This window comes from Oryzias latipes, chromosome 12 (genome assembly GCF_002234675.1).
Source record: "Oryzias latipes chromosome 12, ASM223467v1".
NCBI classification, from domain to species: domain Eukaryota; kingdom Metazoa; phylum Chordata; class Actinopteri; order Beloniformes; family Adrianichthyidae; genus Oryzias; species Oryzias latipes.
The window spans coordinates 24,484,989-24,626,015 of NC_019870.2; the positions used below are offsets into that span (position 1 = coordinate 24,484,989).

Genomic DNA, 141,027 nt, shown 5'->3' on the forward strand with positions numbered 1-141,027 from the left:
GCCTTTTTTAGCCAAAAAACAACAACAAAAACCCCATAGCTTCCTAGGACAGAGTTTCTGCAGAGCAGCAGAAGTTAATCAAAAATCTGCCTCTGAGTTGTGGGCGGGACTGTTAGCGTAAAGCAACCCCACCCCTTCTCCTTGGAGCAGGGAGCCTGTGCCCCCCCCCAGCCTATTTTCTATGCCACAAATAAGCTCTTTTCCTCATATGCTCCTGATTCACAATAAAGAAATGCTCAAAAATGCCATTTTGAGCTTAATTTTCTGTATATATGTTCTCAATCATCAGAAAAATGCCACGGGTACATGTTAAAAAACGGCAAAAAACAATTTTCATCAGAGTGCATCTTTAAGGCTGAAGGTGAGAGCTGGACGTCTGGGTTGTCAACATGCTCTTCTCCTAAATAGAGAATTCAATCCTTGACGAACTGTTTAAGCGTGCCTGTGCTTATTTGAGACTATTTGTCACATTTTTGTAAAGAAACACAGCAAAAAACGATTAAATATGGTGGAAATGTTCTTTAATTTTGTTCCTTGACAGTGTTTTAGTATTGTTTGCTGTCCAGCCTAGAGATAAACTGTCTGAAATGAGGACCCCTGTCCCCTGGACCCTGTGCTGTTCTGTCCAGATGCTAAGCATGACATATTTAGAAAATCTGAGAGCTGGAAGCTCTGTTTGAATACATGATAGTCGATGCCAAGGAAGAAGAGGACCAGCTTTTGGTCATCAAAGGTCCTTAAAATCCAATCCCTACTTCTGGCCATTAGGGAAACCAGGTCAGCCAGGTTCCACAAGCACTCATCAGGCAGGCCCCCCAATTAGATTGGTGTGAAGGACCCACATCCTGTCATAAATGTGAGCAGAGAAACGACCAAAGGGGAGGTCGAATGGAGAATCTCAGACAAGGTTTTTGATTCTGTTCAAGCTGCTGGATCTGGGGGCTTCAAGGTTTTCCCTCAATTTTACAATCCATGGGTGCAGCAAGCCATTGACCTCAGAGGTTGGTTTGCTACTGATATTTAAAAAAAAATAAAGGTTGACTGCAATATAACCCAGGGGGTTATAGGAGGGAAGGGGGCACTGGAACTTTCAAAAGGTTTGATCTGGAGTCCTGCCTTTAGCTGGTGCCTAAAAGGCTTCTAACATTGCTCAGCATTACAGCTGCAGGATGCAGAGTAGATATGACATGATATGAAAATGTTCAATGTGGTTAAAGAGCGGGGGGGGGGCCGTTTGTCAAACAAAAGAAGTCCTGCAGGAACTGCTTTGCTGTGAGAGTCTCAGGCAGACGTTTTACCGTGGTGGCAGTGTGTGAAAATCTTTCCTTGAAACACAATCTCGCTGGACCTGGGTTAAGGCACTCTGCAGTGGGTTTGTGAAAAGCAATTTATGTTTTCTATCTGGCCTAAAAATAAAAGGTTAGACACCTTAAAAACAGTATTAAAGAAGCAATTGATGAGTTTCTCACAGGGTGAACACATCGTGGTGTTGCCTCTGCGATGAGGGAAGCGGTTGCAATTTAAAATGAAGGACTACATTTTTAGAAATGAATGGAGTGTAAATGATGATTATTTTTTAAGTTACTTTTAAAGGCAAAAAAACTGACTGTGTGAGATATGAAACCTTTAAACAGAGGCTGGCTCTTGTTTAGTGTTGAAAAGACACAAGGAAAGAGAGTGATGTCTCTGGCCTTAATCCTGACAGTACTTTAAAGTCAGGATCGAAAAAGGGAATTTCTGCGTCCCCTCAAATCTTACAAAACTACAGTAATTTTTATTTTTAATTGTTCGCCAATGTGAAATCAAACAAGGGGCAGAAAGAAAAAGAGTTTTCCTCAGGGCATATTTCACTGATAGAACCCACTCCACCAGTCCACACTGGCATGTTAGTAAGACAAGGGGCTAATGCCTTAGTCACATGTACCTGTGCTGGTTTTTGGGGTTGTCCGGGTCCCTGGAGGGTAGAGAGGCGCGGCCGTGTCTTATGGGATGATCAGGTGTGTCTTATAGTGCCCTGGAGGCTCGTACAGCTACCCCAAAGGACGTGATGGAACGTACCATTGTGGTTAATGTATTGTGAAGCATTTGTAGGGATGATGCAAGTTACTCACACTTATGGCGTACATGGGATGCTGTCGTATGATGCCCTCTGCACAGCACTCTAGTTGTTAGTAGCTCCTTACCGACCGCGTCCAAATGCTTCACCCATTTGGGGTGTACAGGTGAACCGTAAGTGCTCGTCCACACAAACTAAACTGTCTAATAACCAAATGTTTAACAGTCAGGCTGTGAGCACAGATAGGGCACCCTCACATGGGCAGCACTAACGGGCTAAATGAAAAATCCATTGTCCACATCTGCATCTCATCCACTTCATTCTTTCTTATCCTTACATGTTGTATAGGTGTTTGCACCTGCAGCATGCCCATAGAAAAATGTGCATGAGCATGTTTGTTCTACAGGCTCACTGAGCGGTCTACGACTTTGCTATTTCCTGCAGCCCTCCTGCGTATCCCATATGCAGGTTTGCCTATTTTGTAGCCTTCGGACAGCCCGTATCCCTTCTGCTATCTTGTGGGGTCCAGATGACCCCACAAGATGACACAAGGGGTATCCACCCGTAAGGGCAGTTGGTTTTACTAAGAGTAAACCCTGAAGTCATCACCTCACCTGATTAACAGGAAAGCACCATTAGCCCTTGTGCTATCCTAAGCACGTGAAGTTAGGAGTGGGGTTATCTGGACCCCACAAGACACAAGCTGAACCTTTTTTTTTTTCTCAATGATTCTTGATCTTCACTGGTGTCCATGGATTACATGAAATCCTCTTCACCTTAATCTACCTTAGTCATGGTAGGGTTAACACGTTAATGTAAGGTTGGGGTCATTTGGACCCCTTAAGAGAAATGTTATGACTGCAGATACAAGAGTCCCACAGAACCCATGCCAGAGTCGCCTCATGTGAGAGACAGGAGAGCCATTGGACAAAGCTAGAAAAAAAAACAAGGACAGACGTTTACACCTTTTCACTTTTCCACCCTACATAATCCCTCTACCAAGCCAACTATACTTGCTTCTTTTGTGTGAACAAAGTTACTGTAAACAAGTGTACGGTCAATAAAAATGATTGTTGAAAGTGTTGTCATGCTGGTTTTCCACACACCCACCCGTTCCTCTCAGAATAGTTCTAAGCTGGTTTCAGTGTCCTTCCTTTTGAAACACATGTAGCCATGAACAGTCTGTGATTTGCTATATTATCCTGTTTGCTTTTTTTCTCCTGTATATTGCCCTAAGATTAATTTTATTGTGCTATATAAATAAACAACTACCAATGGACCCTTGTACCTTTGACTTTGTTTCAGGTTTTAACAATAATAATAATAATGCTAGTGATCAAAGGCTTCCAAAATATATTTGAGTAGGTTTTCCATAAAAAAGTGTGCATCTCTGTAATGCAGTTAAGTACGACACTTAAATAAAGACAGTATTATTTGGGGTTTTTGGTCACTTTATTGAAGCCAAGTTATTCATAAATCACCTAAACGGTACGACTGGAAAGAAAAAGAAGTAGGGCAAAGGTCAACTGCAACCAGAATCCACTATACTGATCATAGTTTAATTAAAGTTGAAAAATAAACTACAATCCACGGAACATCTGCTGTTCAGGTATCCCTGCAAAAGAAAAGGTCATCTGTACAAAGCGGAGTTATCGAACACAAAGGAGTGCAGAATATGCACCAGTTGTGCTGCAAAGACTTGGAGCCAACCAATGCAAACACATCCAGGCATTTGCTCAAACACAGCCTGAAGTTTCAGAGCTGCTAAAGACCAAACAGACATTTTGTTAGTACTGAGGCACATTTTCTCACATTCTCCTAGACCAATAGGAAAACTATAATCTCAAAATCAATCCTAAAATTGTAATTTCGCACAGAAGTGCAATCACCGTGGCCATGCATTGTGCAAAAACCTCACACAAGAACCCTGAAAGTAGCATATTCATAAAAGTGGTATAAGCCATAAAAAGTAGCATGGCAGAATCTGCACATCCCTAGCATTTACAGCGCAGTTACTGCAGTAAAGTTAAGCTGTTTTTAGAAAAAAAAGATCCAGTCTCTTCTTAAGGGTTCCTAATCCGCGGGAAAATAAGAGTAAACAATGAATAACTTCTCACGGTGGATCATTTTATTCTGTATTAACAAAAATAAAACAACCCAAAAATATACAATGCAGACAAAGTACTCCTCCTGATATTTAAAAAAATGCTAAATGTGGCAGTTATTTTTAAACCAACTTTGTAGGAAGCATAGAAGTTAAATGAATGAATTAAAATTAAAGCAGTTTTACTTTGATCAAGAAAAAAAAGTGAACATCTCAAAGGAAAACCCCAGAAGTTTGCCTTTGCAGCCACAGAAGACGTTAAGGTCTGGACAGTAAAGACCATAAGAGTAAGAAATGTTTTTCAAAAGTAAATCCAACAGAAACTAAAGTTGACTTATTTTGATAATTGTTAAAAATCTGCTTTAAAGTAATTCCATTTTTGAATCGAAAACAGAAATCAAAGTTGAAATCAAAGCAGAAAATAAAACTGCACAAACAAAGATGATCCATAAATTTAGTTTGGTGCAGATCCAATGAAACAGAGATGCTTGTGCGAAGAAAGTGATCAATCGATGATTATCGCAGGATCAATATGACTGAAGGCAGACTGTACTTCCATAGATACTCATGCTAAGGAATTCATTGTCTTATTATTGTTGTTTTACCAAATGCTTGATTCTATATGGACTAAATTAATGGTTTGAATCATTTTTTGGTCAATAAGATTTAAGCAGCACACAACTGAAAAATATTTCTTTGAACCAAAAACACACAATGAAACATCAATGTTAAAAAAGCTGTATCACATTTGAGAGCAACTTGGAAAATTTAGTTTCTATTACTTAATCTTTTAGGATTGCAGCTGCTGTGATAAACATTGCCCCCCCCCCCCCCCCCATCCTGCAGAAGCAGCTGGACTGCATTTTGGATGCAATGACAGAAAAGCATGTCTGTTGCAGAAGAGACTTTTCCATTCATCTGTAATGTTTCTCATATTCAAAATTCCACTAACTGATCAAAATTAATGGTCATCACTCTAAATGTGCACAAAGTTTTACTCAAAATATTCCACTGCTTTACAAAAAAAGAGCCTCTCTGTCTGCTGTACATCATCTAAGCTAACAGTTGGAACTTTGGCTTAGTGCTTTCATGACTTTCCTTTTTGTCTTTAAGGGTTTTGATCAGATGTGTTCTAGCTAAATGTGAAATGAACAGGTTTAGGACAGATTCCTGGCTGGTAAACGCCTGTAGTGCAAAGGGAGGAGAGCTAACTTTGAGAAAACACAGGAGAGAACAGAAGCTGCAAAACAGAACCAGCCTAGTCTGTAAACTGCAGAGTTTCTGCTAGAAGCCACACAGCTGAGAGCGTTGAAGCTTTTCTGTTGCATTAGAATTCACCCAGCATGCACTGCAGATTTCACCATAACGTGACCAAATTGAAGGATGAGGTTTAACTCTTTCAAGCTGCTTTTAATCAAATGTTTTTTGTAGATTTGCAGCAGAACTCTGGATATTTCTATCATTTCATTGGTTTGGTATTTCAAAAACTTAATTGGAACTAAATCTGCCAGTTTGATGACAAATAGATGAAGTTGGTCTATTGTTTTTAAGTCTAGAATTATCGTTTTCTCCTATACAATGAAAGGAAAAAGGAACAGATTTTAAGAGAAGGCTGTTCATCCCATGTTTTTTGCCGTTTGTTGCTTCATTAATGAACTGGGGGAGAACATAAGCTGGAGGCGCTGGGATCTAACCGTTTAAGGCAACCCTTTCTTTAATCAAAGACATCCGAGCTTCAGCGGGACAGCTCAGCGTGGGCCATGGAGTTCACTGCGACGTTACTGTATCCCACCAAACAGTTTCTCATGGAGATGGCACATTTATTGAAGCATTAAGGTCAGAAAATGTACTTTTTTTTTTCACTGTACACTGCCAGGCTGACGATCAAGCAAAACTCTCGACATGTACTCCTCCTGACTGACATCTGTTTCAAGAGGTGTTGCGTTGAGTGCCGGCTTGTTTTTGGCTGAGACAACTTGGTGTTTGTGGAGGTTATTCTGATGGACGGGGGTTAATCCAGTGTTGAGTAAAGAAGTCGGTAATCTGGCCTTCAAATTCCATCGTTACTGTACATGTTAATGTCTGGAGGAGATTCACTCTGAGAAGGAAACGGGTTGAAGGAAATGCTTTGGTCCGAGTAGGATGTATGTTGGCAGTTACATCGTCCACAGCACACGTGGTGCTGGCTCTCATTTCAGCTGTTGGGATGGAGGTGGGGGGGTTATGGACATTCTTGTCATCTACCCATTCTCTTTCCACAAGACTAAGTGAATGCTATGGTCGGGCATGCTGGTAGCAAATACCAGTCCAGAGTCGTTGCCCCCATCCAGGCCATTGAGCCAGGATGTCACACCTGCCAGGAAGCTGGAGCCTCTTTTGGATTTCCTGTAGGGCGGCAGAGGCCAGCGGCCTGAGATGACCTCCGTCCTCAGGTCCATGACGTACAGGAAGTGGTTGTCGAAAAGGAGTGCAAACACCTTTCCAAAACTGAGCAGGGAAAGGTTGGCTGGATCCTGCAGCTTTATTACCCTGGAAACACAAAGAGAGCACTTGATCATTTGGAATGACAGTGAAGATGAAGATTCAATATTTATGGAGATCTTTATATTCCAGCAGCCATGTTTAGAAAAACCTTTCAAAATAAAACACATACATAAGCAATAGTAAAAGAGTCCTGTAGTTCTAATTGTTGCTGAAAATTGTTGACTTTATGCACTTACAATATGTTTACATTGATTTTTTTTTTAACTTAGTCAGACTAAAGGAATATTTTTGGAAAAACTGTGTATGTCTTACTGGGTGAACATGTGGGGAACACATATGAGACCACAATTCAATCTTTCTTCCAAAAACAAAAGCTATAAGAATATTCTAAAACTTAATCACAAAAGCAACAATTCACCAAATTTCAGGACCTGGTAAATTTTTTTTCCATTCTTGAGTTAAGAATGATCAATTACTACACAATATTAAAAAAGCTTTTTCTCTTAAAAGAGAGTAGTTTTAGTCCTATAGAAGCACATGTTCAACAAACCAGATGTGAGAATCTGCAGCTCTGGAAAAAAAAAAAAACTATTTATGAAAAATATAATTGAAATATAGGAGACTGTCAATGAGACCAATTAGAGATGTTTGTAGTGGATCTGAATTACGAGAAGAATTAAAAAACGTAATTAAATGCAGTGAAAGTATGAATCGTTGAATTTTATTTACAAAAATGTTTTAGCTTGGACAAGTTTTTAACTTTATCTTAAACACTGCTTGTGTATTATTTTATAAATGAAATGTTAGCTTTAGTTTGAAATTGTACTTTTCAGTTCATTATTCAGTCCACAAACACAAAGCAGACACAATGGAAGCCTGGACAAAGCACATAGATTGCTGTGTGCTCCTTTGAATGAGTCTAACAAACACTGTGAGAGACACACACCAGCTACCCTCACTGCATCTACTGTGAACCACGGACGGCAGTGACAAACAACACCAAATGGTTCACAGTGAGCTCATTTTAACTGGAGGTTTGCATTGATGTGTCACTTCATCAGATAAAGACGGTGACCCTTAACTGCAAATCACATCAACAAATCTCTAAACGCAGAAACATATTAATAATGAAAATGACAATTAATAAACCAAAACAAATTCCAAAAAACAATATAAACATTTTAGAAATCAAAACAAATTTCCACAAACCAAAATGCAAAAACAAAAGTAAGTTCCAGAAATCAGAATATAATTTTAAAACTAAAACAAAATAAGAAACCGGAAAAGGTTGGTATTATGGGACGTCTCTGATTGGATGATGTTTGTTCAAGTTTTCAACGGGAAGCTGTTAGTCATGGAAATCTCTTCTGACTGAAGATATTTCTGTAAGCTTCTGGCTACAGCCACTGCAAGAGTTTGGTGATTGATCAATCAACTCTTTACCAGTTTGAACAAAACATCCTTCTGTTTTCAAAACTAAAACATCATCATCCAATCAGTGATGCCCATATTATTGTCGCTTTAATGTTTAATGTATTTTGGCGCTGTGTGATTTGTTGATGTGATTTGCACTTCAGGGCCGCTGTACGTACAGGGAGGCAAAAAAGTATTAAGTCAGCCACCAATTGTGCAGGTTCTCTCACTTAAAAAGATGAGCGGCCTGCAATTTTCATCTTAGGTAAACCTCAACTATGGGAGACAAAATGAGAAAGAAAATCCAGAAAAATCACATTTTTAAAGAATTTATTTGTAAATGATGGTGGAAAGTAAGTATTTGGTCAAAACCAAAAGTTCAACTCAATACTTTGTTTTATACCCTTTGTTAACAATGACAGCTGTCAAACATTTTCTGTAAATCTTCACAAGATTTTCAAAAACCTTTGCTGGTATTTTGGCCCATTCCTCCTTGCAGTTCTCCTCTAGAGCAGTGATGTTTTGGGGCTTTCGTTGGGCAACACGGGCTTTCAACCACCTCCAAAGATTTTCTATGGGGTTGAAATCTGGAGACTCCAGGATCTTGAAATCCTTCTTATGAAGCCACTTCTTCGTTACCCTGGAAGTGTGATTGGGATCGTTTTCATCTTCAATGTCCTTTCTGATGGAAGGAGGTTTTCACTCAAAATCTGATGGTACACGGCTCCATTCATTCTTTCCTTTACACGGATCAGCCGTCCAAGCCGATTGCTGAAAAACAGCCCCAAAGCATGATATTTCCACCCCCATGCTTTACAGTAGGCATGGTGTTCTTCTGATGCAACCCAAAATTCTTTCTCCTCCACACAGTAGAGTTCTTACCAAAAAGTTCTATTTTGGTTTCATCTGACCATAGGACATTCTCCAAATCCTCTTCTGGATCATCCAAATGCTCTCCAACTTTCGACAGGCTTGCACCTGTGCTGGCTTTAGCAGGGAGTCACGTCTGGCACTGCAGGGTTTGAGTCCCGTGTGGCGTAGTGTGTTACTGATGGTAGCCTTTGTTACTTTTGTCCCAGCTCTCTGCAGGTCATTCACTAGTGGAGTTTGGAGCGTGACTGTTTGAGGTTGTGGACAGGTGTCTTTTAAATAGATAACCAGTTCAAACAGGTGCCATTAATACAGGTAATGAGTGGAGGACAGAGGATCTTCTTAAAGAAGTTACAGGTCTGTGAGATCCAGAAATCTTGCTTGTTTGTAGGTGACCAAATACCTATTTTCCACCATAATTTAAAAATAAATTCTTTAAAAATCAGACAATGTGATTTTCTGGATTTTTTTTCTCATGTTCTTTCATAGTTGAGGTATACCTGTGATGAAAATTATAGGCCTCTCTCATCTCTTTAAGTGGGAGAACTAGCACAATTGGTGGCAGACTAAATCCTTTTTTGCCCCACTGTAAGCTACCATATGGCAGCCAGAAGTAATTGTTCACACCAAGTCCCTTCTCAGCCATCTCAGTGTGCACACTTATCCAGTCAAACAAATGATACTCTTTCCATTTAAAAATGGTGTTCATGCATGCTGCTGTACCTGAGAATCTCAAAACTAGCAAAGTCCCACTGATAAACTCCAAGGTCAGAGCTGCAAACGATGTAACGTCCATCGAATTGCAACCGGGGCTGGAGGCTGATGCTGCGATCTTCCGAAACTGAGAGCGTCTTCAAGCACTTGCAATTGATCTCTCTGCCTAAAGGCCAAACCTGCAAAAGGAGAATTTGTATGTTTTTTTTGTTTTTTAAAGTGTTGTGGTACAAAAAAGAAAACCCCTTTAATGAGCCAATCTTCATCCCTGCACAAGTAATGAAAGCATGTTTTCCTTCAGATAACTGTTGGCTTACCTTAATTTCATACTTATCAGCACTGAGGAGGATGTAATCACCAGGACTGTGAACCACCGACTCAACTTCACTTTTCTGCAGGATCACCTGGGAAGCAACATATTTCTATCAAAGTCAGAAGGTGTTAGAAGAACGATGGAGATGAGCTGGACTTGCCTTGGTGACCCATTCTGTGTGCCCAGTCATAGTGTTGAGACAGGATCCAGCAGACAAAGACCAGACCTTGACTGAGAAGTCTGCAGACCCACTGACCAGCAAATCCAGTTCATCGTTGTAGTCCACACTGAAGACTAAACACACAAAACAATTCAGAGGAATCACATATAAGACACATGAGCAACAAGAAAGGAAAAACCCAAAACCACTGCAAAGTAGTTCTCAGGTTAAAACCGACTTCACAGAAAACTGGAAAATAAAACCGAGGAACAGAACAGACTTTTGTTATCAAGTAAGGCACAACGGCACAAAGTGGCAGATGTGAACCATCATTTATCCTCTGCATTTTTTAAGAGAAAGAATTCAGTTTTCAATCCCATAATTCCTGAGGCAAGAGCGCTGACCAATACACCACAATACATTCACAACCAATGCACAAGAGTTCCCTTTTCTTACAACAAATTCTGTCTGGTGTTTGAACTGACCTGCTCCTGTGTGGCCACGAAACTGCTGGATTCTGGCTCCTGTGCACCACTCCCAGCATGCAATAGTATTGTCAAAGGACCCGGTCACCAGCTTCTGCTCATCAAACTTCACTGTGGCACAGGTGTGTGTCTGAATTCCATAAATACACTGTCCGGTGCGCACATCCCATAATTTAGCAGAAAGATCATCAGATCCTGAAAAGCAGATATGGATAAGTTTCTGCCCTGCTGTCCTCCCATTCCTTTACAAACCCCACAGTTTAGGTGTACCTGTGCAGAGGAGACCATCCTTATAGTAGAGCGCATAGACTCGAGCGCTGTGCCCGATGAGTGATGACGTCTCAAAGGCTTCCTGATCCTTCAGCTGAGTCATACGCAGCCTCGCCTTCAAATATACCACCTTCCAGTGCGATGCGTCTTGAATAGACTCATCAATCTTCCAGCCCAGCTCCTGACACACACTCTGCCACACCTCTGTGCAGGAGTTTATAACCTACAAGAAATAAACAGTTCAGATGTGAAAACTGCTAATTCAACCATCAGCTCATTACTTTAAAACGTTGAAATACATATCCGTAAAGAAACGATTCATCCATTTGGTATTTTTATATATTAGCCAATTTTTATTCTATATCTGAGGAAAAGACATTTCCAAGTGGCTTACTATTCAGCTCCTAGCCATGTTTGGTGGTTTTTAGCTTCAGGTTTAGGGTTTCTGTTCCTCACAAGATGCCAATTTCTCCTTATGTTAAACAGCAAAATGTTCACCTTGTTCCACTGTTTGCAGACCAAGCAGCAGGTGAGAAGGCTCTGAGGATCCAGCCATCGCAGCAAGTAGAAGGCAAGCTCCAGAGGAAGCAGGCGCAGGAAGTCACGCTTCAGCAAAGTCTCGAGACCGTTGGACAAATGGCGGAGCTGGACGGCACCACTTAAGGATATTAGGTGGTCCAGACACTGGTTCCGTTGCTGGTCATTCAAAGAAAGGAAAGTGGTGGAGACTGACTCCAGCCACCCCTCAAAGGAAGTTTTGTCCATGGGCACATGGGAGCAACCTGCAACACCTGCAACAGCAATGGCATCGCATGAGAAAAGCCTTCGCTGTGATTTCTTCGTGAAACAGCACCAGCCACAAGAACAGCTTGTAAGATCTCCACGTAAGCCGGCTAAACAAAGTTGTAAAAAATTTGGAGAAAAGAATTCAACAAAATCAGTTTCAAAAACATCTTAAGAGAAAAGTGTGTTTGCCATTTTGTTGAGGTGTCTGAATCTACAATTCCAAAAGACAGTGCCCTGCAAATGTCCGATAAGTCTCTGCAAAAAACTAGTGCCCATCGATGCTCCCTAGATTGGGAACTATAGACCACAATGCATTGTGTTTTTTAACGATTTGTCATTTGAAAAAATGTGATAAATTAATTTTTTTATGAATCATCCAAGTTTCCATCATCAGAACATAGTGGACTCATAAATAGATTTTGTAAAATGTTCATATGTATTAGATCGTACTTCAAATGGGTGATGTCATAATGGCATTGGGGGGAAAAAGGGGTCCAAATTACTTTTAAAATCCAGGGCACAACATAGTCTGAACTATATAGTCTTTTAGTAGTTAAGGAGGGGTGAGGGAATTCAGACAAAGCCTTAGATCAAATTTAACTTCACACATTTCAAGTTGTGAGTGCTTGAGGTTGAGACAAATGAATTAGGGGTTGTTCAGAACTGTTCTTTGATATTAAAGACTCACTCCAATGAAAATTCTGTTTTTGGCATTTTTCACATGTTCTTATGGAAGTTTCCTCTTGATGGAAGACATATATATAAAAGAATTTAAGATTAAAACTGTGTTTCTGAGTATTTCTTTATTTAAATCTGGATAAATCATGAGCGGATGAAAAAATGCTGTTTGAAAAAGATTCTCTTTTGTGACGCAGCAACTGAAATGGCCGGACAAAAGTCTCCCATAAATCATAATCAAAAGACCACTGGGGATGATTACATTCTCTGAACCTGTTTGGGGTCACGGGGTCGCTGAGGCAAAAGCGGGATCCACCCGGGACAGGTAGCTAGTCTGTTGCAGGGGGACAGAAACAAACATCACATACACTCACCTCCCTCAGGTGTGAATACCTGAGGAACGTCTTTTTGGACTGTGGGAGGAAGCTGGAGAAAACTCACGCATACATGAGAAGAGGATGCAAACTCTGATAGAACCCAGCTGGGATTCGAACCGGGGCTTCTCACTTTGATTTGAGAGTGCTAACTACCACACTTTGAACCCTAGAATTACTTTCATAAACAAGTCAATTTTGTGCAATTGCCTAAATCGATGACTGGACTAAACAAGAGGTCGTCTTGTGCCGTTAGTCCTCTACTATTCTGGAAAAGTTATACTTTTACCAAATATTCTAGGTGTGTAGGACGAAGCAAAAACAGAAAGAAAACAAATATATATTTAAGGAAAAGCACAACCTGGAATATAATGATAATTATTTGACATAAATGACAGTTACACCAGCCTTTAAAAAATCTTTTTGGACGGCTCCTGCTGGATTCTGTCGTCATTTCTTTTGGTCTCGCGCCCACAATTCGGTAGACTGAAGAACAGCTGGCTTCAAAGCACCGGTTTACCGCCCACAGAAACGCAGCAGTTCCTCGCGACGGACACTAGGGCGCCTGATCGTTAATGCGTGGCGAAGATATCAGACGTATTTGTTGGAACTAGGCGTGACAGTCACACATCTTGCGGACACCATCAGACGATATTAAATCCGTTTTACCTGTCTGCAACCCCGCCGGCTCTCAGTCACACGCCGTAGGCTGACGTCCGCAGTCCTGTCAGAGATAGGAAAACATGCTTTGTTACCTTGAACACAAGATTTCAAGATGAATACATTGATAGGACAAAAAAGGCTTTTAAGTTGTACTGTGGCGCGCGCATACACACCCTAGGTGCGCGCGCGCTTAAAATACCCTCAGCATTGTAGTCTCCTCACGGACTTATCTTAGACGACACTTGCAAGTATTTCTTAGTACATGTAGCTTATAAATGTAAGCACCATAGAAAAACACATTTAGCAGGGCTTGACGGACCTGTTACTCGTGCCGTCTATGCTAACCCAAAGCATGCATCATCTTAGATTCGGAACATCAAACCAAGCAAAAAAGGTTGTATACACCAGTCAATAAAAACACAAAACCATTCACATTTAAATTGACACGAACCAGTAAGTAGCGGATATATCCTTTCCCCAACGTCATGGTTATGTAGTAAATAGCGGAATAGCCACCGCAAAGCTAACCTGTCGGAACTTATTTCTACCACCATGTAACAACAACGTGGCGGTGTAGCTTTTACCAGCGAACCAACTTAACTGGTGCACTCAATTGCCTTCAATCTGATGTAAATGCTATAAATCTAACATTCCCCTTTCAATTATAGCGGCTGGTAAACGCTGGGCTAAAGAAGGTTGTCAGTTTCTGACAGCATGAATACCAGAAGATAATGGAAACGGATTCTACTGTCTGCGGGTAATGTTGAACCACAGTCATGTCTTACAGGCGCTGTCGCTTCTGCTTTAAGTGCTTTAAAAATAGTATTTTGTTCAACATTACTGATATGCACTGTACAAACTTATTTGTTTAATTTGGCAGTTTGTCCGACTCTATGTTTTCTATTATTATAATGATACCCACTTGACTGTAAGACAAAAAAACGGGTAAGGTTTTAGCCAAAGTCGACTCGCTTCCTGTGTAACGTTAAATATGGCACGTAGTGAAACATGTGAAATTTTCCAATCTGGCGCCGATTTACTAATGTGTGCTTTTTATTCTATAACACGGGTATACTTTTACTGTTTATTTATATACAAGATCAACTCAAAATATTCAAGGTCAGCAGTAAAAACGCCTAAAATTATTCTTTCTCTTTACATTTGTCAAATATAGGAACTGGAACCTAGGGAAATACAAAGGGCTACAACCAAAACTTCACATTAAGAATCACAAAAAAGAATGCACACATTTATTTCTGCAGGTTATTCATTAAAAGTAATTTTCTCCATTTACTGCTTACTCATAATCTGTTCTGTTTTTTCCCCCTCTCTGTTGGATGTGATAGCTTTTTTGAATATTTCTATGTCTCTATATCGGAAAACTCAAAACAATTTTACTCTTAACATTTTAAGTTTGTTTGTTCACTTTTCAGCATATCCATTAAGGGGTCACCATCAGCTTTCACTGATTTGCTCAGGGGGTTTGGCAGAGATTTTAACCCAGGTTGGGGACAGGCACAGAGGGACCCAGACTTGGTTAGGCGCCTAAGGCAAGACCCTTCACTTGATTGGCTTCTTTGTATTTATTGCAATGAAAGCAAAGCAGCAAACAACTGTTAAATAATCTAAAAAGGTTTGACCAATGCAAAAATTCTTTAGATCTTCAGGAAATTTATAGCACTAATTTGATTCTTTGCAGAAATGAAATATTAAAAAGGAATAAATCAAACATTCTGACCTGTCTAGGATAACCTCCTTCCCCCAACAGTAGTTGGGATAGGCTCCAGCAACTCACTACTATTACCCCAATTTAGCGAGTTCTGAAAATGGATGAACGGTAACATAATTTATTTAATGTTTTTACAATTACAGGTTAGTTCAAATTGATTCATTGAGGCCGACTTTCATTGCAATTCTCCAGGAATCAAGGGCCCATTAGAATATTGTCCTTCTTTGAATTGTGAGCCTATAGGCTCAGGGTCCCTTCAAGATGGATTGCACAAAAAGCTTTTCTTACCTGTATTGGACAGGACTTTAGTAAAAATTGAAAACAATATTAAACATTAAAACAAAAAAACAAACAAAAAAAGTGAAATAACCCATAAGAAAAAAACAAAAAACAAGGCTGCAACTAATTATGACCATGGAAAAATTGCATTAAAAACAAAAAATACATCAATTCTTATCAGTGCAAAACAAGAGGCTCTCAGCTTGTATCTCCTTGATTGCTAACCGGGACAATTACACGGCAAGATTTTACATTTAAACTTATTCATGTGCCATGAATTCTCAGCAAAGAACATAAGATAAAAGCTCACGTGACTCTATTAAAATAGACAAAAATTTTGTCATTATGATAAAATATCAACCAAAAGAAATCAAATCATCCATATCATAACTTTTTATTGTTCTGAAATACAGAGTGAGAACCATCTTTATTATCTATGTACAACAGCGACATCCAGTGGAGTTTCTCGGTAAAGCAGTCAGAATAAGCTGTTGGGGTGCAAAGAAGAAAAGATCTAAGTTTTCACTGCACATCTTTAAAAATGTGGCACAGTTTAAAAGAATTAAACTCAGGCTTTCCATCAGTTAAAGATCTAACAAACAACCTTACTTGTTGTGCTAGGGTTAGAGTAAACAAATTTTAATTTTGTATGCTAACAATGTTTATAAAAAGTGATTGAACAGTGGATAAATGGATTTTAATACATTTTTTTTATTTTAACATGCAATTTGTTACCATTTATCTATTTTTTGCTATAAAACAGGCAGGGGTTAGTAATTTTCGACTGCTTAAGTGTTTATTTATAGCGTATCATGTCCTTGTGGGGGAAACAAAAATCAGAAGACACTTGCAGATTGCTCATGTTCTCAGCAGCTTAACACAGGTCAGTGAGAGGCAAACTGTTGGGTCTTAATGCTAAGCTCTGCGACATAAAGCAGCTACGTAAAGCTGCTGAAGGTGCCAGACGCCAAACCCCGGCCTGGAGTCACTGGAGTGTACATACATAACAGCTTAACACTTTACTGCTAGGTCCTCACGTGTGCTGATTTGATTGAACACCATTTATAGTGACTTGAAGTCAGTCATTGTTCATTTTTTGTTAAAAACGGCTTAAAAAACAAATGTTAAAATTGACGTTTTATCGGATGACATTAAAATCTTCTCTCAGATAAGAAGGGGTTGGGTTTAAGAATGCAAATTTTGTACCTTTTGTCCCAAAACCATGTTTTTCTGTCCATTGTCTGTGTGTCTTTGGTTCATTGTTTCTGTCTGGTCCGCTGTCTACGTCTATTCAACAACATTTCCATAAAATTATTTATTATTGCGTTCATTTTGTGACCAGACAATTTGTTACAGCTCCTGGTAGTTATTTTCTTTTTAAAACTGGAAACAGATGAAGCAAATGATGCTCTACACTCGCCTCCTTTGATTAAATCAGATAGGACCTGGTATTCTTTACGGACTCATTCAGAGGCTTTTGGTAACTGTTTTCAGACTCACCCCGACTGATCTGTTCGGACACCTCAGTCCTCCAAAATAACATTGCACCGTCTTTTCATACTGCGATTCTCTCCAGTTATTACTTAAGAGTGACTTACTCACTGGAGGGGACAGAAATCAACAGGAGGTTGCTGCTTAATAGAATAGTCTGCTCAGGAGCACATCAGCAGCACTGCATGTAACTACTTAAAGCTGTGACAAGATTACAGTAAAAGAGAAATGCACTTCACTTTAGAGTTCCTGAATCTTTCCAGCAGTTTAGACAAGAACTTACACATGAACTTATGAAAGTAAGAATTTGTTTCATCAGTTGGTGTACGAAGTGAAGGCTTTCTATCTTGATCAGAAAGGATAAGTCATTGTTTTCTCAAAAAGGCCATTAAATGTCTTGTTAACGAGCTTGTCTGGGATTAAGCATCTCTTCTCAAAGGTGCAAGTCCACCTCTTGTTTTCCTATTGTCTCTCCCAGCTAATAACGGTCTATTAGAGCAGGGGAAGGCTGTGGTTATCCGGGCAGGGGCAGCTTGCATTCTGGCAGCTCCTGAGCAGAGTGCAACAGTTAGTCCACATAGCAGGAACTCGGGAACTCTGCTGTTCTCCTTTCTTTTTTCTTTTGTTTTTTTTGTTTTTTGTTTCTTGAGTTCCTTTACCTGGTCAAGAATTTTTTTTATCCCAAAATAATCTCTTGAAGCCATGGAGTTGTGGAATTTTCATTTGAACCTAAGGACATTGCTGCTCACTATGATGATGTTCAAATGGGGTGAGTTGGGCAAACGCTTGACACATTTTTTTTTCTCTGAAAGCTGCAATGATGCAGAAACTTGCGATTCTAAAAATCCCAGAATCTCAGATTCTGAACATACGAGACAATTCAAACTCTAGGGGCCAGTTTTGTTCTAAGTTCTAATTAGAACGACTACAGTAATGTTGGAAAAGAGATGCAATTATAGATGTTTTCTTTTTAATCTGTGCTACATCACATTTAGGAGAGAAAACTAGTTTTTAGATTGTAGGAGTGTTAATCAAAATAGTTGTAAATAAATGATTATTGTTAATAATGAAATCATAAAACAGCAGTTCCCACAGACACGGTTTCCTTTAGTGGCTCTCATGTTGATGGAGACAGTCCTGTGCAGGTTTTGGGTGTGACATTTCTGGTTTCCAGGCCTTTGTTGGACTTTTGTCAGATTTGACACATGACTGGTTCCAAATGAAGCAGAGCTCCTCAGTCATGCATGCTTAACGAGGGCTAACGGAGATGAGCAGAAAGGCTCATTCATATTTGTCTACGCATGAACAGAAGAGCAGAACGAGGTCACAACCACTCCTGAAGGTTTGGCCTTTTTCTGGGTAAACTGAACCGTTTTATCCTGCTGCAGCACATTTGTCCTCTAATCCAATACATTTGTGGTTGGTATTAAAACTATTCTTATTATTTATTTTTTATGAGGATTATACATCTGTGATTCCCTATTTATTGTCTTTGTTAAAGGTTTTTGTTTACAGATTTGCACAACATCATATATCATTATCAATAAATAACCTCTGAAACACAAGTAGTGAAGAATATGTCAGCAAACAGGTTACAGAACACTTCTGTCCTTCTTTTTCTTCAACCATTTTTTGTTTCAGGGGTTATTTTTGTGAGTGGCATCAAAAGTTGCCAGTTGGCACATACTTTGTCACTAATTAAAGGAAACCCTGTCTGCAGGATTGCGCCGAATGTATTGATTTTAAATTGTACAATGACAAACAATTGCTCATTTTAGAGATCTTAGAAAACGTTCAATAGCTGAATACATTCACAGGTATTCAAAACTTGTGTTTATAGAATTTTATAGGTCACCATCCAACAGTTGCTATCTTCACCGAAGCAAAACATGTTGATGTGCATTTGGAGGTGCCCTTTTCTCGATACACAAGTTTGGTGTTCAAGTTTACTTCTTCCAAGCCCTTTTCAACCAACTGAAATATTTTGAAATCAACCACTCAATAAATCAGATTGGAATGTTTGTAAAGAACCATGTTACACATAAACATGTGAGTGTTTGTAGTGGTTTGGATAAAAAACTGTATGTTAAAGTAATGAGCTTTGCTGTTTTAGGTTTTAACAGGAAAAACCTGATGCTTCACCATCTGTTATGACTGTATTATGAATTCATTAATAACTTAACAATATTTCTCTATAATAGTAGTAGGTTACATTTGAGGCAAACTGTGTGCCCACTGGCCACAATTGTTGAACAAAACGAAAAATGATTTAGAGGGGCTCAAATAATGTGCCTTACAACTCTAAAAAACATCTGTATACAAATCCTCAAATAATCTTGTACAGTTTGAAGAGAAACAAATCTTTAATCCTAACATGAGCCTGAGCATCAAAGGTGTTTTTTTGTTTAATTGTGTTCTGTTGTGAAAATGTGACTGAAGTCAGAAGGTTTCACAGCTTGAGACACCTTCAGGGTGTGGGCTGTGATCCTCTGTCAGAGGCAGGTGTTGAGGGCATTGAACAGAAACATTAGTGGACTTAGCAAACAGGAGAGTCAGTGGCTTCTGTAGATGACAGATCACTTGTTCATCCCAAATGGTTTTTGTGAAACTGAGATTTCCTGATTTGCCACAGACACTAGAACACAGCATGGAGCTGCTTTGCTGCTGGAATTAAATGTGAGGAACAAAACCCACTGATCTGTCACAGGAAAAGCAATGTAATGACCATTTTACATTTAAAAAAAGACACACTGGTGACTGAATGCATTTATCTCAATAAACAGTTAATTTTTACACACAAAAACAGAGATAAATGATCTTTAAGCCACTCAAATCTGTCAACCTTTATGTGAGTTTTGCTCAGTTTAACAGCAGATGGATCTTTTTGCTTCTCGTGTTTATACAGTGTAAACAAATAAGGTAATTAATGTCAAAACCCAGAACAAATATTCATTTTAGGATGTAAATGTAATCCAGTTCATGATCTTTTTAGGTCATGGGTGTGATCTTTAACCTGCATTTCTTTATTGACTTAATCTTTGGAGTTAAAAAGATTCAATCTGCAAAACCAGAACAGTTTAATTTAGTTTAATTTCTACTCACTTTTTTATGATTGATGGAAGTTTTGTAGATGTTCAGTTTTTTCTGATATTTCTTTTTTTACCAATTAAACACAATGATGTAGTTTTTCTCAAAGTAAAAGGCAGTAAGGTTTTATTTCATTACAATTCTTTGACCAATAAGATTTCAATGAACCGTCAAAAAAATTCAAAATAGAGGAAAATGATTTCTCGCTTCCTCTGTTAGCACACAAACTTAAAGGGAGTTTAAAAAAATTAATACAATTATTAATAAAAGAAAGTTAACCTCAAATACAAACTAGGTTTGTTCAAATATAAACATGTATGTCCAAAGATCGCATAACTCCTGTTATATTCACAAAATTTCTTCAAAATAAGAGACTCAGCTTCTATCCATATCAGTGGCTGGATAGGTACAAGAAAATAAAATGATTTGACTTGGAGCACATTAAACCATTATCTTAAATTCAGCTGTGGTGGTTGATGTCTCAAAACTGGATTAATCAATGAAGGGGGAGAGCACAGACAGAATGTAAGTCACTGAAAAAGATGGACAAGATGATTCCATAGTCTAACATCAGTTGAATATTGCCTATTATGGGCATTTTTTAAATGTAAAAACTCCTAGATACAATTTTCTTCATTAAGGAAACTGTAACATGGATTGATTCAAAAATGTACCAAATACATTAAATGAATTGAAATGGATTTGTAATTTTTTATTTTGTCATTTGGCTGAGACTTTATTCAAAGCATCAAGCTTGAAGGGTAAAATTCAGAAATAACACAAATAACATGAAGTGCCACAGAAAAAGGTTTCAACTTGAAGAGAAGCCAAGTTCTGGTGAGGATCCTTCTATTGCTTAGGTTCTTTAAAAACACATACAAAAACTGGACAATGAACATAAACAAATAATTAAAAAGTAGGGAATTACTATCAAGGGTATGACAGAAATTAACGTTCAAACATGTTACGCCTTAGTCACAGCTGCCCTTATGGGTGAATACAAGCTGTCTGCGGGCAAAAAACGGGGGAAACCCCTACAGGGCACGCAGATGGTCTGCATGAACTATCAAGGTCATAGTCTGCTGGGTAGACCTGCAGGTCAAGGGTCAGCAATGTTTATGACATGAGGTGCTAATTGGAAATTTTCTCCTTAACAACTGTGCCATCACCAACTTTTGTAATGTGACTCCAAAGAAATCCCAAAACATTTTCAATTATTTTAAATAGTATTTTATTCACAAACAGCACATTAAATAGCATTTTAAAACACATTTCAGCATTACCTCAAAAATTGTTCATAACAATACTGGGGGGCAGTATTTATATAGGTGGCCGGGGTCACAGTAACCACCAAGTGGATGGACCCTTTCTTTATGACCCCATAGGGGAAAAAGCTCATTTTGAGTAAAGATTGTCGCTCAAACCTCATTCTTTTTTCAAATCCAAAAAATGCAAACAAACAACAGATCAAGTGCTTAGTGATGTCACACCCCTGCGTGTCACAGTCCATCCCTCTTGGTGTCAGCTGTGCCACGTGACCCAGGTTGCCGACCCCTGCTGTAGAGTGAAAACGTTCATACAAAAAAACAAAAACTCACACCACCTCTACAGGTTAACCCCCTGTATGGGTGCATGTGACTAAGGCTTAAGTTGTGGAATTGTCGCACTGATGAGGCATTAGACGGTCGAGGGAACTGTCCCCATCCTAGGCTTTAAAACTCGGGAAGATCCTGAGGTCAGGACCTCCATCGGACCTGATGGACTAAAGGACGGGAATAAGAGGTGACAAGAGTAATGTGGATCTCCTGATAAGCAAATTACTACAGAGTTTTAACACATCACTGTTTCTGGAACTGTGTTTGTCTCACTTCTGTGTAGAGAAACATGCTTTCTGTAACAGAACACTGTTACGAAAAGGTAAGGGTAAACCAAAAAAAGACTGACAGAAATAAGACTACATCATGGACACATTAAGACTTAAAAAAACGTCAGTTTGTTCGGTAGTATCAGACATTTGTGATGATCTAAGGAACTGTCTTTTCACTGGACATTTACATTTAAAACCACATTTTTATACTTACTTTTAAGTGTTTTCTAGAACTGGTAGTGAGTCTGGGTTTCCATCCACCTGGCACTAATTATTTATGCAGTTCATATCTGAACGCTTGACTGAAGACAGACGTTGGTTTGCTGCAGATCTTTGTGTGTGGGACCTGTCAGTGAGTTTTCTCTGACGGGAGAGAATAGGAACCTCAGCTTTCCCACAACAATGTTTCAAGCTAGCAAAAGAACATTTCTTTATCGAGAGAGACCAGAGAAAGTGGATCTGGGGAGGTGGGGAATCCCCTGTTTCCACTTATGCACACCATGTAATCCCTTTGACACTTTCAGACAAACTGTACACTGGAAAAAAGGTCAAAAATAGAGAATAAAACATGCTTTCCTCTTGTTATAAAGGAAAATACCTACCAATTGAATTAGTAGAAATTGTCTTAAGATTTCTTAAAATGAGTTGAGATGTCCTGCCCTTTTAAGACAAAATTAATATTTGAAATTAGCTATAAACACTTATACTTTGGTGGATTACTCTGGTAGCTTAAGATAAATTTGTCAAATTGTGTCACGAACTGGTGGTGGAGGACCCAAATGCAGGAGACCAAGCTTGGTGACAGGAACTAAAACATTTAATAGGCAAACTGAAACATGACAAAACTATGAGGAGAAACAAAACTGTGACACAACAGAGCAGATGACCTGACAAGGAAGAACAGAAACCAAGACACTTAAATAGGCTGAGGGTAATTAACTGAACTGAAGACAGCTGTGGATCATGAACCTGAAGGTGGAGTGACTGAGAAAAAGAAAACCAAAAACATGACCAAGAACAAAACCACTGAATCCTTACAAATTGTATAATAAATCTAAGTTTCAAATGTCACAAGAAGATATTCAAGATGTATTGTCTTTAACAAGTCTTTACATTTTATTGAAAAGTTACTAGGAAGTTAGTTTAGTCTTATATTAAGTGTATTAAGTATTTAAAGAAGACAAAAATACTTGGAGAGGTTTGTGTTTTTGCAGTGTAGGACTGTCATGAGGTAAAACTGTTTAAATTCATTTTAAGAAAAAAGAGCATTTTAAGCATTTTCAGGAAAATGATGTGTTTAAGTTTGTTCATTTTTATTGAAATTAACTTTACAATGTCATTGCCCTTATTTCTTCATTCAAACACACCAAAAACGCTGGTTAGAGAGACAAAGAACCAGATTCTTAGACATATAATAAGCATATTGTTCAGGGTTTTGAAATATGAAGAAGTTTCAACCTCAATAATAATGCTGCTTAATTTAAACTTTTATACCCCACTCAGAGCGGATGCCACCTGTAACCCTGTGCTATGCTAGGCACTTTAACGTTGGGAGTGGGGTCATCTAGACCCAACTAGTCAGTGCTCTGAACCTTTTTTCTTCAATGATTAGTGATCTTCACTGGTGTCCATGGATTACATGAAATCTTTCCACCTTTATCCACCTTTTTCATGGTAGGGAGAACATGTCAATGTAAGGGTGGGGTCATCTAAGATAGCACAAGGGTTAAAGTCTTCCCACCATTCAGGACTTGCATTTGGCAGATTCTGATGTCATCTGAGGAGTTGAAAAATAAATATGAGCTAAATAGAGGGGTGGAGCTACATGGGGGCAGGGGCAGCAAAAAGCTTTGCCCCCCCCCCCCCCCATTTCTCTCACTCTGCTGTTCTCATTTGCCCCCCCCCCAAAATGCTCTAGTAAAAAACTTGATTATGAGTTTTTCCAGAACAAAGTTAAACAAAGTTGTAACGTGAAATTATAACTGCTGAATAGAGAGATGAATGTAAACTTTATTACACAAAAAGGAGTGGCAAAAAATATTCCAATGTCATCAGTTTGTGCCGAAACTATAGCCAGATATAAAAAGATGACAAATAAGTCATTTTCAGTAATAAATTGAATTGCTGGCTCATCTCAACGAATGTGTTACGGATAAAGAGCAGCTCCTTATTCGCAAAACAACCTTAATGTGTGATGCCGTCCTTTTTTCATGAAAAACCATTTAATCTGTTTTCAACTCACGTTTGTCTTACACATGGAGATTCATTGATCTCTTCGACTGCTGCTTGTGTCTGTGAGATGTGAGCTAACCCTTCTGAAGCCCACTGTAATCTGTGAAGTTCAAACAAGATTAATGACTCCAACGAAGACTTAATGTACTACACACTTAAGGCTGAATTGGAAATGACAACAACCTTCTGCTTTACCAGAGCAACGGTGGGTCATGGTAGAAAAGAAGCTTATTCCTGTCAGACCTGACAAGAATGACTGAGAAAATCTTCCGCTGATGCTTCAGGTCTTTTGGGAAAACAAGAGGAATGGGTCTGAGACTTGTGGTCCTAGACCCACTTAATTCTTTTAGTCTTTTTATTTAGGTGTTTGTTTATCGTGGGGTTTTCTGTGCCATAATCTTAAGTCACACCACAAGTTAGTGATACATTTGTAATTTAGTAATTTGAAATAATCAAATATAGTTTGAAACACTGAATAAATGTCAATAATATGAATAATATGTCAAGCAAACCAAGAAAGAGTAATTATAAAATAATCATGATGCAAAATGCAATTCCAACTGGAAAAATAGGGGGATTTATGAACAGATGAAAGGTATTTATTTCTCCCCTTTAGACACTGGTAGGCACATTATGACTGATCTGAAATTGTTTATCATTTTTCCCAAGTATTTTTTGTGAATATTTGACAGTAAAGTTGACTCCACACCTTTAACAAATATCTTAGTAAAAAGCTTAAACAATTGACACTTTTTCTTAGGTCCTTTTGTTTAATCTTAGCAGCTACTGCACAATAAGAAAAAGAAAAGAAGATTTTCTAGTGTATGTATTTATATATAGTTAGTTACATTGTTTGACGTCAGAATCAGATTTTTAAATATCCATTTCGGCGTTTGCAAAAGTCTCGGCTTAGTCACAGTCTGAATTAGCCTTGGATGTCAGAAAGGTCAGAGAATCTTCTCCTCACCAGGACTGGATTTGATCTGCCTCCTCTGTTGGTTTAAATCTAACACTAACCGTTGATACAAAGTGATGCCACTGACTGAAGCAGTTTCCTGATTCTGTCAGCAAAATCTATCTCAACTTATAGGATGGTGTTTGAATCCATGACCAACCAATCTGCAGATTTCTGCTTAACCCTCTGAGCTACAACTAGCTAATACAATAAGGCTTGTGCCATTTCGGCATATGGTGACTATGACTTTTTTTACTATGAGATTATTGGTCAGAGTAAAACTTTTAGTGAATAAATCAATTATTTGACTGGGGATGTAACCATTCATTGACTTTATCAATTAATCGATTTTACATTCCCATGATCCAACCAGATTGATCTGTCTGAGGCAAGTTGACAATCGAATTGACGGAGACCATTATAAAATCATTTTCAAATGAAGTAAATCAAATATATAATCAAATATATATATATATATATATATATATATATATATATATATATATATATATATATATATATATATATATATATATATATATATATATATATATTTAATATATATATATATAATTGGAAAATGCCATTTGGATAAGATAAGATAAGATAAGATAAGATAAGATAAGATAAGATAGGACTTTATTGATCCCCGGGGGGAAATTAGGTTGTCACAGCAGCCAAAAACAAGAAAAATAGCAGTTGGAAAGTATGAAAAACAAAGTAGCAATGGGTAAGAATAAAAATAATAATAATACCAGGTGGAAGTAAAAGTACAGGTCATAAATAATGGATTAAATAAGGCAATAAATAGCAGCAGCGGTTTTCAACAGTCCTAGACCATGTTGTTGAATAGTCTGACTGCTGTTGGGATGAAGGACCTCCTGAATGAGCTGCTCATAGTCCTCACTGTCGCATACAGGGGGTGAGAGGGGTTGTTCCGGATGCTGGACAGCTTGGTCAGCATCCTCCTCTCACCTACAGAGTCCACTGGGTCCAGGGGACAGCCCAGGAAAGAGATAGCTCTCTTCACCAGCTTGTCCAGCTTCTTTTTGTCCCTTTCGTTGATTGCTCCACACCAGCAGACCACAGCATAGAAAGTTGCTGATGCAACGACAGTCTCATAGAAGGCCTTGAGTAGTGGCCTACACACACCAAAGGACCTCAGTCTCCTAAGGAGATGGAGGCGACTCTGGCCCTTCTTGTGCAGGACCCTTGTGTTGTCTGACCAGTCCAGTTTATTGTGTTTATTTATTGTTTATTGTGTGTACCTGGGCGTTGTGAACGCCCAGGTACTTGTACACATCCACCCTCTCGATGTCCAGTCCCTGAATGACCACGGGGGGAGACTGAGAAGCCTTTTTCCGGAAGTTGACCACCATCTCCTTCGTTTTGGTGGCATTGATGTGAAGGTGATTGAGTTCACACCAGTCCACAAAGTCCTTGATCACCTAATAATGCATTTAACGTCTTTACATTAAAGTAAAGACGTTGAATGGAACTCGATTTACTCTGTATCTGAAGTCAAGACTAAGTGCCAGTACAGTGGACACACATGTGATAACGGATGTCAGCAAAAAAATGATCATGCTACCATTACAGTCCAATATGTGGAATCATGCAAAGACATGTGACTATACAGTGTGGTATAATGTTCTAGCTTTATTTGTATTTTTATGTTGAAAAATAGCGGCGGAAGTAGCAGTCAACTTACCATTGTTTAACCTGAATCTTTATTGGTTGCACTTCATTGTTAATTAAAGTTGTCATAAATGTATGCTGAAAAACAACAGTGGGCTAAACTTTAGGAAACTAAAATGTGATTGGATTTGCCATTTATCGTGTTTACCTGTTTGTTTTTACACATTTTAAATTTACACTTGACTATCTTACAAGAAATACAAGGAATGTGGAAAACTTCACCTGCACTGTTCAGTACCCAGTCACTGGTTGAATTTTTGACAAAAAAAATTCCTGGAAAGATTTTTGGTCAGTGAATTGGATAGTTCAAAATTAACCAAAATTGACTATGAATTGTATCGTCAACCAAAAATTATTATATGAATTGAATCATTGTAAAAAAAGAATTGTTACTCCCTTAATTTATGCTCATTGCCTTTTTGTTTTGCAGGAACTCTCTGCACTGCTACATCTGAGAAATGTTTGTCTGCACCCTGTCAGAATGGAGCTACCTGTGTGGACACCATGAACGATTATGCCTGCATCTGCGCTAAAGGTGGAGTGCAGTACATGGGCAAAAACTGCGATGAACTTTATGAAGCCTGTACCTTTGCTCCATGTTTGGACTGCATCAGCACCCCTGGTGAAACAGAATACCAGTGTGTTTGCCCTGAAGGACTTACAGGTGTCAACTGTACGGAGGACGTGGATGAGTGTCACAGCAGCCCCTGCTCTGAACCTCAAACTTTGTGTGTAGACCAGTTGAATGGATACTTTTGCAGGTGTCCCCCTGGTTATGGCGGTCTGGACTGCAGGACACGTGTGACCGACTGCATCGATGAACCCTGCAGGAACAATGGAACTTGCGTGTTAAAACCAAATGGTTTTGAATGTCACTGCGCTCCTGGGTTTGAAGGGAAGACCTGTGAAGAAGATGTGAATGAGTGTTCCTCTGAGCCCTGTCAGAATGGAGCCATCTGCATTGACGGAGTTGCAGAATTCCACTGTTTTTGTGTGCCTGGTTTCCAGGGCCACAACTGTGAAATCGACATCAATGAGTGCGCCTCACAGCCCTGTGAGAACAATGCCACCTGCATCAACGACAAGGACCACTATGAGTGTGACTGCCTGCTAGGCTTTGCAGGTGAGTCCAATACAAGAAACCTGAAAAGTTAAAACATTAGCACAATGTATTCATGTGAAAACAAACCTGTTGGTTGTAGAGCTGCAAAATCATGAGTTAAAACCATCAACATCAATAAATAAATCAATTTACTATTTATCGTTTGATTAATTCATCGATCATTGATGGTTGTTTCACTAATATCATATTTGTGTTTAACTTTTAACCTCTCCTGGACCACAGGAGAGTGATGTCACTCATAGAAAATGACTTACTTCTGGTTCCAAACAAATATGACCTTCTTTTTGGCCATGATGAAGCCAGAAGTCTTCAGTGATCAGTGATTTGCCCCCATCAGTCTGAGTCAACATTTCTATGGCAACCACTCTCACCAAACAGGAGTGAGATTTTTGGAAGTCCATACCCTTACCACTTTCAAGTGGGCTAAGGAGAATATGTCATTCAAACGCTTTAAACGTTTGTCGTGAGACTGCATACTTTAATGGAGGCATCTGATTGGTCAGTTTTTAACTTGATAAACTTGCAATAAAGAAAAAAATATCATAAAAATGTTTATATTAAGAATATTTTAAGCAAAGGTAGCAGAACAAGAATGGCTACTCTGACAAATAGAAGGACTAATAGCCGTTTTTCTGTTGTTGCTTTTTTTAAAGTCCATAGGATTTTTTGGCTTCTTGGAACCAGCGGGTACTTCCTGTTCGGATCGCCAGGGGTGTGATGGTGTTTGGGTACAGAGAGAAAAAAAGATTAAATAAGAAAATGGAGAAATATCCTTGTTGAAAAGGCAATTAAAACATCAACAAGTGCTGCCCTGGGGCAGACTGACAGAGGCGTGCCTGCTAGTTCGCGCCTACGGCCCCTCTGACCATCACCTGGACATTCACACACATTCACACTACAGTGGAGCCGCACTGGAGCCAGGAAGGGGGAAGTGTCTTGCCCCGCGATACAACAGCATTTGGCTAGGGGGAGCGGGGATCGACCCTTCAATCACTGGACGACCTGCTCAACAGCCTGGGCCACTGCCAGGTGTGCCTAATAAAGTGGCCAATGAGTGTAGATCACTGCAGTTGTACCTCCGCCTGCAGGCCAATAGACACACAAATATGAACATTTGTGAATATTTGTGAATAAAATACCTCAGTTCTAATAAAAGTCTTTTTCATAACCAAATATTTATTTTCACAGTACTTTTACAATTCATCTCCAAATTTGCATCTGGTCTGTATTTTGCTTATTTCATAACACTCAACTCCACTGGGAGCATCAGAACTGATAACCCCCAGCACCACATCTTCACAATGAACCGTGTAAAATATTCAGTTATTTTCTTCTGCTTGATTTTCAGGAGTGAACTGTGAAACTGAAATCGACGAATGCGAGTCCCATCCCTGCCAAAACGGTGCCATTTGCCATGACTTGTTTGGAATGTACTCCTGTGAGTGTATGCCTGGGTTTGATGGCACTGACTGTGAGGTGGATGTCGATGAATGCGCCAGCGAACCCTGCCAGAATGGAGCGTTCTGTCGGGACATGGTGAACAGGTGATGGTCTTTGTGATGTGAAAACAGTCAAAAATATCATTGACTTTTCTGGTTATTTGACATTACTGTCCCAGGGCCAAATATAATAATAAATATAAGATGTCTTGGAAAGAAAAAAACATTTTGGCCATTGAGAACTCCAAAAAATAATCATGGTGGGGGCCAAATTGGTCCAATGTCAATTTTGGGGCAGAATCTCAAAACAATTATTTTTGTTAAAACTCTGAGTTAGTTTGGTTCAGCTATAGCAATAGAACACATAACATATGTAGAAAAAATTATCACAAATAAAATAAATATGAAGTAAAAGTAACATTCCCAATTTAAACAAAAAGTTAGATTTAAAATGATCTTTGTTTTACAAATAACAACTTAATACTTCTGTTTTATTTTTTAATGGCCAATAAACTCTAAAAGGAGATATTTCTTAAAATCACCTTTTCATGAAAACAAATGTTAGGATTTAACTTTTTTGCTCTTTTGAGACTTGAGCAAAACATGAAGCAACAAAAAGACAAAAAGAAAAACAGGCTCAATGAAACGTTTTGCAGCAAACAAATCATCAAAATAAAATTAATATATTTTTTATTTTAGTGAAGGCTAGGTGAGCAAAGAAAGTGAATAAATACAACACAGTTTTAAAGTGTCATTAAAGTATTCTTCAAGCCAATGATCAAATAAACAATATCCAAAAGAACTTGTGAAAGTTTTAATGACAAATGAAGTCATCTAAAAGTAGTGTTTCAAGATCAGATCTTTTTCAAGCACAAGATGAACATCAGGTTTTTCACCTTATATGTTTTTTTTCATCCTGATAAATACTTATATATGTTTTGTCTTTTACAGCTATGAATGTGACTGCAGTGACACAGGCTTTGAGGGAGACCATTGTCAGGTGGACATCCTTGAATGTGCATCTGATCCCTGTCAGCATGGAGCTACATGTGTAGAGGGAATCAAAGGATACACCTGCATGTGTTGGCCAGGTACTACTGAGCAACATGTCCCCAAAGTATATTCTCAGATCCAGAGGGAAAGTTTGAGGTAACTCGCTATATATGAGTGAAGAAGTCAAAATCTGTGTCTGGAGGTTTAAGCTGAAGTGGTTTTCCTGATTTGGATGCAGTTTGAAGGAAAGGTTGCACAAATAAACCAGACACAATATCTTTGAGGAATTCGATGCCCATCATATTCTGAAAGAATGAGAACAGCAAACAATTTAAATGAATTCTATCATAGTCCTAAATCTTTTTGAATAGGCTAAGTCCCGTACTTTACAGAGAAATCAACTAAAAATGACCAAAAGAAAAAGGTTTTCAAAATTTTTATACCATAGTTCATTAAATTCAGATTTTTTCATCCATCTTTGACTGACTATCCAGAGCCATTCATAATGATAACGATAAATCATGTGATAAAATGGTTATGGTACAACAGGGGTGGGACTATAAAAGTTTGCTTCCTTCTACTCCCTTTCAAGCACTATTTATTAATTTGTCTAATTATCCTAAGTGTGATTCGTCATTGTTTGAATGTAAAACTGATGATTGCAATGTTTTTGTGTATTATTCTTATTTGATTGCTTGAAATAAACCATTTCAAATCAAATCAAAAATTTCAAATAAAATTCATAAATTTTACATCTTTGTTTCAACTTAAAGCCTGCTCTGAGTGGCCAGACATAAAAAAAGTCCACCTCAGATCAATTTATAGCCTGCTGAGTCATATTTACCCTAACAATAACCCAAAAAGGTCAAGAGAGTCAAAGAGTCACCAGGTACCTGAGATTTTTGTCAGATTATGCAGAAAAACAACAAAGACAGAATGAAAGAAACCTCAGTTCCTGGAGCTTTGTCCATGCTGCAGATCTGTTACCATCCTGTCAGGTCTCACACAGATCTCCCAAAACCTGATTTGCACAAAACAGTTTAACGGCAAATTAGTAAAAGTCTGTAAATCACTTTAATAATAAAAAACATCCTGAGTTGTATCCAGAAGAAAAACCTGCCTGAAAGCATTAGGATTGTATTTTGCAGATATTGGACGTACAGAATACCCCAAGGTGATGTGTTGTCCTCCATCCTCTCCAAGTTGAAGCTCAGTGCGGAACAGAGTGCTGTTGCAGAAAATAGCTTTGCAGTGGTTCAAACAAACCAGAAGAGAGCTGTCCAGCTGTTAAAAAATAACACCACAGGATCCAAACCGTTTAAAAAAAGCACCCACAGATTTATAGATGTGTGTTTGGGGATAGTAAAAACAACACAGATATTCATTTATGCAAAAAAACACAAAATGCCATTATTCATTATTTATGTTACATTAGTTAAGGTCGTTTTTTATGCTTTAAACTAGAGCAGTGTTTTTCAACCAGTGTGCCGCGGCACACTAGTGTGCCGTGGGAGATGGTCAAGTGTGCCGTGGAGAAATTGCCCTCATTAATCATTCACTGATCTAAAAACATTTCTCATCTCCAGGATATCAGCTCTTTGTTCATCCAAACAGGCCCTGATAAAACACTGAGTAGTTAGGAATATGAAAGATCTTAAAATTACTTTTTCTTTGTGTTTATTTAATTCTATTAAAGACATTTTGATAAGGATTACGTTACCGCGATTTACCTGCAGCTATGACAGTTTGCGGAAAAGTCCCGTCCCTTTAACTGTCTCCACCAATCATTCTTGAAGGCTTAATCACATGTCATCAGTCTGACCAATCAGAAGTGCTTAAAGTCTTCACTTCCTTGTTCTTAATTCTGCTGATAAAGTCGCTCAGTTCTAACAAAAATACCGGCTAAAGCTCTTCTTTAGCGGTGTAGCTTTCCACAGAGTCCGGTGTCAGACCGTGAAACAAGTGGACAATACAATAAATCTCAGAGACGCCAGTCTTTCTGCAAGTTTTCGGCACTTTTCACACTACATCTCCCATGATGCATTGGCTTAAAGAGCCAGTGTCCCAGCGCACAATGAGTTGTCCTTGCGAAACGCCTTGAAACCCCAACAAACAAACAGTTTCTAAATGTTTCTAATTTAACTTTCATTTCATCTCTTAGAAAAAACAGCCGCAACTTCCTGCTTTTCCGGCCACAATTATCACAAAAATACACGTGAGATTGCGGGCGGGCGGGGGGGGGGGGGGCTGTCGATCAATACAGACCATGAATTTCTGTTTTTTTTTTATTTTTTGGATGCTGGTGTGCCGCGGGATTTTTGTCAAGGTTAAAGTGTGCCGTGGCTCAAAAAAGGTTGAAAAACACTGGACTAGAGAACATAGACAGAGATGCACTTTATTAACTGCACTTGCATCCCTTGTGCTTCACATCATTCATGTCCACTTTAATACTGTTATGATATAAAGTTTGCTGCTGGGAAGAAAACGGCTTTTAAGGACTTCCTTGTGCTTTTCCATGTTTTAGCTAAACACACAACTCTGACATAAGAGTCAGAACCTGAAGGAGTCATTCCTGTACCTTTTACCCCCAAATTGTAAATGTTCAAGAACTGGCAATTTATTTAAAAAAATTACTTTTAAGTAAAAACGAAGTAAATATACTGCATCATTAGAAAAGTAGTTTTCTGGAACTGCAAGATATGAGGGTAATTTGGTTGTTTTTTCATTGTTTTCTAGGTTATGAGGGACACAATTGCGAGGTTGACATAGATGAGTGCATTGAGCATCCATGTGAAAATGACGGAGAGTGTTTTGAACGCTCAGATCTGTCTCACTGGGAGCTGGACTGGAAGTTCAGCTTTGCAGAAGCTGCTGGATATATTTGCCACTGTCAACCAGGGTTTACAGGTCAGTAAAGCTACATCATTTCATTTACATGATCCAACATTAAAACTACCTGACAAACTTCTTATTTGACTGACATTCTAGGAGAGAACTGCTCCATAAACATTGATGAGTGTGAGTCTGAACCCTGTCAGAATGGAGGTTTTTGTCAGGATAAGGTCAACGGCTACAGCTGTGCTTGTCCTGTTGGATTCTTAGGTAAGTTTACATACTAAGTATTCATCCAAAAGGTCATACATGCATTTGCTGGTTAACAGCTCCTTGTTTGCTTAAGGAGGACTAATTAACTATAGTTTCTAGTTTAAGAAAAGCCATTTCTAAAAATGCCTTTCTCTCTAACTATCGTCTAACATTTAAATAATTGTGATTGAAACGAACCCTTGTATTGATACTTATAATCAAAAAAATTATCAAGAATTTGTTGAACCTCAAAAAGTTGGTGGAGATTGTGTGTGTCAGGCAGAACATACATGCATGCTCTTTTTTTGATGCAACAATTGCATCATTTGTTTATTTAGCAACTATAGAAAGCTCATTTTGCTCTTTATCATAACAAATATATTACACAGTGCCCTTCCGTGTGGTATTCCATCAGTCCCTAATGGATTATCATATCACCAAAGACTTGACTTTCGCTTGATCTGTAAAATGCCTGAAAAACACCACAAAATGGTTTAAGATTCTTTTAAACCTTCGGTTTGAGGCGATAATAAGACTTTGTTAACTAAAGTTTACAAAAAAATTTTAGCATCTTATTTATGCTGGTAATGCCGTAGTTCCAACTGCCCTCACGGGTCATGATACACTTACCACACACACGACAATGGTACATTCCAGTTTCATGACATCCCTTAAGATGGCTGCATGAGCCTTGACCCGTATTGGTCAACCCCATGTATGGATGCATGTGACTAAGGCATAAAAGATTATATTATTTTTCTGTACAGTTCAAAAACTGGTAAATGGTACTGAAAAATAAAGAAAAACATACATGATATGCACATTGAAACTAACTGGAATAAGGTTTTAAAACGTCCCAGCTCATAGGAGACACATTCAGTTTACTTTCACCCACAGCTGCCCCAGCAACAATCTTCATCCAACAAACAGAAGCATTGTTGTCTGTTGTCTGTTCCCCTGCAACCCCCCCACTGAACTCCATTTCTGTCATATCTAACAATCAGCATCCTTTCTCCACAGGTGAACAGTGTGAAATAAACTTTAATGAGTGTGAGAGTCAGCCCTGCCAGAACGGCGGCAGTTGTGAGGACGGCAGAGCCTCCTTCACCTGCCACTGCCCTGAAGCCGATCCAGGGGAATACCCCTGGGGGGGAGATCGCTGTGATGTGAAACTCTACGGGTGCATCAACCATGAGTGTCAGAATGGAGCCACCTGCCTTCCATGGCTAGAAGACGGAGTGCACGGTCACAGATGCCTATGTCCTCATGGCTTCTACGACGAGACGTGCTCCACAAAGACAACGTTCTCCTTTTCTTCTTCTGGATTTATTCACCTCCAGGTTGACCTAGAGGGACGTACCCGCAGGAGTCTCAAGCACAACGCAGGGCAACGTTTTGGAGTACAGCTGCGTTTTCAGACAACTTTACCCAACATGCTGCTTTTCTTCAGAGGGAACGTGAATAATTACCTTCTCTTGGAGATTGTTAATGGTGGTATTCACGCTAAAGCCTTTTCCCTGGAGGCTGAGCTGGAGATAACTTATCCTGGTGTGGTAAACGATGGGCAGTGGAGGGATGTCCATGTGTTTTGGGACGGAGAGGGTCTGGTTTTGATCCTGAAAAGCCCAGACTGTGACAGAGACGGATGCACTTTCAGAGACAGTGGAACAGATGAACACATTTTTCCCCCTTCGGAAGACTTTACTCATGTTTATGTGGGGGGAGCGGTGGGGGAGCTGATGGAGCTCTCCCAAAGTGGCACAGGATTCATCGGATGCATGGAAGATCTACTGATCGACACAAAACCCATTCTACCACAAGCATTTCCAGAGGGTCAACACTTTGAGCTTGGATGTAATAAGAAGGACTGGTGTGGACATGACCCGTGTGATGGACAAGGACTTTGTGTGGACCTGTGGACCAGCTACCAGTGTGACTGCTTCCGTCCTTTCCATGGTGAAAACTGCTCTGAAGGTAAGAAATAACCTTTCCTAGTAAATTTAATGCCAGTCTAATCAAACTACGTAGTTTGAACTGCACTAAAATGATCTTCAATAGAAACAACGCTTTTCTGTTTTTTTTGTCAGATGTTAAAAAGCTGGAAAAAAGAGACAAAATTGGAAATCTGATTAAAAACTCTCCTCTAGGTTTTAATTTTGTCTCATGGCATTTTTGTCACTATTTAGTTTGTTTATTCATAATAATCCCAGTCAAATATGATACGTTTACCAAAGAATTTTTGTAAAATTTTTGTAAAAAGGTCAAAAAGAAACTTTATTTTAAGGTTGTGTATTTTTACCTACTGGAATTGGAATTGGGTTATTTTTAAACAACCAAAACAACACAAAACAATAGACAAAAGAAATATATATCTTTAACCCATTGACTGTATAAGAGAACTGGACTGAGTGACTGTGACGTCACCCATAGAAAATGACTTACTTCCACTTCTAAATGAAATGAAATCAATTCAGACGCTATTCTTTGGAATACATCATGTTGGAGCTAGACGTCATCAGTGAGCAGTGATTAGTCCGTGTCGGTATGAGTCAATATTTCTATAACAACTACTCTTTCTTTCAGATTTCAAACATGTGAAACTAATAACTCCCATAGCAATCAGAATGATACATCATTTCAAAGGGATTTAGAAGACACTTCCTTTTTCTTCAGCGTAAAAATTTCCTTTTTTCACAACATTTTAATTATGGTATGGTAGTATCAGTATCCATCTCTATAGGCTTTTTACTGCTGTGGAGGACAGTATTTCAGTCAAAAGGATAACCTCAACCTCTTTTTCATGGGAGCTGCCTCTATTTGTCATGATGAATGCTTGGATGGACTTGAGGAAGTTCTCCTGAAATACGGTAGTTTTGTCAGCTCTTGTAAGACAGGGATTTTTCTAATTAATGTATGTAATACTGTCCAGGTAGGTTTAGATTCTTAATTTAAAGTCCCACTCTGGTCATCTTTTTGTTCAATTTCCAAGTGTTTCCAGTGATCTTTTAGTGATGATAATGCTGTTTTTAGCCCAAAAAAAACAACCTGTGCCATTTCTAGGTAATAGTTTCTGCAGAGCAGTGGTAGTTCATTAGAAGTTCACCTTTGAGTTGTGGGTTGGATTGTTGGCTTGGAACAACCCCGCCCCCCTTCCCTTACTTGTTCCTGAGTGCTCGGAGCAGGTAACTTGTGGCCCACTCAGTGTATTTTTCTATGTTAAAAATACGGTCTTTTCTAAATTGTCTCAATATATGTCCTCCATCACCAGAAAAATGCTACAAGAACATATTAAAAACAATTTTTATTGCAGTGGGTCTTTAAGAAAACGTTTTTTTTAAGTGTTGTTTCACAAAAATCGTTGAACCAAAATACAGGTTTTATTGTATTTTTTATAGTTAATCTAAGCTTTTCATTTTCCTTTTACAGAATTCCCGTCATGGACCTTTAGCCACGAGAACACCAGCAGTTTCCTTGCTTTCAATGTACTAGAAAATCATGGGAGTAACTTCAACGTCTCTTTCTTCCTGAAGTCATTGAAACCAGATGGACTGCTGTTCCAGCTGAGGAGGCCCAGCGTGAAAGATGAGGGCGAGGTCTACTTCTCAGTGTACCTGGGGATGGGCAGAATCTTTGTTAGTTCTTTGCCCAATGGCGCATCACTGACAGCTCCAATATTTGTGACCACTGGTGAGAAGCAGCTTCTGTTTGTGGAGGTCAAACAGAGACAGGTGATTTTTGGTCATGCAGGTTTTTACTATGGAATTGGAGAAATCGCTGAAGTTACAGTAAACAGAGGGGATCAGGCGTATATAGGAGGACTTCTCAGGGACTGGAGCTTGGATAAGTGGGGTGGGTACTTCAAAGGCTGCCTCCAGGATCTACGCATAGACTCTGTGAAAATGGACCAAGATCCCTGGGGTGGCTCAAACGAAGCCATTTATTTACCAAGTGGAGCTGAAAATGTAAAGAAGGGATGCATAAGTGATGATACATGCAAGGTAAGAAATGTTTGTTTTCTATATTTTGTTTTTTTCAGACAAAAATACATGGATTGCTATGAAATTAATTCCTAACGCTTGTCATTGCAGGTGAAACCTTGTCGAAATGGAGGCGAATGCTCGGTTCTGTTCAACGATTTTGCTTGTTCTTGTTTGGAGGAATACACCGGAAAGACCTGTGAAACTCGAGTGTGGTGTGTTAAAAATCCTTGTATGGAAGGCAGTCATTGTGTGGACCTTCCTGCTGGATACGAGTGTAAGAACTTCTACAACTACCACACTAATACATTTGTACCAGACTGTTATAATTATACATTTTTAGATGATTTAGTCAGGGTATGTGGGGCTTATTCAATCAAAAGCAAATTCTCACATTACCCTGTGTTTGCTTTTAGGTATTAATAATGCCACATTTGACAACAACCCCATCCATTTCAGCCCTGGAGGCTCACTGGTTGAACCGATATCTAACATCTACATGGAGCTGCGGACTCGATCACAGAATGCTGTGGTTCTTAAGGCTACCTGGGGTTCTGACCTTCTGATGGTCGGTGTTCTGGATTCTGTGGTTTGGGTGGAGATCCACATTGACAACAAGGCTGAATCGCTGACCTTTAAAGGGATCCGTCAAGTGGCAGATGGACTCTGGCACCGAGTGAATGTTTCCATGGTGGAGAGGAAGCGCAGAGTCTCCCCGTGGATCATCATTGTGGATGGAATCACAGATGCAAGCAGTGTGCCACACCGCACAGGAAGTATTGGCTTTCTCAACAAGGACAGGGCCAAAGTATCCATTGCAGAGAGCTTCACTGGCTGTTTGGGTGCTGTGAGGTTAGGAGGAGTGTATTTACCATTTAGGGATGACATCAAAGCTCCACAGCAGTCTCAGTTTTATTTACTTGGAAAACCAAAAGTCCAGCTGGGCTGCACCAGTGCCCCAGTTTGCGATTCAAACCCCTGTCTAAATGGAGCCACGTGTGAAGACCTCTTCAATAAGTTTGGCTGTTTGTGTGACTCTGGATGGGAGGGAGTTAAATGTGAAACAGATGCTGATGAGTGTGGATCTCAGCCCTGCGTTCATGGCAGCTGCAAGGACTACCTGGCAGGCTATGAGTGTCACTGTGACCCTGGTTACACGGGCAGGATCTGTGATGAGAACATTGATGAATGTGAAGATCACGCCTGTGAACATGGAGGGACCTGTCAAGATGGAATAAACGCATACTCCTGCCTTTGCTCCAAGGACTATAGCGGCCCCCGTTGCCAGTGAGTACTCATTTAGCAATCAGCTCTAGAGAATTTAGGTGAAATTATTTTGTTAAGTGACAACCAGCTTGTGCTGGTTTCACTTTTTGGGTGGTCTTTTGCTGCATCAGAAAGACAACATATTTGCGAAAATGTCTTTTGCATACTTTGATTCTGAGTTGACAGTTTTGTTTTTACATTTCATGTTCATTTTTCTTTCAATTCCTTATCTTTAGGTGGACATTTCCTCCTATACAGTGTAACACAGATGTCCAATGCATTAATGATGGGGTCTGCAATGACGGCCTGTGGGGAGCTAACTGCACATGCAAGCCTGGCTTCACAGGAAGCAGGTAAGATACCAAAGATACTAAAGCTAAACTCACCAAACTTTCTCACATGACTATTTATCACCTATTTTCAGTAGTTTATACTTGATTGTTTAAGCTACTTCTCAGAAATGCTCTGCTTAAGTATTAATTGGTAAAAGAAAGTTATTAAAAGAAAAATAGGGGGAAAATACCCAGATCTGTTTATTAAATTTGTTCATTTTTTAAATGTTTAACAAAAATTACGGACTCTGTATCGGCAGATACTCAAAGTCAAATAACTCGTATTCAGATCTGGCCTGAAAAAACATGATCGGGACAACAGTTGGTCAATTGGTGATTGACAATTGTCCTTTCTTATGAATGTGTGTGTGTGGCCCTTCGACGGACTGGTAAACTTTCCAGAGTGTACTTCACCCAACAGTATTCAGGATAGGCTCAAGCAACCAACTGAAACTGAAAGGGAGTGAACAGGCTTGGAAAATGGATGGATGAAAATCAATATGTTACTTTCCTATTTTTACAGGGACCCTAATTTTTAGCAGAAAAATGCAATGAAACTGACCTGAATTTGTTTATTATGTTTTAGAGTTAATAGTTAAGTAAAGCTTAGTGTTATCTGCAATATAAATAAAAATGTAGCCTGTTCTGGCTTGTTATTTTACATAATAGAAACTTTAAAAACTGGAATGTGCAGGCTGGAAGGAAAGAGCTTTGTGGTACATTATATCTGATTGTAGTGTGTGAGGAAGGCAAAATATTTGTATGAAAAAATGGAAAACTTTCAGTTCTCTTTTAACAAACCATTTAAATAAAATGAATCTGATACCAATTACTAGTTTAAGTGATTTGGGTACAGTCAGAGGAACTGTAACTATTTGGGTAAGGCTTTTTTCTATTTTTTTATTTATTTATTATTCATTATTGCAGGTGTGAACTGGAGATGGACGAGTGTGAATCTAACCCATGTCAAAACGGGGGTTCCTGCTTGGATCGTTTCAACATGTTTGTCTGTAAATGTCCATCTGGCTACAGTGGTCCAGTCTGTGACGATCACGTATGTTTCTTACTATTATATGTTTTCAGTGTTTTGCAGATTGTAAGCATTTGTAGACCAGCAAATATAGGTTTTATTGATAACAACTGGTAAGTTGCAATTTAAGTTGAGTTGCTGTTATCTAACCTTTGTTAAACTTGCTGGAAATTCTACATCTATTCTTCAGTGTGTCCATCCATTCATGCTTCGAACTGCTGCTGTGTGAAATTTGTTTTATATACTTGTGCATGGATAGGTTTTCTCTGCGTACGACAGCTTCCTGATTCCGTCTAATTGAATCGGTTAGTTCAAAAGGGGCCCAATCCACAATTTTTCAAAACAGAGTTGTTATATGTTCTGTGGTCTTTAAGGGAAAAGCTATCTGATTATGTGCAAAAAAGTTCCAAGTCCGTTGTAATGTATTGACTATGCTTGACATTTAAAATGCATTAAGTGCAAAATTCCTGGACTTGGGCCTCTCTTGCATGGGTTTTGCTTTATCCCACAGATAGCAACACTACTTATCCAATATGGCAGTGCCCCTGTTTATTTCAAGTGAGGTGAGGTGCTTCATATTATAGCATTTGTAAGCTATGCACTGTTGCTAAATCTGGGTAAAGTATTAATCATTTGGTGTAGCCTCCCTTTAAGATATGCAATTAAAATCATTTCCTGGAAAAAAAAAACTTTGGACTTGGGCCCCTTTTGAACTAACCGATACTATTGCATGTTGTGTAGGTAATTTTGATGATCTCATAACCTCATCAGGAGTGTGTATAATTATATACTCATGAAAATGTTCCTGTTAAGGACTTGCAGTAGGTCCAGGGTACGTCCTCCTCCTCCATAAAGACGGTTGGACTGTTCTCCAGAAATCCCCATACCCTTATCTGGATAAATTGTGTGTAGACCCTTGACTGTATAGGAGAACTGGACCGAGTGAGTGTGATATCACCCTTAGAAATGACTTCCTTCCAGCTCTAACCAAAGGAAGTCAATTCAGTCACCACCTCTCTTTGCGATACAGATGACAAGATGGAACAGACCAAGTTAGTAAGCAGTGATTGGTCCGAGTCAAACACTCCAATATTGAGTGAGCTTGTTGGAAGACCACACCCTTACCATTTGAAAGTGGGCTCAAGAGAATCTGTCAATCAAACGTTTTGAACAATTGATTGAAACACATACTTTTTTGAGGTATCTGATTGGTCAGTCTATAACCTGAATAACTTGCAATCGAGAAAAAAAATCATGAAAAAAAATAGGATTAACAAGGTAATCACCAGGGTAAACAGTGGTGAAGAAGTAGAGCGGTTGACCTCTGATCGAAAAATTTTAGATTCGGTTCTTGCTCTGCCCACCCATTGTCCTAAACCCAAGATTGCTCCTGGTGGTTATATGTTGGCAACAGAGTGTGAATGTGTGTGTGCAATGGTGAGACTGTGCAGAAATGTCACTGTGAAACACTTTAGGACTTCAAGGAAGGTAGTACAGTGCTTCATAAGTATATAGCTGTTCATTTCTCAACATAAGTCTATGGGATTTCAGCTTTTTGGAGCCAACGGGTACCCTCTGCGATGGGGGGAGGGTTACTCATACTAATTTTACAGTCAATGGTATACTATAGATAGACAACGGATGGGATGTTAAGAACATAAAAAACACTCAGCAGCTTCCACGGCCACGTCTTGGCGGACAAAAAGCTAACCCACTTTGGGCACCCCTGGTATAGATATTGAATGGAAGTGTGTTCAAAATGCTCAGAATCTTTCATTTTAACCTGTGTCTTTAGCAAAAGATTTGAGTACATTTGAAATTAAAGACAAGCTTTTGGTTCGCTAACGTATAATTTCTGAAGCCATTCCTTCATCGGTTCTGTAAGTAACGTAGACCATTTTATTGTCTGCTCTCTTGCAGAGAGAATCTCATAAACAAGTCATCTCCTGGCTGGTGGTAATTGTCCCGCTGCTCTGCCTCTGCACTTTAATCCTGATCATTGGATTGACCTTCGTAGTGCTCACAGCAAGGAGGAAGCGCCAGTCTGAAGGTGTGTACAGCCCCAGTGCTCAGGAGCTGGCTGGAGCTCGGCTGGAGATGGACAGTATGCTCAAAGTACCGCCGGAAGAAAGACTCATCTAGCATCTGCCCATGAAGGAACCAGGATGTGGTCCGGACACTGCAGGCAGATGCAAGGATTGCTTCCTGGCACAATGTATCCTCTTGCAGGAGCAGCACGGCTGCTGCAGTGCAGTCAGCCTCATGCAAGCTGTTTGGAGCATTTCATGTTTTGCGTTCATTGTGGCTGTAAATGCTGTGTTGTCAAAAAATGATGAATGCAACCTAATTTTTAGCACCAGCAAAGGCGATTGTAATGATGTTTTTCAGAACTTTTTATGTACAAATATTTGAGTTCTTAAAAAGGATTTTAACGGTGTAGCAACAGCAAACAGACAGAACAACACATGGCCTTTCTGACAGGTTAATTTTTTTTTGCACTCTGTCAGTTTTTTTTATCCAGGAAGTTCTGTGAGAAATTACCGGTAGGTCTTTTTCTCACTTTGTCCTCGGCAGATCTCAGCCCTCATATCAGTTTTAGAGTTGTTTATTTGTTATTTGTGCTATGAAGATGTATAATTCTTTAAAAACGTAACTAACATCAATAAATATTATTTATGCACACATTGTTTTGATTTGTGAAGCCTAAATTAGTAAAAAAAAATTGGTTTAAAATAATGATATGTTTATTTTGTTAATCTGTTGATTTATTAATTTTTTTTTATATCAGTTCACATCCGAGAGCCTAATTTCAGGGCTCACTCTGATGAAAATTGTGTTTTCTGTGTTTTCAACTTTGTGGCTGAGTTACTGTTGTTCCCAAACTCTTCCATTTTGTTACGACAGAGCTGACAGTTGACTGTGGAATATTTAGGAGCGAGGAAATGTCATGACGTATTTGCTGCACAGGCAGAATCCTATGACAGTCCCACTCCCAGCTGGAATTCCCTTAGCTCCTGAGAGCGGCCCATTCTCTCCCAGCTGTTTGTAAAACCGTCTGCATGCCTGAATGGTTGATTTTATACACCTGTGGCCAGACTGTAAACATTGGGAGTTGGGTCATCTAGACCCCCCAAGACAGTGCGCTGAACCTTTTTTCTTCAATGATTTGTGATCTTCACTGGTGTCCATGGATTACATGAAATCCTCTTCACCTTTATCCACCTTTGTCATGGTAGGGAGAACACGTCAATGTAAGGGTGGGGTCATAGGATAGCACAAGGGTTAAAACACCTGATTCTGACCATTTGGATGGGTGAGAGAATACTTTTGGTAATATAATGTAGCGTAAAGGGTCTTGCTTATGGACCCACACTGGATGAAGCTCATTGCACCCCCTGGTAAACAAACCCTGATTTCTCATGTGCCAGTCCTACAGTCAACTGGGCCATCCAGCCGCTTTCATTGCCTCATTTTATGGAATTAATCTGATTCCTTTTACATTAAGATTACTGTCTCCTTCCATAAATCATCTCATGTCCCAATAACACTTCTGAGGTTCTGTGACAGGCTCAAGTCTTCCAATCTAGATTGTTTTTTTACTTGGCCTTCTCTGTCCTCCCTTCATCCACCACATGACTTTTTCAGCCTTTGACACCTACAGCACCACACACTGCCTGCTTTATGCAGTTAGCTCCCTGTCTTCCAGGTCTGCTAATCCCTCATCTCCTAATCCGATGCTGATTGATCTAATCCATGAACAGCACATTCCACTGGGAGATGCCAGGAGGAAATGGCACAAACCAAACATCCCATCTAAGCTGTATCAGAGCCCTGTTTGTGTCTTCCTAAGACGGTGTCATCAAGGTCAAGACAGAATGCTACCATAACATGAAAGCAACACCCCAGACACTTACAAGCTGTTGTGGGCCTCCATCCGTACTCTTACCTCCAACACCACCCTCCAACTTTACCATCCATGATTCTGGCATCTTCTGCCATAGCTTCCAAAACTTTGCATCATTTCCATCTCGTTAAAGACCCACTCCAATGAAAATTGTGCTTCTGGTGATTTTAACATGTTCTTGTGGCATTATTCTGATGATGAAGGACATATCAAAAGAAAAACAACATTGCGCGCCATTTTTGTTCCACTGGTAATCTAAATAAATGGATGAGAGGAAGAAGGTAGGCTTATTCCACACAAGTGGTCCCGCCCACAACTCAGAGGTGAATTTCAAATTAATTCATGCTGCTATGCAGACACTATGTTCTAGAAAAAAAAAACAGGTTTTTAGATTCTGGCTATAAACGGCATAATAATAATTAAAAAGACTTTTAATTGTCTTGGCGCAGTGTTTAGTGCTCTCGCCTCACAGCAAGATGGCCACTGGTTCAAGTCCCGGCTGGGGGACCTGAAACAGAACATCAATGGAGGACCTTTCTATGTGGAGTTTGCATGTTCTCTTCATGTATGGGTTTTCTCGGCTTCTTCCCACTGACTGTTTCATAGGTTAATTGGTCCCTCTAAATTGTCCATAGGTATGAATGTGAGTGGGCATGGCTGTGTGATTGTGGCCCTGCGACAGACTGGCGACCTATCCAGGGTGTCTCCGGCCTTCGCCCGCAAGTGGCCGGGATAGGCTCCAGCAGCCCTGTGACCCCGAAAGGGAATAAACAGATTAGAAAATGAATGAATTATGCTGTTTTTAGGCCAAAAAACCTGTGTCGTTTTTTTGTTTCTCAAGAGCAGCAGTAGCACTTTAGAAATTCACCTCTGAGTTATTGGCGGGACCGCTGGCTGAGAGCAACCCCACACCCCTTCTAATTGCTGTTGCTGTGAGCTCAGAGCTTGTGGCCTGCCCAGCATATTTTCTATGTCACAGAAGCTCTTTTTTATACTGCATATTTTTGCCTGCTCCTGATCATTTTAATAGTGAATTTTATAGTGTAACAGTTTATTTTCAATGAAAACAGCTTTTAAAATGTTTAAACAAATACAATCAAACCCTACCTTTTTAAACAATTAAGAGAAATCAGATGAAAATCTCACTGCTGAAGTTCTGATTGAATCTGCTTTACTTATTTTGTTAATCCACAACTTTATTTTCATGATTTATTGTATTTAAAAATTGCATGAATTTTTCCTTGTAAAATGGAAACTTTTTAAATCATTAATTTATTCATGTATTACTTTGTTTGCATATAATTGTTACTCTATGACATAGAGTCTATGTCATTAATTTGGAGTGTCGTAAAATTATTTACATTTTCCGATTATCAACTAGAATTGTTTTGGTATTTAAAAAATTTAAATCATTTTACGAAAAATGAAAACCCTTTAATTTCTGAAACTTTTTTTGTCATAATTTTCCAACATTGTTCTGACTTTATTCAGTCGTATTTTATTTGAATTCTGACTAATTCTGGCCTTTTTGACGTGCCGTAGCGATGTGACCATCATTCGCTCCAGGAGAAAGCTTCCTTAAAGCACAGACTCCTCCCGCAACAGAGCTGCGTGTTTTTTAAACACCATCTCTGATCGTCATCTGTTCACACAGAATGCTGTCCTTTGGAGAAGCGAAGCAGACTTTGGAAAGTGCGGGACAGGCTCACGTCCTGCAGTTCTGGCCGGAGCTCAGCGAGGAGGAGAGGGACTCCTTCCTGCGGGAGCTGGCTCAGCTGGATCTGCGGGGACTGAGAGGTCACTGCGAGGCGGCCGCGGCGGCTGCAGCCTCACCGCCCTCCCGCATGGACCGAGACATGGAGCCGATCCCCCCGGAGCTCATTGGCAGCTCGAGGAAAAGCGACAGGAAGGCTGTGTGCCAGTGGGAAAGCGAAGGTAACACCTGCAAACTCTGAACGGCAGAAGTCTTCAAGTCTTTCAAAATAAGAGATTGCGTCGATAAATATAAAAGTAATCGAAGTGAACGCCCCGTCAATAGTCAATCTTTGTGCCAAACAGAATGAGCGGAAGGCGAGACAGACAGGTCAGCTGATCTGCAGACTCCTGAAGTTCAGAGTCAGCATCTGCACCACAAAGAGGTTCCTGCTCCAAGTTCAGAGGCCAAACCCTGTTAGTCAGCTGCTTAGAACACGAGAACAACACGGGTTCTCTGAAGTTTTGTTATTTTACATGAACATTTCCAGAATAATTTCTCTTGTTCAGCTTTTTATCTTTACTCTGTGTAACAAAAAAGAAGAAGTAGCTCAGGGTAACCCTGCCAGTGTTTTGTCTAGAGAGAAAAGAACATTAAATAAATGAAAAACATTCATCTAAATTGGACAAAAAGGCCCTTTAATTAATTGGGAAAATTGTCCTGCAGATCATTTACTATAAAAACCAAAGAAAATTGCAATTACCAGGTATAAGTTCTGACTTTTATACTTATCTTTGTATCACTCGCTGACACTATTTTTGCTCCTAAACAACTTTTGAAAGTGCAAAATGAGAGATTAAAAGCTAAAGGGCAGAAAAGACATACTTTAATTAAAAACTGTTTTTTCTCCATTCATTTTTATTGACTATAAAATGGATTTTTTTTGTCATGCAGTTTTCTGTGATCTCTCTGAACAGGCCTGTTGCAGATCTCAAAGAACTGTGTCGGTGTCCTGCTCTTGGCTGGAGGTCAAGGGACACGTCTTGGCGTTCAGTATCCCAAGGGGATGTACAACGTTGGTCTACCAAGCGGCAAAACTCTGTATCAAATTCAGGCAGAGCGCATTCGCAAAATCCAGCAGATTGCAGACTGCAAGCACGGCACAGCATGCTCCATTCCGTGGTGAGATTAAGTTCCAGACGATGTGAGAAAAAAAAAGGCCAGGGGATGCTCACAAACACTTCAGATGGTGCGCCCCAGTGGTCTTGATTGAAGTGCCCGTTTAGGCTTAGAGAAAACAAATAATGCCCAAAAACACACACTTTTGTGTATCAACTTCCCCAGTTTATTTTACTAGATCACTGGGCCAAATTTACCATCTAAAGTTAAGGGTTTAACTTTTTTATGTCAGTCTCGTTCGAGTGATAAGAAACATGTGCTCATCCACACACATGGGATGAGCACATGGGGGGGGGCATAATTTTATTATGTGGTTATCATACAGGTCTGTATAATAATAATATAATGATAATACATTTTATTTATAAGGCGCCTCTCTGGGCACTCAAGGTCGCCGCACAGCATGTATACAGTATAAAATACAATAAACAGTTAAAACAACAACAACAATTTCAATAAATACACAATTAAATAAGCCTCTCACTTCAAATCAACCTTTATTTATATAGCACTTCCCCCCCACACACACACACACATCATGATAAAAAGAATGGTAAAATGATGGAATGTAGAGTCCTGGCTTCGTCTTGAAGTGGGGAAACGATATTTTGGGGACATGTCCACATCAGTGACCCCCTACCCAAGTTCATGGAGTACACTACCACAGGACCCCCCAGTTCTGATCAAAAGAGTCAGAATTGGGAGATCCCATTGCAGCGACCCCGTTCACTGAGAAGGCTCAGTCACCGATGAGGAGGATCCCACAGAGGAAAACACTGGATTTACAAATAAAATGAGTTAAAATTAAAATATATTTAAAACATGGGCAAAAAACAAATAATTACATAAACTTAGATTGAAAAGAAGGCCATTCTTTGTTTATTTTGAATCCCACTTCTTTGGGGGTTTTTTTTGTTTGTGATGTATTTTCATAAAAAGTTGTTAATATACAAAATTCAAAGTTGTACATGTTCAGATGCACAAAGTTGGAGGCAGAGGAGGTTTTCTCTAGGTAGCCGATTCAAACACACTATACCTGTTCAATGGTATTCTGGCGTTTCTGATATGAACTTGCTGTCACGCTTTGTTAAAGTCCCACTCAAGTCATCTTTTAATCTAATGTAAAAGCGTTCCCATTAGCCTTTTAATTATGATTGTGCTGTTTTTAGCCTAAATCCAAAAACCCATGTCGTTGTCTAAGACATAGATTCTGCAGAGCAGCAGGAATTCCTCAGAAATTTCCCTCGAAGTTTAGGGCCGAAACATTGGCATGAAGTAACTTTTAATTTAAAAGATATAATTGTCTTTATGCATGTCCTCCATCATTAGAAAAATGCCAGAAGAACATGTTAAAAAACACGATTCTTATTGATGTATTCTATATATTTATTGTTATTTTTCTTGAAGAACCCGAAAGTTTACAATGTTACAGAAACTGGGCAAAACTTGTGTTTTTACGTCTTTAGGTACATAATGACCAGTGAATTCACTCTGGCTCCCACAAAGAAGTTCTTTGAAGAGAATCACTACTTTGGCCTGGAGCCAGCAAACATCATCATGTTTGAGCAGAGGATGATCCCAGCAGTGACCTTTGATGGGAAGGTCATCATGCAGAGTAAAGGAAAGATAGCCATGGCTCCAGGTAGGTGTAAAGAAGTGCATCAAAAAAAATCTGTCAAATTCCACCACTTCAAAGATGGATGAAAATATGGAATTTTCTGTTTCAGATGGAAATGGGGGTCTGTATAAAGCACTGGTGGACAATAAAGTGTTGGAAGACATGAAGAAGAGGGGGGTGGAGTTCCTGCATGTGTACTGTGTGGACAACATCCTGGTCAAGATGGCCGACCCTGTGTTTATTGGTTTCTGCGTGTCCAAAGGGGCTGACTGCGGCGCCAAGGTGCAGTAATTGAATTTAATTTGGGTTTTTGAAGGTATTTGTCCGAATTTTTACCAAACCACCTTCAGATAGCAACTTTTGTTTTAAAAGACAAAGAACAGCAGGTAAAAATGGAAAAACAGAAAATATAAAGGTGGTGCCCAAACATCTGATTCTAAATGATTTGATACAGAAATGTCAAACGTTTTCTAACAAAGTTCCTTAGTGAAACATTCTTAAATGCAGCATCGGCTGGTTCCACAGTACAGAGCCAGTCTTTTTATTAACTTTTGCAGATTCTTTTATAATTTCTCTTGTTAGAATTTGATCAACCATATGAGTCGTAACATTTATGAAGTGCAGACACTAATTCTCTGAGATTTTCACAGGGTCTGGCTAAATGCCACAGTTTACCGTCTCAGCTGTGTGAACACAAAATCTTGCTCATTGATAGTATCTTTCATATACAATAACATGAACCTAAAGTGTTTAATTTTAAAAAAGAAATTTGAAATTAAAAGAAAAGAAAAATTTTGAAATTGAAAAATACATTTTGAAATTATGAATGGAAATATGGAAAAACTAATATTCTCGCATCAGTCATGTCAATTTTCGGACTTTTTGTAGTTGAATTTGTTTAGTTTTTTTCTGTTTTATTTTATTCTCACTTTTTTCTGTTTTAGATGTTCTTTTGCCTTTTTAATGTAATTTTGTAAATAAGCCCAAACAGGTTTTTGTCATAAGTATTTAACATTTTTGTGTCTTTCTTTTTGTATTTAAAGAAAAAGCAAAGCCACTAGAAATACACAATATGTCATAGATAATAAAAAATAAAAAAATTGAGTGGCATTAAGTTTGACTTATTTTTTTTATTGGTATCAGAAACTACTCTGTTTTTCAGGAAGCCCACCATCATGTTTTGATTTTTGGTAAATTCAGTGACCATGTTGATCATTTTCAAACATCTTCTGAACTTTCCTTAAAGAGCGACGAATGAGCAAGGGACATGTTGCTTAATCAATGAAGAAAGATGGGGCTTCTTTTAATTTCATTTTAAGAAATGACATTTAAAAATACACCAACCAGCCTTGAGCTTAAATATATAAATGTGTCACTGATGTAACAGACAATAATGCCTTTATGATAAACACTAAATACATTAATAAATACTCGAAGTCTCCTAAAGACTTCAGCTGGAAAAGATCCATTCACGAGTGTTTTTAGACAACTGTTGGTGTTTGTTGGTGATCTTGTGTGTTTGGTTCTTTGTTGCCAATTAGGTGGTTGAAAAGACACACCCTGCTGAGCCAGTGGGCGTGGTCTGCAGAGTGGGAGGGATCCCCCAGGTGGTAGAGTACAGCGAGATCCAGCTAGAGACGGCTGACCTCCGGGAACCTGGAGGGGGATTAGTTTACAGTGCTGGCAACATCTGCAATCACTTCTTCACCAGGACCTTTCTGCAGGATGTGGCAGAGTAAGAGACCACGCTTCATCACAGCAAATGTTCTGACAGAAATGCACGGCTTCTCCCTGTCAGGAGCAGAAGCACTGACACACTGCAGAAATCCGAGTAAAAAGAAGAAAAAGGAGTCTAGTACATCTGTACCTTTAAATTATATAAAAATACGTTTTAACGTACATGGGCAGAAATGACTCCTGCATAGCTGAAGGCCTTGCCTTGTATGCAAATTTTAGCCAAGTACTTTATTTGAAAAAACATGAAAACAAATCTGTTTATGGTCTTTCTGGGGGGGGGAAGAAATACAACCCTGTTCTGACCTCAATTGGCAAATATGGTTTATAATTTAAATATTTTTTGTATTTAAAAACCGTCTTTTGTTGTTTTTTGGTTTTTTTGCAGGAAATTTGAGAGTCAACTGAAGCAACACGTTGCTGTAAAGAAAGTGCCATATGTGGACACTCATGGCAACCAAGTAACTCCCACTAAACCCAATGGCATAAAGATGGAAAAATTTGTTTTCGATGTCTTCCCATTTTCAAGGTAGATATTATTACTGCTATTTCACTGCTCATATGTTTAAATGAAAGACCTAGTTTGCATACAAATACTTAAAAACTTGTTGCTCAAAGGAACTTTGTAGTGTTTGAGGCCATGAGGGAGGAAGAGTTTTCCCCCCTGAAAAACGCAGACGGTGCAGCCGCTGACAGCCCGACAACAGCCAGGAACTCCTTTCTGGCTCAGCACTGTCGGTGGGCTTTATCAGCTGGAGCCACACTACTGGATGAACATGGGAACTCCATCCCAGCCACAGCCAGGTAAGAGGATGCTGTTTCTCTTAAAAAAAAAAAAAAAAAAAAAAAAAAAAAAAAAGAAAGAAAATACTGCCATCATTTTGAATGATGTGTTTGTTTTAACAATACACTTTGGAGGTAAATCTTATACTGTAGGAAAGTCTGTTTATTCTAGGGATGGGTAACTTTTCCTCTCACTTGATTCGTTACGCACCTTAATAAATGGTCCACAAATCGATACATAAAATATGTAACTAACTTTACGGCAATACGATACAGTTCAATTCTTTCAACTAAACGGATCTAGATATTTATTTTTCATGCTGAAAGGTTAACAACAACATTTAGCCATTTAAAATTGTAAATAAAAAATGTGTTTTTAACATGTTTTTGTAGCATTTTTAGGATGATGGAGGACATATGTAAAGAAAATTAGAATTAAAAATGTATTTCTGAGTATTTCTTTATTCAAATTGCATATTAGGAGCAGACAAAAAAATGCAGTTTAAAAACGCTTGTAGTTGTTCCGTGCAAAGTACAGTCGGCAGGCCACAGGCTCCCTGTTCTGCTCCATTCTGATGCATCCTCTTGTACAAGACTAGATCCATGTTCGTCTTTGTTTTCCCCGTCTGAGCTGCCATCTGGCTCAAAACTGTACGGCTGGATAGCTCCAATTAAATAAATTGATAAACACATTGGCCTGTGAACACCTCGGGGTCCCCCCAGAGGAGCTGGAGGAAGTGGCCGGGGAGAGGGAAGTCTGGGCATCTTTGCTTGGACTGATGCCCCCGCGACCCGTTACCGGATAAGCGGAAGAAAATAGATGGATGAAATTACTAAATTGTGGCCACAAAAAACAATATTATGGGGACAAATCAGACATTTGAGGGAACAATTTGTTTTTTGAATGTCAGGTCCAGCGCTCTGTAGTATTTGCAATAATGACGTGAGTTACAAGTCAGTTTAGTTTACAACCAAGGTTGACTGAAAGACTCCAAATTTGGCAAAGCTTTACTTTTTTATAATTTTAAATGATCCAATTCCAATTGTTTATTACCTTGTTTAATAGCATTTGTGGGACCAGTGAAAATGTGTGTATTTTCCCTTTGCAGTGGTGTATCATCAGGGAAGAGCCCTCTGGCCTTATGTGAAATTTCCCCCCTGGTCTCATACTTTGGAGAGGTGATGGCACAAACACATTTCTTTTTTTCTTTTTTTTTAAACTCCAGACCATTTACAGGCAGTTCTGATAAAATAAAAGCAGTGTTTTTTTTTAAATAGTTAACGCAGTTAATGAAGTCTTCATGTCACTGTCAGGGCCTGGAGCCTCTCCTGAAAGGGAAAAAGCTGGCGACTCCGTTCATTTTGAACATAAAAATGGCAGAAGAGCTACAAAACCAGTCCTGAGAGTTGCAGTGGTTGCAGCGTGGAGATGACGGCCTGTGATGATGGCTGGGGGTGCTTCAACTCAAGACTGTTACAATTTTTTTTTTCAGTTGTTTTTAAAACTGAAAAATGAAAGTAATTGTTTGACAGCAAATGTATGTGAAATGAAAAGAGCTGATTATAGAAATATTTTCCACTTTTTCAACAAATTGAAAAAATAAAACTTCAAAATGGAAGGAGCGTAATTGTAGTTTTTACTTTCTTGACTTAAAAATTTAATATGTAAAGGATGTCTCAAACATTCATAAATCTTTGTTTCTTAGTTTACTGCAAGAATATCACATATTTAACAGTTAAAAGAAACATCCACCATAATCAAATGGTTTTGAAAGCAAACTGCTGTAACCGAAAGCAAAGAAAACTGAAAAACATCCCTGAATTCTTTGGAGAAAAATGTAATTAAAGGGCAGAAATACACTTTTAATCCCTTCCGTAGGTCGTTAATTCCCACTGTACCACTGAATTCAAGACTCTTCTTAATTTAGCATCACCTTAAACAGAAAAAAACATTGATTCCCCCCCCCCCCCCCATACAGTTGGAAATAAAGCGAGGCAAGAAGGGGTTAAACATAAACTGAGCAGATCTGAATGTAAGAATAGGTTGAATGTAAAAGAAGGATTTTTATTGCAATCACAACTTTATCTGAACAAAAAAAAGGAACAAGCGTGCTTTAAAATTGAAAAACTGCACGTGATTACATCTAATTGTATAGACTGACTTTCATCTAGTGCTCAAAAGTGGAAAAGCTTCTAAACCTTATTTTAGAAAAAAACTGGACAAAAAAACAAAAACTATCAAATAAAGCTGCTGATCCTAAAGCCCTCGATGCTTAATCAAATGTAAATTATATTTTCCCTGTGTTTTCTTTACACCAAAGTCTGCTTCATTGTTGTAAATTTCAAAATAACCCAAAAAACAGTTTTTGGGAAATAAATTTATCATTTTAAAATATTCTATTAAACATAATTTTAAATATTTGATTAATAATCTTTAAGTATTCAATTCTACTCTACTCTATTCTGTACAGTGTGGAGGTGCTATCCCATGACCGGAAAATTACCATCGACTGCAAATAATTCAACAGATCTTTGTTTACACTCGAAGGTACGGTAGTTGGCGTGCAGCTTTGACATGCTACGTCATGACGGCCAACGTGATCACGTGGTCGAACAAATAAATACACAGGTCCGCCCCCTGGTGGGCTCGGAACTGTCTCCGCTGTCTAATACGCTAATCTTAGAAATGTTTGACCCCAAAAAAGCCCCACTAATGCAGGGGAACGGTTCGTATCGCATTAGGAAGGGCAGTATATCTGTGATATTGCCTGTTTTATGAATATTTTATGCACCGTCAGAAGGCGTTGAACTGCACAAGAGACAGGGGGTTAGCTCGACGAGCGCTCCAAGCTAGCTAAGAGCTCACTGGTCTCTGGATTCCAGCAGTGTCACGTCTGGAGATTGACAGGAGCGTCCAGAGAATGCCAGGACCATGTTCAAGAATGTTTTTGGTTCCGGGTTTTTGGTGAGAACAGCTCATGTCATCCTTACATGGGTTGTAACGCTAATACTGTTTCTGTACGATACAGGTAAGTCTATCATGATTTTCAAGCAATTAAAGTTAATCTAATTTTTTTTGGACAAAATTTACATTTAATGCATTTCTTGTGTTATGCACTATATCTGTAAATACAAATATGTCTATTTATGATTTAGAATGATTATATTTATTTGGACCTCTTTAGTAATCTTTTGTTTTGATTTCTTGAAACAATTTCCAATCACACAGGCATACAGTGGAGAAAACAAGTATTTGATCCCTTGCTGATTATGAACTGATGCCAACCTAAAAAAAATAAAAATGACAGTCGGTCTAAAAAATCCAGAAATAAACTTTAATAATCTCAAAATGAATACATTTTGAATTCATTGAGGGAAACAAGTATTTGGACCCCTGGTAACCTTTAAACGTCTGAGCTCTGCTCGCTAATCAGGGTTTTACCACAAAGTACTTACTAAGGAGTTTGGCAAGGGGGTTCAAATACTAATTTCCCTCAATGAAACTCAGAAAAATGTATATAAATTAATTAAAGTTGATTTCTTGATTTTCTATCTCTCACTTTTCAAATGAACCTACTATTAGGATGACAGATTACCAGTTTTTTTAATAAGGGTGCACATCTAAAGAAATCAGCAAGGGATCAAATACTTAATTCCTCCACTGTCCACGTGGCATTTTGACATCGATTCTCATGTTAATATCTAGTTTTTATAAACGACAGTTGCACACCAACACTCAACAGCCACAGCTATTTCTATAATCACAATAACGTATATCTTTCTTTTTTATTTTTACTTTTTTTAAGATAATTCTACGGTTTTTACGCCTCCTGACATTTGGAACAAGATTGAAGAAATTAAAAGCCTCTAACTCTAGAAATGACACAACCCAAACAAATCATTTGCAAATAAACTTTTTAACACTTAACAACAAAAACATTTAAATGAATAAAAAAACAAAATAATAGCTGGCCGTTTGTACAACAACCCCAAAAGCTTCTGCGAAGGTCTGGATTCATTGAGGGAAAGTAGATTAGAAGTGCTGTACCTCTAACAAAGTAACCCACACACACATATATGTACACAAACCTCTTGTGCTCATCATGCTGCGTTTTTCTGACAGATCTGAGGAAACAGGAAGAAACGGGTCAGCTCATCCAGCCGGTGGTCTTTGTGTTCCTCGTGCTGGTTTCGGTTCTTCTGTATTTTGCAGTTTCCCTGATGGACCCTGGCTTTATCCTATCTGATAACAGCAACTTGCAGGTAAAATGTCAGTTGAGTGGTGAATGGTATCTTTCTGATATTATTCATTTCGTCATTTTTCTCTGCCTTTTTGGGAAACACAGATGTTATTTATTAATTTACCTGAGAAAAAGCTGTTTTAAAGAATATATAAATGTCTATTTTCCATCCATGACGGTATGTCAGAATCCTTCTCTAATTGTAACTTTGAATATCCAACATCCCAAAATGTCTCGTTATGGTCATTTTTGGTGATGCAGTGAATGAAGACACGAAGGTAGTTGGCGTTAGAGGAGAGGATGCAGAGGGCAGGCTTAGATGGAGGAAGCTGATTCGCTGTGATGATCTCTTAAGGGAAAAGCCAAAAGGAAAAGAATGATTGTTTTTAATGGGATTTAATTAAAAACACATTTCTTAGTCAGGTGTGTCTGCTGAGAGGATCATAGTCTCCACCTGAAAGAGTTGAGCACATTTTGCCTTAAATTATTCTTTTCACATTTTTGTTGGGTTTAGGTCTGGGTTAAAAAAAAAGTCAATTGAATTGGTCTTTATTTTGAAAATTAAACTTTCAAATCCATTTATCAGTTTTCCTTTAAAAAAATACCATTATTTTCAGGCAAAAGCTGCCTTCAGTTAGTTTTTAATGTAGAAAATTAGGCTTTTATTGGTGAAAGTTCTACTTATGTTCACTTTGCATCACTACTTGTGTGTTTTTTATTGCCATAAATTTGAGTTTGAATGGAAATATGAACATTGTGAAGTTTTGAATCAAAATTAAAAGTTTTTAGTATTTTAGCAGGGATGTCCAGCTGGAGGTGTGTTGGAATGCATCTATGTGTCACTGCAGAATGAATTTACCCAGACAATGGAAGTCAGGGTTTGTTTGTTTTTTGAACATGCGCGGTAATTCCAAACTGTCAACCATTACTCCTATGCTGGTTGTTTCGTTCGGTTTTATTTTATAAGAACAGGAGCCAGGTAAATGCTTCAGAGGGTTTGACTTTAGGGTCAAATGTTACATCATGTGTTTTTACATTACAAAAGGAAGGTCAAACAGTCCAATGTAAAGGATGTAAGAAAAGTTTTTTGCTTTCTGTAGTCACCCCCCCCGTACTGTTTCAGTTCACACTGGGGGTAACGGAGGAGCAGCAAGACATGATCCCACCGAGCACTAAATCGCTGCGACAGCGCCGCTGTGGCCACTGCCTGCTGCAGGTTAGCTGGATCCGCCTCTGCACCATGGATCCATGTGGATGCCGGTGGTTCTTGAACGCACACATCTACTTATTTTATGTCATTTCATCTTACTTCTACTATAGATTAGAGAAGCAAAATATGAGATAAAGTAAGAAAAAAAGCAAACAAAAGGCACCACGCTGGGTGCGAGAACCTTGAGAAAAGCTGGAGAAACTGGGAAATATGTTTGTGTGTTGTATAGCTGCAGTTCTTAGCTATGTTATTTTACATTACTGCACAAATGAAAACGGCCAGTGATTCCACCTTACACACAAGTTGTTTTAAATCAACAGTTTGTTACAGAAGTAAACAGCCACACAATAATGTAAATCAGTTAAGGGCTAACAGTGAAATTTAGAGATGCAACGATTCACTTCCCCCAGGATTTGGTTTAAACTTTGTTTTTTTGGGTCACAGTTTGGTTTTGGTTTGATATATGATTTGTGAATTGCAGAATAAAAAACAAAAAATTCAGAAAATTCCTTTTTACATTTGCTAATAAGCGCATAACAATGAAGACAAATCTTTTATTAGGCTTATACTAAGCCTGGTGTCATCAAACAATTAATAATAAATATTTCTTAAATAGGGATTGGAGGTATATCTGTGCCAGTATTGGTATCAGCCAATATTTGCATTATTTGAGTTTATCGATATTAAAAAAATCTACCGAGATTCTTCTGACTGTTTTTAGAAACACTTTATTTTTTAAATATATACTTGTTCCTTATAGAAGTTTATGTTTACAGTCATTGTCAGTAATTGACTGTTTTCAGGTAAGTTATTTTTTAAAGGGATCCATGTTGTTCCTAATAGATCTCTGGCAATGGGGAGTTTATTGTTTACAGTTATGTCCAATATTCCATAAATGGTCTGAATGCTTTCAGATATATTTATATGAACGTTTTAAAGTGATACTTGTTCTTATGAGATCCTTTGCTGTATGTTAAAAAGGTCAAGTACAATGTCATTGTCCAGTAAAAGAAAAGTTGTGCATTTCTAATAAAGAAACAAAAAGGAAAATTTAAACTTTGGGTTACTGTAGATACTCAAGTATCTGCAAATATCAACTATCGGCCAAAGTTTCAGGGGAAATATCGGTTATCGTATCGGCCAGAAAAAAATTTATATATCGGCCCATCCCTATTCTTAAATTTACAGCAATTGTTTGACAGTTTCAATGTAAACATACTGATGGGGACGCTACAAATTGTGGCATCCCTTTTGCTGACCAACTGTAGGATTTTCAGTCCTTGGATTATTGAAATTCAGCAGTTATCCTGCATTTCATCTTTTTACATCAAACTAAAACGGTCATTGGCCTAATTTATCTTAATGTGAAAGAAAAATGATTACATTTATGCAAAAGAGCACAGCTGACACACTGGTGGCAGAAATGTTTTGAGTAAAAAAAAACAAAGAAATCTTGTATAAATCAGCTGCCTGCAATAAGGAGTTTGACATCTTACCAGAAAGTGATGTATAATAAGGCAGTCATGTATTATGTTTAATAATAACAAAGACAAATGTATGTAGATGTAAGAGTGTGATAAACTCACTAATTGATATTACTGTCTTCACACTTTTGTAGGTGTAAAAGCTGAGTTATGTTTAGTCTAATATTGCAGAAATCTACTGAAACGTCTAATAAAACGCCTCTTTCCACTTTATTATGAAGACATCCAGGCTGTCCCCTGACATATTTTAGAGCAAATAGAAGTCCACCTAAACCAGAGGAGAAAAGAATCATTGAATTTTAACTTTACATCCTTTCTTTTGTTCTGAGAAGCAGCCAATGAGGTCCAAGCACTGTCAGGCCTGTCAGCACTGCGTGCGGCGTTACGACCATCACTGCCCCTGGATTGAGAACTGCGTAGGAGAGAGGAACCATCGCTGGTTCGTCCTGTACCTGGCTGTCCAGCTGCTGGTGCTGCTGTGGGGGATGCACATCGCCTGGTGAGTACAAAAGCTTCAGTTGGTCCTCTTTGCTCCCAGGTTGCACCTGACTGTGTTCCTGCTCCTCTCCTCAGGACAGGCTGGAGTCATGCTCACAGCTGGCAGCTGTGGCTGCGCACCAACGGCGTGCTGCTGGCCGTCACCGTGCTTCTGGCTCTGCTCTCGCTCATCGTCCTGCTTCTGCTCGGCTCTCACTTCTACCTGATATCTCTCAACATCACCACGTGGGAGTTCATGTCCCGCCACCGCATATCCTACCTCAAACACTGCGGCGCGGATGAAAACCCTTTTGACCGAGGAACCCTCCAAAACCTGTGGAGCTTCTTCTGTTTGTGGGGCACAGTGGTGTGGGAGCAGGTGTACTTCAGGGAAGAGAGCGATCAGGTGTAAGAAGCTACCATAACTTCCCTTTGACTGGATGGTTAGATCCTAGTGTGCAGTTTACTCTCAGCTAAGCACAGGAGACAACTTTCCGGATCACCGATGGAAGCACATGAAAACCTGCAGCCACAGGTTGCTGCTCCGACTTTAACTACATTCATTTTCCAGTTCAGGAGATTCTTGTGCGAACGTTTGAACTCAGTTCTGGTTTAAAGTTGGCAGGTGAAACTGAAAGCATGACAAAAGCCTGTTTTTTCAAATGCATCTGAAAACAATCCTGATCTATGACTAGGGAACACAGCTACTATAACCGTTCCAATTGTTTCATGTGATGTTTTTAAAATGTAAATTGACCCACAAACCTGGGTGTGCTTTTGTGCAAGTAAGTTTTTGAAACCTCAAGTTTAAAGCGTTTTATTGCCTGAGTTTTTTTTTTCCAACAGTGATGTACAGGATGTTTACTGAAATATTTAACATTTTTATACAATTGTAATATTTTCTTTTAACAATTTCTAGGCAGAGAAATGAACAGAACCATCAGCTTGGAACAAAGACTGCAATACCCAAAAGGTGTTTTCCCCTGTGCAATAGTTTCTGTAAAAGAAAGCAATAAGTGTGTTTGAGATACCAGCTGTTTTAACAACACAAACACAGCCTCTGTTCAGACTATCAGTTCATGTTGTGTACTCCTGAATTTTATGCAATGTTTTTTATTTATTTATATAAAGTTGTGCGAACAATAAACAATTGAGTTTCACTCTTGAAGTTGAGCATTTATTCATTGACATTTAAGATTTAAATATTGGCTTATACTACACAACTCTGAATATTTAGAACAACCAAGGACATGTAAAGGAAAAATGTGTTTACATTACATTCCAACAAAGGTTGAACTAAAATGTCATGTCTTCAGTAGAAAACTTAAGATTTCAAGTATTTACACTTTAATATTCCGGACAGAAAAGCGCTATGGTTGTTTCACAAACAGGTTGCTCAGGTGTAAACATAGTGTTCTTTAGGACAAAAGTAAAAACAGGAGCATTTGCAGGAAGTTAGGTGTAATATGTATGTCAGTAAAACCTTGGGTGTAGATCCCTGAGCTGCAGAAATGTTTGGCTGCAGCTCATCTGATCCAGCAGAAGCGGACAGAGCCCCAGAGGTCAGCTCATGGCGGAGAAGTCAAAGTCTGCAAAGAGTTCTTGCTGCTCACTGGTGAGCGGGCAGGGCGTCCGCGGCAGCGTGAGCACTGGCTTCAGTTGAGTGAATTCCTCATCAAAGTTGCTGACGTCCTGCGGCGCCCGGATGACGGGCTGGAAGGGGGGCTTCAACTTTTTGGCCAACAGAGCATCCCAGTTCATTCCCTGTGGAGGCAGCAGGATGAAAGTGAATGTGCTGCCGGCTTCCGACAGCTTTTGCAGTGTGGGGAGGATTCTATGGAGTCCAATCATGATCAGCTTAACCCTTGTGCTATCTTAGATGACCCCACCTTTACTTTGACGTGTTCTTCCTACCATGACAAAGGTGGATAAAGGTGGATGGATTTCATGTAATCCATGGACACCAGTGAAGATCACAAATCATTAAAGAAAAAAGGTTCAGAGCACTGTCTAGTGGGTCTAAATGACCCAACTCCCAATGTTAAAGTGCCTAGGATAGCACAAGGGTTAAAGAGAATGAAAAATTGGATTCCACCAAACACTAAAACAAAATTGAGTTCCCCAACATTTGATGGATCCTAAAGAAATGTTAATTTGTTGAATTACCCGCATTATGAGGTCATATTTATTGAAAGCCAAAGTTATTCCATTCAAATAAATCTTAATGAGTCAAGTTAAAATTTAACAGAGGACCTCTATCTCTATGCATTTATATTCTTTAAAGTTAATTTTTGTTTTTTAAATTTACAAATTTGTTTTTCAAATTTTCAATAGTTTGAATAATGTGTACGTTCAAGTTTAAAAACAGTTTTCCAATTTTAATATACAATGTCTAAATTTCAAATTGACTGGAAGCTGATCCTGATTTGACCCCATACGACTATCATTATCAATTCATGTTGAAAAATACTTTCTCCAATACTGCATCTTGACTTCTAACTTGCATTGTTCTCATAGTTTGCAAAATACTGATCAAGTTTAATTCAAATAAGGGCCAGTTCCTATTGGTCCTTGCAGGACTCAACAGACAAAATACAGAAAAGCAGTGTTTATTTTCCCACATCTGTAAATGCCTTTTAACTATGAGTTCTGGTAAATCGCCTGTCCGTCCTGGGGGAGGATCCCTCCTTCATGTGGGCACCCCTGAGGTTTCTTCGTTTTTTCCAGAATCCGTTTTTTTAGGAGTTTTTCCTTACCGCGAAGGGGGGGTCTAAGGGCAGGGATGTCCAGTTCAGGGGTTAGTATTTTCTTATTGAATTCTATGTATTCATGATCCTTTTGATTTTATGTTTAACTTTTTCAATTACCAATACGAAGCCCATCGAGATGACTGTTGTGAATTTGGGCTATGCAAATAAAATTGAATTGAATTGAATAGAATTGTGCAAAGGCCTGCCACAAAACCCAGATGCATTGTGGGCAACACACAGAGTGTCACCTTGCTTTACAAGCAGCTTCTAACCTTGTCGTCTGACAAAGTAACCAACACAGATTGATGCAGGATTTCGTTTTACAATCACCTGAAAAAAAGGGTGTCTTTTGATCTCAGAGGCATCCTCTTCTCCCGCTCCCAGTCTCAGAGTGGGATCTTTCTGCAGAAGCTGAAACAATAAAAGCAGCGTTTAGGGCCCACTCAGATACAGAAGAGCCTGAAAAGCGTTCAAGGTTCCTTCCGACTCCAAATCTTTGTTGCCCGTGAGAAATATGATGAAGACTCACCTGCTGGATGAGGGATTGGGCCTCCTTAGAGAGGCTAGCGGGACAGCGCACTTCCTCATTCACAATGCTGTCAAAAATTTCTTCCTCATCATCTCCAGGAAAAGGACACTGAAAAGAAATTATAAATGTTAAATGAAAATCCTCAATTGACAAGTTAAGACCATAATATATGATTATAAATCTCTTTTCTCTGTGATGGATACTGACCTCCCCCAACAGCATCTCATAGATGAGGACGCCGAGCTCCCACCAGTCCACGCAGCGTGTATAGCTGTTATCTATCAGCACCTCTGGAGCCAGAAACTCTGGGGTACCACAGAAGGTGGAGGTGCGATCGCCATGCCCCATTCCTGTTCACATGTTTACTTACATTTTACCCAGGCAGCATGCACCATAACTACATTTTGTCTTAAAAAAGATGATAAAAAAGAAATTGATGTTGCATTTGTAATCTATGTTTTAGTGGCACATCACTGCTCAAAGGATTTTTTTACTCCCCCCCCCCATTTGCTGATTTTTTTTTTATTTAGTCTTTTTTATTAGAAAAAGTAAAAAACAAAATTTCTTTACCTTCTTTACACAAGCCAAAATCTGCGATCTTCACAAAGCCTTCTGCATCCATCAAGAGATTATCCAGCTTGAGATCCCTTGAAGGCACAAACATGCAAACACAGGACACATTATGCTGTCTGCTCCCAACATGCCACTGGAAATGAATAAAAGGCACCATCAGAGGAAGTCACCTGTAGACTATTTTGTTCTGGTGGAGAAACTCCAGACCCAGCAGCACACATGAGGAGTAAAACCTGCAGACAGAAAAGAGTCGATGAACGGCAGCAGTTCTCAAGCCAGATCCTTTGGAGTTCAGGATAGACCGTGCGCTCACAAAGTCTGATTTCGGTTGAAGATGTGGTTGTGAATGTGTTTCATTAGGTCCCCTCCGGATGAGTAGGCCATCACAAAGCACACGTGGTCTGCAGTCTGGAAGCAGCCGTGCAGGTTCACCAGGAACGGATGCTGTGCCTTGTTGATTGCTTCAAAAATCCTTTTCTCGCACATGAGGCTGATCACAAACACACAAGTACATAACATGGAGAGCAGACTTACAAACTTCTTTCTAGGAAAACTAATCCATTCGTTATTATACAGCACATGACTAGAAAGAAAATATAACCAATGAATTGTAATTTACACCATTATTAAAGGGTAAACTTTTGATTGAGTTTAATTTCAGATGAACTGGGACAGAAAATCCAATTTTTTTTTAACAAAACTAGTTCCAGATTAAGTTTTTAAATCATAGAAAATAGTCACAAATAGTAAAAGGAGAACTTGGAGGTGCAATTTTATTTGTCTTTTCAGCCGCCCCCCTCTTTAGGGGGCAAATCACCTGCCTTCTTCTAATCCTCTCTTCTGCATTCTCCTCGCTCACGCCAACCACCCTCATGTCCTCCTCCTCTTCATCCATCAACCTCCTCTTTGGTCATCCTCTAGGCCTTTTTCCCTCTAGCTCCATCCTCAGCATCTTCTTACCTTCTCTTAAATGTGTCCAAACCATTTCAATCTGCTTCCCTGCATTCATCTCCAAAAACATCTACAATGATTTGTTCCTCTGATGGATTCATTCCTGATTCATCCGGGCATCTCCCAAAGAGAACCTCAACATCTTCAGCTCTCCAGCTCTGCCTCCTGCCTCTGCATCAGAGTCTCCTGCTCTCACCACAGTCTTCTACAGCTTTCCTTTCATTCTTGATGACTAGTAGTCACACATCACACCTGAAACCTTCCTCTTCCCATTCCAACCTGCTTCCACATGCCTCTTTTCCTCTTTCCCACACTATGGAGTTAAGGTCCTCAACCTTCTTTTATCCTGTACAGGGCCTTCCTCACTTTACTGATCTTTGCTACTTCCAGCACTAAAGACACCGCTTCCGCTCTGTACTCTCAAGCATTCTCCTCATTCATCAGCTCTGCAAAGTTTTCCTCACACTTGTGGAACCTGTCAACAGATTTTCTTCATCATCCTAACCTGCTGCACATCCTTAAATCCCTGTTTCTCTGCCTCACCTATAGTGTCCACCTCCTTTGTGCCCAATCAGCCATAGAAGTTCTCATCTGCACTTTGTTAGGTCTTCCCCTTGTGTTGCATCTTCCTGTCTTACTGTCCTCTCAGTGTCTAACCTTTTCTCAGATCGCCTTTTCCTCTTAACTCACTCTTGAATTTCTTCATTCCACCACCAGGTGTCTCTATCTACTTTCCTCATTTCTGATGACTCACCAAGAACTTCCCTCTCTGTCTCAGTCTGTCCAATCATTTTGAAAAACCTCTTGATCTTCCAAAGTCAGTTTTAACGCCTCCCTAAAAGCCACACAACATTCTTCCTTTTTCAACTTCCATCAGTTCTGTTCTATCCTCGTCTTCTTCCTCTTCTTCACCACCAGAGTCATCCTCACACAACTATTCTATGCTGTCTGGCTACACCTTACCCAGCCACAATACTCTAGTCATGAATATTTCAGATTACAAAATCCACAAAATGTGTAATCAACTTGTGTGATAACCTTTTTCTGTCACCAACATGTTCTTCAAAGTCTGCTCCAATCACCACTCTTAGGGAAATCCTGGATCTCCTCATCCATATCCAGAATTTCTTCTTCTCCTTAAGCTAACATCTGACTTGGGGGGCATAACCACTGACCACGTTCAACATCACAACTTCAGCCTCCAGCTTTAGACTAACCACCATATCTGACACCTCCAGAACATTTTTAGTCAACTCCTCCTTCAGGATCTCTCCTGCTTTGTTTTTTTTCTTCCATTCATACCATGATAAAAAAGCTTGAAGCTGCTCCAAATCTATAAGGCTTGATCCTTTCCTTTATGGGCTCTTAAATACTCAGTAATACATTTTTCTCATAATGTTTGTAGACATAAATTTTTTGGACGAGTAATTTCATTCCTTAAAAGATCAAAACAGTTTGAGCGTAGGAAAAGTTGACTTAAAATGTCTTCTCGGGTTTAAGTTGCTTGAGCTGAAACCTTTGGCTGAACTGGAGAATCACTCACCTGTCAATTTCATCACGTGTCACTATCTCGCCTTTCTTCAGGGCTTTGATGGCATACAGTTTGCCTGACTTCTTGTACTCCGCTAACAAAACCTTTGCAGAGTTAAACAGAGACATTAATCTTCTTAAACCGTTTATTTTTCACTAAGTGAGAGCAGAGATGCTCAAGATTCATTTTTGACTATTCAAGTGGAGTAATGAGAATTGCATGAGTTGCTGCAATCATCCAGAGTTCCCTCCTTGGTCAATGAGTTTATTATAAACATGCCATCACGTAAAACGCAAGTAAAATGTATTCACTCTGTCATATGTAGTTAATATAACAACCTCAATCCTTTCCAATTACTAGTAACTAGTGAATGCATAAAGTAATGAACCATAAAAAGTAATAAAAACAACCATATCAGGAAAGCAAACGCAGATCCAAATAGTTTAATCAAATATTCAGAGAACATCAGTAATGAGTCAAATATATGATCTGATTAAAAATGTTCTGAAGTGCTGCATTAACTGAATGTCTTTGTTGTGAAATTTGGTTTCATTCCTGCATCCTTTGCATTTTTGCTGTTTTCTTGTTCAGCATTTGTGGGGAGAAACTAGACGCTTAAGTCAAAAATAAAAGCAGTCGAGCCACGAGTCTTTGTCCCAGAATTCATTGGATTGTACTGGAGCGTGCAGCAAAGTTAGCAGAAGTTACTACTCTGCCACAATGTACAAGAAACAAACAGCTTTGAGGAGGAGTGTGATTTTAAAAGACAGGGTGGAAAGTTGCATGTGTACCTTTCCAAAGTGACCTCTGCCAAGGACTGAAAGGCACTGGAAGTCTTCCATCTGAAGTCCAGCATCCTTCCTACAAGACAGAACAGCTGCTTAGGTGGAGAGTGGTTTTCCACACAACATTTTGGCACACAGATCATTTCAAAAGTGACTATTTCAGTGAGAGCTCCAGGTACTTCTACATTAGCTCAGAGAAATAATTACATTTAAAGACTTTTTTTCTGCAGTACTGCCCTACTGCTCTTAAGTGTTTTGTTATTACCTGCCATCATTGTTACCACAGTAACAAATTTGAAGCTGTACAGAGGTCTCAGCATCCTGCCTGCAACTGCAACTAAACTTCAATGAAGGATTAAGACGAATTACTTCAGGAAATCAAACCTTTCCTCCACTGAAAACAGTTCAAATAGGAAAGATTTGTCAGATTAGAATGGAGAATAAAGGAAAACTTTGACGGGGGATTCAATTCAAGTGTGGTCTGCCCGTTCAAAAGAACTCTGTCAAACTTTGGTGGAACAGTTCTAACTATTAATTGGAAATAGTCGAAAATAAAGATTAGACATAAAAAAACGTTTTCATTCAGATATACTTAATATACTGGAATAATATTCAAAACTCTCTGCATTTAAGTGACCTTATTCCCTTGAATTGTTTTAAAGCAAAACTTTCTGAGCTCTTAAAAGAAACATGCACATGTCACCCTTGACCTATCTGTACCAGTTTTAATTAGCCTATTAGTCATTGTCCTACTGTTCATTTCAAGTTTTTTTGCATTTGTATTTTGTAATGTATTTTTATTTCAGTTGTTTTAACCGTATTTTATTTTGTATTGATGCCCTTTGGCCCAGGTCTCCCTTGAAAAAGAGATTTAGTCTCAATGGAATTTCCTGGTAAAAATAAAATAAAATAAATAAATAAACTTACTCTTGAGAAATACGGACAGAGGGATCTCTCTTTGGCTTCAGCCTTTTACTCAAACTAGGTGACTGTTGAGACAATAGAGGAAGGAAAGACAGAAGCTCAGTGCAGTAGATGGTTTATTTCACACATAACAGAATAAATGGATCATTACATGTCAGAAGGTCAGCTTCACTCACCAGTGAGGAGTCTTTAATGACTTTCATTGAGCGATGAGGAGATCTGTCATTTGGTTCATCACCAAAGTTCAGTTTCACAACAGGAGGTTCTCTGAAAGACGAGAAAACACACATTGATGCGGTCACATTTTACCTGGTTTACACAGTCTTACCCTCTGGAACAGGGCTCTGCAACCTTTAACACTTGAAGAGCCTTTCGGGTCCATTTCTTATTGAAAACAACCCAAAAGGAGCCACATAGTCTGACTTACCCCTCTAGAAAAATAAGAAACTGATTTATATTTGTGTTACTGTTGCTCTAATGATAAATACAAATTTATTGTTTTTTAATGAATTGAAATGTTTAGGTATAAATAAATCAAACAAAGCTAAAATGGCCTTTTTTTCTAAGTATGAAATAGTTTATAACTTTGAATAGAGGTTCACATGACTTCCTTTCAAAATAAAAGACATCCTGTACCGTATAGTAACATCAACGCAAATAAATTTGACTAAAAGTCTTTTTCCTTGAAAATTTTAAGTTCAGTTGCTATGACTTAACTTCAAGATAAGTGACCCTTAAGATAAGTGACATATTTTTCTGCCCATAAGGTGCACTTTAAAATCCTTGAATTTTTCAACCTTTCAATCGGCTTCATAATTCGGCGCCCCCTAGTGTATGAATTCTGGCTGTGCCCTCTGATTTCCATTGGATATTTTGTGGTACACGGCGCTCAAAAACCTGTTAAATGTTTTAGTACGACTTTGGTAAACTATGAAGGTTCACCCCTTGATGGATCTTTGGAGCATTAGGAGTACTGCTGTCAAGAGCCTCAAGAGTCATAGATGCCTAACTGTTTGTGAATGAGTTAAGTTTGACTTATCTGACTGTTTTGTTTCGCTTGATGAACCTTGTAGTCTAAAAAAATACATTCCTTTTATAAAATTACAATTTTTAAAATTTTCTTTAACCGTAGAGCCACATTGGAGGGGTTAAAGAGCCGCACACAGCTCTGGAGCCTCGGGTTCCTCTAAGCGATACAAAGGTTCTGAGCTCAAACAGGCTTTAAATGTTCCAACGATTAAGCTCCAAATGATTTGACACATTTTCCTTGAAATTACAAGCATCATGCAAAATTTTACCACGTCTTGCAAATGATAAACGTATGAAATGAATTCCTGCACGCATTTGTTAGATTTTGAAGCATTTGGAAAAAGCAGAGCAGAGTGTGGGACACTCAGGAATACAGATATAAAGCAGGACGGCACTCTGATCTGGAAATCACTTAGCATGCCCGCTCCTCTACAGGCGTACAAGCTCTCTCTGTTGCTGGAGCCCCTCTTTTAGATGAACAGATCTGATGCATGAACATGAATGAATCATTTCGCCTATGTGTTCATCTTTGTAGAAGCAGCACACCAGACTCTTTTTTTTTTTTTTTGTATAAACAAATAAAAAACTAAATATTCAGAAATAATGTGCGTTTCTCTGAGGCAAATTTCAGCAACAGATATTTACCAAAACATTTGGAGCAGCAGGATGGCAAGAGGAACTGAGCAATAACAACACTGTCATCTTTCAAGAATGTTACAGTACAAAACCGTTTATGTTTGACAAAGTTATCCAAACATGTGAGTTTTGATGGTACTCAGGGTTTCAGAAAAGATGAGAGGAAAACACCATCCCTTTGTGTGTCTACTTTCTGGAAGGGGATTCTGGGTCTCAGCTCCAGACATGTTTCTCACCGGGACTGAACTGCAGTGGGTGATGGAGCTGCCAATGGGGGGCTCATGGGGTCCAACGAGTTGCAAGGAGGAAGAACACTCATCATCAGACGGCCCCATGTGGCAAAATTCATGTTCATCTGGGCGGCACGCATGAAGTTCTTCCCTGTGAGGAAATAAAAGCATCACACTTGAAATTTTATTGTATTGTAAAATTAAACTACCTGTGCCAGAGTGGATTTAAGATCAAAGCATTATCAGACATTATTTACATAATCTCAGCCATAAAATGTGTCATCAATTATACTTCTGATAAAAAGTTTATCTTAGAGCACTTGTGGAAAAAGTGCCTGCTACTTGTTACTAAAGCCCCAATCCGATCATCTTTTGATCCATTTTTTAAATGTTCTCATTGGTATTTTAATTACGATTATGTTGCTTTTTGCCAAAAAATTAAAAACCTGTGTTGTTTTCTAGGACATTGTTTCTGCAGAGCGGCGGGAGTTCATTAGCCCTTGTGCTATCCTAGATGACCCCCCCCTTACTTTGACGTGTTCTCCCTACCATGACAAAGGTGGATAAAGGTGGAAAGATTTCATGTAATCCATGGACACCAGTGAAGATCACAAATCATTGAAGAAAAAAGGTTCAGTGCACTGTCTAGTGGGTCTAGATGACCCAACTCCCAACATTAAATTGCCTAGGATAGCACAAGGGTTACAAATTCACCTCAGAGTTGTGGCCGGGATTGTTAGGATGGAGTAAGTCCGTTCTTACTTCTGTTTATAGTCTCTCCTGCTAGCTTACAGCCCCTCACACCCCATCCTAACAATACCAGTGCAACAAAAATGGCGAGCAATATCGGAGTTATATATCCGTACAGATCTGAGCTAGATTTTAGCAAGCAAGCAAAGACGTGCATGGATCCATTTGTCTTCAAATGGATGCATTTGAATAGAGCAGAGCAGAGCAGAGAGTTTGTGGTTTGCTGTTGTGGCTTCAATGTCGCACCTACAAGCTTTTCTGGACGCCATTTTTTCATCTACTCTTGATTTACAATGACAACTCATAAATGCAGTTTAAGGTTTAATTTTCTGTACATGCGTCCTCCATTAACCCAAAAAATTCCAGAAGATAATGCTAAAAACACCATATTTCATTGGAGTGGGTCTTTAAGGAACAGTTGATGGATGTGTTTCAAAACAAAAAAAACTTGAATCTGCACTCACCTTTAAAAGCTTTTAACAGTTTAAGCTGACCAAAGCAGGGAGAAAAAATACTTCATAGAGACAACATAAACTTGGAATAAAATTCTAGATTTGTTTTGAGGTGCTTTTTGCTGAAAAGAATGACAAAACTCGCCATAGGAGAAATAGACTACACATAAATGCCAACAAGATGAAAGCAAATGTACAGGTAAACTGTCGTGTAAATATTTTTTTTTTTTAAATGTCAAAGACTGGGTGTAAAAGTAACAACCAGTGATGGTATGTGGGTGCATCATGGTTATGATCTTCCCTCCTTGAATCGGGCATTTATTTGAATAGAAATGTATTTTTACTCTCTGAAGAAGATCATAGTTATCAGAGTAATGATGACTTTCATCAGCCTGATTGAAGCTTTTAGCAGCAAATGTTAAAACTTTGATTCTTCATCAGAATAATTATTAAATCAAAGAGTGCTACTGTCTCTCGTTAAAGACCCACTCAGATAGAAATGGTGATTTAAACATGTTCTTGTAGCATTTTTTTCAAGATAGAGGACTGTTATAAAGAAAAATTAAGATTAAAACTGCATTTCTGAGTATTTATTTATTCAAATCTTGATGAAAAAAAGCCTTCTGACAAAGATTGTATATGTGAAGTAAAAAATATGCTGGGTGGGCCACATGTTCCCTGCTCTGCTGCACACGACACATTTATGGCATAATCATGATTAAAACACCACTGGGAACACATTGAAAATGGATTTAAAAAAAAGATCAAATTGGATTTTTAAACCTCTATGATCCAAGCTAACATTTGAGCTACCCTCTACACACAGGGCTCCAGCAGAATTATGGTAATATAACCCAAAATGTGATGTCCACGTAACTGGATACCAGGTCTTAAAAGGTTAAAACTGAAAACAGATTTAAATAAAAAACCAAGTGTTGATTTTACCACTTTGTTTACAGATATTTATCTCCTTAGAAACAGGACACAGTGCGGTTTGAACCAACCTTTTTCTTTGGGGAAAATCCTCCTTTGTCTCTGAAGCTTTGAGCGTCGCTCGATGACAGGATTGATGAAGGTCACCTAAATATTAAGAAAGGTCACTCAGGAACATCACTGATGTACAGGTAGGTTTCTCTAAAGAAGTGCATTTCAATTTGAATACAATTCATTTTCCTTATGCTATAAAATGTTATGCATGCATTAAATTATTATGAAAAAAGATTTGCTTTCATTATTATAAGATTTGATTTCTTTTTTTTTTATATTTTCCTTTATTTGGATGTGCCTCACTTGACTAAAGTTCCAGTGTTGTCAGGAGGTGGAGGTTAAATGTGCGATAGGAGAACATATAAACAACAAAAAAGAACCTCGATGAAGAGGATGCCTTGAGGCTCCAGCTGCAGGCACATGCCATGCCGTCGGTTATCCAGAAAGTCCTCCAGACGCAGGAACTTCACTCCACTCAGTCCTCGCCAGTCCTTCCAGTACACAGCGATTTCAATCTCCCTAGACTGGGTCAGCACACAGAATTCAGACACATTTCTTTGGTATGAAACTACATTTTACATAACTAATTACAAAAGGAAGAATACATACAAAATAAATACAACAATTACTTTAAGGAAAGATTGATAAATGGATTAATCTAAACCAATCCCTAAAAAGAAAATCTACTGAGTTTTAGACACAAGTTGCATTGGAGAGAGGCATCCAGACTGAAGGGGCTAAATGCTCTAAATACAAGTTTAAAGATGACTGGCAAGGGAGCTGGAATGTTTTGACCAAAGCACCAATATTTCACTAAAACTATATAAAAAAATTGTGTCAAGTTAAGAAGAAACACAAAAGGTGTTTGTTATGATTATTTTTTTGGAAGAAGTGTGAGCCACTGACCCGTTCCAGCTCAGTGCTAAAGCTCTGACCCCAGGCATCTTTGCCTTGCTGCCTCCAGTGCGTGCGCCCCACCACTCTGTTGTCCACCTTCAGCACAGCACTGACCTCCGCTGAAAGAGATACGACAGGAAGGAACAGTCTCAGCTGCAATCAGTTACCCATAATGCTGCTTCTAAACAGTTTCTACACCTCAGACAGATTTTTTTTTTAGGCTGTGATTTTGAACTTTAAATTACAGTTTTCTTGTATTTTCTGGAGTCTATTTGTATGCAGTCTCACAATAATTCAGGTTTCTGTCTGAAATCAGAGCTGGCATACATCTGAGACCACCTGTAAGAAGTTCTACAGAATTAAAACTGCATTTGTGACTTAAACAGTTCAAAGCTTTAGTGACTGAAAGATAAGACACTTTAAACCCCTTCTGTGTGAACTAATGTAAACACAGGGAAATGCAGGAAACATAACTTCTAATGTTGGCACAAGTGCTGTTACGGTCATCAGTGATGAATATTGGGAGAAAAAGGGAGAAAAAAGAAAGAAAAAAGAAAATCACAGCATTGATGCTTAGAAACGTAATGCTATGGGAAGACTTGACAGAAAGCCTAAGAACTACCGGTACTTGGTTTTCTGACAATGGAGCAGTAATACATCTAGAGTATTAGGACGCAAACACAGGGCTTGTGAGTGACATATGATGAAGACTTGCATGTTCCGCTGTGCATGAAAAACAAAAGAATCTAGAAATGTTCTGTTTTAAATGTCAAAACACAATTTCAGATTTTTTGTTTTTCAAGCAATAAATCAAGCTCTACTTGAATTAAGTTAATGATCACTGTTTTTATTTAAGCATATGTGATTTAAGTGTCTTTTTTTGTTTTATTTTCTGTTTTTTCTATCTATGCATTTTATCATTTCTGTAACAAGTTAGATCAATCTGTGTGAATTATTTTTTGCTTTGACTACAATGCTTGAAATAAACCAAAATCAATAAAACAATAAATAAAACAATAATAGAGGCGGTTTCCTCATCTGAAGTCTGCCACCATTAAACACACAAGGTCAAACGTTAAGCACAGCCACAAAGTCAGAGACACATGTTAGATACATTCATGGCTATCATATAAGCCTCCCCATCTGGTCTTTAAAACCCTTTTATTCTGAAAAAACCTTTGACCTACTTAAACTATTCTGTTCAATGTGACAGAAAATAAAATAATTTCTAATGAGGTCTGAGTAGTTAGATGGCAAATTTTCATCACTACATAATTTTAATTCTTCTGAAATTTGCTGGTATGACATTTAAATTTCTGTTATTTTAAGGACATTATTTTCTACTTGTGTTATTCTACCATCAAATAATAGTTGGTGTGTTTGCCGAAATAGGAGTCAGAAAGAAAGCTCAGAGTGTTAGCTTACAGGACAGCTCGTCACTCTTGTTCGTCTTGCCGTTGATGCGTCCTGAACCTCTCAGCCTAAAAGACTTTTCATCTGATAAGTTCCTGGAGGAGGTTAGGGCGGAGGTCACATGAGTTCGACCTGGCACCGACTCCACCAGGTCTTGGCAGCCCATTAAACACACCTCTATACGACCTAAAAAAGAACACAGTTTGAGTTCAACAAGACTTCTTAAAGAGTTTTAATCTGCAACGCTTAAGTAGATGTGCTTTCCAGATAAGACAAAAATGTTGCATTTTAAAGATGTTTAAAGATATGAATACATCTGATGATTAAAGTAAACCTGTGAGACTGGCTGGCTTGAAGAAGGTGGATGAGGAGGAAGAGGTTGGAGCTCCGGGCTGTTTGTCTGGAGTGCTGCAGGAGTGGGGGAATCCAGAGGATAGTACTTCTTTAATGGCAGCCTGTGTGGGATGGTCCTGAGGCAGCTCATTTATACGCCTCTCCAGAGACAGTCGCAGCAGATCAACTTTCTGAGAAGACTCCTGCATTCGTTCCTGAGCCTACATTCACAAAATATGAAACAAAAGGGGGGTCTTTATTTATTTTATTTTTTTGTGGGAATTAAATGACATTCACAAAAAAGTGTGCATTTGTAAATTAAAAAGAAGTGCAGGTAAAAAATACTTCTTTTTTTTTGCAAAAGCAGTTTGTTCCTGTGTGAAAACAGATTTTTGGTCACCTTCTATCTCTAAAGAATAACTTAAAATGAAAGAAATATGTTTGATCGTCTGATGTCAAGTGAAGAGATACAATTGAAAACGAGTGTTTAAACGTTATGGGGCTTGTTTCCACATCTAATGATCTACTATGAGTGATTTTGAAGGGCGTCTTGCAAATGCCACATTCACATGCAAAAACCCAGGGCACCCATTTGGGTCAACCCCCATACGGGTGAAGCAGGATTTCTTTGGTTTCTGGGCCTGTAGTAGGTCGTGGAGCGGAGTAACTGCGGCTTAAGAGGAGCGCAGGTTTGTCTTGCAGTTAGCCTAAGCCTTGTGCGACCACCTGAAATGGAATGTTTCATTGTCGTGCATGTGGTGAGTGTATCGTGAAGTATTTGCAAGGATAATGTAATTTACACACACCTATGACAAACGGGTGATGCTGTCGTACGGTGTCCTAGACGGTGACCAGTCATTAGTAAGGGGCGTGCACTGGTTTCCTACTGACTGCACGAGAATGCTGCACACATAGGGTGTACACGTGATACGCAAGATCCTGTCGGATGCCCAGTGGGACGCCCACCCTGTGATTGTTTAATTTCATCATTTCTAACAGCAAGGCTGCAATCACAGGATGACCAAGGATTTTGCAACTTTCACTTGACCAGCACCAGTGAGTTTCCTGCCCAGTGTGCAGGTTTCGGGATGGTTGAAAAAAGAAAAAGAAAAAAAGAAAAATCCTTACCACATGCCTATGTTTCACCTACTTTCCCCTTATGTGTTGTTTAAGTGTTTACTACATCCTGACACCTGCTGCATACCCATAGAAAAACATGCATGAACATTTAGGCTCTACAGGCTCACTGGGTTGTACGATTTAAAATTGCGTGCAGGCCAGCTACGTGCCCTGTACAGGTTTTCCCATTTTTCCACCCCTACAGGCAGTTGGAACTAAGATTGAAGAAACCCCTTTCCACAGTTCTAACAGTGGGTTTTGTATGACGACACACTAACAGTAGTTTTAGTAATAAAAACTGACCAAAAAAGCTCAATAAAAAAACACATTCATTTAAACTCATCTGATTGGCTAGCAGGAGAAGGCCCTTTGATTGGCTGGAGACAGGAGAAAAATGCTGAGTGGTTAATCAGTTCATTTGAAAAAGCTTGAAACTTGAGTTTGTGTCTCCAGATCTGTGTGTGTGAACTTAAAAGAAAAAAAAAAAGCTTGTGTATGTGCCGTTCTGAAGACATGAAAAATATTCCTGAAGACAGAAAATGTCTTGAATCCGTAAATCTCTTATTTACAAATACTTTTTGCAGCTACATATGTTTTTTTTAAAGCAGAGAGCAACTGGTATTGTATAAGCATTTAAAAATATCCTGCATTTTTTTTTACATCACATAACCATGCTTGTGAACACAAGGGGACGTCCTCTGTTGCTGCTTTAAAATGATGACAGTCCCCAGTTATTTTTAGTTATAATAATTCTGTAGTTCTGCTAGAATACGACTGATACTCAGAAGGAAATACCACGTATTTCACTGAGAAAACTAAGTTCCTAAATCATTTAAAAAAAAGATTAATTTATCCTCATTCTATAAAATAACGTTAACACCCTACTCATGATTCTTGTGTTACATTTGAAAACAGAGTTCTCACTCAGCTGGTTTCCTGTGGTTAATGGTGTGATGCAGCAATAAACAAAAGGACACTGACCTCTGCGAGAATGCGGCGGTCCATGACCATTCGTCCATTCATGGTGTGCTTCACCACATTTTTAGCTCCCTCGGCTACGGCCGATTCAATTTTCATGTGGTGCATGAGTTCAGCCACTCTCAGCTCAAGAGGATCAATGATCTCCTTCTCAGGGTGACCTGAGAACAAGAGAAACACACAGCTGCATGAACAACAAGGACACGGACACATTGATTTCTAGTTTGCTACCATAATTAAATTTTTTGTTTTGTAATATGGAAGCTGCTTTAAATGTTGCCACTTTAATGTTCTAGGTTTATTATTCTTTAAACCTGTGTTGCTGTAAGGTTTTTTGTTTGTTTGATCCCTACTTGTGGCCAAATGCTCTGAAAAGGGAATGGGAATAAATTTTAGGAATTTTGTTCTTCCTTTTGTCAAATTGGTTCCAGCAAAAACACACTCGCTTAGCGTTTAGTTTGTGTTTCACTTAGATCCAGGAAGTTTTATCACAAATTTTGTCCCTTCCTTCCCAGTATAGATTCATGCAGGAAACAAAACAAAAAAAACCTGAAAATTAGTCAAGAACCGAGGGGCTAAAATAACACAAGGAGCTCTCATTTGGATCCTACAGAAACAGGGTGTGGAGACGTGTGATGAATTTGTCGGGCTGGAGATTCAAAGATTTGTTCTTGTTGTTGTCGTTTTCACAAGATGTGGAAGTCAATTCCACAAATGACTTTATTATATTAAAATGTAAGAAGACCATCTCTCTTTCAGTTTTTTGCTGCCAATTTCTTTTCAAAAACCTAATTGTCACAGAATAAGACACATTTAACCTTTTTGAGCAGAAAAACAAAATGCTACAAAGAAAAACACTATAATTATACAACTACTGCCCAAAATACATAAAAATAACAAAATATATAAACATCAGCATATGGAAATGAACTTTGAACTACTTTTTTAAACTACTTAAACCCTTCTATTAAATGATAGGAAAGGACTTCTGTTTTAAGTTTCCCCTTTAAATTACTCAATGCTACTTTCACACCGGGCACGTGGGCCACGTTCTTGAACATGCATTTAGACCATGGTGTTCATGCTGAACAAGCAGGGTGGGGCTTCTTCTTTTTTTACTGTTTACTAGCACGCGTCCATCTTTTACAGTTGGAAGAGGCTTGGTGAGAAATGTGGAAGCGGTACAAATCTCATGGATCTTCCTCCAGGCTTTTTCTTTCACAGTTCTATTCCGATATATATGAAAGACTTGGTGTCATAGAATTCCAGCTGGAAACAAACTGAAATTATACATTTGTCCTTCATGATCAATTTTTAAATGGTTGGTACTTCAGTGACTTTAAAGGGACACCATCCATGTGTCACTACCAAATCTGAGTCCATGATTAGTCAAAGTTTCACCTGGTTGAACTTTCAACGTGCGTTCGATGGCCACACATTTCGTACATAGAGCCAGAAAATGGTCAAAGAAACATACGTAATGATGCAAGAGTAAGAGAAGCCCGAAGTGCACATATACGAGCATTCACCTTTTTTTTTAATTGGAGGTGGCCGCTTAAACCAGTGTTGCCGAGGGCAGTATGAATGTAGCTTAAGAAGTAAACATGGCAGAATGTCCCCCATTAAACACTTTTCCAAGAGCAAGCATCTTCATATTTCCTTGTGTTCCTTCCTGCCTTTATTCACAATTATTTGTCACAGAAAGAAACCCAATTCCTAAGACCTAGCAAACTTTTATTGCTCCTTTACTGTAGTTCAGTTAATGAAACTTAATTTTTTTTGCTACTTTCATAAAGACTGCATGGGCAGTTACCGTACTTGATGAGCAATGGTTTCAACGTTAACATTTTTTAAATGCATCTTTGTGTTTAACCAGTGTAACTCATTATGTCTCAAACTGCAAAAATACTGACAACATTTAGATATTGTGTATTCTTGCTTAAATGCCTAAAGTGCTTTTGTGTGTTGACACTGACCTGGTGTGCCCTCTGCGTCTCCGTCTCTGGCTTGGCTGACTTTGACGATCTGCATGCGAAGCAGCTCAATCTTGGTGCGGCTGTCCTGTAACATCTGCTGAGCGGCAGAAAGCATCTTCCTGTCCTGCAATCCAACACAGACACATCAGACAAGCAGTGCATGTGCTTAACCTGACTTCAGATCATAACACAAAGCAGAATGAGAAAATAAATATGAAGAAACGTGTTTAAAAATCAACTCTGATGAAAATGGTGCTTGTGGTGTTTTTAACATGTTCTTATGGCATTTTTGTGATGATGGAGGATATATAAGGAAAATTAATATCAAAATTGCATTTGAGTATTTCTTTATTCAAATCATTGTGAATTAGGAGCAGAGGAAAAAATGCAGTTTGAAAAAGAGCTTATTTGTTTTATAGGAAGGATGCTGATTTTTTCTGCATCAACTGGGTGAGTGTGTGTGTGTGTGGGGGGGCTGCTGTGCGTTATCAGTCTCACCCATAATTCAGAGGCAAATTTCTAGGGAACTACTGCCACCCTGAAAAAACTATGTTTTAGAAAACAGCAGCATTTTTTTTTTTTTTTTTTTTTACAACAAATGGCATGATTATGATAAAAAAGACCACTGGGAATACTTACTTACTACAGATCAAAAGATAACCGGAGTGGAACTTTAACAATCTGTATAAAAAAACTAAGCAGCTCAAAGGTTTTTTTTTTAATAAAAATGTAGAAAATAAAGCAAAGTTTTCAATTACGGAATGTGTTAATTCTCCCCAAAGTCTTTTTTTTTTTAAAAAACAACATGAATTGTCAGCTAGATGGTCAGATAAATGATCTTGATTCTTTGGAAGCCTGAACTCAAGTTCAGTCTCCAGTCTTGGTAAACTCGATTTTCTCCTGACTCCAGGCAGGAATGATGACACTGTGACATATTTTGAACACATGATACACTAAACATTAGGAGAAAATCCTGTAGTACCAGACAAGATTTGCAAATGCCTATTCAAAGTCTGCAGGTGTGTCAATAATTAAGTTCATGCGGTGACTCATCAGGTTGTAGAAGCACCTGCTCCAGCACTGACTATATCCTCCCTTTTTGTTTAACTCTATGGCCTCAGTTTGACTCTTAAATACACAAAACGGAAGTAATTGTGCTTCGGTCAAACTCCTGAAACAACCTTAACCTTAAAAAAAAGTAAACTTTTTCTTCCTCGTTGTTTAATGACACTTAATTAGACAACAATGAATAATGACTCTCAGAGTGATGTTCAGCTAAATCCTCAAATATCATTGCCGATATCCTTCTCCTATGTGTAAACACACCTGAATGCTGCAGACCAGTAAATTGTTGGATTGTTTTTGTTATGAAGGTCTGCACTTTGAAGAAGCTATTAGCTTTCCCTTGTAAATCCTACAGAGCAGTTAAGGTGGATGCAATGCTGTCTGAGACCATAAAGCAGGCAGGCCAAACCTGGTCCTTGAGAGCCACAACCCTGCCTGTTTTCCATCTCCCTCTGGACTGCTTTATGCTGACTACATCAGGTGTGTTCATTCAATCGGGATGTGGAATCGCTTGAGTCAGCTGATCAGCAGCAAGCTGGACAGGGAAAACTGGAAAGTAGGCAGGACTATGGCTCTTGAGGACCAGCTCTGCCATTAAGGGTTTAGTAACAACTAGAACTAGACCCCCAAGTGGGGCTTTAGGGGTGTTTTAAAAGTGAAAATTGATTACATAGACTATTTGAAGTCTCATGAAACAGATAGTGTTAGTATGAGTGCAAAAGTGTATCAAGTACAGTTGCAAATTTTCACCAAGATATTCCAATTCAAATGGAGCTTCACAGATACGACTTCTCGCATGTCATCTGGACAGGTCAAGCTTCTATGACTACTGTCATAAACGTCAGTTCTAACTCATTTGAATGTTTCCCGTGAAGATTGAAACTGGAAGTGAGAAAGCCCTTCATTGGTAATGTGCTCTAGTGAAAGACGGTCCTGCTTCCGTTTAGGAGGCTGACACCTTCCTACCTTCAAGGCTAGAAATGGTTAAGGCCAGGCAGCATGACCTTTAGTTCTGTTGGTACAGGTCAAGATCACAGAGTGCTAACTTCATTTTGAACTGGGTGTGTTTTCTAAACGCTCCATGAATGCAAGTGTTGACTCATTTAGGGGTGTTTCATTTGGGGGTAACTGTTGACTTTAAAGAGTCTGGTTCTGGTTGAGAATTACTTTTTGGAGAGGGAGTGTGAATATGGGTGACCTTCAGAACTGTAGAAACTAGTGAAAGTTGCTAGTAGAGCCAGAGTATAAATAGTGAGGAATGTGTTTAAACCAGAACTACATCCAGCATCAGAATAAACAACAAAAGAAAATATTCACTATTGTTGAGCACGCTTTAAATGTCGGCCATGTGTTGACATGTTTAAATAACTAGAATTATTTTCTCAAAAATATCCAGGATTATGTTCCGATTTAATTGTGCTTGAGCAAAATTAAATTAAAAAGTCCACAATAAAAAAAAAAACTTGTTTTTTTGTTTTTCACATGTCCTAATGATTCAAAGCGAAAACGTTTTTTATTTTTTAATCATAATTAAAAGACCACAGGGAATGATTTTGGATTGATCCGAGTGAGACTTTAAAGACACACTGAGACAGTGAAGTTGGGCTTCCTGGACTCAGCGCTAACATGAGAGGATTTGTTTAACCCCGTCTTCCATAGATTAAGAATATGCCAAGTTTCTAATTGACGGTCCCTAAAATTTTATCACAAATGAAAGAGATTTCTTAGAATAAATCAACAATCACTCGTGTTTTCCCACAGTTTTTACCACAATGCACAAACACAAAACATTCCTTCCTGGTTTGTAAAGAAAGCCTGTCAGGCTGCCATGACATCACAGTGTTGCATAAGAACATTAAGCATTTCACAGAGACAGGAATTACTAAACTGTAGTAATTTTTGAACAGTAAATTTTAAAACTTTGAAGCATAAACGGATGGGTAAAAGTGTAAATCAGTTTATCCAATACTCTGTTACAGTACCTTGAATGAGCCGTTTGAGTAAATCTGAATCATGTTCTCAGCCCCCTGTTTTACTTTGGTTTCCATGGTCAGCTGTTTCTTCAGGGTCTTGATCCGATTGGCTAGCGGTGAAGTGGCCTCGTCCCACTGACAGGACTCGTCTGAGACTTGGCTGTCTACTTTGATCACGGAACCTGCATTAATATATATATACAATCAGATACTCGCAAAACTCACTTTATTTTCCAACTTTGAGGTCAAATTTAAAATCGCATTGCCAAAATAAGTCTGGTTTTAGCCCATTTCCCTCTGCTTTTGTCTATATCCATGCCTAGAACCTCTTTACTCAGTAAAACCACATATAAATCTAAAGTCTAAAATAAAAAATAAACTGACATGATCATAACCTTAAAGTCCCAATCTGATCATCTTTAGATCTTTTGCAAAAGTGTTCCCAGCAGCCGTTTAATTACGATTATGCCGTTCTTAGCCAAATTTTGAAAAAACCTGTCATTTTAGGAAATAATTTCTGCAGAGTGCCAGTAGTTTATTAGAAATTCCCCTCCGAGTGGTAGGCGAGACTGTTATTGTGGAGTAAACGAGTCCCCCCTTCCATCACCCATCTATTTTGACTCTTTCCCACTAGCTTACAGCCCCCCCCCCAACCTATCATTAGCAATATAGGAGCCGTTCAGTTTAGATCCATATACCAGCTCGGATGAGGAAAACAAAGACGCACATGAATCTTTTTGTCTACAAGTGAAGCGGGGCATTGTGGGCCACCAACTATATTCTGCGTCACAATTAAGCTCTTTTGAAACTGCACTTTTTATCTTTTCCCTCTCCTGTGTCAAAATGATTTAAATAAAGACATACTCAGCTTAATCTTCTTCATATATGTCCTCCATTATCAGAAAAAGGTTACAAGAAAAATCCAAAAACACCATTTTCATCTGAGTGCATCTTTAAGCTCTGCTTCCCTGAAAATGATCAGATTCTAATTTGTCATCAGATGTACTTACTTTAATCACACCAGCTTTAAACTTCTAAGCATTTTAAATTACCTCACTTGAACTAATATGAATGTTTGCATTTGTAACTTGTAATCCTTTTTATCCTAATTTTTTAACTGTATTTATAATATTTACTCAAGTAATTAGAAGCACAAATGAACCAAGGCAGTTTCTAAGTGTAGGTTACCTGTTGCGCTTTCCTTCTCTGCAGTCATGGACCTCGCGTTCAGCTCCTGTAGTTTCAAGTGCAACTTCTCCAGCTTGCGACTTGAAACCTTCAGTTGACCCTCAACATCCGCTGCATTCCTGCGACTAGTGACGGCTCTCTTGAGTCTCTCAGCCGCCTCCTTGATCTTCAGCTCCCGCTGGATCTCTTGCCTGATGGACGTGCGCGCATCCTCCAATCGCTGCTGAACCTCTGGGTCCAGAATATCCCACTCCTCCAAGCACTGCAGGTTGCAGTTCTAAGGGACAAAGCAGCAGGTAAACGTCATCCATTCACACTCAACAACATAGTGCATCATGCCTTTCTGTTTATTATGCAAAATTTAAATAGAATGAATGATGTAGGCTGGGTTGTTGTTGTTTTTTTTGTTATTTTTTTTTTTTTTTTGGGGGGGGGGGGGGGTTTGAACAACTATTGAGTAAAATCTAGGAGATTTTAAGAGAAATTTGCAGCAGTCAGACAGCAGATTGCGCCACATTAGTCTGAAGCTGCGTTCACACCAACCTCCGCCACACGCGTTCAAGCAACCCCTTCCATATAAACAGTAGGAAAAAGAAGAAGTAGCCCCTTCCTGCTTGTCCAGCGTGAACACCATGGGCTAAATGCACGTTTAAGAATCAGCGTTTTGTGGATTTTTGAACGCATAAAAACGTGATGTGAAACTAGCTTGAGATATGATTTATGTTTGGACATTAATATGAATATGTATTAAACTTAAGGGTATTTCAGGTGATTGTAAAGCTGGCTTCATCTGTCTGCAGCACAGAGGCTAAAAGCAGCTCAACTCTGTCTGTTTCTGACCTGAGGTTCCACCAGTTGATTTACTTCTGGTCTCAGAGCCCTGCTGGTTTGAAAGCAAGCGTATTTAATGGACTTCTGTAGGTAACAGTGACCAGGGATTTGAAGAGGAGCCGTGTCGTCGCAATTCTGGTTAAACCTCAAAGCACTAACACTGACAGCCAGCATTTGTCTAACAATCCATTTCAAAAGACTGGAGTCAATATATTTTCCAAACTCACTGGAACCAGTCCCGTCAACTGTTGGGCGATGACGGGATACACCCTGGACAGGTTGCCATTCAAACACTAACAGACACACCTAGGGACTATTTGGAATCACCAAGCAACTTAAGAAGCTTGTTTTTGGACTGTGGGAGGAAACCGGAGTCCCCAGAGAAAACCCACGCAGGCGCGGGGAGAACATGAGAACTCTACACAGAGAGGAGGGATTTGAACCAGGGCCTTCTTGCTGCAAGGCACGAGTGCTCACCATTACACCACATGCAGTGACTGAAGTCAGACCGGATCAAATGAAGAAGCACCCATCTCTGAACATCAAGTCCTGCTATTGAATAAAGCTGTTCTAGTTACAGCTGTACTATCTCAATTAAAAGTCAGAGCATAAATAAATAAAAGGTCAAGACAAGGATTAGTCTGTATGCCAGTAGAATACAGCTTTGCATTTTCATTGAACAACAGAAAACACGTGTTGCATTCATATCTTTATTATCGTTTATCTGAGGAGGATTTGACTTCTTAAAAATGTACTTGTTCTCTAGACACTGTTGGAAGAAATTTAAGGCTCAAGGGCTGGAAAAGCAGCTAAAACTCATACTACACAATAATACTTTCAAGTACTCTAGAGATATTAATCAAATCCAAAAGGTATTAAAATCTTCAGGACTAAATAAAATTTTTAAGTTAGGTTTAAATAATTGTTTGGAACTTATTACCACCAGGTGGGCGAGAAAATAATACATTTTGAAACCTAATATAAAATCTCATAACAATAACACGGATATGATTAGTAAAGGCTAAAAATGAACAACATTAAATCACATTAACCTACTCAAGTAAAAGTAAAGCAGGATGTTTTTTCTAAAAGGTACTGATGCAACTAAATATAACCAATTATTACCAGATTCTGCTTTTGATGACTTGGGGAAGAATAGAAAACTGTTCTTTGGGTACAAAGCCTTGACTTGCATTGACTTGAATAATGGAAAGTATGTTTAAGTTGGATAACAGCGGACTGAGCCCCGAAGGACTCCAATTACCATAAGGAAGCACTAGAATATCTGATCAACTGCAGGAACAACACAAGACAGAATCTAACTCAACTAATCCAGACTCAGTAAGAGCACCTGGAAATGGCAAACAACACTTTGATGGATCACCTTTATTATGGAAGTAAAACAAAAGGTTGACAGAGTAATGGAAAGTAGAAGATCTTTATCCAGCAAACGTACCCAAATGATTAGATTTAGACATTATTTTAAAGATACTGCCTGTCTGCATCAAATAATGAGAGATAATAAAAGCAAATAATAATTCCGAACTAACAATTTAAAAAACACATTCAATAAATGTTGTTTTATGTCCTGCAGTGGATGGTGAAACAGGTGAGTGACAACTACAATCAGAGGGGTGTCAAAGTCAAAACCAAGACAAACAGGAAAATCTGGTGATACTTTAAAGGTTTAACTGTGGTTGAAAAAACCCGAAAGACGGCCAACTCAGCTTCATGTGAACCCGAGGAGACCAAAATCCAGGTTTCCTTAAAGCGTGTCTCTTACCTGTGGAGCTGCACCTGACATGATGGAGGTTTGACCCTCCCGGGGACCCTTCCCTGATCAAAAATGGTGAGCAAAAGCTTCCGTGAGCCTCAGGAAAGTCACCGTCACATGGGAAGAATTACATCGACCGAGCAGCGTCCCGGGCGAGCTCCACCTGAGCTCATATCAAAACAAATCTAACCAAATGTTTGAACCCACTTAAGCTGACTCAAGAACGGTCTGACGTCACTCTGCGGCGATTGGTGGACAACTGTTACAGCGACGGTGAAAGAACCAATCAGAGGCAGCGGTCTGGCGCACCTGCCCAGGTAAGCTTGGCATTGTCCCCGTGAGCTCGTCTTTCCAGCAGTAGGAACATTTCCTCATGTCTTGAGAATCACCTGACTAACCAAGGCGTGCCGTGACTGAACGTGGGCGGAGTTAAACGCGTTGAGACACGCCCACTGTACGTGATTTATCGTCCCAGTAAAGGTTGTCTTTCAAAAATATTACCGCTGAGGTCTGTTTTAAAAATGAAACCAACTTTTCCTGTCCAACAAAATGCCTTCAGCTCTCATCTGATCACTCAGTTGTTGGACAGAAAAAGTTAGGAAGAGAAAAATAATAACACAAAAATAAAGATGAAACCAACTTTTAGGGTATCCAGAATGAACTTTTTGGATTTGCAAGTACTTGTATTAGTTAATCTTTATGTAACATACTTTACATAAATATACCCTTAGCAAAAAAAAAAAAGTTTATTTCAATAAATATACTTGACTATAAGTTTAGCTTGTACACTGTAGACCTGGTATGTGCAGTGTACTGGTATAGAATATACTAACAAGAGTTTACTAACTAACTAACTAACTACTTCTTCAGACTATATTGGAACCGTTGAAGTTTACAATATATAGATAGTATATAAAAAGTGAACTTCAAGCATGCGTCAAGTACACTCAAATAGAATTTCTTTTTGTAAAGGTTGAGATGTATCTTAATTGTGCAGTTAATCTAAAATTAAATATTTATTTGGTTTTATTTAGACAGTCTCCAGAAAACAACCCTACAAAGAAAAAAATATTTTAGAAAACATGTCAGCTGCTAGGAGTAAGAATTTTAAACTCTATCAAAGATTTTGCATTTCAAAAAAATTGTCCCCTTAGCAAAAGGGCGAATATCACATACATTCTGGACAAGTCGCCAATCAAACTTTAAATAATTTGAATATAAAACAATGCCATCAGCTGAAAAGTAAAACTAACTAGTATTTCTGCTCTATTTCTCTTTTGCAGGGAATTCTTTTGCCCTGCATCACAAGATATTTGAAACCAAACACTTCATGGAGGACGAAAACAATTTGGGTTGACATTAACCCTTGTGCTATCCTAGGCACTTTAATGTTGGGAGTTGGGTCATCTAGACCCACTAGACAGTGTGCTGAATCTTTTTTCTTTAATGATTTGTGATCTTCACTGGTGTCCATGGATTACATGAAATCTTTCCACCTTTGTCAAGGTAGGGAGAACACGTCAATGTAAGGGTGGGGTCATCTTAGATAGCACAAGGGTTAAAACCATTACAATGGGAACTCTCAGGACAATGCACAACAAGGGAGGGAAAGAAGTCGGTGACTGCAACTCAACCAGATTATTGTACATGTCAATCATAGGTTTGTGTGAAGCTTACATTTGACAAAAATGCAAAACTTGGCTCTCCATGACTGGTTCTGCACAAGAAAAATAGAATGTCTTTAAAGCTTCAGCTGCTGTTTGTTAAATTGCCAATATTATTAAATATGTTTATTTATATGATTTTTAAACACCAGACACTATCAATTATACTGATGATAGTTAAAATAATATAAATCAATAAATATATAATGAAATTAGTAGAGATTTACGATACTGTTGTTTTGTTGCGCTCATAACTACATTATCATCCAGTCCACTCGGGGGCAGTAGAGTTCACTGCTGACGTTTGTCGAGGCGCTGAAGAAGGGAAACGAGCGTGCAAGGTTGCGTCGGTTTCTTTTTGTTGTGGGCTGACAGCTTCGCACTTTGCATTAAGGGAAGACAACGTTAGTCGAACAAAAGGGCATTTTCAACTGACTTGGTCGTAAGGTGTAACAGGAAACGATCAACCATGTCGGCAAAAGCCAGCAGGAAGGAGAATTCCAATCACGACGCTGCGGACGAGACCTCTGGTAAAGGAATGGCGGTTATCATGATGCACAACGCCATTTTCATGTGTTATCGTCATTTGAATTCCCCGTTCTGATGTCTGCATATAGACTTGTTCTTTTGTGAAGTGCAGGGGTTTGTTTTAATTTTTCATACGCAGGCTGGTAGGTGTATCTTGAGCGGGGCATTTTCAGAGTTGTAGCGTGGGCTAATCCTACATCCTGCGTTAGATGTTAGCTAGCGTGTAGCTTAGATTAGCTTCGCGCGTCATGCAGCGTGAGGCGGTAGCATGCTAACCGCACACGAGCTAGCCACAAGCCGGAGTTGTGACCGGAGAATGTTAGTATTTTTTGCACAGCGTCGCTTTACATGTCTAGTTGTTTAGAAGTGGTTATTTGAGTTCTCTCATTATGTTATCCCCGTCAATACAAACTAAGGCACAGGGAGGGAGACATTCTAACCAGTATCGTAGCGTCTATTTTCCGAAGAACACTTTATATTTACGTGAGGTAGAATGTGTTTTATGTCTTTTATGTAAACACATTTTTAATTTTTGACTTCTGCAGTGAAGTAAAGTTTAGTTAATCTTCAGCGTGTTTTTGAGTCTAGGTGGCGGCGTGGACCGTGTGTCGCAACGTTAAAAGCTTATTCAAACGATACCGCCTTAGGGACAACAGGAAGCCGTAAGAGAGCGAAGGATTTGACCGCGGTTTAGGGCAGAAATCCACGCCAGCGTTTTTCTTCTTTGATCTTTATTCCACTATAACTTTATTTTTGATGTTTTTTTTAAATCCACATAATGAATAATCAAAATTTTTTAATGTGTGTGTGACATTGTGTTTTAACATCTTAGAGTTTTTCTCATAATGGAGGATTTACGGTCAAAACCTGCAATAAATAAAAAAGCCTATTTGTGATTCAGAAGTTATAGTCTGCGGCGCTACAAGTCCCCCTGCTCCGCTCTATTCTGTATGTATGTCTGCTTTTCTTTTCTGAGCTGGAATCTGGATCTGAATTGTACAGGCGGATAGCTTCAATATATGGATCAGGATTGTTGTTGCACTATTAGTTTTAGGTTGGGGTTGTAAGAAGCTGTAAGCTAGTAGTGGGAGAGTGTAAACAGATGGGTGATGGGAAGGGGGGACTGGTTTACGCCACACTACTGGTTCCGCCCATAACTCAGAAGTGAATTTCTAATGAACTGCCACTCTACGGGTACTTTGTCCTAAAAAAACAACACAGGGTTTTTTCATTTTGCCCAAAAATTGCAGAATCATAATTAAGACCATGGGAACACTATTAAAATAAATAAAAAAATATAATCGGAGTGGCCCTTTATATTATGATTCAAGATGCGATTCCCCCTCTGTATTTTTAGAGAACGCTAAACCCGAATGAGGGTGTATTATTTGGGACACCAACAACCCCTCAGCCCCCTAGAGAGGTTTACAAATTACATCAATGAATAATTTAATACGATCATCCAGATTTATCCAAAATCTATTTAGCAAGTTTGGTCTTGTATACTTTAGGTGTTTTGGTACTTGTCTTTGAAAGTTTGACACAGATCATTTCAAGTCTTGTTGTCTTTCCAGAAAAAGAGCAGCAGGAAGCAATCGAACACATTGATGAAGTACAGAATGAAATTGACAGGTGAGTTTAAATGTTTAAAATTAATAATAAAGAAACAAATGTGTATTCTTCTGACTCGTTTGTATTCTCTGCCCACCAGACTGAACGAACAGGCTAGCGAAGAAATATTAAAAGTAGAGCAGAAATACAACAAATTACGGCAGCCATTTTTTCAAAAGAGATCAGAACTCATCGCCAAAATCCCGAACTTCTGGGTCACGACATTTGTCAACCATCCACAAGGTACATTTAACATATTTATTTGTTTATTTAAATCAAATTTGATCAAATCTGAAATCTATTTTACAATAGTTGTATGAATTTATTTACTGTTTTAATTATTCTGATATTTATTTTTCTGGTAGTTTCCGCTCTTCTGGGGGAGGATGATGAGGAAGCACTCCATTACTTGTCGAAGGTTGAGGTCACAGAGTTTGAAGACATTAAGTCTGGATATAGAATAGATTTTGTAAGTTTCCCATCTCACTTTGATTTTGCACTTTTGGTCTGAAATTCTAAGACATTTGTTTGTTTGTTTTTGTTTTTTTGTAGTGTTTTGATGAGAATCCGTACTTTGAGAACAAAACCCTTTCCAAAGAGTTTAATGTGAACGAGGGTGGAGATCCCATTTCCAAATCCACTGAGATCAAATGGAAAACTGGAAAGGTGGGTTTGCAGCACCCTAATGCTAACTTGACATAATATAGTGCTTGGCTTTGTTCAGTTTGTTATTTGAAAGCAGCAAAAAATCAATATCTATTGATGCAATGAACCATGATTTGACTCCTCAGGATCTGACAAAACGTTCAGGGCAGACATCAAACAAAGCTGGGAAAAAGAGGCAGCACGAGGAGCCGGAGAGCTTCTTCACTTGGTTTACCGACCACTCAGACGCAGGAGCTGATGAGTTGGGAGAGGTGATCAAGGATGACATCTGGCCTAACCCACTGCAGTACTATCTGGTGAGATGAAGCTAATGTCTGCCTTTAGGTTCAAATGATTTCACACTTTCACCAGCTTTGATTAGCTTTCACACACAGGGTTCATTTATTGCAAGAGTCAAGTTCTAGAAATCTGCAATAAGTGAAATCCGTACAGTGCCATTATGAATTTTTTTCAGGTTGTAAAATTCCTCACTCCTCACAGGCATGAACATTGTCACATCTTCTCTCTCGTTTAAACTCTGAGTTCAAACCTTTATGGCTAAATTAGTCCAGTATTATAGAACAGGGTTCCTGCAGGGTCTTAAAAAGTCCTAAAAGCCTTGAATTTCGAAATGATGCCTTAAAAAACATTTAAAAACTCTTAAATGTTGATATCTTGGTCATATTCCATGATATATTCCAGTTTAAAAACGTTTACTTTGTGGTCTAAAGTTTTATTTTTTAACCACAAATATACAATTAAAGCACGTTAGGCACTATCATTTAAATTAAATCAGCAGTTGGCAACTGCTGATTTAAAAAAAAAAAAAAATAAACAAAAAAGGGGGGACACAGCTGTTACGGTCCGGTACTGCGTACCGTTATATGATCTGCGCACGACTGTGCGCAAAAATATTGGAAATATTGGATTGAAGTCCGTCTGTTCTCATGTTATCCGCTAAATCCCTAAACAAACACACTTGCATGCACATCTTACATGGTACGTTAGATTTGTCTCAAATTCCCATTCAAAGAGTCATATTTCTGTGCAAGTTGGAGGTTACATTGCAACAGGAAAAGAAAAACAATAAATGATTCTTACAGTTTTCTTAGCACTATTGTGATTGATAGTCCAGGATAAAACCTAATGCAATGGTAGAAGTGAAAAATGCGGAAAAGAAATTAATTTATATTTGAAAAAGTTTTTGAGAAAAGAACAATGCAGGGAAGATTGTTGAAGACATGACTGTTTTAAACTGAGATTCATCAACTAATTATCTACTTAACTCAAATAACCTGATTGCAAGTGATGATTATGTACAAGCTAAAGTTAACAAAGATGAAAAAGCAGGTACATTTTCTGCAGTTATTGAGTTCTTTCGTACAATAATCAATTAAAATGGTTAATCCACAAAGCCCCGTCTACATTTTTATTTACAGTCGGGATTTGTTATCATCTGCGTTTATCTGCATTAATGGTGTAACAATTCAATTTAACAACCATTTGATTTATATTATAATTCGTGGCTGTAGGTACAATTCTTTGTCGATATTTTTTTCATTTTAAATGAACCGATTTGATCCGAACATCTTTAGCCAAAACTTCAACCAGTGTGGCTCAGAAAGAAATTCCTGGTACTGAACAGTGCAGGTGAAGTTTTCCAGATTCCTTGGATTTCTGGCAAGATCAAGTGTAAATTAAATATGTGTGCAAACAAACTTATCAACAAATATCAGTGTTGGGTAAATTAGGTTTAAAGAGTAATTGATTACTGTAGTTACTGGATGAAGCGGTAACCTACTTTACTCATTCCCCAGTTTAAGACGTAAGTCACTAATAACATTTTTCCACTCACATTCAAAGATTGATTGACAATGTTACCAGGCAACCAGGATAGAGAACAAAAAAAGGGCAAATCTGCACCCAAAAAATCTGTAAACAATGAGACTGCAAAGGGAGAGACCAATTTATGGCTCTTTCTCTGAAACAAAACTAAATCAGACCAGACTGCCTAAAAATGAACCCTGCAGTTCCTTCATCTGCCCACTTGGGGACAGTAAAGTAGCTCTGACAAGCAAATGAAATAGACGCCATTATTCTAATCAGTTTTTTTATTGAGATGTGCCTCCATCTCCTCACTACACCACACTGCGTATGTACCAGACACTTTCAGGCTTTATGATTCATTGTTTTTCAAATTCATTTCCTTCTTTCAGTTTTATCTGTTCATTTACAGAACAGCCAGTTTAAAACACACAGACAAAAACATCCTGGTATATCTGCTTTTTTTTTATAGTAATTTTAAATCAAGATCACGACTGTCTCAAATGATTTATGAATGTTAGAATTCGACTTGCGTTACCTGCAGTTCACTGGCCTCTACAAAGGTTGTGTTGAGATGGCTCCAATAGTGTTGGGTTACTGTAGTGCTGCCAAGACGATACTGCTCAGCTTGATCAAGTTAATAAACATTTCAAAGGTGATTTGTTTCTCAAATGGATTTTGGTCTCCCTTTGTGCGGCATTTTGTGTTGATTTGGTCGACTTTATGTTTGTTGTTTCTTGTTGCTCTAATTAAGTAGCTCACTAAGCGGAAAAGCTTTAAGAGCATTTGATGATACTTTTTCTGTTTTCAGGTCCCAGACATGGAGGACGAAGAGGGTGACGGTGATGATGATGACGATGATGAGGAGGGTCTGGAAGATATTGATGAGGGGGAAGAAGAAGGGGGTGAAGATGATGATGGTGAAGGCGATGATGGTGAGGTAAGGAAAATGAAACCCGGTGTGGCGTTCAGGAACATCAGGTCACCAATGAGCAACATGATAAGACTATGAACCTTTTCACAGTTTTCTGTTAAAGGAAGGGAAATTATCATATTGGCTTTATTGTTAACCCTTTCCACATAATTACAGGGGACGTCATCCATACATCTCTACCAAATCAGAGTCCCTGATTGGTCAGAGTTCATCCTGGTTTAACTAGCAATGCGCATTTAACAGCTGCACGTTTATAGCCAGAGAATGGTCTTGATTAATTACATAAACTTTTCATTGGAAGTGTCCACTTGACCCCTGAACTTAGCTTCATGGTTTGTCAAAAACTGGCGACAAATCCGATGATAAAGTGTCAAACATTTGGTGAAAACACAGCTTGAGCCCAACTTCTCTTCTTTTTTCTTTTTTTCAGGATGACGGAGATGAAGATTGAAGATTTAGTCTAAAACTTTCCTGTTGTCCCTCCGGGGTTATTCTACAGGCTTGGGGAGCAAAATGTATTATTTAGGGTGGGTGGGGTTTTGTATTTAAATAGGAGAAAGAAAAAGGAAAAAAAGAATTTGTTGTCTCTCACCTGAAGTTTTTGTCAGGCTGTTTGTCTGTCGCCGCTGCGACAGCCTGTTTGAAAATGTCCAGACGCAGCAGGGCTGAGAGATGGAAAGGACGCTTCAAAAATCTCAACTGTCATCCTTCTCTCTTCATTTTACAAAGACATGCAAAACATTAAAGGTAAAAATGTAGCATTCTGCACATCATCCTACGTAGATCTAATGTACCAACAAAAGCAATTTGTATGTACAATAAAAAATCATTTCTGTTCAAGTTAAGATAAGCCATGGTGCAGTGATAAATGAATCATAGCATCCTTAGCAACTTTTCTAAATATATATACATATATATGTATATGTCCAATGGTGGAGAAAACCAGGAATTAATGGCTATATTTTCCTTTTGTGATTTCTTGTACTAATGGAACTGATTTTAACAAAGCACCAGCTTGTTCTTTGGCTTTCCTAAATGTTTTGTTCACAACTATCCTTGCTCTTTTTCAACACAACTAGTTTTTTTTTTTTAATAAAGATTCAATCTAGTTTTTCAGCCCCTGAAATTGAAATGTTTTTTGTTCCAGTGAAACCTGAATATTTTAGAGCGTCTGTGTAATATTTCATCATGGGATACAGTAGTCTGCAACATTTCTCCTGCTCCACTGGAATTGTGTTCACATAAACATTAAGTGTACCTGTTGCTTTGTTACAATAAATGCAAACACTTTTTTATTATTATTTTGGAGTCCCATTTTAGTGTTGATCATTTTTAAGGAGTGTTTTTCATGTTTATCATTTGTAGCTCTTAGAATGGAGTGATAGCTTGACAACACAATAAAATCTTATTATTTTTTTTTTTTGTCAAGTTTGGTGGATGTTATTAGCTCTGATCTGTGCATGTGTAAAGATCTATTGAGTAGAGTAAAGCCCGTCTGGTTTAAGTTTGTTTAAAAGTAAAAATTGTGGCTTTTTTTTTTAAATGTTTTTTTCTCTACCTTTGACTGATTATGGACTCACAAAAAGCATTGATGAAAGAATGAGGAAAATGTTTGTCACCCCACATGCTAGGGCATTAGGATATGATGTTTAATTCATGTCTTTTCTATAGCAATCTGCTTCTATTCTTGTTACTTCATGACAAAGATGACTTTATTTGTAACCTGAATAATAGATGCCTCCAAACCAGATTACAAGCTGTTTGTTTGAATTTTGTCAGATGCTGTAAATAAACTTCTACAGTGAAATGCAGATTGCTGTCGGATCCTCATTAGAGGTTAGGAATGCGTCAAAGATCATTTTGAGATCATTCAGGTCAGAGTAACTCAATATTTGCAGACAAACCAGTTATTTTTGCTAAAGAAAAACTTCAAAACAAAAATGTGTTTTTTGTTCAATTTAGTTACTTCCTTCTAAGAAAACCTTTACACTAATTGAATCAAGATATTTGGATTTCTTTATATATGTTAACGTTGTGTTTCCTAAAAAAATAAATTTTTCATCCATACGTCTACTTGTCATCCCAGAACAGGTTGCGGAGTCTAAGCAAACTATTAACATTTTTCCATGAAGGCTTTTTTTCTCTCTGTATAAAAGAAATATTTTTTTGTTTTTTTAGCATTAGAACATTTCTTGTGTCATTTACATAAAGAGTTAAGCAAAAGTCTTGAGTACCTTCATTCTCATCTTTTAATACCAGTTTTATTGGTAATTTATTGGATGGAAATTTAATGAATCCCAATATATGAATGTTTTATGCATTCATAACTTTTATCTGTGTTACAATTTAGTTTTTATTTTAATAACTGATTTGCAAGAAGAAAGGTTCTGGATATTTATGCTTTTATTAATAATTAATTTTATGTATGATATGGATAGATAAAATCCAAGGTCTATGGTTCTTCATAGAACCACCAAGGAAGTTTCGTTGACCTTTGACCTTGGGAAGAGGTGGCCATCTTGAATTAAAAAATAAAAAGCACCTTTAGTACCAGATTCAAACCAAAACTCGTCCTAGGGATTTTTATCAATCATCTTTAAACTGTGGCCCCAGTAAAAATGACCTCTATTTTGACCAACACCAGCAGGCCAAGGTATTTACAAAACTTAACCTTCGTAATGCTTATCACTTGGTTAGAAACAGGGATATGGAAGCGATTCTGTAGCATTAATAAAAAGCAAAGTCAAAACCAGAAATGCTTTTTCATTTTCAAAATGAAGCTGCATGTTGACAAATGGTATGACTCAGGAGATACCACTTGGACAGGTATGACTGTTTTGTAACTGTATCTGTTATTAGTGACCTGAAGGAGGCGCTGTTTTACTCTGGATGTTGGAGCAAGCTTTCTGTTCGGTCCTGTTAATAAAGTCAAGCCGGTGAATGGCTAAAGAGAGACGTGGCTGCCCGTCGTAATTTCTTCATAATTATTCCGCTGCAGGTAGGCAAAAGGTGTAAGCCTACACTGAGGAACTAAACCTGCTAACAGGTTATGGGCCCAGAGACACAGCATGGAGCTTGCAGACGGAAAGCGTACTTTTGGGTTGGCACAAGGCAGAGGGGATGCACAGGTATGTCTCCTGGACAGTAAAGGGCGCCGCTGTACAGTGACGTTGAAGAACGCCCTCTACATCCCCTCATTCCCACAAGAACTCTTCTCGGTGAAGTGTGCAACTGCTAATGGTGCCAAGGTACACTTTGATGAAGGTAAAGATGTTCTTGAGGTGCCTGATGGCACCAAATTTACCATTCATGTGTTTAAAAGGATGTACTACTTACAGACAGATTTTGGTGAAAATGATGTTTGTAATGTCAGTTATGATATCCAAACCTGGCACGAGATCATGGGTCACTGCAACTACGAAGACATACTGCGATTGCAGGATGTAACAGTCGGCATGCACATTAAAGGTGCAAAACGTAAGCCTGATAAAGAATGTGATGTATGCATAAAAGGAAAGTTCACCCGAACGACAAACAGAAATCCAACTGACAAAGTTAAGACACAACTTGAACTTGTGAACACAGATCTAGCCGGTCCAGTAAACAATGAATCAATAGATGGTTTCAAGTATATGCAGTCTTTTACAGATGTGTATACAGGGGCTGTTTTTGTTTACTTCCTGAAAGCAAAAAGTGATGCAACTCAAGCCACTGAGAAGTTTCTGGCTGATGTAGCACCTTATGGTACTGTGAAATGCATTCGGTCAGACAATGGGACTGAGTTCACCAGTAAAGAGTTCCAGACGCTACTGAGGAAGAACAAAATCAGACATGAGATGTCCTGCCCATATTCCCCACACCAGAATGGGGTAGCAGAGAGGGAAGGGCGCACCCTTTTTGAGATGGCTCGGTGTAAGCTTATTGACAGTAATCTGCCTAAGAGCCTTTGGCATTATGCCATTCAGGAGGCAGCTTACACCAGGAATCGATGCTTTAATAAGCACACGGGTACTACCCCTATACAGCTCTGACAGGTAAAAGGTGTGATCTGGCAAAGATGCATAAGTTCTGATCAGTGTGTTATGCCTACCAACAAGATAGGGGTAAACTAGACTCCAAGTGTGAAAAAGGGCTCTTCGTAGGACATGATAAAGGCAGTCCAGCTTTTCTGGTCTATTATCCCAGTACAGGGAAAGTACAAAAGCACAGACTGGTGAAATTCATCACAAAGACAACCTGTGAGAACGAGACCCAGACTCAGGAGCTAGATGTTGACTCCTTAGGAGACTGTGAGGAGAGAGAGGCACTGCAGCCCAGTTGCCCCATCACAGATGAACAGACAGATGATCTACAGTCACCAGAAAATGACGCAGAAGAACACCCTAGAGTGATGACACAGGTTTCGAGCAGTAGGAAATACCCCACCAGAGAACGTAAACCCCCGGGGTATCTGAAAGATTATATTCAGGGAGATGCCAAGGAGGAAGACAGTATGCTCACTAGCATAGACTACTGCTACCGAACAGTTTGTGGTGTGCCACTAACCTTTAAAGAAGCTATGTCATCGACAGAATCAGGAAAGTGGAAGAGAGCTATGGATGAAGAGATCAAATCCTTAGAGGATAATCAGACTTTTACCCTGACTACATTGCCAGAAGGCAGAAAGACAGTGGGAGGTAGGTGGGTGTACTCCATTAAGGAGAACAATGATGGACATGAACAATACAAGGCCAGATTTGTGGCTAAAGGATATAGTCAGAGGGCCGGGATTGATTTTGGCGAGACATTCTCACCTACAGCTAATCTGACCAGTGTACGTGTTGTGATGCAGAAGGCAGCCCAAGACAACCTAACATTACACCAGATGGATGTCAAAACAGCTTATCTGCATGCACCCATCGATCGAGACATTTACATGGAGCAACCTGAAGGTTACGAAAAAGGGGAAGGAAACCTGGTGTGTAAGCTAAAAAAAATCCATCTATGGTCTGAAACAGTCGGGGCGCAATTGGAATGAGATGCTTCACACATGTCTGACAGATAACAATTTTACTCAGAACCCAGCAGACCACTGTGTCTATACAAAAGAGTCGAAACAGGGAGAAAAGGTAATAATCGTCATCTGGGTGGATGATCTTATCCTTGCAGCCAGTAACATCAAAAGTCTAAACCAGGTGAAGGCGTTACTTTCCACCAGGTTTAAGATGAAGGATCTTGGTCAATTAAAACACTTTCTAGGCATAGACTTCAGCCAATCTGATGGCTGTGTAAAAATGTCTCAAGAGAGGTATGTTGAAAGGATCCTGAAGCGCTTTGACATGCAGGAGTGTAGAACAAGGGAGACTCCATGTGACCAAAAGCTAAATTATTCGGAGGACGCACCTAAAATGGCAGATGTTAAAACATACAGAGAGGCTGTTGGCAGCCTTATCTATCTGGCCACCTCCACAAGACCTGATTTATGTTTTGTGGTAAGCAAACTCTCACAACATTTTGCTGATCCCACAGATGAGCATTGGGTTACAGTCAAACACGTTTTGCGTTACCTCAGAGGGACTGCTAACAAACAACTTTGTTTCCGAAAAAGCAGTGAGGGCCTGGGTCTTCAGGCATATAGCGACGCAGACTGGGGGGCAGACACCAGTGATAGGCGGAGTACGACCGGTTACTGCGTAACTATGAGCAAAGACAGCTCATTGATCTCGTGGAAGACCAAAAAGCAACCAACAGTAGCCCTATCTACTTGTGAAGCCGAGTACATGGCTCTCGCCCTAACAATTCAGGAGTGTATCTATTTGGAACAGCTGCTGAAAGGCATGGATACACATGAGTATTTGAAATCTGTGGTTTATGAAGACAACCAGGGGACCATTGCACTTGTCAGAAACCCAGTGAACAGACAAAGATGCAAACACGTGGACATAAAATATCACTTTATCAGGTCCACCATAAGAGATGGGAAGATATCACTTGTCTACTGCCCCACAGAAGACATGGTCGCAGATGTTATGACTAAACCTGTCACTAAACTGAAGTTGATGAGGTTTTCACAGATCATGTTTGGTGAATAAGTGTTTTGACATTTAAGTGATTTGATTTGTTTATTTTTGTTTTATTTGACAATGTTAATGTACAGTCTACAAGTCATTCATAAGTGGGAGTGTTGACAAATGGTATGACTCAGGAGATACCACTTGGACAGGTGTGACTGTTTTGTAACTGTATCTGTTATTAGTGACCTGAAGGAGGCGCTGTTTTACTCTGGATGTTGGAGCAAGCTTTCTGTTCGGTCCTGTTAATAAAGTCAAGCCGGTGAATGGCTAAAGAGAGACGTGGCTGCCCGTCGTAATTTCTTCATAATTATTCCGCTGCAGGTAGGCAAAAGGTGTAAGCCTACACTGAGGAACTAAACCTGCTAACACTGCAGCTTTGACTCAAAAATAAAATGAAAAAGCAATCCACCAAAATGCTTTTTTATTTCCTTCCTCAACACAGCTTAGTCTGTCACTTAATTAAAATGAAAATGGTATTTGACATTTCATTTTCAAGACGTTCCATGGTAAATGTGTATCAAAATTCCTTTAGAAATGTTTAATTTGACATTTAAAATGGATTAATAGAAATGCTTTTAAATTTTCAAAATGAAGCTGCATATTTTGACCAAAATTAAAAAGAAAAAGCAATACAGTGATCCCTTGCTATAACGCGGTTTACTTTTCACGGTTTCGCTACTTCACGGATTTGCATCGTGCATTGTGTTCTGCATTCTGATTGGCTAAAAAGTCACTCCGCTTCTTCTCTACCTGTGCGTCAATAACGCTGCAGTTTAATATGTACACGTACGTAAAACAGCTTGCCAAATTTACATTACGCAGGTGCAAATCATCTTTGAAATTTCGAGTTTCTCAAAACCCATAGAAAAAAGAGCGACTTCAACTGCCAATCATTATGTTCTTCTCCCGATCAAACACACCTGCACTGCGGGCTTCAAATGAAGAAAACACTGCAGGATGCAGCGGCTCAGTCTGTAGAGGAGTGAAATACACCTGAGTCACTATTTGTCCCACTGTACTTTGTATTTTTTCAGAATCATTTTAAATTTCCTCCCGTTTAATCCAATTACTCGGGTCACGGTGGGCGGGGCTAATCTCCGCGATTTGAAGCCTTCTGTCCACATTGATGATTGAAATTATTATTTGACAGCAGTACAGAGGTTATTTGTTGAAAAAACGTTTCTAAAGTACTTCTATTTGTGAAACAAATGCTTGAGCCTGTAAAATGGTTTGTTCTTTCTTTTCAATGAATAATAGAGTATTTAATTGTATAGTAATTGTTAAAAACAAAATAAAGGTTTCTACTTCACGGATTTTGCCTATCACGGGTTCTTTTTGGAACGTAACACCTGCGAAAAACAAGGGTTTACTGCACTTCAAAATGCTTTATTATTTTATACTTCAACACAGCTTTTTCTGTCACTTAATTAAAATGATAAAGAAAATGGTATTTGACATTTCATTTTCAAAAAGGTCCATGGTAAATGTGTTACAAACTTCATTTAGTAATGTCTAATTTGACAATTAAAATGGATTAACAGAAATGCTTTTTAATATTTAAAATGTAGCTGCATTAAATGACTCAAAATTCAAATGAAAAAGCAATATTTCAAAATGCTTTTTCATTTTATACTTAAAACCGCTTATTCTCTGTGTCATAATTAAAACGAAAATGCAAAGAGGGGATTGCAATTTCAAATCCACCCTGGGAAATTTGTAGTAATATTTATTTCTTAAAAGCATTAGCAGAGGGGAGGCGGGGCGATGACGTCACTGCTTTCTCCGTGTGTCCGGCCGCTGAGAGACACACACATCAACATCCAGGAGCAGTGGAGCTGTTAGCGACAGAGAAGAGGGTTTTGTGATGGTTGTGAACTTCTGATGAGTTTCCACAGCTTCTCAGGACTACATAGCAGCATGTCCGCCTTCTGCTGACGCACCGCGGACAAGCTTTTGTTCTTCAGACCGCTAGCTAGCTGCCTTCGCACAGCGGAGCGCGAACCTCCGATGATCGCTGAAGGCGGAAATGCTGCTGCGATCTGAGAAACCATCATATGAATTTGTGTTTCCAGTGGTGTCCAGAACAAAAATAAAGACTGATGGAATTCCCACATATTTACACATTTATTTGCAGGTTCGCGCTGAATTTGCCGTTTGATGACAGCTGGAGCCCCAACAGATGGCAGATTCCTCCATGCTAAAGGTTTGCTGGTTGGACAAAAAACACTCACTCAGCGCGAAGCTGCAGGAGACTATCTTCATAATGTGCTTTTATTACTGTCATGATTATTATTAAGGGCCTGCTCTGCTCGATCATATGGTTTTAAATCCGTGCGGTCAGACGACGCTGAAAAAGTTGGGTTGCGATTCACAGCTTTTGATTCACAAGGGCACTAAAGGAACATTCCAATGCATTTTTCGCATTAAGATCTAGGAATCCATGTTTGAGCAGTCCAGGTCCAGTGGTTTGTGAATAGGACCCGGTTTTAGGTGATCTTAATGCGATCACAGACACACCAGGTCTCTCACCAGGAGAAAGCAGTGACGTCATCGCCCCGCCTCCCCTCTGCTAATGCGTTTAAGAAATGAATATTGCTACAAGTTTCCCAGGGTGGATGTGAAAATGCAAATGCAATGCCCTCTTTGCATTTTCGTTTTAATTATGACACAGAATAAGCATTTTTTAAGTATAAAATGAAAAAGCATTTTGAAATAATGCTTTTTCATTTGAATTTTGAGTCATTTAATGCAGCTACATTTCGAAAATTAAAAAGAATTTCTGTTAATCCATTTTAATTGTCAAATTAGACATCCTAAATGAAAAATGCTACACATTTACCAGAGAACGTCTTGAAAATGAAATATCAAATACCATTTGCATTTTAATTTTAATCAAGTGACAGAATAAGCTGTGTTGAGGAAGTAAAAGAAAAAGCATTTTGGTGGATTGCTTTTTCATTTTATTTTTGAATCAAAAAATGCAGCTTCATTCAGGAGAGTCAAGAGGGGATCTTCTGCCTGGGGAGGGTGGCCTACACTGTGGCTAAAGGAAGAAGCACAAGCTCAGTACGAGACAAGCTCTTATTTGCTTTTAAGGGAACCTCTGCTCCCTTACCTTACTTACTCGCTCACTGCTGTGCCCCCCCCCCCCCCCCCCCGAAGAACCAGGCGCAGCAGGCGGAGAGGGGCTCTTCTTCCTGGAGAGGGTGGCAGGCATGATGGCCAAAGGATGAAGCCCAAATTAGGCCCAGAGAAGTTTTTTTTTTTTTTTTCAATTTGAATGGAGTCTCTGCCCCCCCCCCCCCCCCCCCCCCCGGGGAGGGTGGCCAGGTAGAAGCCTCTGCAGTGGCCTCCCCGTGAAGGGGTGGGAGCAATAGCCCGAGAGGGGCACTTCTGCCTGAGAAGGGCGGCCTCCACTGTGGCCCAGAAAAGCTTTTCGTCATTGGGATGGAAGTCTTTGTTGTGGCCCCCCCTTGAAGAACTGAGCGCAGCAGGCAGAGTGGGGCTTATCTGCCTGGGGAGGGTGGTCTGCATGATGACCAAAGGATGAAGCCCAAATTAGGCCCAGAGAAGATTTTTTTTTTTCTTTCAACATGAAGGGAGTCTCTGCTGTGCCCCCCATGGAAGGGCTGGGAGCTCTTCTACCTGGGGAGGGTGGCCAGGTAGAAGCCTCTGCTGTGGCCCCCCTGGAAGGGGTGGGCGCAATAGCCCGGGAGGGCAACTTCTTCCTGGGATGGGCGGCATCCACTGTGGCCCAGAAAAGCTTTTCATCATTGGAATGGAAGTATTTGTTGTGGCCCCCCCTTGAAGAACCGGGCACTGCAGACTGAGGGAGGCTAATCTGCCTGGGGAGGGTGGTCTGCATGATGGCCAAAGGATGAAGCCCAAATTAGGCCCAGAGAAGTTTTTTTTTTTTTTTTTTCAATATGAAGGGAGTCTCTGCCCCCCCCCCTGGGGAGGGTGGCCAGGTAGAAGCCTCTGCAGTGCCCTCCCCGTGAAGGGGTGGGAGCAATAGCCCGAGAGGGGCACTTCTGCCTGAGAAGGGCGGCCTCCACTGTGGCCCAGAAAAGCTTTTCGTCATTGGGATGGAAGTCTTTGTTGTGGCCCCCCCCTTGAAGAACTGAGCGCAGCAGGCAGAGTGGGGCTTATCTGCCTGGGGAGGGTGGTCTGCATGATGACCAAAGGATGAAGCCCAAATTAGGCCCAGAGAAGATTTTTTTTTTTCTTTCAACATGAAGGGAGTCTCTGCTGTGCCCCCCATGGAAGGGCTGGGAGCTCTTCTACCTGGGGAGGGTGGCCAGGTAGAAGCCTCTGCTGTGGCCCCCCTGGAAGGGGCGGGCACAATAGCCCGAGAGGGGAAATTCTGCCTGAGAAGGGCGGCTTCCACTGTGGCCCAGAAAAACTTTTCGTCATTGGAATGGAATTCTTTGTTGTGGCCCCCCCTTGAAGAACTGAGCGCAGCTGGCAGAGAGGGGCTCTTCTTTCTGGAGAGGGCAGCCTCCACTGCGGCCAATGGAAGAAGCACAAGCTCAGGCCGCAAAAAGCTTTTCTTGATTGGGACGGTAGCCTCTGCTGTGCGGCCCCCCCTTGAAGAACCGGGCACAGTAGGCCGCGTGGGGCTTATCTGCCTGGGGAGGGTGGTCTGCATGATGACCAAAGGATGAAGCCCAAATTAGGCGCAGAGAAGATTTTTTTTTCTTTCAACATGAGGGGAGTCTCTGCTCTGCCCCCCCACCCCCCCTGGAAAGGCTGGGAGCCCTTCTACCTGGGGAGAGTGGCCAGGTTGAAGCCTCTGCTGTGGCCCCCCTGGAAGGGGCGGGCGCAATAGCCCGAGAGGGGCACTTCTGCCTGGGGAGGGCGACCTCCACTGTGGCCCAGAAAAGCTTTTCGTCATTGGGATGGAAGTCTTTGTTGTGGCCCCCCCTTGAAGGGGCGGGCACAGCAGGCCGAGGGGGGTTAATCTGCCTGGGGAGGGTGGTCTGCAGATTGGTCAAAGGATGAAGCCCGAATTCGGCGCAGAGATAATTTTTTATCAATATGAAGGGAGTCTCTGCTGTGCCCCCCATGGAAGGGCTGGGAGCTCTTCTACCTGGCGAGAGTGGCCAGGTAGAAGCCTCTGTTGTGGCCCCCCTGGAAGGGGCGGGCGCAATAGCCTGAGAGGGGCACTTCTGCCTGGGATGGGCGGCATCCACTGTGGCCCAGAAAAGCTTTTCGTCATTGGAATGGAAGTCTTTGCTTTGGCCCCCCCCCTTGAAGAACCGGGCACTGCAGGCTGAGGGGGGTTAATCTGCCTGGGGAGGGTGGTCTGAATGATGACCAAAGGATGAAGCCCAAATTCGGCCCAGAGAAGTTTTTTTTTTTTTTTTCAACATGAAGGAAGTCTCTGCTGTGCCCCCCATGGAAGTGCTGGGAGCTCTTCTACCTGGGGAGGGTGGCCAGGTAGAAGCCTCTGCAGTTGCCTCCCCGTGAAGGGGTGGGAGCAATAGCCCGAGAGGGGCACTTCTGCCTGGGATGGGCGGCCTCCACTGTGGCCCAGAAAAGCTTTTCGTCATTGGAATGGAAGTCTTTGTTGTGGCCCCCCCTTGAAGAACTGAGCGCAGCAGGCAGAGTGGGGCTTATCTGCCTGGGGAGGGTGGTCTGCATGATGACCAAAGGATGAAGCCCAAATTAGGCCCAGAGAAGATTTTTTTTTTCTTTCAACATGAAGGGAGTCTCTGCTGTGCCCCCCATGGAAGGGCTGGGAGCTCTTCTACCTGGGGAGGGTGGCCAGATAGAAGCCTCTGCTGTGGCCCCCCTGGAAGGGGTGGGCGCAATAACCCGAGAGGGCAACTTCTTCCTGGGATGGGCGGCATCCACTGTGGCCCAGAAAAGCTTTTCATCATTGGAATGGAAGTATTTGTTGTGGCCCCCCCTTGAAGAACCGGGCACTGCAGACTGAGGGAGGCTAATCTGCCTGGGGAGGGTGGTCTGCATGATGGCCAAAGGATGAAGCCCAAATTAGGCCCAGAGAAGTTTTTTTTTTTTTCAATATGAAGGGAGTCTCTGCCCCCCCCCCCCCCCCCCCTGGGGAGGGTGGCCAGGTAGAAGCCTCTGCAGTGGCCTCCCCGTGAAGGGGTGGGAGCAATAGCCCGAGAGGGGCACTTCTGCCTGAGAAGGGCGGCCTCCACTGTGGCCCAGAAAAGCTTTTCGTCATTGGGATGGAAGTCTTTGTTGTGGCCCCCCCTTGAAGAACTGAGCGCAGCAGGCAGAGTGGGGCTTATCTGCCTGGGGAGGGTGGTCTGCATGATGACCAAAGGATGAAGCCCAAATTAGGCCCAGAGAAGTTTTTTTTTTTTTTTTTTTCAATATGAAGGGAGTCTCTGCTCTGCCCCCCCCCCCTGGAAAGGCTGGGAGCTCTTCTACCTGGGGAGAGTGGCCACGTAGAAGCCTCTGCAGTGGCCCCTCTGGAAGGGGCGGGCGCAATAGCCCGAGAGGGGCACTTCTGCTTGGGGAGGGCGACCTCCACTGTGGCCCAGAAAAGCTTTTCGTCATTGGGATGGAAGTCTTTGTTGTGGCCCCCCCTTGAAGGGGCGGGCACAGCAGGCCGAGGGGGGTTAATCTGCCTGGGGAGGGTGGTCTGCAGATTGGTCAAAGGATGAAGCCCGAATTCGGCGCAGAGATAATTTTTTATCAATATGAAGGGAGTCTCTGCTGTGCCCCCCATGGAAGGGCTGGGAGCTCTTCTACCTGGCGAGAGTGGCCAGGTAGAAGCCTCTGTTGTGGCCCCCCTGGAAGGGGCGGGCGCAATAGCCTGAGAGGGGCACTTCTGCCTGGGATGGGCGGCATCCACTGTGGCCCAGAAAGGCTTTTCGTCATTGGAATGGAAGTCTTTGTTGCGGCCCCCCCTTGAAGAACCGGGCACTGCAGACTGAGGGAGGCTAATCTGCCTGGGGAGGGTGGTCTGCATGATGGCCAAAGGATGAAGCCCAAATTAGGCCCAGAGAAGTTTTTTTTTTTTTTTTTTTCAATATGAAGGGAGTATATGCCCCCCCCCCCCCCCCCCCCCCCCGGGGAGGGTGGCCAGGTAGAAGCCTCTGCAGTGGCCTCCCCGTGAAGGGGTGGGAGCAATAGCCCGAGAGGGGAAATTCTGCCTGAGAAGGGCGGCCTCAACTTTGGCGCAGAAAAGCTTTTCGTCATTGGAATGGAAGTCTTTGTTGTGGCCCCCCCCTTGAAGAACCTGGCACAGCAGTCCGAGGGGGTTTAGTCTGCCTGGGGAGGGTGGTCTGCATGATGACCAAAGGATGAAGCCCAAATTAGGCCCAGAGAAGTTTTTTTTTTTTTTTTTTCAATATGAAGGGAGTCTCTGCTCTGCCCCCCCCCTGGAAAGGCTGGGAGCTCTTCTACCTGGGGAGAGTGGCCAGGTAGAAGCCTCTGCAGTGGCCCCTCTGGAAGGGGCGGGCGCAATAGCCTGAGAGGGGCACTTCTGCCTGGGATGGGCGCCATCCACTGTGGCCCAGAAAAGCTTTTCGTCATTGGAATGGAAGTCTTTGTTGCGGCCCCCCCTTGAAGAACCGGGCACTGCAGACTGAGGGAGGCTAATCTGCCTGGGGAGGGTGGTCTGCATGATGGCCAAAGGATGAAGCCCAAATTAGGCCCAGAAAAGTTTTTTTTTTTTTTTTTCAATATGAAGGAGGTCTCTGCCCCCCCCCCCCCCCTCCCCTGGGGAGGGTGGCCAGGTAGAAGCCTCTGCAGTGGCCTCCCCGTGAAGGGGTGGGAGCAATAGCCCGAGAGGGGCACTTCTGCCTGAGAAGGGCGGCCTCCACTGTGGCCCAGAAAAGCTTTTCGTCATTGGGATGGAAGTCTTTGTTGTGGCCCCCCCTTGAAGAACTGAGCGCAGCAGGCAGAGTGGGGCTTATCTGCCTGGGGAGGGTGGTCTGCATGATGACCAAAGGATGAAGCCCAAATTAGGCGCAGAGAAGATTTTTTTTTCTTTCAACATGAGGGGAGTCTCTGCTCTGCCCCCCCACCCCCCCTGGAAAGGCTGGGAGCCCTTCTACCTGGGGAGAGTGGCCAGGTTGAAGCCTCTGCTGTGGCCCCCCTGGAAGGGGCGGGCGCAATAGCCCGAGAGGGGCACTTCTGCCTGGGGAGGGCGACCTCCACTGTGGCCCAGAAAAGCTTTTCGTCATTGGGATGGAAGTCTTTGTTGTGGCCCCCCCTTGAAGGGGCGGGCACAGCAGGCCGAGGGGGGTTAATCTGCCTGGGGAGGGTGGTCTGCAGATTGGTCAAAGGATGAAGCCCGAATTCGGCGCAGAGATAATTTTTTATCAATATGAAGGGAGTCTCTGCTGTGCCCCCCATGGAAGGGCTGGGAGCTCTTCTACCTGGCGAGAGTGGCCAGGTAGAAGCCTCTGTTGTGGCCCCCCTGGAAGGGGCGGGCGCAATAGCCTGAGAGGGGCACTTCTGCCTGCGATGGGCGGCATCCACTGTGGCCCAGAAAAGCTTTTCGTCATTGGAATGGAAGTCTTTGCTTTGGCCCCCCCCCTTGAAGAACCGGGCACTGCAGGCTGAGGGGGGTTAATCTGCCTGGGGAGGGTGGTCTGAATGATGACCAAAGGATGAAGCCCAAATTCGGCCCAGAGAAGTTTTTTTTTTTTTTTTTCAATATGAAGGAGGTCTCTGCCCCCCCCCCCCCCCCCCCCCCTGGGGAGGGTGGCCAGGTAGAAGCCTCTGCAGTGGCCTCCCCGTGAAGGGGTGGGAGCAATAGCCCGAGAGGGGCACTTCTGCCTGAGAAGGGCGGCCTCCACTGTGGCCCAGAAAAGCTTTTCGTCATTGGGATGGAAGTCTTTGTTGTGGCCCCCCCTTGAAGAACTGAGCGCAGCAGGCAGAGTGGGGCTTATCTGCCTGGGGAGGGTGGTCTGCATGATGACCAAAGGATGAAGCCCAAATTAGGCGCAGAGAAGATTTTTTTTTCTTTCAACATGAGGGGAGTCTCTGCTCTGCCCCCCCACCCCCCCTGGAAAGGCTGGGAGCCCTTCTACCTGGGGAGAGTGGCCAGGTTGAAGCCTCTGCTGTGGCCCCCCTGGAAGGGGCGGGCGCAATAGCCCGAGAGGGGCACTTCTGCCTGGGGAGGGCGACCTCCACTGTGGCCCAGAAAAGCTTTTCGTCATTGGGATGGAAGTCTTTGTTGTGGCCCCCCCTTGAAGGGGCGGGCACAGCAGGCCGAGGGGGGTTAATCTGCCTGGGGAGGGTGGTCTGCAGATTGGTCAAAGGATGAAGCCCGAATTCGGCGCAGAGATAATTTTTTATCAATATGAAGGGAGTCTCTGCTGTGCCCCCCATGGAAGGGCTGGGAGCTCTTCTACCTGGCGAGAGTGGCCAGGTAGAAGCCTCTGTTGTGGCCCCCCTGGAAGGGGCGGGCGCAATAGCCTGAGAGGGGCACTTCTGCCTGCGATGGGCGGCATCCACTGTGGCCCAGAAAAGCTTTTCGTCATTGGAATGGAAGTCTTTGCTTTGGCCCCCCCCCTTGAAGAACCGGGCACTGCAGGCTGAGGGGGGTTAATCTGCCTGGGGAGGGTGGTCTGAATGATGACCAAAGGATGAAGCCCAAATTCGGCCCAGAGAAGTTTTTTTTTTTTTTTCAACATGAAGGAAGTCTCTGCTGTGCCCCCCATGGAAGTGCTGGGAGCTCTTCTACCTGGGGAGGGTGGCCAGGTAGAAGCCTCTGCAGTTGCCTCCCCGTGAAGGGGTGGGAGCAATAGCCCGAGAGGGGCACTTCTGCCTGGGATGGGCGGCCTCCACTGTGGCCCAGAAAAGCTTTTCGTCATTGGAATGGAAGTCTTTGTTGTGGCCCCCCCTTGAAGAACTGAGCGCAGCAGGCAGAGTGGGGCTTATCTGCCTGGGGAGGGTGGTCTGCATGATGACCAAAGGATGAAGCCCAAATTAGGCCCAGAGAAGATTTTTTTTTTCTTTCAACATGAAGGGAGTCTCTGCTGTGCCCCCCATGGAAGGGCTGGGAGCTCTTCTACCTGGGGAGGGTGGCCAGATAGAAGCCTCTGCTGTGGCCCCCCTGGAAGGGGTGGGCGCAATAACCCGAGAGGGCAACTTCTTCCTGGGATGGGCGGCATCCACTGTGGCCCAGAAAAGCTTTTCATCATTGGAATGGAAGTATTTGTTGTGGCCCCCCCTTGAAGAACCGGGCACTGCAGACTGAGGGAGGCTAATCTGCCTGGGGAGGGTGGTCTGCATGATGGCCAAAGGATGAAGCCCAAATTAGGCCCAGAGAAGTTTTTTTTTTTTTTTTTCAATATGAAGGGAGTCTCTGCCCCCCCCCCCCCTGGGGAGGGTGGCCAGGTAGAAGCCTCTGCAGTGGCCCCTCTGGAAGGGGCGGGCGCAATAGCCTGAGAGGGGCACTTCTGCCTGGGATGGGCGGCATCCACTGTGGCCCAGAAAAGCTTTTCGTCATTGGAATGGAAGTCTTTGTTGCGGCCCCCCCTTGAAGAACCGGGCACTGCAGACTGAGGGAGGCTAATCTGCCTGGGGAGGGTGGTCTGCATGATGGCCAAAGGATGAAGCCCAAATTCGGCCCAGAGAAGTTTTTTTTTTTTTTTCAACATGAAGGAAGTCTCTGCTGTGCCCCCCATGGAAGTGCTGGGAGCTCTTCTACCTGGGGAGGGTGGCCAGGTAGAAGCCTCTGCAGTGGCCTCCCCGTGAAGGGGTGGGAGCAATAGCCCGAGAGGGGCACTTCTGCCTGAGAAGGGCGGCCTCCACTGTGGCCCAGAAAAGCTTTTCGTCATTGGGATGGAAGTCTTTGTTGTGGCCCCCCCTTGAAGAACTGAGCGCAGCAGGCAGAGTGGGGCTTATCTGCCTGGGGAGGGTGGTCTGCATGATGACCAAAGGATGAAGCCCAAATTAGGCGCAGAGAAGATTTTTTTTTCTTTCAACATGAGGGGAGTCTCTGCTCTGCCCCCCCACCCCCCCTGGAAAGGCTGGGAGCCCTTCTACCTGGGGAGAGTGGCCAGGTTGAAGCCTCTGCTGTGGCCCCCCTGGAAGGGGCGGGCGCAATAGCCCGAGAGGGGCACTTCTGCCTGGGGAGGGCGACCTCCACTGTGGCCCAGAAAAGCTTTTCGTCATTGGGATGGAAGTCTTTGTTGTGGCCCCCCCTTGAAGGGGCGGGCACAGCAGGCCGAGGGGGGTTAATCTGCCTGGGGAGGGTGGTCTGCATGATGACCAAAGGATGAAGCCCAAATTAGGCGCAGAGAAGATTTTTTTTTCTTTCAACATGAGGGGAGTCTCTGCTCTGCCCCCCCACCCCCCCTGGAAAGGCTGGGAGCCCTTCTACCTGGGGAGAGTGGCCAGGTTGAAGCCTCTGCTGTGGCCCCCCTGGAAGGGGCGGGCGCAATAGCCCGAGAGGGGCACTTCTGCCTGGGGAGGGCGACCTCCACTGTGGCCCAGAAAAGCTTTTCGTCATTGGGATGGAAGTCTTTGTTGTGGCCCCCCCTTGAAGGGGCGGGCACAGCAGGCCGAGGGGGGTTAATCTGCCTGGGGAGGGTGGTCTGCAGATTGGTCAAAGGATGAAGCCCGAATTCGGCGCAGAGATAATTTTTTATCAATATGAAGGGAGTCTCTGCTGTGCCCCCCATGGAAGGGCTGGGAGCTCTTCTACCTGGCGAGAGTGGCCAGGTAGAAGCCTCTGTTGTGGCCCCCCTGGAAGGGGCGGGCGCAATAGCCTGAGAGGGGCACTTCTGCCTGCGATGGGCGGCATCCACTGTGGCCCAGAAAAGCTTTTCGTCATTGGAATGGAAGTCTTTGCTTTGGCCCCCCCCCTTGAAGAACCGGGCACTGCAGGCTGAGGGGGGTTAATCTGCCTGGGGAGGGTGGTCTGAATGATGACCAAAGGATGAAGCCCAAATTCGGCCCAGAGAAGTTTTTTTTTTTTTTTTCAACATGAAGGAAGTCTCTGCTGTGCCCCCCATGGAAGTGCTGGGAGCTCTTCTACCTGGGGAGGGTGGCCAGGTAGAAGCCTCTGCAGTTGCCTCCCCGTGAAGGGGTGGGAGCAATAGCCCGAGAGGGGCACTTCTGCCTGGGATGGGCGGCCTCCACTGTGGCCCAGAAAAGCTTTTCGTCATTGGAATGGAAGTCTTTGTTGTGGCCCCCCCTTGAAGAACTGAGCGCAGCAGGCAGAGTGGGGCTTATCTGCCTGGGGAGGGTGGTCTGCATGATGACCAAAGGATGAAGCCCAAATTAGGCCCAGAGAAGATTTTTTTTTTCTTTCAACATGAAGGGAGTCTCTGCTGTGCCCCCCATGGAAGGGCTGGGAGCTCTTCTACCTGGGGAGGGTGGCCAGATAGAAGCCTCTGCTGTGGCCCCCCTGGAAGGGGTGGGCGCAATAACCCGAGAGGGCAACTTCTTCCTGGGATGGGCGGCATCCACTGTGGCCCAGAAAAGCTTTTCATCATTGGAATGGAAGTATTTGTTGTGGCCCCCCCTTGAAGAACCGGGCACTGCAGACTGAGGGAGGCTAATCTGCCTGGGGAGGGTGGTCTGCATGATGGCCAAAGGATGAAGCCCAAATTAGGCCCAGAGAAGTTTTTTTTTTTTTTTTTCAATATGAAGGGAGTCTCTGCCCCCCCCCCCCCCTGGGGAGGGTGGCCAGGTAGAAGCCTCTGCAGTGGCCCCTCTGGAAGGGGCGGGCGCAATAGCCTGAGAGGGGCACTTCTGCCTGGGATGGGCGGCATCCACTGTGGCCCAGAAAAGCTTTTCGTCATTGGAATGGAAGTCTTTGTTGCGGCCCCCCCTTGAAGAACCGGGCACTGCAGACTGAGGGAGGCTAATCTGCCTGGGGAGGGTGGTCTGCATGATGGCCAAAGGATGAAGCCCAAATTAGGCCCAGAAAAGTTTTTTTTTTTTTTTTCAATATGAAGGAGGTCTCTGCCCCCCCCCCCCCCCTCCCCTGGGGAGGGTGGCCAGGTAGAAGCCTCTGCAGTGGCCTCCCCGTGAAGGGGTGGGAGCAATAGCCCGAGAGGGGCACTTCTGCCTGAGAAGGGCGGCCTCCACTGTGGCCCAGAAAAGCTTTTCGTCATTGGGATGGAAGTCTTTGTTGTGGCCCCCCCTTGAAGAACTGAGCGCAGCAGGCAGAGTGGGGCTTATCTGCCTGGGGAGGGTGGTCTGCATGATGACCAAAGGATGAAGCCCAAATTAGGCGCAGAGAAGATTTTTTTTTCTTTCAACATGAGGGGAGTCTCTGCTCTGCCCCCCCACCCCCCCTGGAAAGGCTGGGAGCCCTTCTACCTGGGGAGAGTGGCCAGGTTGAAGCCTCTGCTGTGGCCCCCCTGGAAGGGGCGGGCGCAATAGCCCGAGAGGGGCACTTCTGCCTGGGGAGGGCGACCTCCACTGTGGCCCAGAAAAGCTTTTCGTCATTGGGATGGAAGTCTTTGTTGTGGCCCCCCCTTGAAGGGGCGGGCACAGCAGGCCGAGGGGGGTTAATCTGCCTGGGGAGGGTGGTCTGCAGATTGGTCAAAGGATGAAGCCCGAATTCGGCGCAGAGATAATTTTTTATCAATATGAAGGGAGTCTCTGCTGTGCCCCCCATGGAAGGGCTGGGAGCTCTTCTACCTGGCGAGAGTGGCCAGGTAGAAGCCTCTGTTGTGGCCCCCCTGGAAGGGGCGGGCGCAATAGCCTGAGAGGGGCACTTCTGCCTGCGATGGGCGGCATCCACTGTGGCCCAGAAAAGCTTTTCGTCATTGGAATGGAAGTCTTTGCTTTGGCCCCCCCCCTTGAAGAACCGGGCACTGCAGGCTGAGGGGGGTTAATCTGCCTGGGGAGGGTGGTCTGAATGATGACCAAAGGATGAAGCCCAAATTCGGCCCAGAGAAGTTTTTTTTTTTTTTTTTCAATATGAAGGAGGTCTCTGCCCCCCCCCCCCCCCCCCCCCCCTGGGGAGGGTGGCCAGGTAGAAGCCTCTGCAGTGGCCTCCCCGTGAAGGGGTGGGAGCAATAGCCCGAGAGGGGCACTTCTGCCTGAGAAGGGCGGCCTCCACTGTGGCCCAGAAAAGCTTTTCGTCATTGGGATGGAAGTCTTTGTTGTGGCCCCCCCTTGAAGAACTGAGCGCAGCAGGCAGAGTGGGGCTTATCTGCCTGGGGAGGGTGGTCTGCATGATGACCAAAGGATGAAGCCCAAATTAGGCGCAGAGAAGATTTTTTTTTCTTTCAACATGAGGGGAGTCTCTGCTCTGCCCCCCCACCCCCCCTGGAAAGGCTGGGAGCCCTTCTACCTGGGGAGAGTGGCCAGGTTGAAGCCTCTGCTGTGGCCCCCCTGGAAGGGGCGGGCGCAATAGCCCGAGAGGGGCACTTCTGCCTGGGGAGGGCGACCTCCACTGTGGCCCAGAAAAGCTTTTCGTCATTGGGATGGAAGTCTTTGTTGTGGCCCCCCCTTGAAGGGGCGGGCACAGCAGGCCGAGGGGGGTTAATCTGCCTGGGGAGGGTGGTCTGCAGATTGGTCAAAGGATGAAGCCCGAATTCGGCGCAGAGATAATTTTTTATCAATATGAAGGGAGTCTCTGCTGTGCCCCCCATGGAAGGGCTGGGAGCTCTTCTACCTGGCGAGAGTGGCCAGGTAGAAGCCTCTGTTGTGGCCCCCCTGGAAGGGGCGGGCGCAATAGCCTGAGAGGGGCACTTCTGCCTGCGATGGGCGGCATCCACTGTGGCCCAGAAAAGCTTTTCGTCATTGGAATGGAAGTCTTTGCTTTGGCCCCCCCCCTTGAAGAACCGGGCACTGCAGGCTGAGGGGGGTTAATCTGCCTGGGGAGGGTGGTCTGAATGATGACCAAAGGATGAAGCCCAAATTCGGCCCAGAGAAGTTTTTTTTTTTTTTTCAACATGAAGGAAGTCTCTGCTGTGCCCCCCATGGAAGTGCTGGGAGCTCTTCTACCTGGGGAGGGTGGCCAGGTAGAAGCCTCTGCAGTTGCCTCCCCGTGAAGGGGTGGGAGCAATAGCCCGAGAGGGGCACTTCTGCCTGGGATGGGCGGCCTCCACTGTGGCCCAGAAAAGCTTTTCGTCATTGGAATGGAAGTCTTTGTTGTGGCCCCCCCTTGAAGAACTGAGCGCAGCAGGCAGAGTGGGGCTTATCTGCCTGGGGAGGGTGGTCTGCATGATGACCAAAGGATGAAGCCCAAATTAGGCCCAGAGAAGATTTTTTTTTTCTTTCAACATGAAGGGAGTCTCTGCTGTGCCCCCCATGGAAGGGCTGGGAGCTCTTCTACCTGGGGAGGGTGGCCAGATAGAAGCCTCTGCTGTGGCCCCCCTGGAAGGGGTGGGCGCAATAACCCGAGAGGGCAACTTCTTCCTGGGATGGGCGGCATCCACTGTGGCCCAGAAAAGCTTTTCATCATTGGAATGGAAGTATTTGTTGTGGCCCCCCCTTGAAGAACCGGGCACTGCAGACTGAGGGAGGCTAATCTGCCTGGGGAGGGTGGTCTGCATGATGGCCAAAGGATGAAGCCCAAATTAGGCCCAGAGAAGTTTTTTTTTTTTTCAATATGAAGGGAGTCTCTGCCCCCCCCCCCCCCCCCCCCTGGGGAGGGTGGCCAGGTAGAAGCCTCTGCAGTGGCCTCCCCGTGAAGGGGTGGGAGCAATAGCCCGAGAGGGGCACTTCTGCCTGAGAAGGGCGGCCTCCACTGTGGCCCAGAAAAGCTTTTCGTCATTGGGATGGAAGTCTTTGTTGTGGCCCCCCCTTGAAGAACTGAGCGCAGCAGGCAGAGTGGGGCTTATCTGCCTGGGGAGGGTGGTCTGCATGATGACCAAAGGATGAAGCCCAAATTAGGCCCAGAGAAGTTTTTTTTTTTTTTTTTTTTCAATATGAAGGGAGTCTCTGCTCTGCCCCCCCCCCCTGGAAAGGCTGGGAGCTCTTCTACCTGGGGAGAGTGGCCACGTAGAAGCCTCTACAGTGGCCCCTCTGGAAGGGGCGGGCGCAATAGCCCGAGAGGGGCACTTCTGCTTGGGGAGGGCGACCTCCACTGTGGCCCAGAAAAGCTTTTCGTCATTGGGATGGAAGTCTTTGTTGTGGCCCCCCCTTGAAGGGGCGGGCACAGCAGGCCGAGGGGGGTTAATCTGCCTGGGGAGGGTGGTCTGCAGATTGGTCAAAGGATGAAGCCCGAATTCGGCGCAGAGATAATTTTTTATCAATATGAAGGGAGTCTCTGCTGTGCCCCCCATGGAAGGGCTGGGAGCTCTTCTACCTGGCGAGAGTGGCCAGGTAGAAGCCTCTGTTGTGGCCCCCCTGGAAGGGGCGGGCGCAATAGCCTGAGAGGGGCACTTCTGCCTGGGATGGGCGGCATCCACTGTGGCCCAGAAAGGCTTTTCGTCATTGGAATGGAAGTCTTTGTTGCGGCCCCCCCTTGAAGAACCGGGCACTGCAGACTGAGGGAGGCTAATCTGCCTGGGGAGGGTGGTCTGCATGATGGCCAAAGGATGAAGCCCAAATTAGGCCCAGAGAAGTTTTTTTTTTTTTTTTTTCAATATGAAGGGAGTATATGCCCCCCCCCCCCCCCCCCCGGGGAGGGTGGCCAGGTAGAAGCCTCTGCAGTGGCCTCCCCGTGAAGGGGTGGGAGCAATAGCCCGAGAGGGGAAATTCTGCCTGAGAAGGGCGGCCTCAACTTTGGCGCAGAAAAGCTTTTCGTCATTGGAATGGAAGTCTTTGTTGTGGCCCCCCCTTGAAGAACCTGGCACAGCAGTCCGAGGGGGTTTAGTCTGCCTGGGGAGGGTGGTCTGCATGATGACCAAAGGATGAAGCCCAAATTAGGCCCAGAGAAGTTTTTTTTTTTTTTTTTTCAATATGAAGGGAGTCTCTGCTCTGCCCCCCCCCCTGGAAAGGCTGGGAGCTCTTCTACCTGGGGAGAGTGGCCAGGTAGAAGCCTCTGCAGTGGCCCCTCTGGAAGGGGCGGGCGCAATAGCCTGAGAGGGGCACTTCTGCCTGGGATGGGCGCCATCCACTGTGGCCCAGAAAAGCTTTTCGTCATTGGAATGGAAGTCTTTGTTGCGGCCCCCCCTTGAAGAACCGGGCACTGCAGACTGAGGGAGGCTAATCTGCCTGGGGAGGGTGGTCTGCATGATGGCCAAAGGATGAAGCCCAAATTAGGCCCAGAAAAGTTTTTTTTTTTTTTTTTCAATATGAAGGAGGTCTCTGCCCCCCCCCCCCCCCTCCCCTGGGGAGGGTGGCCAGGTAGAAGCCTCTGCAGTGGCCTCCCCGTGAAGGGGTGGGAGCAATAGCCCGAGAGGGGCACTTCTGCCTGAGAAGGGCGGCCTCCACTGTGGCCCAGAAAAGCTTTTCGTCATTGGGATGGAAGTCTTTGTTGTGGCCCCCCCTTGAAGAACTGAGCGCAGCAGGCAGAGTGGGGCTTATCTGCCTGGGGAGGGTGGTCTGCATGATGACCAAAGGATGAAGCCCAAATTAGGCGCAGAGAAGATTTTTTTTTCTTTCAACATGAGGGGAGTCTCTGCTCTGCCCCCCCACCCCCCCTGGAAAGGCTGGGAGCCCTTCTACCTGGGGAGAGTGGCCAGGTTGAAGCCTCTGCTGTGGCCCCCCTGGAAGGGGCGGGCGCAATAGCCCGAGAGGGGCACTTCTGCCTGGGGAGGGCGACCTCCACTGTGGCCCAGAAAAGCTTTTCGTCATTGGGATGGAAGTCTTTGTTGTGGCCCCCCCTTGAAGGGGCGGGCACAGCAGGCCGAGGGGGGTTAATCTGCCTGGGGAGGGTGGTCTGCAGATTGGTCAAAGGATGAAGCCCGAATTCGGCGCAGAGATAATTTTTTATCAATATGAAGGGAGTCTCTGCTGTGCCCCCCATGGAAGGGCTGGGAGCTCTTCTACCTGGCGAGAGTGGCCAGGTAGAAGCCTCTGTTGTGGCCCCCCTGGAAGGGGCGGGCGCAATAGCCTGAGAGGGGCACTTCTGCCTGCGATGGGCGGCATCCACTGTGGCCCAGAAAAGCTTTTCGTCATTGGAATGGAAGTCTTTGCTTTGGCCCCCCCCCTTGAAGAACCGGGCACTGCAGGCTGAGGGGGGTTAATCTGCCTGGGGAGGGTGGTCTGAATGATGACCAAAGGATGAAGCCCAAATTCGGCCCAGAGAAGTTTTTTTTTTTTTTTTTCAATATGAAGGAGGTCTCTGCCCCCCCCCCCCCCCCCCCCCCCCTGGGGAGGGTGGCCAGGTAGAAGCCTCTGCAGTGGCCTCCCCGTGAAGGGGTGGGAGCAATAGCCCGAGAGGGGCACTTCTGCCTGAGAAGGGCGGCCTCCACTGTGGCCCAGAAAAGCTTTTCGTCATTGGGATGGAAGTCTTTGTTGTGGCCCCCCCTTGAAGAACTGAGCGCAGCAGGCAGAGTGGGGCTTATCTGCCTGGGGAGGGTGGTCTGCATGATGACCAAAGGATGAAGCCCAAATTAGGCGCAGAGAAGATTTTTTTTTCTTTCAACATGAGGGGAGTCTCTGCTCTGCCCCCCCACCCCCCCTGGAAAGGCTGGGAGCCCTTCTACCTGGGGAGAGTGGCCAGGTTGAAGCCTCTGCTGTGGCCCCCCTGGAAGGGGCGGGCGCAATAGCCCGAGAGGGGCACTTCTGCCTGGGGAGGGCGACCTCCACTGTGGCCCAGAAAAGCTTTTCGTCATTGGGATGGAAGTCTTTGTTGTGGCCCCCCCTTGAAGGGGCGGGCACAGCAGGCCGAGGGGGGTTAATCTGCCTGGGGAGGGTGGTCTGCAGATTGGTCAAAGGATGAAGCCCGAATTCGGCGCAGAGATAATTTTTTATCAATATGAAGGGAGTCTCTGCTGTGCCCCCCATGGAAGGGCTGGGAGCTCTTCTACCTGGCGAGAGTGGCCAGGTAGAAGCCTCTGTTGTGGCCCCCCTGGAAGGGGCGGGCGCAATAGCCTGAGAGGGGCACTTCTGCCTGCGATGGGCGGCATCCACTGTGGCCCAGAAAAGCTTTTCGTCATTGGAATGGAAGTCTTTGCTTTGGCCCCCCCCCTTGAAGAACCGGGCACTGCAGGCTGAGGGGGGTTAATCTGCCTGGGGAGGGTGGTCTGAATGATGACCAAAGGATGAAGCCCAAATTCGGCCCAGAGAAGTTTTTTTTTTTTTTTCAACATGAAGGAAGTCTCTGCTGTGCCCCCCATGGAAGTGCTGGGAGCTCTTCTACCTGGGGAGGGTGGCCAGGTAGAAGCCTCTGCAGTTGCCTCCCCGTGAAGGGGTGGGAGCAATAGCCCGAGAGGGGCACTTCTGCCTGGGATGGGCGGCCTCCACTGTGGCCCAGAAAAGCTTTTCGTCATTGGAATGGAAGTCTTTGTTGTGGCCCCCCCTTGAAGAACTGAGCGCAGCAGGCAGAGTGGGGCTTATCTGCCTGGGGAGGGTGGTCTGCATGATGACCAAAGGATGAAGCCCAAATTAGGCCCAGAGAAGATTTTTTTTTTCTTTCAACATGAAGGGAGTCTCTGCTGTGCCCCCCATGGAAGGGCTGGGAGCTCTTCTACCTGGGGAGGGTGGCCAGATAGAAGCCTCTGCTGTGGCCCCCCTGGAAGGGGTGGGCGCAATAACCCGAGAGGGCAACTTCTTCCTGGGATGGGCGGCATCCACTGTGGCCCAGAAAAGCTTTTCATCATTGGAATGGAAGTATTTGTTGTGGCCCCCCCTTGAAGAACCGGGCACTGCAGACTGAGGGAGGCTAATCTGCCTGGGGAGGGTGGTCTGCATGATGGCCAAAGGATGAAGCCCAAATTAGGCCCAGAGAAGTTTTTTTTTTTTTTTTTCAATATGAAGGGAGTCTCTGCCCCCCCCCCCCCCCTGGGGAGGGTGGCCAGGTAGAAGCCTCTGCAGTGGCCCCTCTGGAAGGGGCGGGCGCAATAGCCTGAGAGGGGCACTTCTGCCTGGGATGGGCGGCATCCACTGTGGCCCAGAAAAGCTTTTCGTCATTGGAATGGAAGTCTTTGTTGCGGCCCCCCCTTGAAGAACCGGGCACTGCAGACTGAGGGAGGCTAATCTGCCTGGGGAGGGTGGTCTGCATGATGGCCAAAGGATGAAGCCCAAATTAGGCCCAGAAAAGTTTTTTTTTTTTTTTTTCAATATGAAGGAGGTCTCTGCCCCCCCCCCCTCCTCCCCTGGGGAGGGTGGCCAGGTAGAAGCCTCTGCAGTGGCCTCCCCGTGAAGGGGTGGGAGCAATAGCCCGAGAGGGGCACTTCTGCCTGAGAAGGGCGGCCTCCACTGTGGCCCAGAAAAGCTTTTCGTCATTGGGATGGAAGTCTTTGTTGTGGCCCCCCCTTGAAGAACTGAGCGCAGCAGGCAGAGTGGGGCTTATCTGCCTGGGGAGGGTGGTCTGCATGATGACCAAAGGATGAAGCCCAAATTAGGCGCAGAGAAGATTTTTTTTTCTTTCAACATGAGGGGAGTCTCTGCTCTGCCCCCCCACCCCCCCTGGAAAGGCTGGGAGCCCTTCTACCTGGGGAGAGTGGCCAGGTTGAAGCCTCTGCTGTGGCCCCCCTGGAAGGGGCGGGCGCAATAGCCCGAGAGGGGCACTTCTGCCTGGGGAGGGCGACCTCCACTGTGGCCCAGAAAAGCTTTTCGTCATTGGGATGGAAGTCTTTGTTGTGGCCCCCCCTTGAAGGGGCGGGCACAGCAGGCCGAGGGGGGTTAATCTGCCTGGGGAGGGTGGTCTGCAGATTGGTCAAAGGATGAAGCCCGAATTCGGCGCAGAGATAATTTTTTATCAATATGAAGGGAGTCTCTGCTGTGCCCCCCATGGAAGGGCTGGGAGCTCTTCTACCTGGCGAGAGTGGCCAGGTAGAAGCCTCTGTTGTGGCCCCCCTGGAAGGGGCGGGCGCAATAGCCTGAGAGGGGCACTTCTGCCTGCGATGGGCGGCATCCACTGTGGCCCAGAAAAGCTTTTCGTCATTGGAATGGAAGTCTTTGCTTTGGCCCCCCCCCTTGAAGAACCGGGCACTGCAGGCTGAGGGGGGTTAATCTGCCTGGGGAGGGTGGTCTGAATGATGACCAAAGGATGAAGCCCAAATTCGGCCCAGAGAAGTTTTTTTTTTTTTTTTTCAATATGAAGGAGGTCTCTGCCCCCCCCCCCCCCCCCTCCCCTGGGGAGGGTGGCCAGGTAGAAGCCTCTGCAGTGGCCTCCCCGTGAAGGGGTGGGAGCAATAGCCCGAGAGGGGCACTTCTGCCTGAGAAGGGCGGCCTCCACTGTGGCCCAGAAAAGCTTTTCGTCATTGGGATGGAAGTCTTTGTTGTGGCCCCCCCTTGAAGAACTGAGCGCAGCAGGCAGAGTGGGGCTTATCTGCCTGGGGAGGGTGGTCTGCATGATGACCAAAGGATGAAGCCCAAATTAGGCGCAGAGAAGATTTTTTTTTCTTTCAACATGAGGGGAGTCTCTGCTCTGCCCCCCCACCCCCCCTGGAAAGGCTGGGAGCCCTTCTACCTGGGGAGAGTGGCCAGGTTGAAGCCTCTGCTGTGGCCCCCCTGGAAGGGGCGGGCGCAATAGCCCGAGAGGGGCACTTCTGCCTGGGGAGGGCGACCTCCACTGTGGCCCAGAAAAGCTTTTCGTCATTGGGATGGAAGTCTTTGTTGTGGCCCCCCCTTGAAGGGGCGGGCACAGCAGGCCGAGGGGGGTTAATCTGCCTGGGGAGGGTGGTCTGCAGATTGGTCAAAGGATGAAGCCCGAATTCGGCGCAGAGATAATTTTTTATCAATATGAAGGGAGTCTCTGCTGTGCCCCCCATGGAAGGGCTGGGAGCTCTTCTACCTGGCGAGAGTGGCCAGGTAGAAGCCTCTGTTGTGGCCCCCCTGGAAGGGGCGGGCGCAATAGCCTGAGAGGGGCACTTCTGCCTGCGATGGGCGGCATCCACTGTGGCCCAGAAAAGCTTTTCGTCATTGGAATGGAAGTCTTTGCTTTGGCCCCCCCCCTTGAAGAACCGGGCACTGCAGGCTGAGGGGGGTTAATCTGCCTGGAGAGGGTGGTCTGAATGATGACCAAAGGATGAAGCCCAAATTCGGCCCAGAGAAGTTTTTTTTTTTTTTTCAACATGAAGGAAGTCTCTGCTGTGCCCCCCATGGAAGTGCTGGGAGCTCTTCTACCTGGGGAGGGTGGCCAGGTAGAAGCCTCTGCAGTTGCCTCCCCGTGAAGGGGTGGGAGCAATAGCCCGAGAGGGGCACTTCTGCCTGGGATGGGCGGCCTCCACTGTGGCCCAGAAAAGCTTTTCGTCATTGGAATGGAAGTCTTTGTTGTGGCCCCCCCTTGAAGAACTGAGCGCAGCAGGCAGAGTGGGGCTTATCTGCCTGGGGAGGGTGGTCTGCATGATGACCAAAGGATGAAGCCCAAATTAGGCCCAGAGAAGATTTTTTTTTTCTTTCAACATGAAGGGAGTCTCTGCTGTGCCCCCCATGGAAGGGCTGGGAGCTCTTCTACCTGGGGAGGGTGGCCAGATAGAAGCCTCTGCTGTGGCCCCCCTGGAAGGGGTGGGCGCAATAACCCGAGAGGGCAACTTCTTCCTGGGATGGGCGGCATCCACTGTGGCCCAGAAAAGCTTTTCATCATTGGAATGGAAGTATTTGTTGTGGCCCCCCCTTGAAGAACCGGGCACTGCAGACTGAGGGAGGCTAATCTGCCTGGGGAGGGTGGTCTGCATGATGGCCAAAGGATGAAGCCCAAATTAGGCCCAGAGAAGTTTTTTTTTTTTTTTTTTCAATATGAAGGGAGTCTCTGCCCCCCCCCCCCCCCTGGGGAGGGTGGCCAGGTAGAAGCCTCTGCAGTGGCCCCTCTGGAAGGGGCGGGCGCAATAGCCTGAGAGGGGCACTTCTGCCTGGGATGGGCGGCATCCACTGTGGCCCAGAAAAGCTTTTCGTCATTGGAATGGAAGTCTTTGTTGCGGCCCCCCCTTGAAGAACCGGGCACTGCAGACTGAGGGAGGCTAATCTGCCTGGGGAGGGTGGTCTGCATGATGGCCAAAGGATGAAGCCCAAATTAGGCCCAGAAAAGTTTTTTTTTTTTTTTTTCAATATGAAGGAGGTCTCTGCCCCCCCCCCCCCCCCTCCCCTGGGGAGGGTGGCCAGGTAGAAGCCTCTGCAGTGGCCTCCCCGTGAAGGGGTGGGAGCAATAGCCCGAGAGGGGCACTTCTGCCTGAGAAGGGCGGCCTCCACTGTGGCCCAGAAAAGCTTTTCGTCATTGGGATGGAAGTCTTTGTTGTGGCCCCCCCTTGAAGAACTGAGCGCAGCAGGCAGAGTGGGGCTTATCTGCCTGGGGAGGGTGGTCTGCATGATGACCAAAGGATGAAGCCCAAATTAGGCGCAGAGAAGATTTTTTTTTCTTTCAACATGAGGGGAGTCTCTGCTCTGCCCCCCCACCCCCCCTGGAAAGGCTGGGAGCCCTTCTACCTGGGGAGAGTGGCCAGGTTGAAGCCTCTGCTGTGGCCCCCCTGGAAGGGGCGGGCGCAATAGCCCGAGAGGGGCACTTCTGCCTGGGGAGGGCGACCTCCACTGTGGCCCAGAAAAGCTTTTCGTCATTGGGATGGAAGTCTTTGTTGTGGCCCCCCCTTGAAGGGGCGGGCACAGCAGGCCGAGGGGGGTTAATCTGCCTGGGGAGGGTGGTCTGCAGATTGGTCAAAGGATGAAGCCCGAATTCGGCGCAGAGATAATTTTTTATCAATATGAAGGGAGTCTCTGCTGTGCCCCCCATGGAAGGGCTGGGAGCTCTTCTACCTGGCGAGAGTGGCCAGGTAGAAGCCTCTGTTGTGGCCCCCCTGGAAGGGGCGGGCGCAATAGCCTGAGAGGGGCACTTCTGCCTGCGATGGGCGGCATCCACTGTGGCCCAGAAAAGCTTTTCGTCATTGGAATGGAAGTCTTTGCTTTGGCCCCCCCCCTTGAAGAACCGGGCACTGCAGGCTGAGGGGGGTTAATCTGCCTGGGGAGGGTGGTCTGAATGATGACCAAAGGATGAAGCCCAAATTCGGCCCAGAGAAGTTTTTTTTTTTTTTTTCAACATGAAGGAAGTCTCTGCTGTGCCCCCCATGGAAGTGCTGGGAGCTCTTCTACCTGGGGAAGGTGGCCAGGTAGAAGCCTCTGCAGTTGCCTCCCCGTGAAGGGGTGGGAGCAATAGCCCGAGAGGGGCACTTCTGCCTGGGATGGGCGGCCTCCACTGTGGCCCAGAAAAGCTTTTCGTCATTGGAATGGAAGTCTTTGTTGTGGCCCCCCCTTGAAGAACTGAGCGCAGCAGGCAGAGTGGGGCTTATCTGCCTGGGGAGGGTGGTCTGCATGATGACCAAAGGATGAAGCCCAAATTAGGCCCAGAGAAGTTTTTTTTTTTTTTTTTTCAATATGAAGGAGGTCACTGCCCCCCCCCCCCCCCCTGGGGAGGGTGGCCAGGTAGAAGCCTCCGCTGTGGCCCCCCTGGAAGGGGCGGGCACAATAGCCCGAGAGGGGAAATTCTGCCTGAGAAGGGCGGCTTCCACTGTGGCCCAGAAAAACTTTTCGTCATTGGAATGGAATTCTTTGTTGTGGCCCCCCCTTGAAGAACTGAGCGCAGCTGGCAGAGAGGGGCTCTTCTATCTGGAGAGGGCAGCCTCCACTGCGGCCAATGGGAGAAGCACAAGCTCAGGCCGCAAAAAGCTTTTCTTGATTGGGACGGTAGCCTCTGCTGTGCGGCCCCCCCTTGAAGAACCGGGCACAGTAGGCCGCGTGGGGCTTATCTGCCTGGGGAGGGTGGTCTGCATGATGGTCAAAGGATGAAGCCCAAATTAGGCCCAGAGAAGATTTTTTTTTTTCTTTCAACATGAAGGGAGTCTCTGCTGTGCCCCCCATGGAAGGGCTGGGAGCTCTTCTACCTGGGGAGAGTGGCCAGGTAGAAGCCTCTGCTGTGGCCCCCCTGGAAGGGGTGGGCGCAATAGCCCGAGAGGGGCATTTCTGCCTGGGATGGGCGGCCTCAACTTTGGCCCAGAAAAGCTTTTCGTCATTGGAATGGAAGTCTTTGTTGTGCCCCCCCCCTTGAAGAATCGGGCACTGTAGGCCGTGAGGGGCTTATCTGCCTGGGGAGGGTGGTCTGCAGATTGGTCAAAGGATGAAGCCCGAATTCGGCGCAGAGATAATTTTTTATCAATATGAAGGGAGTCTCTGCTCTGCCCCCCATGGAAGGGCTTGGAGCTCTTCTACCTGGGGAGGGTGGCCAGGTAGAAGCTTCTACTGTGGCCCCCCTGGAAAGGCCGGGCGCAATAGCCCGAGAGGGGCACTTCTGCCTGGGATGGGCGGCATCCACTGTGGCCCAGAAAAGCTTTTCGTCATTGGAATGGAAGTCTTTGTTGTGGCCCCCCCCTTGAAGAATCGGGCACTGCAGGCCGCGAGGGGCTTATCTGCCTGGGGAGGGTTGTGTGCAGATTGGTCAAATGATGAAGCCCGAATTCGGCGCAGATATAATTTTTTATCAATATGAAGGGAGTCTGTGCTGTGCACCCCCCCTTGAAGGGCTGGGAGCTCTTCTACCTGGGGAGGGTGGCCAGGTAGAAGCTTCTACTGTGGCCCCCCTGGAAGGGGCGGGCGCAATAGCCCGAGAGGGGCACTTCTGCCTGGGATGGGCGGCATCCACTGTGGCCCAGAAAAGCTTTTCGTCATTGGAATGGAAGTCTTTGTTGCGGCCCCCCCTTGAAGAACCGGGCACTGCAGACTGAGGGAGGCTAATCTGCCTGGGGAGGGTGGTCTGCATGATGGCCAAAGGATGAAGCCAAAATTAGGCCCAGAGAAGTTTTTTTTTTCAATATGAAGGGAGTCTCTGCTGTGCACCCCCCCTTGAAGGGATGGGAGCTCTTCTACCTGGGGAGGGGTGGCCAGGTAGAAGCCTCTGCTGTTGCCCCCCTGGAAGGGGCCGGCGCAACAGCCCAAGAGTGGCACTTCTGCCTGGGGAGGGCGGCCTCAACTTTGGCCCAGAAAAGCTTTTCGTCATTGGGGTGGAAGTCTTTGTAGTGGCCCCCCCCTTGAAGAACCAGGTTCAGCAGGCCGTATGGGCTCCTCTGCCTGGGGAGGGCAGCTTCCACTGTGGCCAAACACACGCTCAGGCCGAAAATAGCTTTTCTCGATTGGGACGGAAGCCTCTTTTGTGGTCCCCCCTGGAAAAACCAGGCGCAGCTGGACGAGATGGGCTAATCTGCCTGGGGTGGGTGGCCCCCACAAGCCGCAGCCAAGAATAGCTCTTCTTCTTCACTGGGAAGGTCTCTGGGCTTGAGCAATGCACCTGCAGGCTGGAGTGGCCCTCCGTTGGACAGCCGGCGTGAAGCCGGGGCCAGCGGTGGCTCTCCGAGGGCAGGTAGAGTGTGCCAGTCGGTCGGTCGCATGTGCGGAGGGGTCAGCGCCACAGTGGCACGTCCCAAGGCAGCTTCTGAGCTTTCAAAGTACGGCCGGAGTGACCCGAGTCGCTCCCCTGCCGATTCCTGGAGCTTCTCGCTTTCCGAAAACCAGGTTTCTGAAATCGTTCCCAAGGTCGTTTAGTAATGGTCCAAATCTGCTGTTTGCGGGAGATGAGTCAAAACCGTGCCACCCCAGCCACTCATCCTCCCCGCTTACAGCATTTGCTGTATGCAGGAGATGAGTCAAACCCACGTCATTCCATGCACTCATCTCCCTGCAGACAACGTTTGTTGTTTGCTGGACACAATGGCCCCAGGAAGACGCATAAGCTCAGGTCAAGAATAGGTTTTCTTGATTGGGACGGAAGCCTCTAATGTGGCCCCCCCTGGAAGGGCCGGGGGCAGCACCCTGAGAGGGGCTCTTCTTCCTGGGGAGGGAAGCCTCCACTTCGGCCAAAGGAAAAACCTCAAGCTCAAGTTGAGAAAAGCTCTTTTTTGCTTTTAAATGGGCCTCTGTTGTGGCCCCCCCTGGAAGGGCAGCCTCAAAGGGGCTCCTCTGCCTGGGGGGGGGGGGGGGGGGGGGCTCCACTGTGGCCAAAGGATGAAACCTAAATTAGGCCCAGAGAAGTTTTTCTTTTCAATATGAAGGGAGTTTCTGCTGTGCACCCCCCCTGGAAGCACCAAGCACTGCAGGCTGCGAGGGGCTTATCTGCCTGGGGAGGGTGGTCTGAATGATACTCAGCGGATGAAACCCAAATTCGGCCCAGGGATGTTTTTTTATCAATATGAAGGGAGTCTCTGCGGTGCCCCCCCCTAGAAGGGCTGGGAGCTCTTCTACCTGGGGAGAGTGGCCAGGTAGAAGAGGTAGAGCTTTTCCTGATTGGGACGGGAGCCTCTGCTATGTGGCACCCCCTTGAAGAACAAGGCGCAGCAGGCAGAGAGGGGCCTTTCTACCAGAAAGAGGGTGGTCTGCATGATGACCAAAGGATGAAGCCCAAATTAGGCCCAGAGAAGATTTTTTTTTTCTTTCAACATGAAGGGAGTCTCTGCTGTGCCCCCCATGGAAGGGCTGGGAGCTCTTCTACCTGGGGAGGGTGGCCAGGTAGAAGCCTCTGCTGTGGCCCCCCTGGAAGGGGCGGGCACAATAGCCCGAGAGGGGAAATTCTGCCTGAGAAGGGCGGCTTCCACTGTGGCCCAGAAAAACTTTTCGTCATTGGAATGGAATTCTTTGTTGTGGCCCCCCCTTGAAGAACTGAGCGCAGCTGGCAGAGAGGGGCTCTTCTTTCTGGAGAGGGCAGCCTCCACTGCGGCCAATGGAAGAAGCACAAGCTCAGGCCGCAAAAAGCTTTTCTTGATTGGGACGGTAGCCTCTGCTGTGCGGCCCCCCCTTGAAGAACCGGGCACAGTAGGCCGCGTGGGGCTTATCTGCCTGGGGAGGGTGGTCTGCATGATGGTCAAAGGATGAAGCCCAAATTAGGCCCAGAGAAGATTTTTTTTTTTCTTTCAACATGAAGGGAGTCTCTGCTGTGCCCCCCATAGAAGGGCTGGGAGCTCTTCTACCTGGGGAGGGTGGCCAGATAGAAGCCTCTGCTGTGGCCCCCCTGGAAGGGGTGGGCGCAATAGCCCGAGAGGGCAACTTCTTCCTGGGATGGGCGGCATCCACTGTGGCTAATCTGCCTGGCCACTGTGGCCCAGAAAAGCTTTTCGTCATTGGGATGGAAGTCTTTGTTGTGGCCCCCCCTTGAAGAACTGAGCGCAGCAGGCAGAGTGGGGCTTATCTGCCTGGGGAGGGTGGTCTGCATGATGACCAAAGGATGAAGCCCAAATTAGGCGCAGAGAAGATTTTTTTTTCTTTCAACATGAGGGGAGTCTCTGCTCTGCCCCCCCACCCCCCCTGGAAAGGCTGGGAGCCCTTCTACCTGGGGAGAGTGGCCAGGTTGAAGCCTCTGCTGTGGCCCCCCTGGAAGGGGCGGGCGCAATAGCCCGAGAGGGGCACTTCTGCCTGGGGAGGGCGACCTCCACTGTGGCCCAGAAAAGCTTTTCGTCATTGGGATGGAAGTCTTTGTTGTGGCCCCCCCTTGAAGGGGCGGGCACAGCAGGCCGAGGGGGGTTAATCTGCCTGGGGAGGGTGGTCTGCAGATTGGTCAAAGGATGAAGCCCGAATTCGGCGCAGAGATAATTTTTTATCAATATGAAGGGAGTCTCTGCTGTGCCCCCCATGGAAGGGCTGGGAGCTCTTCTACCTGGCGAGAGTGGCCAGGTAGAAGCCTCTGTTGTGGCCCCCCTGGAAGGGGCGGGCGCAATAGCCTGAGAGGGGCACTTCTGCCTGCGATGGGCGGCATCCACTGTGGCCCAGAAAAGCTTTTCGTCATTGGAATGGAAGTCTTTGCTTTGGCCCCCCCCCTTGAAGAACCGGGCACTGCAGGCTGAGGGGGGTTAATCTGCCTGGGGAGGGTGGTCTGAATGATGACCAAAGGATGAAGCCCAAATTCGGCCCAGAGAAGTTTTTTTTTTTTTTTTTCAATATGAAGGAGGTCTCTGGCCCCCCCCCCCCCCCTCCCCTGGGGAGGGTGGCCAGGTAGAAGCCTCTGCAGTGGCCTCCCCGTGAAGGGGTGGGAGCAATAGCCCGAGAGGGGCACTTCTGCCTGAGAAGGGCGGCCTCCACTGTGGCCCAGAAAAGCTTTTCGTCATTGGGATGGAAGTCTTTGTTGTGGCCCCCCCTTGAAGAACTGAGCGCAGCAGGCAGAGTGGGGCTTATCTGCCTGGGGAGGGTGGTCTGCATGATGACCAAAGGATGAAGCCCAAATTAGGCGCAGAGAAGATTTTTTTTTCTTTCAACATGAGGGGAGTCTCTGCTCTGCCCCCCACCCCCCCTGGAAAGGCTGGGAGCCCTTCTACCTGGGGAGAGTGGCCAGGTTGAAGCCTCTGCTGTGGCCCCCCTGGAAGGGGCGGGCGCAATAGCCCGAGAGGGGCACTTCTGCCTGGGGAGGGCGACCTCCACTGTGGCCCAGAAAAGCTTTTCGTCATTGGGATGGAAGTCTTTGTTGTGGCCCCCCCTTGAAGGGGCGGGCACAGCAGGCCGAGGGGGGTTAATCTGCCTGGGGAGGGTGGTCTGCAGATTGGTCAAAGGATGAAGCCCGAATTCGGCGCAGAGATAATTTTTTATCAATATGAAGGGAGTCTCTGCTGTGCCCCCCATGGAAGGGCTGGGAGCTCTTCTACCTGGCGAGAGTGGCCAGGTAGAAGCCTCTGTTGTGGCCCCCCTGGAAGGGGCGGGCGCAATAGCCTGAGAGGGGCACTTCTGCCTGCGATGGGCGGCATCCACTGTGGCCCAGAAAAGCTTTTCGTCATTGGAATGGAAGTCTTTGCTTTGGCCCCCCCCCTTGAAGAACCGGGCACTGCAGGCTGAGGGGGGTTAATCTGCCTGGGGAGGGTGGTCTGAATGATGACCAAAGGATGAAGCCCAAATTCGGCCCAGAGAAGTTTTTTTTTTTTTTTCAACATGAAGGAAGTCTCTGCTGTGCCCCCCATGGAAGTGCTGGGAGCTCTTCTACCTGGGGAGGGTGGCCAGGTAGAAGCCTCTGCAGTTGCCTCCCCGTGAAGGGGTGGGAGCAATAGCCCGAGAGGGGCACTTCTGCCTGGGATGGGCGGCCTCCACTGTGGCCCAGAAAAGCTTTTCGTCATTGGAATGGAAGTCTTTGTTGTGGCCCCCCCTTGAAGAACTGAGCGCAGCAGGCAGAGTGGGGCTTATCTGCCTGGGGAGGGTGGTCTGCATGATGACCAAAGGATGAAGCCCAAATTAGGCCCAGAGAAGATTTTTTTTTTCTTTCAACATGAAGGGAGTCTCTGCTGTGCCCCCCATGGAAGGGCTGGGAGCTCTTCTACCTGGGGAGGGTGGCCAGATAGAAGCCTCTGCTGTGGCCCCCCTGGAAGGGGTGGGCGCAATAACCCGAGAGGGCAACTTCTTCCTGGGATGGGCGGCATCCACTGTGGCCCAGAAAAGCTTTTCATCATTGGAATGGAAGTATTTGTTGTGGCCCCCCCTTGAAGAACCGGGCACTGCAGACTGAGGGAGGCTAATCTGCCTGGGGAGGGTGGTCTGCATGATGGCCAAAGGATGAAGCCCAAATTAGGCCCAGAGAAGTTTTTTTTTTTTTTTTTCAATATGAAGGGAGTCTCTGCCCCCCCCCCCCCCCTGGGGAGGGTGGCCAGGTAGAAGCCTCTGCAGTGGCCCCTCTGGAAGGGGCGGGCGCAATAGCCTGAGAGGGGCACTTCTGCCTGGGATGGGCGGCATCCACTGTGGCCCAGAAAAGCTTTTCGTCATTGGAATGGAAGTCTTTGTTGCGGCCCCCCCTTGAAGAACCGGGCACTGCAGACTGAGGGAGGCTAATCTGCCTGGGGAGGGTGGTCTGCATGATGGCCAAAGGATGAAGCCCAAATTAGGCCCAGAAAAGTTTTTTTTTTTTTTTTTTCAATATGAAGGAGGTCTCTGCCCCCCCCCCCCCCCCCCTGGGGAGGGTGGCCAGGTAGAAGCCTCTGGAGTGGCCTCCCTCCGTGAAGGGGTGGGAGCAATAGCCCGAGAGGGGCACTTCTGCCTGAGAAGGGCGGCCTCCACTGTGGCCCAGAAAAGCTTTTCGTCATTGGGATGGAAGTCTTTGTTGTGGCCCCCCCTTGAAGAACTGAGCGCAGCAGGCAGAGTGGGGCTTATCTGCCTGGGGAGGGTGGTCTGCATGATGACCAAAGGATGAAGCCCAAATTAGGCGCAGAGAAGATTTTTTTTTCTTTCAACATGAGGGGAGTCTCTGCTCTGCCCCCCCACCCCCCCTGGAAAGGCTGGGAGCCCTTCTACCTGGGGAGAGTGGCCAGGTTGAAGCCTCTGCTGTGGCCCCCCTGGAAGGGGCGGGCGCAATAGCCCGAGAGGGGCACTTCTGCCTGGGGAGGGCGACCTCCACTGTGGCCCAGAAAAGCTTTTCGTCATTGGGATGGAAGTCTTTGTTGTGGCCCCCCCTTGAAGGGGCGGGCACAGCAGGCCGAGGGGGGTTAATCTGCCTGGGGAGGGTGGTCTGCAGATTGGTCAAAGGATGAAGCCCGAATTCGGCGCAGAGATAATTTTTTATCAATATGAAGGGAGTCTCTGCTGTGCCCCCCATGGAAGGGCTGGGAGCTCTTCTACCTGGCGAGAGTGGCCAGGTAGAAGCCTCTGTTGTGGCCCCCCTGGAAGGGGCGGGCGCAATAGCCTGAGAGGGGCACTTCTGCCTGCGATGGGCGGCATCCACTGTGGCCCAGAAAAGCTTTTCGTCATTGGAATGGAAGTCTTTGCTTTGGCCCCCCCCCTTGAAGAACCGGGCACTGCAGGCTGAGGGGGGTTAATCTGCCTGGGGAGGGTGGTCTGAATGATGACCAAAGGATGAAGCCCAAATTCGGCCCAGAGAAGTTTTTTTTTTTTTTTCAACATGAAGGAAGTCTCTGCTGTGCCCCCCATGGAAGTGCTGGGAGCTCTTCTACCTGGGGAAGGTGGCCAGGTAGAAGCCTCTGCAGTTGCCTCCCCGTGAAGGGGTGGGAGCAATAGCCCGAGAGGGGCACTTCTGCCTGGGATGGGCGGCCTCCACTGTGGCCCAGAAAAGCTTTTCGTCATTGGAATGGAAGTCTTTGTTGTGGCCCCCCCTTGAAGAACTGAGCGCAGCAGGCAGAGTGGGGCTTATCTGCCTGGGGAGGGTGGTCTGCATGATGACCAAAGGATGAAGCCCAAATTAGGCCCAGAGAAGTTTTTTTTTTTTTTTTTCAATATGAAGGAGGTCACTGCCCCCCCCCCCCCCCCTGGGGAGGGTGGCCAGGTAGAAGCCTCCGCCGGGGCCCCCTGGAAGGGGCGGGCACAATAGCCCGAGAGGGGAAATTCTGCCTGAGAAGGGCGGCTTCCACTGTGGCCCAGAAAAACTTTTCGTCATTGGAATGGAATTCTTTGTTGTGGCCCCCCTTGAAGAACTGAGCGCAGCTGGCAGAGAGGGGCTCTTCTATCTGGAGAGGGCAGCCTCCACTGCGGCCAATGGGAGAAGCACAAGCTCAGGCCGCAAAAAGCTTTTCTTGATTGGGACGGTAGCCTCTGCTGTGCGGCCCCCCCTTGAAGAACCGGGCACAGTAGGCCGCGTGGGGCTTATCTGCCTGGGGAGGGTGGTCTGCATGATGGTCAAAGGATGAAGCCCAAATTAGGCCCAGAGAAGATTTTTTTTTTTCTTTCAACATGAAGGGAGTCTCTGCTGTGCCCCCCATGGAAGGGCTGGGAGCTCTTCTACCTGGGGAGAGTGGCCAGGTAGAAGCCTCTGCTGTGGCCCCCCTGGAAGGGGTGGGCGCAATAGCCCGAGAGGGGCATTTCTGCCTGGGATGGGCGGCCTCAACTTTGGCCCAGAAAAGCTTTTCGTCATTGGAATGGAAGTCTTTGTTGTGCCCCCCCCCTTGAAGAATCGGGCACTGTAGGCCGTGAGGGGCTTATCTGCCTGGGGAGGGTGGTCTGCAGATTGGTCAAAGGATGAAGCCCGAATTCGGCGCAGAGATAATTTTTTATCAATATGAAGGGAGTCTCTGCTCTGCCCCCCATGGAAGGGCTTGGAGCTCTTCTACCTGGGGAGGGTGGCCAGGTAGAAGCTTCTACTGTGGCCCCCCTGGAAAGGCCGGGCGCAATAGCCCGAGAGGGGCACTTCTGCCTGGGGAGGGCGACCTCCACTGTGGCCCAGAAAAGCTTTTCGTCATTGGAATGGAAGTCTTTGTTGTGGCCCCCCCCTTGAAGAATCGGGCACTGCAGGCCGCGAGGGGCTTATCTGCCTGGGGAGGGTTGTGTGCAGATTGGTCAAATGATGAAGCCCGAATTCGGCGCAGATATAATTTTTTATCAATATGAAGGGAGTCTGTGCTGTGCACCCCCCCTTGAAGGGCTGGGAGCTCTTCTACCTGGGGAGGGTGGCCAGGTAGAAGCTTCTACTGTGGCCCCCCTGGAAGGGGCGGGCGCAATAGCCCGAGAGGGGCACTTCTGCCTGGGATGGGCGGCATCCACTGTGGCCCAGAAAAGCTTTTCGTCATTGGAATGGAAGTCTTTGTTGCGGCCCCCCCTTGAAGAACCGGGCACTGCAGACTGAGGGAGGCTAATCTGCCTGGGGAGGGTGGTCTGCATGATGGCCAAAGGATGAAGCCAAAATTAGGCCCAGAGAAGTTTTTTTTTTCAATATGAAGGGAGTCTCTGCTGTGCACCCCCCCCTTGAAGGGATGGGAGCTCTTCTACCTGGGGAGGGGTGGCCAGGTAGAAGCCTCTGCTGTTGCCCCCCTGGAAGGGGCCGGCGCAACAGCCCAAGAGTGGCACTTCTGCCTGGGGAGGGCGGCCTCAACTTTGGCCCAGAAAAGCTTTTCGTCATTGGGGTGGAAGTCTTTGTAGTGGCCCCCCCCTTGAAGAACCAGGTTCAGCAGGCCGTATGGGCTCCTCTGCCTGGGGAGGGCAGCTTCCACTGTGGCCAAACACACGCTCAGGCCGAAAATAGCTTTTCTCGATTGGGACGGAAGCCTCTTTTGTGGTCCCCCCTGGAAAAACCAGGCGCAGCTGGACGAGATGGGCTAATCTGCCTGGGGTGGGTGGCCCCCACAAGCCGCAGCCAAGAATAGCTCTTCTTCTTCACTGGGAAGGTCTCTGGGCTTGAGCAATGCACCTGCAGGCTGGAGTGGCCCTCCGTTGGACAGCCGGCGTGAAGCCGGGGCCAGCGGTGGCTCTCCGAGGGCAGGTAGAGTGTGCCAGTCGGTCGGTCGCATGTGCGGAGGGGTCAGCGCCACAGTGGCACGTCCCAAGGCAGCTTCTGAGCTTTCAAAGTACGGCCGGAGTGACCCGAGTCGCTCCCCTGCCGATTCCTGGAGCTTCTCGCTTTCCGAAAACCAGGTTTCTGAAATCGTTCCCAAGGTCGTTTAGTAATGGTCCAAATCTGCTGTTTGCGGGAGATGAGTCAAAACCGTGCCACCCCAGCCACTCATCCTCCCCGCTTACAGCATTTGCTGTATGCAGGAGATGAGTCAAACCCACGTCATTCCATGCACTCATCTCCCTGCAGACAACGTTTGTTGTTTGCTGGACACAATGGCCCCAGGAAGACGCATAAGCTCAGGTCAAGAATAGGTTTTCTTGATTGGGACGGAAGCCTCTAATGTGGCCCCCCCTGGAAGGGCCGGGGGCAGCACCCTGAGAGGGGCTCTTCTTCCTGGGGAGGGAAGCCTCCACTTCGGCCAAAGGAAAAACCTCAAGCTCAAGTTGAGAAAAGCTCTTTTTTGCTTTTAAATGGGCCTCTGTTGTGGCCCCCCCTGGAAGGGCAGCCTCAAAGGGGCTCCTCTGCCTGGGGGGGGGGGGGGGGGGGGGGGGGGGGGGGGGGGGCTCCACTGTGGCCAAAGGATGAAACCTAAATTAGGCCCAGAGAAGTTTTTCTTTTCAATATGAAGGGAGTTTCTGCTGTGCACCCCCCCTGGAAGCACCAAGCACTGCAGGCTGCGAGGGGCTTATCTGCCTGGGGAGGGTGGTCTGAATGATACTCAGCGGATGAAACCCAAATTCGGCCCAGGGATGTTTTTTTATCAATATGAAGGGAGTCTCTGCGGTGCCCCCCCCTAGAAGGGCTGGGAGCTCTTCTACCTGGGGAGAGTGGCCAGGTAGAAGAGGTAGAGCTTTTCCTGATTGGGACGGGAGCCTCTGCTATGTGGCACCCCCTTGAAGAACAAGGCGCAGCAGGCAGAGAGGGGCCTTTCTACCTGGGGTGGGTGGCCAGGTTGAAGCCTCTGCTGTGGCCCCCCCTTGAAAAACCGGGCACTGCAGGCCGAGGGGGGCACTTCTTCCTGGGAAGGGCGGCCTCCACTGTGGCCCAGAAAAGCTTTTCGTCATTGGGATGGAAGTCTTTGTTGTGGCCCCCCTGGAAGGGGCGGGCGTAATAGCCCGAGAGGGGCACTTCTGCCTGGGGAGGGCGGCCTCCACTGTGGCCAATGGAAGAAGCACAAGCTCAGGCCGCTAAAAGCTTTTCTTGATTGGGACGAGAGCCTTTTTCTGTGTGGCCCCCCCTTGAAGAACAAGGCACTGCAGGCAGAGAGGAGCCCTTCTACCTGGGGAGGGTGGCCAGGTAGAAGTCTCTGCTCTTGCCCCCCATGCAAGGGGCGGGCGCAATAGCCCGAGAGGGGCACTACTGCCTGGGGAGGGCAGCCTCCACTGAGGCCAATGGAAGAAACACAAGCTCTGGCCGAAAAAAGCTTTTCTTGATTGGGAAGGGAGCCTCTGCTGTGTGGCCCCCCTTGAAGGACAAGGCGCAGCAGGCAGAGAGGGACTCTTCTACCTGGGGAGGGCAGCCTCCACTTCGGCCAATGGAAGAAGCACAAGCTCAGGCCGAAAAAAGCTTTTCTTGACAGGGATGGGACCCTCTGCTGTGTGGCCCCCCCCTTGAAGAACAAGGTGCAGCAGGTGGAGAGGAGCACTTCTGCCTGGGGAGGGCAGCCTCAACTGTGGCCAGAAAAGCTTTTCGTCATTGGAATGGAAGTCTTTCTTGCACAAGCACAAGCACAAGCTCAGGCCGCAAAAAGCTTTTCTTGATTGGGAGAGTAGCCTCTGCTGTGCGGCCCCCCCTTGAAGAACCGGGCACAGTAGGCCGCGTGGGGCTTTATCTGCCTGGGGAGGGTGGTCTGCATGATGGCCAAAGACTGAAGCCAAAATTAGGCCCAGAGAAGATTTTTTTTTTTTTTTCAACATGAAGGGAGTCTCTGCTGTGCCCCCCATGGAAGTGCTGGGAGCTCTTCTACCTGGGGAGGGTGGCCAGGTAGACGCCTCTGCTGTGGCCCCCCTGGAAGGGGCGGGCGCAATAGCCTGAGAGGGGCACTTCTGCCTGAGAAGGGCGGCCTCCACTGTGGCCCAGAAAAGCTTTTCGTCATTGGGATGGAAGTCTTTGTTGTGGCCCCCCCTTGAAGAACTGAGCGCAGCAGGCAGAGTGGGGCTTATCTGCCTGGGGAGGGTGGTCTGCATGATGACCAAAGGATGAAGCCCAAATTAGGCCCAGAGAAGTTTTTTTTTTTTTTTTTTTCAATATGAAGGAGGTCACTGCCCCCCCCCCCTCCCCTGGGGAGGGTGGCCAGGTAGAAGCCTCCGCTGTGGCCCCCCTGGAAGGGGCGGGCACAATAGCCCGAGAGGGGAAATTCTGCCTGAGAAGGGCGGCTTCCACTGTGGCCCAGAAAAACTTTTCGTCATTGGAATGGAATTCTTTGTTGTGGCCCCCCCTTGAAGAACTGAGCGCAGCTGGCAGAGAGGGGCTCTTCTATCTGGAGAGGGCAGCCTCCACTGCGGCCAATGGGAGAAGCACAAGCTCAGGCCGCAAAAAGCTTTTCTTGATTGGGACGGTAGCCTCTGCTGTGCGGCCCCCCCTTGAAGAACCGGGCACAGTAGGCCGCGTGGGGCTTATCTGCCTGGGGAGGGTGGTCTGCATGATGGTCAAAGGATGAAGCCCAAATTAGGCCCAGAGAAGATTTTTTTTTTTCTTTCAACATGAAGGGAGTCTCTGCTGTGCCCCCCATGGAAGGGCTGGGAGCTCTTCTACCTGGGGAGAGTGGCCAGGTAGAAGCCTCTGCTGTGGCCCCCCTGGAAGGGGTGGGCGCAATAGCCCGAGAGGGGCACTTCTGCCTGGGGAGGGCGACCTCCACTGTGGCCCAGAAAAGCTTTTCGTCATTGGGATGGAAGTCTTTGTTGTGGCCCCCCCTTGAAGGGGCGGGCACAGCAGGCCGAGGGGGGTTAATCTGCCTGGGGAGGGTGGTCTGCAGATTGGTCAAAGGATGAAGCCCGAATTCGGCGCAGAGATAATTTTTTATCAATATGAAGGGAGTCTCTGCTGTGCCCCCCATGGAAGGGCTGGGAGCTCTTCTACCTGGCGAGAGTGGCCAGGTAGAAGCCTCTGTTGTGGCCCCCCTGGAAGGGGCGGGCGCAATAGCCTGAGAGGGGCACTTCTGCCTGGGATGGGCGGCATCCACTGTGGCCCAGAAAGGCTTTTCGTCATTGGAATGGAAGTCTTTGCTTTGGCCCCCCCCTTGAAGAACCGGGCACTGCAGGCTGAGGGGGGTTAATCTGCCTGGGGAGGGTGGTCTGCATGATGGCCAAAGGATGAAGCCCAAATTCGGCCCAGAGAAGTTTTTTATTTTTTTTCAACATGAAGGGAGTCTCTGCTGTGCCCCCCATGGAAGTGCTGGGAGCTCTTCTACCTGGGGAGGGTGGCCAGGTAGACGCCTCTGCTGTGGCCCCCCTGGAAGGGGCGGGCGCAATAGCCTGAGAGGGGCACTTCTGCCTGGGATGGGCGGCATCCACTGTGGCCCAGAAAAGCTTTTCGTCATTGGAATGGAAGTCTTTGTTGCGGCCCCCCTTGAAGAACCGGGCACTGCAGACTGAGGGAGGCTAATCTGCCTGGGGAGGGTGGTCTGCATGATGGCCAAAGGATGAAGCCCAAATTAGGCCCAGAGAAGATTTTTTTTTTCTTTCAACATGAAGGGAGTCTCTGCTCTGCCCCCCACCCCCCCTGGAAAGGCTGGGAGCCCTTCTACCTGGGGAGAGTGGCCAGGTTGAAGCCTCTGCTGTGGCCCCCCTGGAAGGGGCGGGCGCAATAGCCCGAGAGGGCAACTTCTTCCTGGGATGGGCGGCATCCACTGTGGCCCAGAAAAGCTTTTCATCATTGGAATGGAAGTATTTGTTGTGGCCCCCCCTTGAAGAACTGAGCGCAGCAGGCAGAGTGGGGCTTATCTGCCTGGGGAGGGTGGTCTGCATGATGACCAAAGGATGAAGCCCAAATTAGGCCCAGAGAAGATTTTTTTTTTCTTTCAACATGAAGGGAGTCTCTGCTGTGCCCCCCATGGAAGGGCTGGGAGCTCTTCTACCTGGGGAGGGTGGCCAGGTAGAAGCCTCTGCAGTGCCCTCCCCGTGAAGGGGTGGGAGCAATAGCCCGAGAGGGGCACTTCTGCCTGAGAAGGGCGGCCTCCACTGTGGCCCAGAAAAGCTTTTCGTCATTGGGATGGAAGTCTTTGTTGTGGCCCCCCCTTGAAGAACTGAGCGCAGCAGGCAGAGTGGGGCTTATCTGCCTGGGGAGGGTGGTCTGCATGATGACCAAAGGATGAAGCCCAAATTAGGCCCAGAGAAGATTTTTTTTTTTCTTTCAACATGAAGGGAGTCTCTGCTGTGCCCCCCATGGAAGGGCTGGGAGCTCTTCTACCTGGGGAGGGTGGCCAGATAGAAGCCTCTGCTGTGGCCCCCCTGGAAGGGGTGGGCGCAATAGCCCGGGAGGGCAACTTCTTCCTGGGATGGGCGGCATCCACTGTGGCCCAGAAAAGCTTTTCATCATTGGAATGGAAGTATTTGTTGTGGCCCCCCCCTTGAAGAACCGGGCACTGCAGACTGAGGGAGGCTAATCTGCCTGGGGAGGGTGGTCTGCATGATGGCCAAAGGATGAAGCCCAAATTAGGCCCAGAGAAGTTTTTTTTTTTTTTTTTTTCAATATGAAGGAGGTCACTGCCCCCCCCCCCCTCCCCTGGGGAGAGTGGCCAGGTAGAAGCCTCCGCTGTGGCCCCCCTGGAAGGGGCGGGCACAATAGCCCGAGAGGGGAAATTCTGCCTGAGAAGGGCGGCTTCCACTGTGGCCCAGAAAAACTTTTCGTCATTGGAATGGAATTCTTTGTTGTGGCCCCCCCTTGAAGAACTGAGCGCAGCTGGCAGAGAGGGGCTCTTCTATCTGGAGAGGGCAGCCTCCACTGCGGCCAATGGGAGAAGCACAAGCTCAGGCCGCAAAAAGCTTTTCTTGATTGGGACGGTAGCCTCTGCTGTGCGGCCCCCCCTTGAAGAACCGGGCACAGTAGGCCGCGTGGGGCTTATCTGCCTGGGGAGGGTGGTCTGCATGATGGTCAAAGGATGAAGCCCAAATTAGGCCCAGAGAAGATTTTTTTTTTTCTTTCAACATGAAGGGAGTCTCTGCTGTGCCCCCCATGGAAGGGCTGGGAGCTTTTCTACCTGGGGAGAGTGGCCAGGTAGAAGCCTCTGCTGTGGCCCCCCTGGAAGGGGTGGGCGCAATAGCCCGAGAGGGGCATTTCTGCCTGGGATGGGCGGCCTCAACTTTGGCCCAGAAAAGCTTTTCGTCATTGGAATGGAAGTCTTTGTTGTGCCCCCCCCCTTGAAGAATCGGGCACTGTAGGCCGTGAGGGGCTTATCTGCCTGGGGAGGGTGGTCTGCAGATTGGTCAAAGGATGAAGCCCGAATTCGGCGCAGAGATAATTTTTTATCAATATGAAGGGAGTCTCTGCTCTGCCCCCCATGGAAGGGCTTGGAGCTCTTCTACCTGGGGAGGGTGGCCAGGTAGAAGCTTCTACTGTGGCCCCCCTGGAAGGGGCGGGCGCAATAGCCCGAGAGGGGCACTTCTGCCTGGGATGGGCGGCATCCACTGTGGCCCAGAAAAGCTTTTCGTCATTGGAATGGAAGTCTTTGTTGCGGCCCCCCCTTGAAGAACCGGGCACTGCAGACTGAGGGAGGCTAATCTGCCTGGGGAGGGTGGTCTGCATGATGGCCAAAGGATGAAGCCCAAATTAGGCCCAGAGAAGTTTTTTTTTTTTTTTTTTTCAATATGAAGGGAGTCTCTGCTCTGCCCCCACCCCCCCCGGAAAGGCTGGGAGCTCTTCTACCTGGGGAGAGTGGCCAGGTAGAAGCCTCTGCTGTGGCCCCCCTGGAAGGGGCGGGCACAATAGCCCCAGGGAGGCATTTCTGCCTGAGAAAGGGCAGCCGCCACTGTGGCCCAGAAAAGCTTTTCGTCATTGGAATGGAAGTATTTGTTGTGGCCCCCCCTTGAAGAACCGGGCACAGCAGGCCGAGGGGGGTTAATCTGCCTGGGGAGGGCGGTCTGCATGATGACCAAAGGATGAAGCCCAAATTAGGCCCAGAGAAGTTTTTATCTATTTTTTTTTTAATATGAAGGGAGTCTCTGCTCTGCCCCCCCCCCCCCCCCTTGAAAAGGCTGGGAGCTCTTCTACCTGGGGAGAGTGGCCAGGTAGAAGCCTCTGCTGTGGCCCCCCTGGAAGGGGCGGGCGCAATAGCCCGAGAGGGGCACTTCTGCCTGAGAAGGGCGGCCTCCACTGTGGCCCAGAAAAGCTTTTCGTCATTGGAATGGAAGTCTTTGTTGTGGCCCCCCCCTTGAAGAACCGGGCAGAGCAGGCCGAGGGGGGTTAATCTGCCTGGGGAGGGTGGTCTGCATGATGACCAAAGGATGAAGCCAAAATTAGGCCCAGAGAAGTTTTTTTTTTCAATATGAAGGGAGTCTCTGCTGTGCACCCCCCCCTTGAAGGGATGGGAGCTCTTCTACCTGGGGAGGGGTGGCCAGGTAGAAGCCTCTGCTGTTGCCCCCCTGGAAGGGGCCGGCGCAACAGCCCAAGAGTGGCACTTCTGCCTGGGGAGGGCGGCCTCAACTTTGGCCCAGAAAAGCTTTTCGTCATTGGGGTGGAAGTCTTTGTAGTGGCCCCCCCCTTGAAGAACCAGGTTCAGCAGGCCGTATGGGCTCCTCTGCCTGGGGAGGGCAGCTTCCACTGTGGCCAAACACACGCTCAGGCCGAAAATAGCTTTTCTCGATTGGGACGGAAGCCTCTTTTGTGGTCCCCCCTGGAAAAACCAGGCGCAGCTGGACGAGATGGGCTAATCTGCCTGGGGTGGGTGGCCCCCACAAGCCGCAGCCAAGAATAGCTCTTCTTCTTCACTGGGAAGGTCTCTGGGCTTGAGCAATGCACCTGCAGGCTGGAGTGGCCCTCCGTTGGACAGCCGGCGTGAAGCCGGGGCCAGCGGTGGCTCTCCGAGGGCAGGTAGAGTGTGCCAGTCGGTCGTTCGCATGTGCGGAGGGGTCAGCGCCACAGTGGCACGTCCCAAGGCAGCTTCTGAGCTTTCAAAGTACGGCCGGAGTGACCCGAGTCGCTCCCCTGCCGATTCCTGGAGCTTCTCGCTTTCCGAAAACCAGGTTTCTGAAATCGTTCCCAAGGTCGTTTAGTAATGGTCCAAATCTGCTGTTTGCGGGAGATGAGTCAAAACCGTGCCACCCCAGCCACTCATCCTCCCCGCTTACAGCATTTGCTGTATGCAGGAGATGAGTCAAACCCACGTCATTCCATGCACTCATCTCCCTGCAGACAACGTTTGTTGTTTGCTGGACACAATGGCCCCAGGAAGACGCATAAGCTCAGGTCAAGAATAGGTTTTCTTGATTGGGACGGAAGCCTCTAATGTGGCCCCCCCTGGAAGGGCCGGGGGCAGCACCCTGAGAGGGGCTCTTCTTCCTGGGGAGGGAAGCCTCCACTTCGGCCAAAGGAAAAACCTCAAGCTCAAGTTGAGAAAAGCTCTTTTTTGCTTTTAAATGGGCCTCTGTTGTGGCCCCCCCTGGAAGGGCAGCCTCAAAGGGGCTCCTCTGCCTGGGGGGGGGGGGGGGGGGGGGGGGGGGGGGGGCTCCACTGTGGCCAAAGGATGAAACCTAAATTAGGCCCAGAGAAGTTTTTCTTTTCAATATGAAGGGAGTTTCTGCTGTGCACCCCCCCTGGAAGCACCAAGCACTGCAGGCTGCGAGGGGCTTATCTGCCTGGGGAGGGTGGTCTGAATGATACTCAGCGGATGAAACCCAAATTCGGCCCAGGGATGTTTTTTTATCAATATGAAGGGAGTCTCTGCGGTGCCCCCCCCTAGAAGGGCTGGGAGCTCTTCTACCTGGGGAGAGTGGCCAGGTAGAAGAGGTAGAGCTTTTCCTGATTGGGACGGGAGCCTCTGCTATGTGGCACCCCCTTGAAGAACAAGGCGCAGCAGGCAGAGAGGGGCCTTTCTACCTGGGGTGGGTGGCCAGGTTGAAGCCTCTGCTGTGGCCCCCCCTTGAAAAACCGGGCACTGCAGGCCGAGGGGGGCACTTCTTCCTGGGAAGGGCGAGCTCCACTGTGGCCCAGAAAAGCTTTTCGTCATTGGGATGGAAGTCTTTGTTGTGGCCCCCCCTTGAAGGGGCGGGCGTAATAGCCCGAGAGGGGCACTTCTGCCTGGGGAGGGCGGCCTCCACTGTGGCCAATGGAAGAAGCACAAGCTCAGGCCGCTAAAAGCTTTTCTTGATTGGGACGAGAGCCTTTTTCTGTGTGGCCCCCCCTTGAAGAACAAGGCACTGCAGGCAGAGAGGAGCCCTTCTACCTGGGGAGGGTGGCCAGGTAGAAGTCTCTGCTCTTGCCCCCCATGCAAGGGGCGGGCGCAATAGCCCGAGAGGGGCACTACTGCCTGGGGAGGGCAGCCTCCACTGAGGCCAATGGAAGAAACACAAGCTCTGGCCGAAAAAAGCTTTTCTTGATTGGGAAGGGAGCCTCTGCTGTGTGGCCCCCCCTTGAAGGACAAGGCGCAGCAGGCAGAGAGGGACTCTTCTACCTGGGGAGGGCAGCCTCCACTTCGGCCAATGGAAGAAGCACAAGCTCAGGCCGAAAAAAGCTTTTCTTGACAGGGATGGGACCCTCTGCTGTGTGGCCCCCCCCTTGAAGAACAAGGTGCAGCAGGTGGAGAGGAGCACTTCTGCCTGGGGAGGGCAGCCTCAACTGTGGCCAGAAAAGCTTTTCGTCATTGGAATGGAAGTCTTTCTTGCACAAGCACAAGCACAAGCTCAGGCCGCAAAAAGCTTTTCTTGATTGGGAGAGTAGCCTCTGCTGTGCGGCCCCCCCTTGAAGAACCGGGCACAGTAGGCCGCGTGGGGCTTTATCTGCCTGGGGAGGGTGGTCTGCATGATGGCCAAAGACTGAAGCCAAAATTAGGCCCAGAGAAGATTTTTTTTTTTTTTTCAATATGAAGGGAGTCTCTGCTCTGCCCCCCCACCCCCCCTGGAAAGGCTGGGAGCCCTTCTACCTGGGGAGAGTGGCCAGGTTGAAGCCTCTGCTGTGGCCCCCCTGGAAGGGGCGGGCGCAATAGCCCGAGAGGGGCACTTCTGCCTGGGGAGGGCGACCTCCACTGTGGCCCAGAAAAGCTTTTCGTCATTGGGATGGAAGTCTTTGTTGTGGCCCCCCCTTGAAGGGGCGGGCACAGCAGGCCGAGGGGGGTTAATCTGCCTGGGGAGGGTGGTCTGCAGATTGGTCAAAGGATGAAGCCCGAATTCGGCGCAGAGATAATTTTTTATCAATATGAAGGGAGTCTCTGCTGTGCCCCCCATGGAAGGGCTGGGAGCTCTTCTACCTGGCGAGAGTGGCCAGGTAGAAGCCTCTGTTGTGGCCCCCCTGGAAGGGGCGGGCGCAATAGCCTGAGAGGGGCACTTCTGCCTGGGATGGGCGGCATCCACTGTGGCCCAGAAAGGCTTTTCGTCATTGGAATGGAAGTCTTTGCTTTGGCCCCCCCCTTGAAGAACCGGGCACTGCAGGCTGAGGGGGGTTAATCTGCCTGGGGAGGGTGGTCTGCATGATGGCCAAAGGATGAAGCCCAAATTCGGCCCA

The 141,027-nt window shown here is 44.3% G+C and overlaps 6 protein-coding genes across 7 annotated transcripts; 4 read left to right on the plus strand and 2 right to left on the minus strand.

The window, feature by feature from the left end:
- Positions 1–3,486: 3,486 nt before the first annotated feature.
- On the minus strand, positions 3,487–14,077 carry fbxw2 (F-box and WD repeat domain containing 2). The gene is made up of 9 exons (XM_004075037.4): positions 13,822–14,077; positions 13,377–13,431; positions 11,368–11,660; positions 10,870–11,092; positions 10,600–10,794; positions 10,115–10,248; positions 9,959–10,045; positions 9,651–9,820; positions 3,487–6,689 (listed from the first exon to the last, which is right to left on the minus strand). Exons 3-9 carry the CDS (start codon positions 11,632–11,634, stop codon positions 6,401–6,403), a joined length of 1,365 nt encoding a protein of 454 aa, XP_004075085.1. The 5' UTR covers positions 11,635–11,660; positions 13,377–13,431; positions 13,822–14,077; the 3' UTR covers positions 3,487–6,400.
- LOC101156666 (protein crumbs homolog 2) lies at positions 14,047–42,634 on the plus strand. 2 transcript variants are annotated; one of them, XM_020707833.1, is made up of 13 exons: positions 14,047–14,127; positions 27,139–27,831; positions 29,180–29,375; positions 30,222–30,361; positions 33,000–33,170; positions 33,252–33,365; positions 34,368–35,321; positions 36,774–37,345; positions 37,436–37,601; positions 37,741–38,611; positions 38,827–38,943; positions 39,850–39,976; positions 41,873–42,634. In XM_020707833.1, exons 2-13 carry the CDS (start codon positions 27,213–27,215, stop codon positions 42,092–42,094), a joined length of 4,269 nt encoding a protein of 1,422 aa, XP_020563492.1. In that variant the 5' UTR covers positions 14,047–14,127; positions 27,139–27,212; the 3' UTR covers positions 42,095–42,634. The 2 variants fall into 2 exon arrangements, with proteins under 2 accessions (XP_020563492.1, XP_004075112.1); XM_004075064.4 differs by lacking the exon at positions 14,047–14,127 and adding an exon at positions 17,407–17,638.
- Positions 42,635–45,384: 2,750 nt separating this feature from the next.
- Positions 45,385–52,491, plus strand: LOC101171264 (UDP-N-acetylhexosamine pyrophosphorylase-like protein 1). The gene is made up of 9 exons (XM_004075038.4): positions 45,385–45,791; positions 46,527–46,731; positions 48,195–48,370; positions 48,456–48,628; positions 49,888–50,081; positions 50,469–50,609; positions 50,699–50,884; positions 51,973–52,042; positions 52,178–52,491. Exons 1-9 carry the CDS (start codon positions 45,512–45,514, stop codon positions 52,265–52,267), a joined length of 1,515 nt encoding a protein of 504 aa, XP_004075086.1. The 5' UTR covers positions 45,385–45,511; the 3' UTR covers positions 52,268–52,491.
- Positions 52,492–53,379: 888 nt separating this feature from the next.
- Positions 53,380–59,435, plus strand: zdhhc12 (zinc finger DHHC-type containing 12). Its single transcript, XM_004075065.4, has 5 exons — positions 53,380–53,892; positions 54,987–55,126; positions 56,228–56,320; positions 58,131–58,297; positions 58,372–59,435. Exons 1-5 carry the CDS (start codon positions 53,796–53,798, stop codon positions 58,685–58,687), a joined length of 813 nt encoding a protein of 270 aa, XP_004075113.1. The 5' UTR covers positions 53,380–53,795; the 3' UTR covers positions 58,688–59,435.
- LOC101157143 (serine/threonine-protein kinase N2) lies at positions 59,077–84,330 on the minus strand. The gene is made up of 22 exons (XM_011482014.3): positions 83,959–84,330; positions 81,345–81,621; positions 80,166–80,338; positions 77,119–77,242; positions 75,146–75,303; positions 73,047–73,266; positions 72,725–72,898; positions 71,309–71,418; positions 70,783–70,926; positions 70,420–70,495; positions 68,220–68,364; positions 66,495–66,585; positions 66,322–66,383; positions 65,401–65,470; positions 64,622–64,713; positions 62,441–62,617; positions 62,298–62,360; positions 62,125–62,201; positions 61,762–61,904; positions 61,555–61,662; positions 61,356–61,436; positions 59,077–60,039 (listed from the first exon to the last, which is right to left on the minus strand). Exons 1-22 carry the CDS (start codon positions 83,977–83,979, stop codon positions 59,839–59,841), a joined length of 2,787 nt encoding a protein of 928 aa, XP_011480316.1. The 5' UTR covers positions 83,980–84,330; the 3' UTR covers positions 59,077–59,838.
- A 1,589-nt stretch (positions 84,331–85,919) lies between these two features.
- Positions 85,920–92,966, plus strand: LOC101171505 (protein SET). Its single transcript, XM_004075039.4, has 8 exons — positions 85,920–86,143; positions 87,716–87,773; positions 87,853–87,995; positions 88,118–88,221; positions 88,305–88,418; positions 88,544–88,714; positions 91,033–91,161; positions 91,586–92,966. The coding sequence occupies exons 1-8, from the start codon at positions 86,083–86,085 to the stop codon at positions 91,604–91,606; spliced, it is 801 nt and encodes a 266-aa protein (XP_004075087.1). The 5' UTR covers positions 85,920–86,082; the 3' UTR covers positions 91,607–92,966.
- Positions 92,967–141,027: the final 48,061 nt, after the last annotated feature.

Coding starts and splice junctions, on each gene's coding strand:
- LOC101171505 (XM_004075039.4), top strand. CDS start 86,083: ATGTCGGCAAAAGCCAGCAGGAAGGAGAATTCCAATCACGACGCTGCG. Junction 88,419..88,543: donor TCAAATGGAAAACTGGAAAG/GTGGGTTTGCAG, acceptor TTGACTCCTCAG/GATCTGACAAAACGTTCAGG. Junction 88,715..91,032: donor ACCCACTGCAGTACTATCTG/GTGAGATGAAGC, acceptor TTCTGTTTTCAG/GTCCCAGACATGGAGGACGA.
- LOC101171264 (XM_004075038.4), top strand. CDS start 45,512: ATGCTGTCCTTTGGAGAAGCGAAGCAGACTTTGGAAAGTGCGGGACAG. Junction 48,629..49,887: donor GGGCTGACTGCGGCGCCAAG/GTGCAGTAATTG, acceptor GTTGCCAATTAG/GTGGTTGAAAAGACACACCC. Junction 50,885..51,972: donor TCCATCCCAGCCACAGCCAG/GTAAGAGGATGC, acceptor TTCCCTTTGCAG/TGGTGTATCATCAGGGAAGA.
- fbxw2 (XM_004075037.4), bottom strand. CDS start 11,634: ATGGACAAAACTTCCTTTGAGGGGTGGCTGGAGTCAGTCTCCACCACT. Junction 10,249..10,599: donor TCGTGGCCACACAGGAGCAG/GTCAGTTCAAAC, acceptor TTGTGTGTTTAG/TCTTCAGTGTGGACTACAAC. Junction 9,821..9,958: donor CTGATAAGTATGAAATTAAG/GTAAGCCAACAG, acceptor CTCCTTTTGCAG/GTTTGGCCTTTAGGCAGAGA.
- LOC101156666 (XM_004075064.4), top strand. CDS start 17,572: ATGGAGTTGTGGAATTTTCATTTGAACCTAAGGACATTGCTGCTCACT. Junction 33,171..33,251: donor CTGTCAACCAGGGTTTACAG/GTCAGTAAAGCT, acceptor CTGACATTCTAG/GAGAGAACTGCTCCATAAAC. Junction 35,322..36,773: donor TGGTGAAAACTGCTCTGAAG/GTAAGAAATAAC, acceptor TTCCTTTTACAG/AATTCCCGTCATGGACCTTT.
- LOC101157143 (XM_011482014.3), bottom strand. CDS start 83,979: ATGTCAGGTGCAGCTCCACAG. Junction 72,899..73,046: donor CAAGCCAGCCAGTCTCACAG/GTTTACTTTAAT, acceptor GTTCTTTTTTAG/GTCGTATAGAGGTGTGTTTA. Junction 65,471..66,321: donor TCTGTCCGTATTTCTCAAGA/GTAAGTTTATTT, acceptor TCTGTCTTGTAG/GAAGGATGCTGGACTTCAGA.
- zdhhc12 (XM_004075065.4), top strand. CDS start 53,796: ATGTTCAAGAATGTTTTTGGTTCCGGGTTTTTGGTGAGAACAGCTCAT. Junction 55,127..56,227: donor CTGATAACAGCAACTTGCAG/GTAAAATGTCAG, acceptor GTACTGTTTCAG/TTCACACTGGGGGTAACGGA. Junction 56,321..58,130: donor GTGGCCACTGCCTGCTGCAG/GTTAGCTGGATC, acceptor TGTTCTGAGAAG/CAGCCAATGAGGTCCAAGCA.